Raw genomic sequence first — 141929 nt, 5'->3', positions numbered from 1 at the left:
GCTCACCAAACACATCATAGTCAGAGGCCACCAGGTTCGCCTCCTCCACTCTCCTTACCAAGTTCATATCAGCTGATAGAGACCGACTCAGCAGGTTATTGACTTTGTATCCACGGACCACATAGGCAGAAAATGGATACAACTGTCCTTTGTACACTGCAGTGGCTTGGAACAGACCCAGACAGTCTATCTTCCCCCCAGGGCTATCCAGTGTAACATTAGCTGGCTCTAGTGTCTTTACTGGGACTAGTGTGTTGAAAGTCTCTTCTGCCACAATGTTTACGTCAGCCCCTGTATCAATTTTGAAATTTACAGGGGTCGCCCCAATCAGGAGCTGCACCATCCACTGGTCTTCTCGTTCATTTACATTGTAAACTGAACCCAGAAAGTATGAAGGCTGGTCTAAACGTTCTGTGACTTCTCTCACTGACCTGTTACTGTGGCAGACTCTGGCCCAGTGTCCGATTTTTTGGCATTTGTGGCATTTGCCTTTCTTTGCAGGGCAGCGCTCATCACTTGCATGCACAGCATTTCCACAATATCCACATTTTCCATGACTGTCAGCTCGGATTTTGTCTTTAGGCTTGCGCTGTCCCCTCACAGGTTGCTTACTTGTGCTGACAACTGCTCTGACCATGCTCACCGTCTCGCCTTGCATGCTGACTTGTGTGGCCACCTCCTCCGATTGACGAACAGTCTGGATTGTTTGTGCTAGTGTGAGATCAGTGATCAACTGCAGCCTCCGAGAGAGATCTTTATCCAAAATGCCGACCACAATGCGGTCGTGAATCGTTTCGTCCCTCATGGCGCCAAACTCACAGTGCTCAGACAGCTCGTACAGTGCTCTGATAAACGCTTCTGCTCTTTCGCCGGGTTGTTGCACTCGCTGGTGAAAGCACGCACGTTCGTGAATGACATTTCTCCTCGGGAAAAAGTACTCGTTAAACTTTCCCAGGACTATTTCAAAGTCGTTTTTCTGTCTATCCTCTGCGAACACAAACGATTTATAAATATTCTCTGCCTCACTCCCCATGGCGTAAATGAGACAACTCACTTGCACTTCTCCATCCTCTTTATCTAGCTTTGTAGCCGTTCGGAAGCGCTGAAATCTTTGTCTCCAATCCATCCACTCCGTTGGCTTGTCGAAAGAAAAACTCGATGGTGGATTAAACTTCGCCATTATCCGCCACTTCTGACACCATGTAAAATGACCGTAAATAGGCAGTTTCTCTCTTTATGAACGTCACGTTTATTCACATCCAGCCATATACTAGTTCACACATACTGATTTCCCCCCGTGTCATCCCCCGACACGCCCCTGATGATTCACGTCACTCAGATTTAAAGTAACAGTGTTGAAACCACCATACACTATATCACATCACATGACAACATACACATATATATATATAAAACAATAAAAAACTTAAACGCGTTATTTCAGGTAGTTGCCACATTTCTCATTTTCATTTACTTTAACTTCATTAACTTATACAAATATATAAATCTGAAAAATTAAAACTTTATAGACATGTATTTATAAAATTAATAAAAATGACAAAACAGCAAAATTACGAAATATGTATAAAAAATAAAATAAAAACTATCAATTTAAAAAGAAAAACGAACCCAAAATATGAATGATTAAAAACTGTGTAATATTATGTCAGTGACACAGGAAGTCGTGGCCTAATGGTTAGAGAGTCGGACTCCCAATCGAAAGGTTGTGAGTTTGAGTTCCGGGCCGGCAGGAATTGTGGGTGGGGGGAGTGCATGTACAGTTCTCTCTCCACCTTCAATACCACGACTTAGGTGCCCTTGAGCAAGGCATTGAACCCCCAACTGCTCCCCGGGCACCGCAGCATAAATGGCTGCCCACTGCTCCGGGTGTGTGCTCACAGTGTGTGTGTGTGTGTTCACTGCTCTGTGTGTGTGCACTTCGGATGGGTTAAATGCAGAGCACACATTCTGAGTATGGGTCACCATACTTGGCTGAATGTCACTGAATGTCACTTCACACCAAAATAACAGTTTCATGGTAAATGGTACATTGTTTATATTATATATTTTAATTGCTTGTAATTAATATATATATATATATATATATATATATATATATATATATATATATATATATATATATATATATATTTACCTCTCATCACTGTCATATACAAATGACAGTCTAAAAATGCCTAGAAAAGTCCATCAAAATACACTTTGAAAGTCTACATGTGAGTTAACTTTTGAGTCCATTTGCAACTGTACTACTAAACGCATTAAACAGATCTCTGTCCAGTAAAATTCTCTAGAAGATCCCCCTTTTTTTTGCTTATTTATTTATTTATTTTGAGACTGATCAAAGTGCTGCACGTGAGCAGATTAAAAAAATAGCCTACAATATAAGAAATAATCAGAATACATTTTTTTAATGATTTAAAACAACAATTAACATGTTAAAAGAAAACAGCTGAAGAGCACTTTTCACGATTCAGATCATTGCAAAGCAGCTTCAAAGAAAAGGAAAGTTTCTACATTACATTTAGGTGTCAAGATGATGTCCATATGGCAGATATGTACAGAAAAAAAATATAATTCGGTAAGTAAATGTCATGTTTCAAACAAACGATGAAAACTATTAACTTCTGTGATTATATGCTGTGATCAAACTTAAAGGAAAATTTGGTAGTTTTGTATGTGGGTTCAGGGTTAGCATCATCTGAGGTCCTCGGAGGGGTTGGCATCTTCTCTTCTCAGGTGTTTGGACATCTCAGATCTTCTTAAGGGCTTCTCTTGTCCAGTGGTGGTCAACTGTACACTATGCAACGTAACATTCATCCATTCTCCAAATCGCGTATGCTCTGCATCCTCTGGTCATGGGGGATGTTGAGAACCACTGTCCTAATATAATTTTCCACTGATGATAAAGTATAGCAAATCATCAACATTAAAATAATTTAAAAAACAATTAAAAGCTGAATTAGTTACTTATGCATTATCAGCTGTCATTAAAGGATGAATGTGCAGTGGGGCTCTAGACAAATTTTACTATGGGGGCCAAGGAGGGGCCAGTGTTTAACCAGAGGGGCACATTAAAAATGGCAACATATTTTATTTAAATGTAATGCAAATAAATACAAAAAGTAATTCTTGAAAAAATCTACACAGTAATTTTACACAATCTAAACATGTTAATAAAAACAAATTACTATTATTACTCTTATAAAATTCAATCAGGCAATCATACATTTCACAATTTAATATTTATATATGAATGTCAAGAATTCAGAAGTGTATATATTTATAACTACACTACACAGAAATAATATACAATTAAATTATGCTTATTTTAAATGTATTGTGCATGCTAAAAATATAATAAGCTTTTAATAATCTTTCAGTGCCTAAAACCATTATAATATGAAACGCTTCAAAACTGAGCTCACAAAGTGATTTTAAAAGTTTACGGCTTTTAAAACATGTGTGAACCTGTTTTTATACAGTCTATGGTGTGAACTAACCTGCACAAGCGAGTCTTTTAAAAACAGCAACAAACATAAAATACAAATAGTACACAAAATAAATTCATTTTATGCAAATCCACAGCCTTTTTATCTACAGATCATGTCATGATTCTGCCTTCTTGTCTCTGATTTTTCTCTAGTCTTGTGGCAGGATCATGACAGGCCCATGTTTTATGTGCAAGTACATGGCCATTTGTTTGGGCCATGTGCTTGCGTTGTCTCGTTCCCTTGCCCCGCCCCCCTTGTTACCCTAGTTTTGTCTTCATTGATTTACCTGTTCCACCTGTTGTGTTCATTAGTAGCCTCCCTTTATAACCTCGTGTGTTTCTCTGTCCCTTTGTCGGTTCATTGTTTAAATATTGTCACGTTGTTTAAGATTGTCTACTGTTGCTACCAGTTGTGATTTTGTCAAGTCTTGTCTAAGTAATTGTTTGATCGTGTTTTAGTCATAGTCTAGTTAAGTGCAGTGTTAGTCTAGTTTTGTCTTCCTTCGTCTGTCTAGCCCTTGTTTTGCCCCCTCGTGGGTTTTGTTTTCCTGTTTTTTTGTATAATAAACTGTGTTGCTGTGACTACTGTCTGCTAGTGATGGCAAAATCGAGGCCTCGTGAACCAATGAAACAGTTGAACCAAATGTGCCATATTGTTTCGAGGCTTCGAATCAATCCGACACCCGTCTCAACGGTGACACCTAGTGGTCACTTGCAGGTGTTGATCTGAAACAACCTTGACGAGCCATTAAAAAAATGTGTTGTTTTTTTATTATTATAATGTTCTAATATGTGAAGCTTGTAACCTATAGGCTCCTCACTGTGCATAATGTTATTTTGGTCATGAAAAATGAATATTAATAAAAGAAATCAAGCCACAATGTCTCACTTTTTTAGAGATTTTTATTCAAAAATATTAATTTATCTGCTGTGGAAGGACTTAGCCTACTTCTTTTTTTTACAGATAATTTCTCCAGCCTTTGAAAAAATCCTCTCACAAGGGACACTTGTTGCTGGCATACAAAGATATTTTTTTGCAAGGACATACAAATGAGGAAAGATTACTGCTCTCTCTTTCCAGTAAGTTAGTGGATCATGAGTTCTGGGCAAATACGCATCGTTGATGTATTTTTTCACTTCCACTGTGGCATCAGCTGTAGCATTGTGTATCATCTTGGTTTGATGGATGCGAGTATCAAAAAGTTCCCATAAACTGTCCTGTGTTTCTACTGGTGTTGATGGTGATGGTGATGATGATGATGATGGGTGTGATGTTGACATTTCTGGGTCTGAATAAAAATTAAAACAGCAAATAGTAACAAATCCTAAACTGACGGCATATATGAAGGATATATTATATTACATGATTCAGATTACATAACATAACACAGACTGAAACTGTTCACCAGGATTTGTGTTTGAACGCATCAGTGAAGCACACTCCAGTGTGATATGCTTTTTTTCCTGGGCTTTGGCAGCATTTCCAAATGCCACATTTTTGAACCTTGGGTCCAGCAGTGTAGCCAGTGCCAAGGCTCTAAAACTCTCATAACCTCCACATCTGGAGTGCAGACCTTCTTGCAGATGTGAGCCTATGAGCCAAAACAGGAGAAACACATATTTATAATAATGACAATAATATGACAGTTATGGCCAATCACATGGGTAGTATGGTCATTGTGGCCTACCTAATTGAACAGGGGAACTTCCCATTGTGGGAAGTCGTGGCCTAATGGTTAGAGAGTCGGACTCCCAATCGAAAGGTTGTGAGTTCGAGTCCCGGGCCGGCAGGAATTGTGGGTGGGGGGAGTGCATGTACAGTTCTCTCTCCACCTTCAATACCACGACTTAGGTGCCCTTGAGCAAGGCATCGAACCCCCAACTGCTCCCCGGGCGCCGCAGCATAAATGGCTGCCCACTGCTCCGGGTGTGTGCTCACAGTGTGTGTGTGTGTTCACTGCTCTGTGTGTGTGCATTTCGGATGGGTTAAATGCAGAGCACAAATTCTGAGTATGGGTAACCATACTTGGCTGAATGTCACTTCACTTTCACTTTCACTTTCAGTTGATTCCTGCGTTGCATTTCCTTTTTTCTGTGCAAGCTTGTGCTGCAACATCCTGTACAGTGGTATAAGCTTTGAAGCAGACACTCTCTTTTCCTCTGATATCTCTGTTGTTGCGAGTTTGAATGGTTGCAGTATTGACAATGATTGTTCAATAATGTCATAATCAATACTTGTCAGGGGAGCAGTATCATTGTTTAAGTTGGAAAGTGCAGCAGCCACTGGTTCACGTTGGTCATACAAGCGCTGTAGCATGTCAAATGTGCTGTTCCATCTCGTGTCAACCTCCTGTATCAGTTTCAGAGTTGGTCTTCCCATCAAGCTCTGCATCTCCACAAGCTTGCCCTTTGCTTTGCAGCTGGATCTGAACAACCCCACTATCTTTCTGGCCTTCTGGTGTATTTCATTGATGACTGGGGTTTGATCTAGTGCCTTTTTCACAATCAAATTTAAAGTATGAGCAAAACATGGGACATGTCGAAGGTGGAGTAGCTGGGCACTTAGGATCATGTTAGATGCATTGTCAGTCACCATGCACTGAACTTTGGAGGTTATTCCCCACTCAGCCATTAGCAAGGCTTTAGCCTCCATGAGATGCTGGGTTGTGTGGGTTTGGTAAAACCTCCTTACACCCAGTACAACAGTTGCCATTTTTGCCTCTGGTGTTATGTAATGGCAAGTCACACCAAGATATCCATCCATATTAATGGAGGACCACATGTCAGCTGTAAGGCTAACAAATTCGGCCTTTTGTAGGTCCTCCATTGTCTTCTCCTTGGCTTTGTTGTACTTTTCGCTGACCATTATTTTAAGCACCTTCCAGGATGGGAGGACATAGCTTGGATCAAGCTTGTTCACAAATGCCCTGAATCCCTCATCGTCCACGATGGTGAAGGGCTGCAGATCCTTCACCACCATGTTTATAAGAGCCTCATCCAATTCCCTCTGTCTGACTTTTAAAAGAGAAGACAAAACATACTTTCAGACAAATACATTGGAAAAATACAGCTTCAATTAGTGCACATCTATTAAAAGTATAGCCTATTGGTTCATTATTTGGAAACCTTCCAGTGTTTATAATCAGTGCTTTATATAACTTATAAACTTTATAAACAGTGTCCCAAAAGGTTGTAATTATATTTCAATTATAATTATATCCCAAACAATGCATACCTTGCTTAGATGGCCCAGCAGTGTCAGTAGCAGGCCTAGGTACAGGGGGAATGCCATCCTCTGCACCCTGCAAAATGGCAGGATGAGTGCTCCTCAAATGGCGCATCATGGATGATGTATTGTTGCAGTAGGCTAGCTGCCGATCACAATACACACATCTCACTTTATTTGGGGTTTCTAAATGGAAATGCTCCCACACCACAGATGTACGGCATCTCTTCTGGGGAGCTTCCATTTTTATCTATCTATCCAAATCTATCTATCTATATATGAATCGATCTATGTATCTAGATATGTATCTATAATCTATGTATCTATATATGTATCTATCTATAATATATGTATTTATATATGTATCTGTAATCTATCTATATATGTATCTATCTATTAATCTAGCTGTCTATATATATTTATATCTATGTATCTATTAATGTGTCACTATATGTATACTCTGTCTGTCTCTAGCCTCTCAGTCAATGTGTTGTGTAAATTTAAATGTAAGTCTAAATTGCCTATAACTAATCAAATCGCACTATATCACCAAAAATCCGCTATCTCAAAGTCAAACTCCTCTCACAAAAACCCACGAGGTCAAAATGCGTTTATTTCACTTTTATACAGATGTGCGATTGTGTGGTCTGTTCCCGACCGTTCCAATCAAACGCTGATTCGGCGGACCACACCTGATGAAACAATTAGTGAAACACTTCGAGGCTTCGTTTGGTCATAGTCACGTGACATGGGTGTTTCGAATCACGCTTCGGATCAGTGTTTCGACACATCTGCGTTTCGGGATCTCGCAAAGCTTCGGAACGACTGTTTCGCTTCAGCCATCCTTACTGTCTGCATTTGAGTTCATCCCTCCACCACCCATCCTGACAGAATGAACCGACCAAGAAGGAACTCAGCAGACAGGGGGTCCTCCGAACTCCAGCGACAACTGGAGTTCCGCAAGCAGTGCTGGCTGTCATCCCCTACTGACAAGAAGAGGGTCACCCTCCCTTACTCGTCCGAGGGTGAGTGGATCCTGTGGAACTATGCCCAACTATGGGAGAGTATCTCCCAGGAGGAGCCGCAGGTCTCCCCCTCGAGGTCCCCACCTTCGGCCAAGCTGCCAGTGATCCCAGAGGGTCGTCTCCTGGCCGTTGCAACACTGGGGGATCAGGCACATCCCTCCTCGAGTCCTGAGGCGCCTCCCACGCCTGTTAATCTTCATGGTAAACGAGGGAGACGGACTTCGTGGGATTCTTCGTCGGAGTCATCCTCGGCTGAGTCAGCGCTGTCTGAGACTGCCCATCCAACGCAAGTCACAGATCCCGCTGAGCTTCTCCAACCGGTCACAAGTCCGGCTATGACTACCACACTGCGACCTAAGAGGAAGAGGAGGAGAAAGGGAGCCTCTCGCCCTTCATCTCTGCCGGTCCCAGAGCCCGCTACTGCAAGCGCTCTCCCAGGTGCTGTCCCAGAGCCCGCTATCGTGAGCGCCGTTCTTCTGCCTTCAGCTTAAGTTTGCTTTTGCAGCGAGCTAAACAAAGGCTTAGTAAAAGTCGTAGACAGTTTTCTGGGTCAAACTTTGTTTACTGAAGCCCAATTTGTGAAACTGTAACACAAATGAACAATAATATGAAAACATATCTCTTACCATGGTACATTCAGTTCACATAGATCAAACATGAATCACCTTTATATAACTTAGAAGATAGCTATGATGTAAATCAAGAGCAATCAAGCATCTCAATATATACCCCTATTTACAGTTAACATGTCAGATGTAAATAGTTCTCAAACATGAGTACAACCTATCAAAATACATGTAACAATATTTTACTGCTTAGATTAACATTTTAAACTTACAGATTGTGCTGTTTCAGGAGCAAAACAAGAAGGAAGGACGTGGATGCACCTTCACACTCTGCTGCCATGAGCTCGAACATCCTAAAATGGCTGCTGTATTTTTATAGAAGACGTGCTACTTGAAATGTCCACAAGGTGTCAGTATTGACAAAATAAACTATAATATGACTAAGGCCAGGATACTCCCCGCCTGACATCAACAGATGTCACATCAGACTTGAACAGTACCAAAGGTGTCAACATCCAAATTGTTAACTACGTTAATTAGTGTCCTTTGAAACCAGAAGAACCACTTCATTGACTGGTCTCAGAAAGAATCTTGGTTCACCTTTCTTTATGATTTTTACTTCAATCTTTCTGACTTTGCCATCCTCACTTGGGTAAGTTTTAGTTATAATCCCAACTGGCCAGTCATTTCTTTTCTCCTGAGCATCTTTCAGAAGCACAACATCTCCTTTCTGTAAGTTTGGTTTAGCTGTGCGCCACTTGCGACGTTTCTGAAGTCCACTTAAATATTCATTCTTCCATCTTCCCCAGAAGACATTAGCTAAATATTGAACTCGCCGCCACTGAGCTCTGCACAGATCGTAGCTTTCAAATTGGCCAGGTGGTACAGGTGGGGCTCCAACTTTCTGCGTAAGGAGCATTGCTGGTGTGAGTATCATTGGTTGTTCTGGATCAGTAGAGACTGTAGTTAAGGGACGAGCATTCAAAATTGCACTCACTTCTGCCATAAACGTTATTAAAACTTCATGTGTCAGTCTTTCAGAGCTGTGTTGAAGAAGCATAGCATCGAGAATACGTCGGGAAACTCCAATCATGCGCTCCCAGGACCCTGCCATATGTGAAGCATGAGGAGAATTGAACTGCCAGCAGCATTGGTTATCAGATAGATAAGCTTGGATGTTTGTGTTGTGGCAACCTTTCTTGTCAATTTGTAGCTCTTTGCAGGCTCTCACAAACTTGGTTCCACAATCAGACCTCAAGACCTTAGCGGGCCCTCTGATTGCAAAGAACCGCCGCAGGGAATTGATAAAACATGAGGCACTCATAGACTCAATCACTTCTAGGTGAATCGCCCGTGTAGTCATGCAAGTAAATATGACCGCCCATCTTTTAGCTTCTGCTGGGCATCCTCGTGTTTTCCTGACCACAACTGGCCATGGACCAAAGACATCCAATCCAACGAATGTGAATGGCGGGTCTACGTGTAATCTGTCAGCTGGTAACTCAGCCATTATCTGCTCCTCTTGTTTGCCTCTCAATTTGCGACAGGTGACACAGTTGTAAATGGAGCTGCTGACTGATCTCTTACCTCCAACAATCCAGTAACCACCTGCCCTTATGGCACCTTCCGTGAGGTGTCGGCCTTGGTGATATACCTTCTCATGAAAGTGTCGAATCAAAAGCTGAGTAACATGATGTTTACCAGGTATGAGAGCTGGATGAAGTTCTACAGATGGCAATTGAGCTCTCCCCAGCCGACCTCCTACTCTGAGAAACCCTTCTGAGTCAATAAATGGACATAGTTTGCTGAGAGGACTTGACTTTTTTACAGACTGTCCTTGTTCTAGGCATTTAAAGTCATCTCTGTATACTTCTCTCTGAACCGTTTGAATGATAGTAGCTGTAGCCTGCTTCAGCTGCTCTTCATCTTTAAACTTGTTACAAATGTGCCATCCGCGACAGACATCTCCTGACCCAGGTTTGACACACTTGGCTATGTGTTGCAATCGTGCTATGGCCTTTAACAGGGAGCTCCATCTAGAGAATCGTTGGAACCTTTCACTCCCAAGGTTTTTCTGTGACACACTAGTCACGCAGGTAATACACTCAGGACGAAGCTCTGCATCTGTTTCAGGATTGATGAGGGTGTAGGACCTTTTATCAAGTTCGTCTTGTCTTGTGTGTAGGAGGAATGGAGGACCTTTAAGCCCATATGATGAAGTCAGTTGCTCTGAGGGGAGCCCTCTGCTTGCAGGATCAGCTGGATTAAGATGAGTGGGCACAAAGTTCCACTGATGCGGTCCCGTAGAGTGTCTAATGCGCTGTACTCGATTATGAACGTAGACGTGAAAACGCCTCTTCTCATTGTAGATGTATCCTAGCACTACTTTAGAGTCAGTGTAGAATCTTACATCATCCAGTGTTGTATCCAGCTGTTCTTGAAGCATTTCAGCTACTTCCACTGCTAGTACAGCCGCACATAACTCAAGTCGAGGGACAGTGACATCCGGCTTAGGAGCAAGTTTTGCTCTGCCGAAGAGGAACCCAACTTCACTCAGACCATCTGGGTTAGTAACTTTCAGGTAAGCTACTGTTCCTACAGCTTTAGTGGAAGCATCACAAAACACAATGATCTCTTTCTTGTGTGCACTAGACAATGAGATGGAGGTATACATTCTTGAGATTTTTAATCCTTGCAGATGTTTAAGAGAATCTTTCCATTTTTGCCATTTCTCTTGTTTCTCATTGGGCAGAATAACATCCCAATCATCTGCATCTCCAGAGATGTCTCTCAGGATGGACCGACCCTCAATGCTTACAGGTACTACAAATCCTAGAGGATCGTACAAGCTGTTGATGGTAGAAAGCACTCCTCGCTTAGTGTAAGGGTTGTCACTGATGGATACTTGAAAAACAAACGCATCTGTTGCCAAGTCCCAACACAATCCTAAGCTTCGTTGTATGGATAGTGAGTTTACACCAAGATCAAGGCCCTGCAGCGTAGTTGCTAGATCGTCATTCGGGAAAGCTCTCATGACAACGGGGCTATTGGACAAGATTTTGTGTAGGCGGAGGTTGGATTGTGCTAGCATCTGTTGAGCTCTGTGCAATACATCAACAGCTTCAGCTTCAGAACTGAATGATTTTAGCCCATCGTCCACATAGAAATGGCGTTCGATGAAGAGCCTTGCATCACTTCCATACTCTGACTCTCCCTCTACAGCTGTTCTTTTGAGCCCGTATACAGCTACTGATGGGGAGGGGCAATTACCAAAAACATGGACCCTCATGCGGTACTCTAAGATATCTCCATCAAGGTTGTGATCCTTAAACCACAAGAAGCGCAGGTAATCTTGATGGTCCTCTTTGACCAGAAAGCTGTGAAACATTTGCTCAATGTCTGCCATCACAGCATAGGAGTCAGATCTGAAGCGGACAATCACACCTATCAGGCTGTTGTTCAGGTCTGGGCCTTTAAGGAGAATTTGATTCAAAGAGACGTTGTTGTATTGAGCACTTGAATCAAACACTATCCTGATCTTTCCTGGCTTTTGTGGGTGATAAATGCCAAAACTTGGGAGGTACCAACACTCCTTGTTGTCTTCCAAAGGGGGAGCAATCTCCGCATGTTTTTTTTTTAACATTGTCTCCAAGAAATCCACATAATGGTCTTTCATGTCTGTCTTCTTTTTCAGAGAACGACGAAGTGATAATAGACGACTGACAGCCTGGTCTCTATTATTGGGTAAACGCTCTCTGGGACAGCGGAACGGGAGTGGAGCCACCCAACTATTAAATTTGTCTTTGGTGAATTCGTTGTCCATAATATCCAGGAAAACCTCATCTTCTCCAGATAGTGCAAGCATGTTATCTTCTTTGGTTTGTTTGAAGATATGCTTGCCAATGTCGTGAGATCGTTTCGTGCTCGATATGAGCCTGTGCTCTTCATTAGTGAACTTTTCTTTTGAACGAATGCTGTTTCTGCAAGGTGTGAGAAAGCTGGGTCTGCCGTTCTCAAGCACACTAGTTTTGAAAGTGTTTACCGTGGGTTTGTGAGCTCCACCGAGGCACCTATCTCCTACAATCACCCATCCCAGATCGAGGAGTTGGGCATATGGAGCATTGTGAGGCCCGTTGCGCTGTCTGCGGACCTTGTGCGCACGGATAAGATCTCTCCCTATGAGAATGAGAATGTCAGCTACGGGATCCAGTGAGGGTATCTATATTCCAGAGACTGCTACAGACAACGCTACTGACAACGCTGTTTCCAAGGTGGAGATGTGGAGCGTGGGTTCTGAGTCAGATTCTGTGAGCTCCATTTCTCTCTCCGCTCCTCGGCCGCCTGCTACACCCCCAGTCATGTGTCCTGTTGTGTCCCCTGCTGTTTCCCCGGTCGGGCTTCCTGTTTCTTCGCCCTCTGTACCCCTGTGCGTTTCCCCGGTCACCCCTGTCACCACATCACCCCAGACTGTTCCTCATGTGTCCCCATCGAAGTCTGCCCGGACCCCTCGCCATCAGCCATCATCCTGTCCACCCAAGACCCCCAGTCCACCTGTTCACCCTGGACTGCCCCCTATGAACTTTGTTGTACCCCCACCCCCCCTCCCGTGTTTGTTATTTTTGTTGTTTAATCCCAACCCTGTTGTCGTGTTTTCGTGTCTGCCTTTATTGCTATTTGTCATGTTTTGTTGGTTTGTGTCCTGGTCTCAGTCTGTCATGTCACGTGTTTAGTGTTCCCTTAGGGAGCGTCTGGAAGCCGCTCCTTAGGGGAGGGGTTCTGTCATGATTCTGCCTTCTTGTCTCTGATTTTTCTCTAGTCTTGTGGCAGGATCATGACAGGCCCATGTTTTATGTGCAAGCACATGGCCATTTGTTTGGGCCATGTGCTTGCGTTGTCTCGTTCCCTTGCCCCCCTTGTTACCCTAGTTTTGTCTTCATTGATTTACCTGTTCCACATGTTGTGTTCATTAGTAGCCTCCCTTTATAACCTCGTGTGTTTCTCTGTCCCTTTGTCGGTTCATTGTTTAAATATTGTCACATTGTTTAAGATTGTCTACTGTTGCTACCAGTTGTGATTTTGTCAAGTCTTGTCTAAGTAATTGTTTGATCGTGTTTTAGTCATAGTCTAGTTAAGTGCAGTGTTAGTCTAGTTTTGTCTTCCTTCGTCTGTCTAGCCCTTGTTTTGCCCCCTCGTGGGTTTTGTTTTCCTGTTTTTTTGTATAATAAACTGTGTTGCTGTGACTACTGTCTGCATTTGAGTTCATCCCTCCACCACCCATCCTGACAGATCAAGCATTATGATGTGAGTGTATATAATATTGGAGAGAGTTTTACCATGCATCCTGCTGTAAATGGACGAGAGGTGTGCGCTATTTGAATACTGAATGGAGAATGATTGACAGCCTCAGAGGAGGGAAAACAAGGTTTCCGTAAACTTTTATTTAATGATGTAAATAGTCTTCTGTCCATAACATTAAGCTATGGAAATTCAGACCCTGAATTTGGACACAGCCATAGAAGGGCGTTCTCTTGAGTGGGTGGGGCGCCGTGAGCCCTGAGTGAGCAGCTGTAACGTTAGTGCGTTGTCGTTGAAACTCGAAAAAGATGGATAAAACAAAAAAAGCTATCGGGGGCTAAAAATAGAAAAGAAAGAGGGAAAAGCAGATGGCATGTCAAGGGATGCGACAGCAGCTAAATAAGTGGATGGTGAAAGTCAACAGGTAGGATTTAAAATGTGACGTGTATGCTTGGAGGCTTGCAAATAACGTGACGATATTCATGTTAACAGACTAGCTAGAGTTTGCTAACACTGGGAATGTAGTAGACAGAATATGAACATTTAAGAGCCAGAGTATGCGAGCTCGCGCGCGCAGTGAGAAGATTTATGCATGCACTCATCCTAAGCGGACAAACCCGCGCCCCAGAACACGAGCAAATATAAGCTCTCTCATTTAAAGTATTGTTTTAAATGGACTAATTCTGACAAAAATTGTCAAAATGCCCGTCTTGGTAAGAATCCTACAGCAGACATAGACGGCTGAATGTAGGCCACTGTATCAGTGAATTCTCTTAAAGTGACAGTCTTTATATTAATCGAACAACAACAACAAAGAAATCACTCACTGCTCTTGATTAAAAAGCTTCTGTAACTTTAATAAAGAACAATCTTTAATTTATACAGTCAAATATGCGATGCTGTTTTACATTTGATTATTCAATATCTGTACCTAATGCTAGACCTCCCTAAATTTTTTTTTATTTGTATCTTTACTCTATTACTCTAATTTTTTGCTGTTGCTCGTAGTTAGATAGATTTTTTTTAAAGTATAGTTTCTCCATAAACATAGCACATACCAAACTGTACCGAAACTGTGAAACAAACCGATGGTGGGTGATTCAGATTTCTCTTGGCACAGCAATAAGAAGACTTACAGGTTGCTCACGTGACATCTACGTCATCAAGCTCAGTTTGAGTCTGCGCAGTACGCCCGACCCCCAGGAAGTGCGTGCTTTTAATGGGCTATTTGCACAAGATGGAGCCGGTGAGCTTCAGCGACGCGAGTGTGTGCATACTTATTTCCGGTCTTGCGACGCTCGCATTGACTGTAAGAGAAACTTACATACGAAACTTGGCTAGATGTATATAATTAATGATATTCAAATTTAACAGCCGATAGTGGTATATCAAAAACATGGGGAAACATCCTCCCTACATTTTGCGTTCCTCTGTGTGAAAATTCATCAAGATACAACGCGGAGATTGCTTTATTTTTCTGTTGATTATGAGATCAGCGTCAGGTCAGGTCCACAGGGATTTCTTCTTTCAAACACAAGCCACTCAAATATGCAATACTTTTCATTTTCGAAGAGCTGGTTTTGTTCTGACTGTTATGTAAGATCAATGTTTCTGACTGTCAAACAAGACGCACAGAGATTTCTGATAAAGCATGTTTTATTAACTTTATTTGATAACATAATTTATAACTAACTGTACAATTAAACGTAATATAATTATGGTAGGTTTGCCTTAAATAAAAGATCGCTGTTTGCATTCATGTGTGTTTTTATCTATGTTTATTTGTTTTGTGAAAGATCTGCAGCATAAATCATTATCTGTCTATGAGCAGCCATGTATATTGTTTGCATTAATTATCAGATTAAACAGATATTAAAATTAGTCACGTATTTTTTACTGTGTAAAATAATAAAATATGTTGTGAAAATAACGATGAAACAGACTGATGTATGTGTACAATTGAGAAATGGATACTTCTGAAGATAAATCGCAGCCCACGTCTCACGAGGTAAATATTTCATAAAAAAAAAATAATTATGCAAACATTTTCGAGAAATAAGTAATTTGTACATTCACATATTTGGTAAGATAAAAATACATTATGTAGCTGTGTATACAAACCATGAGTTCAACTTTCATCTCGTGAACAGTAGGGAACATAGTGTATTTAATTCATTCACCAGACCCAAACATACACAAGTTTCAAATCCACTGGCTCAGTTAACATTTATAGTATAGTAATAATAGCAGTGTATATCTTATTTGCATTTGAAGTGATATTATAAATCCTGTAAACAAATAGAAGGTAATATTTTGATTTCTCCGGTTCTCTGCACTGACGTTTAGCACAACCGGAAATATCTACGCACACACTCGCAAGACCGGAAATCCAAGATGGCGGAGATATGCAACTAGCCCATTGACTTCACTCGTCTCCGTTGAATCCAATGGGGTCACTGTGTCCATTTCTTTTACTGTCTATGGTTGTAAGCGAGTTCAAAACTCTGCAGTGTAGTGATATCCGGTTTGCGAACGAATAACTCGGTGTAACCGGATCTTCTTGGACCAGTTCACCAAATTGAACTGAATCGTTTGAAACGGTTCGCGTCTCCAATAAGCATTAATCCACAAAAGACTTAACTTTTTTAATGTGGCTGACACTCCCTCTGAGTTAAAACAAACCAATATCCCAGAGTAATTCATTTACTCAAACAGTACACTGACTGAACTGCTGTGAAGAGAGAATTGAAGATGAACACCGAGCCGAGCCAGATAATGACCGAACAACTGGCTCATTCTAGAATTTGCCACTGGCTCTAAAGTCTCTGTAGTGGTGTCATTAGTGTATTATTGGTTCCAGAGCTAATAGTTTTGGCTGAGAGCAAAATCACGTTATATATTATGTAACTTCAATGGTGTACTGTATATAAGACCCTTCTTTTGACTGAATTGCCTAGCAACTTTTATGATTGTTGTTTATTTAAATATTATTATTCAATAAATAATATTTTATATGAATAACAGAGTAGTGTTTAGTGGGAAACGGTGTGTTTATGAAGGTGATTTTAGTTTTCCCCCATTAGATGACGACAAGAGACTGTTATTACGATTCAGCAGCAACGACTTTTATATTGAAAGAGACTGAATTATTGACTATTTAATGAATGTACTTCCTTACAGTCCACCTCTGATTATTTTGAAAAAGAAAGTATCAACATTTTGTCAGAATATTAACAAATATTTAACAAAGGTTGCATCTGAAGGACTCAAACAGAGCACCGTTCAGCTGTGACAGGGAAAATGAACATTGCGCTGTACAATGCTCTATTTTTTATTTATTTTAATTTTTTTATTCACAGTTTTATTTTTATGCTTAACTGCCTAAAAAATATGGGTTACAAACCTATCTACATATGATCATCATGGTTGAGACTATATAAAAAAGCACCTTTGTAAGATATTAGTCAGCATTTGAACTGCTATGTGAGTATGTGTATTTTGTAGTTTTTCATATGTATCATTACATTATTCAAGTAAGCTCCAAGCCAATAGCTGCATTTAAAGTTGTAATCTGACAAAGGATGCAGCAAACCAGTGTAACTTACCTGGCCTCGGTCTTCGCTAAGCCTGAGGTACATCGGAGTCTCCTCCATTATGACGTAAAACATAAAAACAAAAAATTATCAATTCTGGCTCCATGACATATCCTGGCAGGATTGTCCTCTGTCAGCTCCCCTCTTGCACAGTTGCTATGCGACAAAGTGGTAATCGGGAACCTCTGGCATCGCAATTAGGAAATCCTGCGTAGGCGGAACATCTCACGCACGTTGGAGGCCACACTCAACTTTGTGGACACAGCTCTTGTAAGAAGCAGCCAACAAATACACTGAGCATCAGCACTGTCGGGAATTACCCTTAACAGATGAAAGGACAGTGCAACAAAATATGGCTTTCATCAGCAGACATTCAAACTAATGTTTCATTGTGAATATGAGATTGAGCTGAAGAATGAATGCTGTATAAGATGCAGGTAATCACACTCGCTCAGTGCATCTTTCTATCATAATACTCAAATCTAATACACTGCTTTTAATACAGTAATACAATAAACTTTCAAGGTAGCAACTCAACGTTCCTTTTTTACTAGTTCTAAAAACTGTCAAACTGAGATTTAAATCCGTAGCAGAAGGAAGTAGTTCTGCATGGCCATTCTTCAGGGTTTTTAATAATGTTTATCAGTAATAACCTTTTAATAATGTTTTATTTGCATTTATATATGTTATATATATATATAATCATATTTTTTTACCTCTCTATGTGCCAGGCCTTATAATATTTTGTAGCCTATATTAGGGTTTTGTATTAAAAATAAAAATTTAAATAAATTGTGTGTTTGTGTGTGTGTGACCTGTTTTGGCAAAATAAGATAAAAAGTCATTAATATATTCTCATTCTCCATAAAAGACCTTCAGAATGACGTATTAATGAAGATTTGTTGGAATCGGACGAAAAATTGCTGAGCCACACCTGTTTGAGTCAGCAAGGTCAATTTTGAGTTTTCTGAAGGTTCCAAAGCAAAAAGCACAGCAACATTGCAACTTTTCCTCTATTTCTTTTCTTAATAATAACTATATTAATAATCACAATATAGCTATTTTATTTGATCTTTGTTATTATAAATAAAAACAGATGCAAAAAACTAAACAAAACAAACAACTACAACAACAAAAAACTGTAGAACAAATATTAGAAAGAAAAAAATAGGTAATGCATTACTTTTTTCATTTTACATAGCCTACAAACCAAAGCATTCAAGTAAGTAAAACAAATTATCAAATGTAAAAATGTCTGTTAATTACAAATAAATGTATTATTAAACCTGAAAAATCATTTTAAAACAGTTCAGTCAAGAGCAACAAGTGATTCCCTCTTTTCTTTTATTGTTAGATTAAGATTAATGACGGCCTAGCAGCCTACTGTAATGCACGGATCTAATATAATGTTACACATCAGATATTTTTCCCAACAGTTCTCCAGACGTTCACTTAAGACATAACAGATTATGTTTGCGCAAATGGTTTTATGCCTAAATGTTCTAGTGCACACAGATCTGTAATGTCTGCCAGAGGGGAGAAGCGCATACAGGTTGTGTCCAGGGTGAGAGGGGTCTTTGATGATATTACCTGCCCCTTTCTTCACTCTGGAGTTGTACAAGTCCTGAAGACTGGGCAGAAGCACTCCAGTGATCCTTTCAGCTGTCCTAACAATCCGTTAAATCTGATTTGCTGGCTGACCCAAACCAGACAGTTCTAGAAGAGCACAGAACCGACCCAGTAACAGCTGAGTAGAACTGTGTCATCTGTGCCTGTGGCAGGTTGAACTTTTTCAGCTGACGAAGGAAGTACAACCTCTGCTGGGCCTTTTTCACAATGAGAAATGTGAATGTCCCACTTCAGGTCCTGAGAGATGATTCTGCTTAGGAACCTGAATGACTCCACTGTCATTAATGTGCTGTCCATGATGGTGAGTGGGGGAAGAGCAGGGGGGTTTCTTAAGTCCACAGTCATCTCCACAGTTTTAAGCATGTTCGCTGCTCAACCTCCTGTCTATCAGCAGACTCGTCTCCGTCCTGGATGAGGCCGATGACTGTGGTGTTGTCTGCAAACTTAAAGAGCTTGACAGAGAGGTCTTTAGAGGTGCAGTCATTTGTGTTGAGGTGTAGCCTACATGTGTGTACATTTTGTATTTAAAATAAATAAATCAATAACAGAGAAAAACGGGCTTGCAATCTAAATTTGAACCATATGGTGGTGCTATAACAAAATATATCAACAAGCAGACAGCCAAGTAAAGGGGTGAGAGAGGACCTCCATTATTAGAACTATGTATTTTATCTCATCCCAGACACGACCACGGACCACGTACTGTTATTAATGGCTCATGCAGCCTATGTATCTGCAATACAACTGACTGTCTGTTATGATTTAGGCCACTGACACAGTGATTCACATCGTCGACATGAAATACGTTAGTCTTTTTTTTAATGCATGTAAACATGCGACACATTATTACGTATACTGTATGTCACATTCAGTGAATGAGTTTAATTGAGTCTCATGATACTACAGAATACACTAAATAACTTTTAGCTTATTGCAAAATAAATGTCATGTTTTTATATTAGATTTATTAATATTTCAACATACAGTACAGACCAAAAGTTTGGACACACCTTCTCTTTCAAAGAGTTTTTTTTATTTTCATGACTATGAAAAATGTAGAGTCACACTGAAGGCATCAAGGGCTATTTGACCAAGAAGGAGTGTAAAGGGGTGCTGCACCAGATGAGCTGGCCTCCGCAGTCACCGGACCTGAACCCAATCGAGATGGTTTAGGGGTGAGCTGGACCGCAGACTGAAGGCAAAAGGGCCAACAAGTGCTAAGCATCTCTCGGGGAACTCCTTCCAGACTGTTGGAAGACCATTTCAGGTGACTACCTCTTGAAGCTCATTAAGAGAATGCCAAGAGTGTGCAAAGCAGTAATCAAAGCAAAAGGTGGCTACTTTGAAGAACCTAGAATATTACATATTTTCAGTTTTTTCACACTTTTTTGTTATGTATATAATTCCATATATAATTCCACATGTGTTAATTCATAGTTTTGATGCCTTCAGTGTGAATCTACAATTTTCATAGTCATGAAAATAAAGAAAACTCTTTGAATGAGAAGGTGTGTCCAAACTTTTGGTCTGTACTGTATATTGAATTTCAATATATTGAATGTTTAATGATGAATGATCATTGTAACTTTGACCTTGTTATATATATGTTTTCTGCTTTGTCCCAAGATATACTATAATTAAAGGGGAAAAAAATAGTATTTCCTTATAACCTTATAATGACCATGACATCAACGTTAGAAATAAAATATGTTCACGACTATCACCAACGTTCATTTCAGCGGAACTTTTGGGAAATGCAAAAATAAAAATAAATATCACAACAAAAATACATATCCCAGAAACCATCCCATCACCAAGGGGCGGGGCTTGATGTTGTAGCGTCTCTTGCGTTAGAAGAGTAAAATGTGTTTGACAGGAATCTGAACGAGGAGGGGGCGGCGGCACACGAGTGGAAATCCGCACCTTCAAGAGATCGCCATCATTCCCCCCCCACCTTGTGAATCTCCGGTCGCGTGCTGTTCGTTAACCACGGGGAGGCGAATGCGGTGAATTATTGGAGGCTCAGCAACAGGGCACACAGAGTACAGGATGCCGCTGAGTGAAGCAACCCCGCGCGCGGGGAGCTCCCGCGATTAGCGCGGTGCAAAGTATCCAAAAAGGAGAATGCGAATGGTTAGAGAGAACAGGATTCAATTAATATGGAAACGATGTAGCTTCACCGCCGCATTGCATATAGCTCGGGGAAGCAGGTTAGAAAGTAGATAGCTAAATAGGGCGCATTTTGCCGTCATACATGCAAACTTACTCATCATCAAGCGCAACAAAAGGAACAGCTGCTCGATAGTGTCTTCAGCTACCAAAGAAGGCTGAAGAATTCAAGATGTTACGGAGGAGGCTCAACCGATTGGTACGTATGGCACTCTACATGTAACTTTAAACGCAGCGTAACATGTAATCGAGCCTGTAAGTAATGATCAGCCTGAGGCTGACCACAGGGCGCATGTCGCGAAGCATCTCTCAAATATTGCGTAAGTGGAGCGTTTATTGAAAAGCTAGGGAGCCACCTTACAGAAAGCTCCGAGCTTCTTCTCAACACCACCAAAGCTGTAATTAGTTAGTTGAGGTATGCAGTCAACTTCCTGTTAACACTGACCAGGTGGTGCAAAGCGAGTCGTGCCACGCACATGTAACGATTCAATACATGAGTTTATGGGCTTTAGCAGTCGTTAAATATATTTTTGTGTAGATGATGGTTGTTTCAAACGATTTTGAGTTGGCTAACGTTACCTAGGGTTAGAAGAGCCAGGGTTTGGCGTCGTCTCTGCTGTGGTGAAGATAATAATTTTTAGGCAGCTCGTTCAGATGTGTCCTGCCAGTTTTTTTTAAAGTTGAGCTGATAGCGTTAATCAAATAATACTGCTCGGTCTTGCAAGCTAAGCCCTTTAAGTGTTGTACTTGAATCCAATAATAAATTTCCTAATGCCCTTCGTTGCTGTATGCAAACTTTATTTGAGCACGTGATGCAGTAATGCTGCTCCTACCACATGTGTGCAGAGCATCAGGGCAGAGCTGGAGGAGCTCTTCCAGTTTAATGTTGGGTCTAATATGAAGCCTATTTTTAGTCTTAGCTGTTTTAGGCTGTGGTGGGAATACTATCAAAATTCTCCTTATGTGTGCTTCAATTATTGTTGTAATTCACACTTACAAATTAATTCATCATCTGCTCCAAGGGATAGTTCACCCAAAAATAAAAATGTTATTCCATCATTTCACTCTCAACCTGAATGACTCCCTTGTACTTCCATTGAAAACAAAAGGAGATAGCATCCGTTATCATTCTCTATTATTCTATGAAAAAAAAAAAAAAAAATTCCACGGAAGAAAGAAATTAAATTCAGGGTTGGAACAACATGAGGGAATTTAAATTAATAAGCCACTGTGCCTTTAAAATATGGCTGTTAGATCAGAACCAGTTGTCTCGTAATGTAATGTGCTGATTGTATGAAATTAAGCCTCTTAGTTTGCTTAATATTATGATACTCTTAACATTTGTTATTTTTGGGTCAGTATAAGCAAACCACATTCTTTCTTAGTCTTGTACTATTTGTATAAGCCAGACTTTGGTCAAAGTTTACCGCCTAATTCCCCTTATAATGTTTTTGTACCTGAAATTATATATAGTTCGCATGAAAGGAAAGAGGCCTAGTAGGCAATAGGCCTTCACCTAATCGAGTAGCTGTGCAGCAACCCCTCTCTGAGAAGCTGCATCTTTAGATGCACACAGAACATGTTGTTGCGCTCCACTGCACTGTTTTTCTTTGTAAACATGAGCCATGTTTGAATGAAGATTCTCACCATTGAGCATTGCTATGTCACGTTTAAAGAAGGTCATCCCTCGATCATTCCTGTAATGCAAATTCTTTCGTTGTGAAAATCCACTTGAAATGAAAATTCACTCTATTTCCTAATGCATGTTATGGGTCTTATTCTGTTTCATTTTTACATCGTAATTTTTTTTAATAAAAATGTCAGAACTGGATCTTGCAGTGCAAACAACAGACTTCTCTCTGGTGACGTATGCTGGACTTCTCTGGTCATTTTAGTCCTCTTTAACCCGTCCCTGCAAGCTAGCATTCATCTGCTTCAATTCTTGACTGCATTGCCCACATTAACAACAGTTGAACAGAACCAAGTCTCCGTCCTATATATATTTTTTGATTATCCATTACACTTAGATGTCTGTGATTTTGTTGTGACCCCTCCAGCTGAATTTTGTATTTCAGCCTAAAACCTGCCTAATTATTCATGGCTATAAATGCATGGCACATCTCTACTGGTCGTTCACATAGTTCTGGGGGCACTGTTCCTCTTTTATGCTGAGCTGCTTTACCTTATCTCTATTTATAGTGTAACTCCAATAACCTGTTGGTGCCATTAGGCTAAATCGTGCTGCTGGCAGTGTGAACGCTATAGATACCAGCAGTAATAGACCAATATAATGATACCAAGATCTGATATTCTCACAGGACTTGTAACGTTACTCAAGTCAACATATTCTCTTGCCCAGCTTTGGGATTTGCTATGTTTTTGTATGGATCATACCATACCTGTTGTCACTGATGCAGACACTATTGTTATTGCAGCGTCTCATTAGAAGACATTCTTCTCATATAACATGGACAACTGTGTACTGGAAAGTCAAGGTCTGTGTAATCTATATGAGCAGGAATCTTCTGTTTTGATGTGCTGCTAGCTCTGTATTCTTGGAAATTCGTTAAAAAGTTGTGTTAGCTGTTACAGCAATGCACTTTTGGTTGTAGTTCTCTGACAGAGTTACTTAGCTCAAGTGTTGAATGCTGATGCCTGAGTACAAGATGTACTCGGAGCTGCACAATAATGGTTTACTTGATATTCCCGATTATTTATAGTATATATTTTCAGGATAAATAATTAGTGGGCTAATCTATTGCTTAATCATAAGAAGCAGAAATTGTGATCATGATTAAAGGCACAATATGTAATTTTTCTGCTTTAAAAATAGCAGATATGACTATATCTATGTTATATATATATTTTTAGTTGTGTACTTACATTATCCCGACAGTTTCCACGAACTTTAAAATCCGGAGAAAATTATAGTTTAATTAGAAGACACGGCACGTTTCTTTATTTCCGTTTTGTCGCCCGTCTATGGCGTCATATAAACTTTGACCCCTCTAGTTTATCTAACTTCCTGCGGAACCGCCAAATACAAAGGTGAACAGAAGCAAAGACGAGACGAAGAAGAAAAAGTAGTAGCTAGTCTTGATCGAGACTATTATATTTTATATTTATATTGTTTATATTCGTATTTATACTTAAATCAATAACTTAGTTATGGATCATGATTATGCTTTGCCTGCACGTTCTGTAAAGCGCAAACGTATGCGTGAAATAAATGACCTGAGAAAGTTTTGGGACAAGAGAACAAACAAGACACGGGTAAATATTGGAGTTGCATTTCCAAGATAGAGAGAGCTTCATGACAAGCTGAAACTACAGAGAGATGTTTGCATTCTAATAAACAGGTATGCATCCATTCAGCTAACTGTATCTATCCGTATATTTTGTGAAACGATGATGTCTTGTGTAAAACGCAGACGGACTAGCTCTCATGTAGAGTATAATGTAAATCTACATGTGTTCTATATCTAGCTGGATAAAGTAGCTTTTTTTTAACATATATTGTGTTTTATACATATATTACTACTAGCTAGATGGAATATTGATTTGATAGGGGTCTGATAATTCGTATATCTCTCCGTTCGAAAAGACGTGATTGTCAAAATACTAGGCTGCTGCTGCTGCTGCTGCTGTAGGTGAAGGTAGACCGCTGACAGACCAGGATCTTGTCTTCATGACAACAATATCTATACTTCATGTTGAACATAAATATAAAACCTACTGATAAAGGACACCGTCAACAGTATTGACGGCAAAATAGACGATGTTTGACAGGTGCAATATTTGAAAATCGATAATTATTTATTTATTTTTTAAATTACATTTATATCTGAATTTATGTCAACCTATAGACTTCAAACATCAAAATGTCATGAATTAATATGTATTTGTGTACAAAATTACACATAAACATATTTTCCTATTATATTTAGCCTGGAAACGCTTCCAACACGCGTGCAAAATAGGCGTCAAATCACGCGTTTTTGCGCGGCTCACACAGGCAGTCTGCAAGCTCTAACCTATTAACATGGGAGCCGAATTAAAAACTGACACGCCACGCAGCTGAGACGCTTGCGCCACGCATCCAGTGTGTCGCCGGCCTCCGTTAAAATGAGTGAGGAATGTGGGGAGCGACAGAGCGCGTGTTCCAATGAACAACAACTCCCATGAGCCTACGCTCTTTCCCGACGTCATCAAAGTATGTCTTATGTTATTATTTTGATTGATGACCCCTGGTGGCCAAAAATTCCATACTGTGCGTTTAAAGTAATATTGATTGCACAACCCTATTATTCACAGACGTTCTCTGAATAAACAGTTGATTTGTTGGAGTTAGACTTCAAGGTAGTTGTTGAAACATCAACTGTACGTCCGGCCCTGTTTGACTGGATTTCTCTATGTTGTGCTGTCCCTTCTCATTTATCGTAGATCCTTCATCTTCACCAACAACAGGAAACACATGAAAAGGGTGGGTGGGAGAATGTGTGGGAAATAACTGGAACCCGGATTCAAACTCTGGTGACCCGTCAGTCTGCGTCTTTTTTCTAATTGCATTGTGGTGCTGTTTTCCTTCAGATTAAAGTTGCTATGGAAAGGAAGTAGTGACAGATGTTTCCTTTCCTATTGTGACGTACATCCAAGTGAAACTAATTATCAGAAAAGGACAAATATTAGGTTGAGGAATTGGTGGATTTGATTTTGAGATGTGGGCATTGAACTTAAATTAATATGACTTTTTAAGAAAGGGACCGAGTGGTAGCAGACTAAATGGAGTAGACTGGTGCACATCACCAGGGAGAAGATGTTTTCATAGGACGATTGAGTTATGACTTATTGTTTTGTAAAAGAATGAAGCCTATACATGGATGACATTACCAATAAGAGGTATAAAAGTAATTTACAAAATAGATAAAGTGAATTTTCATTTCATACTGGCTTTAAAGCTAACCAGAGTCCCTCAGCACTATTGCTGGCACAAGGCCCACAGAATTCTGGGATATTGAAAGCTTGCATGTGCATCATCAATATGCTGTCCAGCTTTTTCCTTGGTGTGCAAGCCAGGTAATTTAGAGCACCTCAAATTTTAAGGACATCCCATCACTGCCGAGTTTCTGTGGTATTGTTTTAAACAGTGTTAAGTTTTGAACCAAGCAAGGGCTTTCAGTACACCTCGTCATTCGTCTTGTCCGTGCTTTGCCTGAGTAGTCAGGTGTACTGTCATGTAAGGGCCACTCAGTCCTGCTCCACTCCGCTGCTTCCACTGTGGTGTGTCCTAGCTGCTAATCAGTCGGCCGTCTGGCTGTGCCTACAAAGGATGTTTTTAGGTGTCCGGGTGATGCAGAAGTGCATCATAAACAGAAGTTGCCTGCCTCAGGGAACCTGGTGTTGGAAAGCACCCGCTGTCAGACAGCCCACCCAACACTCATGTGTGTGTGTGTGCATGTTCTCTGTGAGGAGCTCTCGCCCCCCAGGCAATGTGGCTGTGTGCATGTGATCTGTCAAATGCCCATCTTTACGAGGTGTAAACGTAAACCCAGTCGATTGTGTCTCAAGTGAGTGTAAACTAGTGTTGGGCGATATGGTCATTTTTCAAATCGTCATATCGTCACCCCGTGAGATCGACGATACACGATATTATCGTGCATGTGTGGAGCAAGAGAGAAACTCTCTGTTCTTGTCATAGCATAACTATTTGGTGTTTTAAACCGTGCAGGTGTCCGAGAGAGTGCCTATGGAATCACCAATGATCCAAAAAAATATACTTTAAAACATACTGATAAACTAACGTTAAATATAAAAATACTGTATTTAAAACGGCTAGTTCATATATAGTCGGACGCAGCTGTCATATCGCGCGTCCTGTGACAAATCTTCCGCATTTGCGCACGGAAGTTATCAGTCTAAATGTTCTGCATATTCAGTCAACGTTGAAAATCAATAGTAGATTCCAACATTTGAACACTAATATTGGACATAAACTCGTTAAATATAAAGTATTTAAAACAGGTAAGTTCATATATTTGGAGTAAAGTTGAATTGAACTGATGCATCAGACATACAGCGCTCCGGACCGTGCGCCTCATGACGAGCTTGACGCACTGCCACAGAAACAAGAATGAGATGCATTCTAACATAACTGTGACATTAAACTCAGTTAGTGAGGACTCGTTTAATATAGTGCACATATATAGGCCATTCAGTTAACTTGTTAAAGTGCAATGAGATGCCTTACATCTGCAGACGATGTACGTCTGTTTGTGGAAGGAGACTTTGTAACGCCCAAAACTATGTATTTTGCATGCATCACATTATAGTGCGGTGTGCATGAAAATATTAACAAGGCGGCAGAGCGAACTTATCATCCATAGTGGTTCTCTACGTCATCACCACATAGTGTGCATTGTAAGTTAAGTGATCAATCTTTAATAGAAGGACAAAGTGAGATCCACCATGGATGATAAGTTCGCTCTGCCGCCTTGTTATTATTTTGTCTTTACTTTATTTGTTACGCCAAGAAAAAGTTAATATCTCATGTATGAGAACAGCACGTTGCCATGTATCAGCCATTAAATGTGTGGGACACCAACTCCTCATTTTCTATCTCTTTCATTTCATGGATTTAACGAGTTATCCGAGTCAAAGCGTTACAACTTCTGCGACATGCTCTAATCCTCTTTTGTGTGCGTGCTCTGTGTGTGTGTGTGTGTGTGAAATGCGGTGCTGAATTAAAATAGCAGGGCAGTTTGATAGCCGAATTATAATAAACTGCCTAATATAAATAAAAATAGTAGTTATTATTATTATTATAATCTAATACATTAATAGGAAAATGAGCCTAATATCGTCTTGATAATCGACAGAGAAATCTCTTTATGTCGATATCTCTGACTATCATCGATACACGATACTATCGTCTATCGGCACAACCCTAGTGTAAACAGATGGAAATCCGATATGTGCTAATTTTGAATCTTTGCATAAGGTCTTTTACACATTCACACGTGTAACTACACTACAGTGTGTTAGTGTTTACACTGTAATGAAAAAATTGACGATCAAAATCATAAAAAGAAAAATCTGATTTGACACATTTTCCTGCAGTTCTGATCATAAGATGAGTTGTTAAAGAATTACATTTCACAGACCCCAAACTTTTGAACTGTAGTGTACGTAAGTAGTTCACACACTATTTTACATTTTTTGCTTCATAGAAAACTATATTGCAAAATATGACATGCTTTAGAACTTCTTCTGCTGTGAAGCAATGCTTACATGCACAGTATGAATGCTGTGAACTGTTAGTATGGGCACCTTATGTATATTTATATATATTCATTATGAATATAAGATTGTGAAACAAGAAAAACAACAAAAAGAAATGGCTAATTAATTGTAACAAGTGTGCTTTTCAGTCAGCACTGAATCAATATATAGATTTTTGTAGATATAATTACATTTAATAATCCCTCAATAAAGACTCATGAAGTCTGTTTTTGAAGCCTAAAGTGTGCAGAGCGGGCCGTCGCCATCTTGGCAGCGCGTCACCGCGCTATTCTCCTGGACAATCGAAAATGGGCAAAAGGGCGGGAGCTAGTTGCTGAAGCCACGCCCACCTAGCGCGACAGCAGTGTCAGCAGCGGCAAACCACCTGTCACTCAAGTGGCCACGCCCTTAATTATGCAGAACTTTAAGTCTTAATATAATTTAAACGGATGAGTTATAAAAAAATTCACCCCCCTCACAGTTTTCATGAAGGGCAAAATTTGCTATTTAGACCAAAATAATTTTTTCCCCAGGCTGTAAACATGTTTTTTTCTGCTGTAAAGTTTTTTAACATGGGGAGTCTATGGGACAGACTTCCTTTTGCAGCCAGCCTCAACTGGCCAGTCGATGGATTGCCGTTTTAGTCACTTCCTTATTGGCTTCACGAGAGAGAGCGGGAGGTTGGCACTCGGTTGCAGTATAATATAATGGGAAGTGCTTAACAATTACAAACTATTATTTGGGTTTTTATTTTTTTACCACACAAATAATGCTTGGACAATACAGTACACCATCTAATCAAAACAGAAAAAAAATTAGCGCTAGCCTTGTCCCTGGTATTTGGCGTGAGCTGCTCTTTGTGCTAGCCCAGTGACCATGTACCTTCACCATCTCAGCAAGTAAAAGATCTTGCTTCATTTGTTTTGACCACCTAGAAATGATCCTCTGCTAGAATTTTAATCTCCATTTCAGATCAACCACCTGACCATCACAAACAGCCCCTAATCATCACTGTTACCCCCTGTTGCAGGGGTAGTTCTACCGATGAAAACCATGTTGATGGTGCGATGGACTTTTCGGAGGAAGTGCCGGAGGGGTGAGGGGCTCACATTGGCCTGCCTGGGCCAGTGATTTATTGACCTTTTTTCATCAGGAGAGCCATGTATTGATTAGAGTCCTGCTCCGTTTTGCTGCCATTTGTCTTGTCCCTCCTGAACTGGCTGGCAGACAGAAATGCTTATGCTGACTACTACTACTTCTTTCCCTCTTGCTATTTCTCTTGCTCTCTCTCTCATTGCACTCTGGCTCCCCAAAATGAAAACGCAGCCAGCCGCACAAGGCCGAACCCCACATCCCATCTGAGTTAGGATGGGTGAGAGAAAACAGTGCAGAAAGCAGATTGCAGAAAGGCAGTGGAAGTGCATGTGCAGATCTACCTGTTGTATCCCTTCATTACCTTCCATGTATAATAGACAGGCTTTCAAGAGTCTGATTGCCACAGCGAGGCCGTTGGAGATCAAGAAGCGTCCGGGCCTTTCTCTAAAAGCAAGACTGAATTCTCAGTTTGTCATTTTAAATAATTTACGTGGCCCGTTTTTAAAATTCTCCTCACAGCGGTCCTCCCTTCCCAGCTGTATATCGTCACCAAGGCTTGTGGACTTGAAATGCATTCCTGTCATCCATATATTTATAAAGCCTCATCTTGAGATTCCATGTGTTGTTCCCTAGCTCCCAGCAATATCCCAAGAACATTCGCACAGCAGTGTGAAGAGAATAATGAAAAGTCTAAGTGTGTAAGAGTGAAATGTTAGTGTTTCTTGGTACTTTTGCTTCTACAGCAAATGTAGACCGGCATTAACCGGCTTTGATGCACACCCGCACACACATTCAGAGTTCACGGTTAAATAATGGGCTTCGATGAGAACCAGTTGAGCCCACGCTGGAGCTCTCCCATCAGTCCACTGCAGGGAGAGAAATTAATCTTTACTTAGCTCACGAGCGGAGCCGTGGCCCTGCAGCTCAAACCGCTTGCCACCTCAGCAACCTGGGTGCACCATATGGTGCACATTAGTTTCCTTTTGCTGTTACGCCCTTCTGACAGCTAGCTTCTTCTCTGTCCCTTCAAACACAATTTGCTGTAATTAATTTAATAGTAATTACAGTCAGTGATGCTAAATATAAAGTAAAAGATAATGGCATCAGAGCCATAAGAGCTGAGATGCAGAGATTTTTCAGCATGTCAGCATTTAGGTGCAAATATCCACAATTGAACAGTAGCTAGAACGACTCCCTCTTTCCCATCACTCTCCCTCTGCCCCTCCCCCTCTTTTTCACTCTCTGGGATGAAAGCCACAGTGCAGTCAAACTGATTAGCTTATCCATACAAAGAAGGAGACATGATAGTACCTAGGGCTGCACAATTAATCGAATTTCTAATCGCGATTACAATTATGGGTGCCACAATTACGCAATCGTTCAAATTGCCAATTAATCATTCAAAGTCCACTTATGTTATTCGGCATGCTTAAGAGTTTTTCCCCATTATTTTAATTTTAGTTTTAGTGTAACATAATACGATTCATATTTTTAAGTTTTTATAATTTAAAGAAGAAACCAATCCGATGTATTTGACATTTGAGGCTTAATACCGTAGAAAAGCACTAAAAGTTTTTCAGTTAGTGTTTTCGGCTTGTTCATTTTCATATAAAATTACGGCATGCGGTTGCATCAAACAACGGTATAAACATCATTCAGTATAAATTGCTATGATCGTAATTAATAATTACGATTTCAATGGAAAAAGCGACGATTATGGTTAATGTCATAATCGTGCAGCCCTAATAGTACCTTAATTAAAGCCATGGAGCCATTATCCCTCCGACATGCCAGCTGAAGAGAGTTCTGTATTGCTTGTATGCAGTATTTTACACTATACACTTTAAAGTAGTCATCTTGTAGTGTTTATATCCTAATTTGTTATTTTAGGTGTGAGGTTTCCTGAAAAGACTTTCCTGAAAGCCTTACAATTACAAAGTGAACACTTTTGTCTTTATATTAATTTGTTCAAATTAAGTGCGTTTCATCTCATATATATTAGTATACGTTTCAGTGAGTTGGCTAAGCGGTTCAGTTTACCCATGTTCAGCTCTTTTTAGCTTAAGTGGGCTAGCTCCCAATATACTACAGTTAGGTTTTGTTTTTAATTAATTATTTGTACATTTGTCATCACATAAACATCATTGAACATCATATTTTTTTCTTCTCATAATATTTTCGTGAACTTTAGGATTTAAATATTTTAATCGATACCATTACTCTGTCTTGTCGTCATTATTGTTTAAAAAGCCCTAATCAAGAAACACTTGTCTGTAATTTTGTTAAAAAGATTAATAGCAGCTTCAAAGCCTAGGCATCTGTGGTTTACAGACCAAGTTGTAAAAAATGTTTCAGATTTTTTTCTACATGTCCTTAAAGACAACATGAAATGGCATTCATAGCTCCTTTAACCTTTTATGAGAATATGCAGAGGGAAATAGTCTAGAACAGGACTTTTGATTGGATCAGTATGGGTATGCTGATACTTGTATGAGATAATGCACACTGTCAGGCTTTATTTTGTGTTAATGATTGGCTGATTCTACATTTTTACTGCTTATTACATGAGTACAAAAATGGATTAATAAATCGATATGAGATTGATATGAGTTAAACAATATTTTATTATGTGAAAAGAATTTGTGGAGTGATAAAAGCATACAACTTGCACAGTTATGCAGGAAGTCAACTGTATCAGACAATGAATTGAAATCATCATTATACACATTTAACTGCAAAATGCCTTTTTTGAACGATCAGATTCAGATATTCAAAAGAGAATTGTACAGGTTAATAACATTTTCTACATGGTAAATCATATATTACAAGGGACATTAAGAAAATAAATAGTCATAGAGTTTGTTTTCGTGTTGTTTTTAAAGTGAAACAATGTCTGTAATGATGATTAATGAATAAAATGATGACTTATCTCAATAATGTTCATAAACCGGTTCCTAGCCTCACTGACAGCAAGCTGTCATCACATCACATTCTCTTGCAGACAACAGCACCGTGGCTTCCTGTTGTTTTCTTTCCCTTAGCCTTTCCTTAAACTTTCACCTCTCTCCCATCCCTCCGTAATCTGGCATGTTTCTGCAGACTCCGTCTGAGAACTGGGCTTGAGCCAAGCAACTACAGACCATTTTTCACTTGCAGTTCAGAGCAAGAACAGGCTTGTCTCCAGCAAATGTTTGGGAACACATCTTTATATAATTTGGGTTGAAAAACAAAACGCCATCAGCCTTGTCATCACTTTCCAAAAGCCATAGGTGAAAACTCATCATTTGAGCTTGTGACAACCAGAATACCCAGTGGTAGTTAAGTTACTTTCTTTTTCTTGTGTCTGTCCCTTTTTCGTCTCTCTGTCAGTGAGGCCAAGTTAATATAGGCCAGTCCACAGTACAACGTGTCTACTGCTGCACCGCTGCTCAGACTTCTCTCACTACCAGTCTTCACTTCACAGTGTCAGGGTGCTATTAATATCCTCCTGGTGCCACCCTTTATTCTACACATGTTGGAGAATAAAAGACCTGAGAGTAGGGTTGCCACGGTGAGGAAAATTTCCCACCGGTTAAAGGAGTCATACCCTCGTATTACCTTGGATACCTACGGCTGTATTATAGTCTTTCAGGCCCTTCTAAAAAAGAAAAGTTTAAAAAAAAATAAACACAGAGCTCCTCAGACCCTTATCTCTGTAGGCATTATTGTCTCGCGAGGTCTGATGCGATATTTTGGCTGTCGTGGACGGTCATTATAATAATGCAAATGAGAGGCACGTTGATTGGTTGCAGGAAGGAGGGGGGTTGACACCGCAGGTAACGCTTTAGCATATCATTACAAACTGACATCATGGCGCAAGTTGTGAATGAACGCGACCGGCTTCCCGGCCAGTTTAGAAGTATGAGGCGCCGTTTAGGGCTTAAATCCAACTTCATTCACGCACACATATGAAACACGCTTGCATATATACTAAGTACTAGTCACACATACATGTATATGAACTATCTACGCACATAAAGTTACTCATATGAGACGTGAGCACAGCACACACACACAAATATAAGACGTGAGCACACACACACACAAACTAGACGGGGCCTCATGTAAGCGTTAGGCAATAAATAAACAATAACCGAATTCATGATGATCTCAGTCATTTGTTTTTTGCAAAGTACGTTAGCAGCCATTCCCCATAACTCGAAGCTAATACTCCCGCCAGAGTTGTGCCTGGACGCGTTCATTGAACGATAATTCATGAACTCGTTCATGTTTTGGGCTGAACTGAACGTACCGCATTACCGCCTGATGAACGTTACTGTGAAGTCGTTCATTCTGGTGTCTGTGAACGCCACGCTCTCTCTCAGTTTAACTTCGTTCAGTAGGATGCCAGATGTCTATAAAGCCTTCTAGGCGAAAACACACCTAAAACACACCGTAAACCGACCTTAATATGTAGCGGAAAAAACACCCAATCTGGCAACACCAGACTCTCTTGTTCAAACTCTCTTGTTGTTTTTCGAGTCATTGCGTTCATTTAAGGGGCTTTAAATGTTACTATTAACTGGCAAATTCCCCGAACACATCAACCTACGCAAACTTGATCATATTCTGAATTAAGAAATCATTATAATGCAGTCAAAAGTCCGTTTTTGCAGTCCGTTTACAGGGAACATAAATAATTACTTCATCTCCAGTCTTTCGTTTATTTGTCTAGTGACAGACGCAATAGCATACAATAGCCGCATTAGCAGTTAGATGCTGTTTGTTACACACAGTAGAGCAATAAAAACACAGTCTTACCGTTTCAATTGCAGGCAATTTTGTTTGAATGGCACTTTTCCCGAGCTTCGATGCCAACTTCGCCTGATATTGCCCCAAATTTGTGAAGGATTTCGGCGTACAATGTTTTGCACAAACACGTAAAGATAAACCAGTGGAAGGGTTGAAGGAACCGCGTCATTAAAAATGAATTTAATCCACTGGTCTCTGATAGCTAGGTCCGTTCTTGGTAGAGAAAACACATTTACATGTTGATTCTGGCAGTCAACCACAGAGCAACTCACGTGTGCACTAGTTCCAGCGTCTTTCTCGACTGAATATGAGGGGGAGAGGGGAAGGGCGAGCTTCCTGCTGCGGTGTCCATATATGGTATATCCTGCCCCGTCTTGACGTCAAGACGGGGAAGAAATCAAAATCTCGTATTTGAGTGCGCGTGCACGTGGGCTATTTTACAAACACTGAGGTAAAGAAACGCTTCACTTTTAAATATCGGCTTCCCGGCCAGTGTATAATCGTTAGGCAATCATAATCCTCTTTTCCTCGCTTTTTTGCTTTTAAATAGCTTCTAATTGCGTGCGGGTTATACTTTCACTTTTGAACAGTGTTGGGAGTAACGCATTACAAAAGTAATGCATTACAGTAACATATTACTTTTTGCTTTAATGCAGTAATGTAAGGCATTACTAATCAATTTTCAGTAATATTTTACTCTGTACATGTTCAGTAACCCTTGCGTTACAACACACTTTTAGCCCAAAATGTAATTGTTCAAAAGAAACAGCAAGACCGTAACGAATCAAAAATGAAGCAAATAAGTTCTATTTCCTGTTCGTGGCCAGTCAATAGCTGCGTGTGGTGTTTGTGTTGCATTTAAATAATTTCTGCGTTTTATTTCTCCCCTAGTAGCCTATAGTTTCTATAGTTTTAGTTGAAAGCAGCTCTCGCTCGCCCTGCCAGATGCTCTGACAGAAAGGCTGCATGTGAGGCTGACAGAGACGCACTGTTTAATGTGTTTGAGATGTGCAGTTTTCCTTAATGCATAACTTACATTTCACATGTATATTCTCCATCTGTAAATGTTAAAAGACCAATGGAAATATTTGCATTTTGCTTTCAGAAGTGTATGAGCTTTTGCTTTAGCCAATCTCAACCTCTGCTTTAGCGAGGTTTTACTCAGCCAGTACAGCAGGAGAAGTAGCGAATAGCCAATAGCTGGCCTCCTTTTATGTCACGTGCTTCTCGAACAGCGTCTCTGCAGCATTCAGCTGGATGTGGGAGTATTTTACTTTAAGCATTCAAAAAAGAAGATTAACCTGTAAACTCTGCACTACTGAACTGTTTAAGGGGCCGTTCACGTATCGCGTCTATTGCGCGCTCAAGTTCGTTATTTCCAATGTAGGTATGCGCGCTCATAATGGAAGCGACGCGCCCGTTTTTCCAGGCGCGTCTGCACCGCATCGAGTTAAAAACATTTCAACTTTTCAGAGAGCCGCAAGCGCACCGCGGGTGCGATTTTTAGAGCTGCAAATCCATTTATCCTCTGCTGAAATTTCCGCATTTTCAAGGAGAGAGCACGTCATGGTTGCTTAGCAAAGGCAGACGCCTCAGGGGCGCAAGAGCCCGATCGCTTTGGAAAGAAGGAGAAAGCGGCGCGCCTAGCGTTTTCCACGCGTTTTTAAGCGCGATTATGTGAACGGCCCCTAAGACTTTTATTTGTGCAGATTCTCCAGTACAATGTTGTTTGCAAATGTTTAGTCTTAAAAGCTAATAACTTTGCTCTTTAACAGTTAACATTTAAAGATTTACAAACATGTTCTATGATCAGTTTGTCGTTTACCAGTTAATAATTCAGTCTTGCAGCCTAATTATGACTGAATGAGAGAGGTAAATGTTTACATATATTTGAAATGCACTTTTTTCCTAAGTATTCACTGCTCTTTTTCGCACAGCAGTTTTTTTGTGTGTCCAATTTTTTTTTCTGATGGATTTTACTTTAAAATGTGAGTTCCATTCAGGTTTCATGCCATTGGTACTTTTTTCGAAGGATTGTTTACAATTTCACAGCAAAAGCTATAAAGCTGTTTCCCAGTAAATAATAAAATGCAATGTACTGCAATTTTTTTCTGTTTTATCCTTCTTCTTCCGGAAAATATGTTCTGAAAGATTCCTTAATACGCTTTGTTCGGGATGTTAAACTACTTTAGGAGCTCTAAGGACTGCCATGGTGAAAACATTATTTGAAATCTACTTGTGAAATTTGCTATGGGTCAGTGTTTTGATTGCAGAAGAGTCCGACAAAGGATTACTAACACATAATAAAACAAAACTCCAGGTATATTTTTGATGAGGATATGACAATGCAAAATGGTTAAAACCCCCTTAAAAATCTATGCTGAATGATAAAGACCCTTTATTAATAATTTACTTGGGGGAAAAATGGGCAAAACTAAAATATAAGGACATAAAACGATTAATCGATTAATCGTAAAAATAATCGACAGATTAATCGATTATCAAAATAATCGTTAGTTGCAGCCCTAGTTTCCTCCTCATTTTGATATCCCTCTTCTCTCACGTTGACTGCGCTTTCCTACCAAGGATGACCGATTGGTCTCTTCAACAATCGGGTCCTGGTCATCCCGGTAGCGCGGGTCCAGGAATATTGTCTTGCGCATGAGCTGTCGGCTTCCTTCTGGCAGAGCTTCATATTCCTCATCTAAAATAGATATGATGCCGGTTTTCAGGTTGGCTGTCAGCTGTCCGTCCTCTTCCGGTGATGCTGATCTGTGATGTGACTCTCTTGGCACGCAGCATTGTAGCTGCGTTCAGTTTTTAATGATAGTTTATGCTTTCTTTTAAACTAAATTATTTATAATTATTTTTACTTAATTCAAATATTTTTTTTTACGAAAAAACGAATACTTTAAAAAAATCAAAACGACGTTGGGGACTGTGTCACGGTGGGAAAGGAATGTAACCGGTGTTGCGGCTTAAAACCGGTTACACCGTCAACACTGTCTATCGCAGCAAGCCTACTTGGGAGTCAGTACCATAAGGCATTGTGGGATCTTGCTGTACTTTTTGGTGACTACTACCAGTATAAAATGTGATGAATGAAGGTGGATAAGCCTTCTATTCATGTTTATTATCAGGTAATGCGCAGAAAGTGCAGAAGCAGCAGCTGAAGTCCTAATGTAAGGCTGATGATGTTGATATTACTCGATGCATTTCATATTAAAAAAATGTTTTGTCTATGAAAGCTCAATCTAAATCGGAATTAAATGATGTTCTGTGCCAGACAGATAATTTAATTTAGCTGTGTAAATGTAGGCTTGATGTTGTAATAATGTGGGTTTTAGTTTTGATTTGTGGGAACCATAGACTGTATAAAAACATGGACGTAGTGTCCGTGACGTCACCCGTAGACTCCTGAAGTCTGTTTTTGAAGCCTAAAGTGTGCAGAGCGAGCCGTCGCCATCTTGGCCGTGCGACTCTCCTGGACAATCGAAAATGGGCAAAAGTGCGGGAGCTGGTTGCTGAAGCCACGCCCACCTAGCGCGACAGCTGTGACCGCAGTGGCAATTCACCTGTCACTCAAGTGGCCACGCCCTTAATTATGCAGAACTTTAAGGCTTAATATAATTTAAATGGATGAGTTATAAAAAAATTCACCCCCTCACAGTCATGAAGGGCAAAATTAGCTATATAGACCTAAATCATTTTTTGCACCAGGCTGAAAACATGTTTTTTTTCTGCTGTAAAGTTGGGCATTTTAACATGGGGAGTCTATGGGATTGACTCTCTTTTGCAGCCAGCCTCAAGCGGCCAGTCGATGAATTGCAGTTTTAGTCACTTCCTTATTGGCTTCACTAGAGAGAGCGGGAGGTTGCCGCTCGGTGGGAACTCTGCTCTCCCTTGCATAACTACAGTGAAACTGTAGCCAGATAGCTTGTTTTTTTTGGCTTTAAGCTTGTTGAGCATTTCATCACTATTGTAAAGCACAGAACCGGCACAGTGAGTACTGCCCACATTTTTCACATTTATATATATATATTTTCTGTGTTAAGAAGTGTGGGACTTTCTTTTAGTGTACTGGTATGTTTCCTTGCAAGTTCTGCTTCTTTCCATTTTAAAAGTCATCTTTATTGAAATGTAAAAAAAAAAACATTGCCATGTGTGCCATCTTTTTACACAATTAGTGTGATATATTATTCAATGTATTACTTTGATTAAATTTCAGTGCAACTCAAAAAATTATGGTAAAACATAAAAAAAACAATTAGACTTAAATGATTAAGAATAGAAAATGTATGGAGTACTTAATATGAATCAGAGAATATATATTATATTATACTTTTCAATGATACTAAACCTTATAATTTTTTATTATTGAAATTCGGTGCAACTCAGAAAACAAATTACATTAAAACATTAAAAACTAAATGGAATTAAAGGATTCAGAATAGCAAATCTAATGAGTGCATAAAGGGCACCCCTTTTTACAAGATGTAATATTGGTCTTGGGTGTTCCCAGAATGTGTCTGTGACGTATCAGCTCAAAATACCCCACCGATCATTTATTATAATGTGGAAATTGTCTTTCAGAAAATGTCGTATTCGGCTGTACATGTATGAACAATACGACACAGATGAAGGAGAGACTCTGGCAAAAGAAACACCTATGAGAATGAAACCGAACGTCTCAGAATGGTTATTTGATACATTTATGTATTTGAGGAGTTTTCACAGCCCAGTTGCAATGAGGGATGAGCACACATATACACACATTTGCATTGCACACATATGCATTGCCTTCAGAAGTAAAAGTAATCCACTGCGTCATGGGAGGAAATGAACTCTGAACTCTTCAGTTCAGTCTTACATCCAAACACCGAAAACAGGGATTGCAAACAAGACATTGTTGATGCTACAGCTACTTGAGCTTGGAGAAAATGGAGGACAGTGTACAACCAAACCAAACACGGAAACTACTCGGTCGTGGGCGGAGCCTGAACAGTGTGATGTCACATTGCTCAGACAATAAAAACGGCATGTCTAATGAGATTGATTTGGTTTAATGGGGATTAAAAAATAAGGAGTGGGTGAATGGTTGTGTTCACACACTGCCAACATATATTTATGTCCAAACACCATGTAAAAGTGGATTTTGCATAGAAGGTGCCCTTTATTACAAATGAGAAAATATTATATTTTCTAATTTATTTTGAAGAGCATTTGAAACCGTAATTGTGAAGACATAATTGATCCTTATGACTGATTTTGTTAGTTTTAGGAATCGACAAACTCTGATGTGTAGGATGAAAGTGGTTTGGATTTCTAAAAACATGTCCTTTTGGACTCACTCAACTTCACCCTACTGTTAGCATCAGGTTATGAGCTGAGAGCAGTCAGTGGGTGTTGTATGTTTAATACAGCCTTCAAAAGCCCCTTACACTTTACTCCAAGTCTCTAAATCTGAGCAGTTATTTTAAACATTCAGTCCTTTTCTTTTTTCCCCATCAGTGCTGTTAATTACTAGGTCCTTTTTCAGTGTAGCAACAGTCTTGTTCCTCGGGCAACCAGTGTCTCCCACTGTCAGTGTTTGGCTTCTCAGATAAGGCGTCCTTGCATTTTCAAGTATTCAAATTAATATGCAAAGTCAGTAGTAGACCATTTGTTTTGCCATTTGTTTGTGGTTACTACTACAGGAGAGGCCCGGCGGTCATGTGTAGCATCTCATCAGCCCTGGGCCACGAGATCTCCACTGAGATCCACTTTGAGGAGTAGAAGCTCATTGTTCACTCAGTCATTCACACTTGACTTGAGCCTGTTCTTCTGCTCTCAGGCCGTCACTGTCACTTTGACGTCCTGCCTTCTTGCCCTGTTTTCTTAGCATTGATTGCCTGCTGCTCTGAATGTCTGTGGTGGAATATGACTGTAAATAAACCACTTTGTTTGTCACCATCTTTGTTTTGTGTAATGCAGGGAATCTGGTTTGTACAGGTTTTCAGAAAAGGTGAAGAACAGGCATTGATGGATGACTGATGGCTCTGCATTTCTGGATAGCCTCAGGGCCCATTGAAATGCAAACATACATCCACTCATGGCAAGAGAATAAGGAAGTGCATTGTAAGGAAATCCCCTTCACTATGAACAAAATATTTGCCTTGTCACCTTCCGAAGAACACAATTTAAAGTCTTTCTTATCATCATGCTTCTAAAAAGCATTTTCAAGCTCTCCAATGCCTTCTGATGCGAAGCCTCCTTGCCTCTCCAGAAAGTGCAGTGTTCAATCTGATGGCCAAAAAGCTTACAAGACCATAGAAACCTCTCTCAGCAAGTTTCAGATCCGTCACGTGCCTTCTGGCAGACTCTAGGTGAGATGTCGTATGACATGATTGTTGATTTATCCTCCAATCTGAAGATTTTAACTCGTTGGTCATTTGGTTTCTTGCTTTTCAAGAACAGTCTGCTTGTGGTAGATTTACAACTGTGCTGTACTCTTTCCATTATTACTATTAATTTAACTCAGAGGGTGTCCAAACTGCAGCTCGCCTCCTGTTCTGATGCAGAGGATGTTTCAAAAATAGAACAGATTTTGGCCTGCTATTGTGAAATATTTTGTGAGTTTATCTGTCACATAGAGCCTAATCTCAGCGCTTCACCTTCACTAGGACTTTCTCGTCACATGTGCCATCAACTTCATCCACTGGTCACTTTCTCTGACCACTGGGATTCTGTTCTGTAATATAAACGCATAAGAATTCTTATGTGTTTATATCAAAGCATAATACAATTCAAGTTGGAAATGTGAATGGGTTATTGACTGGTTTTGTTTGTTTAAGATGATCTGAGATGTGCCTGATGAGAGATTGGTCTCTTAGAAACATTGTCTTTTGGACTTCAATGTCACTGTGTTGTTCATCAAACATTTCAAAGGAGTTGAATATTACTGAAAGACTCAATTTTGGTGTTTCTTTGAGTCTACTTGCTCACATAAAAAAGATACAAAACTGCATTTCTGCATTTTCTGTGAGCATGTGAGTGTTGTTTGCCTATGCAGAAGTCTCTGCCACAAAGCTGTAATGATGTGGGTGTTTGCTAAGGTCTTTGGAGTGTTATTTAGAAGGTTGCTATGTAGGCTTGCTGTGATAGTTGGTGTTGACTGTTACTTGCCCACCGCAGCACTGCCTCCAACTGTCTTTCTGATTTTTATAGTAATAAAAATAATTTAGTTCAGTTAGAGAACAGACACTAAAATTAAAAACTGAGGCCATCCTTAAAGATATTTTGGTTTGCAGTAACAGTAATTTAAAAAAAAAAAAAGGGTCGGTAGGTCGGTCTCTATTTTATTTTTCAAGTTTCAATGTAAAAAAAAAAGTAAATTTTTCTTATGGTGATGACGTCGGTATGAATTTAAACAAATTAGCATATCGTGACATCACTTACTGGGGTCTTCAACCCGTGCCTTCGGGCGCATCATCGCAAACCTCATTTTGATGCAGGCTATATAGACCACAAACAAATTAAAATCTTTGTCAAAAACATGTTTATTGCATGAATTTCAGGTGAGAAAAAAATGAGGTACTGTTTTACTTGCATCCACTTGTATCAATGCAACCTACAAATGAGAGAACGTTTACTTTGCTTTCTTGGGTTGTCACAACTTTCAAAGGCGGACGAGCTCGACACGCAGTATCTGCTTTCTCATCTTTCACCTCGTGTACGCGCACGAGATGCGATGACAATATATGTGTCATTGCATTATAAGGTTATGTTAGCCTATCCAGTTGAAGCCACTTAAAAATTAAAAAAAATCAATGTGGAGAAGATCTTGTTTACATCAAAACTGAAACCAAGCTGTTCACACAAAACGCATATTTCGCGCATCTCATGTTTTTAAATGAAAAAATGTATCCTGTGCGACTGGTTTTCCGCCCTTTTTATTTATTTAACAATGCATGCATACATGATGCTGTTTTGTTTATAGTTCTTTAAGCAACTTAATTAATAATAATTGGTTCATAAACATTATTTTAAATATTATGTTTTTTTCACAGTCATGTATTCTAATGCTTTGAATAAACATGCAGTAATATTTTGCTTGATGCGCTATCTTGAGCCTCAGAAGAGAAGCAAAAAGCTTTTCTTCACCCTAACTGAAATTATGCATTTAGAATTCGAATACAATTCGAATTTTGAGACTTAATACCGGCTGAATTCACATTTCTGTTGTAAAAAGAGAAACATTGTGCAGAAGTATTATTTGCTGTTATGCTTGTTTGTCCGAAGCTGCAGTTGCTGTGTGACGTCTGTTCAAAAAAAAAAAAACCTGGACGCGCTCCGAGAAAAGATCGTTAAAATCATTTTCTTATTTTCGTTTTCGAAACTTGTGTTGGTTGATTCGTGCTTGATTCGTGCAATAGATTTTCGAACATAAAGTGACAGTCGACACGGTCACGGTTTTAGACTAGAGAGGAGAAGGGATGGGAAAAGATCTGGGCACAGTTTTTCCAGAACTTTGTGCCAAGTTAAAGTGGTGTCGAGCTGTTTTAATGAATTTTTTTAGATGTATTATGGTTAGGGCTGCAACTAACGATTATTTTGATAATCGATTAATCTGTCGATTATTTTTACGATTAATCGATTAATCGGTTTATGTACTTATATTTTAGTTTTTCCCATTTTTCCCCAAGTAAATTATTAATAAATGGTCTTTATCCTTCAGCATAGATTTTTAAGAGATTTTAACCATTTTGCACTGTCATATCCTAATCAAAAATATACCTGGAGTTGTTTTATTGTGTTAGTAATCCTTTGTCGAACTCTTCTGCAATCAGAACACTGACCTATACTCTAGCAAATTTCACAAGGAGATTTAAAATAATGTTTTCACCATGGCAGTCCTTAGAGCTCCTAAAGTAGTTTAACATCCAAAACAAAGCTTATTAAGGAATCTTTCAGAACATATTTTCACGAAGAATAAGGATAAAACAGAATAAAATTGCAGTGCATTGTATTTTATTATTTACTGGGAAACAGCTTTATAGCTTTTGCTGTGAAATTGTAAACAATCCTTCGAATAAAGTGCCAATGGCATGAAACCTGAATGGAACTCACAATTTAAAGTAAAATCCATCAGAAGGTTGTCCAGAAAAAAAAAATTGGACAGTCACACACAAAAAACCTGCTGTGTGAAAAAGAGCAGTGAATACTTAGAAAAAAAGTGCATTTCAAATATCTTTAAACATTTACCTCTCTCATTCAGTCATAATTAGGCTGCACGACTGAATTTTGAACTGGTAAACGACAAACTGATCACAGAACATGTTTGTAAAGCTTTAAATGTTAACTGTTAAAAAGCAATGTTATCAGCTTTTACGACTAAACATTTGCAAACAACATTGTACTGGAGAATCTGCACAAATAAAAGTCTTAGGGGCCATTCACATATCGTGCCTAAAAACGCGTGGCGCTTTCTCCTTCTTTCCAAAGCGCTCGGGCAGAAGCGCCCCTGAGGCGTCTGCCTTTGATAAGCAACCATGACGTGCTCTCTCCTTGAAGACGCGGAAATTTCAGCAAAGGATAAATGGATTTGCAGCTCAAAAAATCACTTGCAGTAGCTCTGCTACTAAATTTATTTCAAAATGGAAATCCATATACAACTATGATCAGCTGTTCCTTTCATCTTGACTGAGCTTTTAACGTTGTTACGGGAAAGGATGAAGCTGATTGGTTAGTTCTTGTCACATGACCCGCGATGCGCTTGCAGCATTCTGAAAAGTTGAGATGTTTTTAACTCGATGCGGTGCGGTGTTGGAAATAACGAACTTGAGCGCGCAAAAGACGCGATATGTGAACGTCCCCTTAAACAGTTCAGTAGTGCAGAGTTTACAGGTTACTCTTCTTTTTTGAAGGCTCAAAGTAAAGTACTCCCAGTCTCCCACATCCCGCTAAATGCTGCAGAGACGCTGTTCGGGAAGCACGTGACATAAAACGAGGCCAGCTATTGGCTATTCGCTACTTCTCCGTCTGGCTGAGTAAAACCTCCGATGGCTCATTACTGCCACACTTTGGTCACCGCAGATTTGAAATATGCACGAAATGAGCCGCTTACGGCAAATAAAAGTTATTTAGCAACGAATCGATGACTAAATTAGTTGACAACTATTTTAATAATCGATTTTTATCGATTAAATCGATTCGTTGTTTCAGCTCTAATTATGGTGCCCGAACCCGTATGACTTTGAACAGTGACCGCGAACATTTAGTTTACTGCAGCCGCAGCCATCATTACCAAGTGCGAACCGTTGACTCTGACAGTGAGTGAGAGTATGAGACGAAGCGAACGCACAGGCCACAGTGTGACATCCGTGTAAACACAGATGACGTCAAGGTTTTTTTTTTATTAAAGAAGATAGCCTTCATTTGTATGTAAGCCAAGGCAATTTATATAATTACAATACTTACTTAAATATAATTAATAGTATATTTATTGCGTTTGTATTAGTTGTTTGAAGAGTAAAAAAATAATTGGACTGTCTTAACGCAAATTTACAATCGGCAAGTCGCTTGGACTAAAAGCAAAAAAAAATAAAAAATTGAGTCTGTGCTAAATTGACAGGGTCGGTCGGGTTACGGCAAACAAGAATATTTTTAAGGATGGCCTGAACACGGCTGCTCAATGCAGCGTCGCATCACAGATCAGCAGCTATTTAATTTATCAAGTGAGGAGAGTCGAGCTGACTGACAAGAAGAGTGAGGTGGGAGAGACAAGACCCGTAGCGAAAGATTTAGTTTCAAAACAAAATTCTTAAATTTTTTCCCTCATTCTGGTGCCTAGATATGACACTCATTGTTTTAATATCCACCAGGCAAAAATCATAAATCAAGTTGCGTAGACGAGTAATAAATCAGCAGTGCGATTCGAGGTATTATTCATGTCTTTATATATTAGCAGTTGTAATAGTGATGCTTGCCTTAGCAAGCGCTGCTAATTATAACTGCACCATGCCTTCCTGCCAGACACAGAGACAAATGATATGATTTACAGCAATCAATTGTTAATTCAGCTGTTATTGCATGCACAGCAGTGTGGTGGATAGAGGTCTCGCTATCACTCTTTCATCTTTCAATCCATTCTTTATTTACTGCTGAGAAACACTAAATGTGAGGTGCAACAGCTTAGGGTTCAGGAAGTGTATTTAGAAGTGATATATCACAGACAATTTCCCATCCCATTGCTCAACAGCAATGCAATCAGTCATTTGCTGAGAGTTATTCCATCAGAAGCTGACTCTGTGTTTTCCTGCAACCTTAAAACTTTTAATCAGAATATTCATTACAGTTCCGGGAGCCTGGGTTGCAGGAGCAACTCCGCTTGGCAATTTTGTCAGAAAGGCTCTTTTTTTTTTTTTTTTGGAAATAAAATCTAAAGCCTTAAAAGCCTAAATAGGCATGGGAATCATGAGCCATGACTGTGCAATCTGTGGTTTGTCCATTTATCAAAGGTAGCTTTGTGTGAAATTGCAGACTATTCAAAAAAAAAAAAAAAAAAAAAGGTTCTTGCTTTTAGAAGTGCTTAAGTACCAAAAGTTAGTTTCCTTTTTCTTCTCTTTTTTTTATGTCAACAGCAAGAATTAATTGACATCAAATCAAAGATTTTAAAAATTCCCTCTAATTGCGCTTGCGGTTCTTTGATGTCATACACAGAACGATCTGTGCAGTGCTGCTTCCAAGTCAAATGCCTGTTGTGTTTTGTAAGGAGATGAACAAAAGTTCTTTTGTGGGTTTTATAGGTAATACTTTAATTTACACACTTTTGCGAAATTTGACTATATTGTTTCTAATACCACAAAATTAATTTCGTATACATTTTTTTGTAAATATCACATTTGCAACTGGTCTGTTCAAAAAATGCTGGGAAATCACTTCACGTAACCCTAAAAAAAATTGATTATAGGGTGTCTGCTACATAGTAACGATTTTCTACTTCGAGGGACCTTGATAGAAATGTAGTGAAGTGCAAAGTACGGTGTTTGTACAGAAATTCTACTAAAGTACTCAAGTAAATGCACTGTTACTCTCCACCTCTGAATGTGAGCTTAGCTAATGTCATTTGTCTGTCTTTTAGCACATACTTAGGAAAAAAAAGTTTAACAAGTTAGTTGTTAAATGTTAAGAATTGTTTAAACACTTATTTTTTTTTTTTAGTCAACTGAATGATTTTGTCCCTCCATTAAAAGTCCAGTGGTCTCATTTAAAACGCTGTGTATGCACAAAATAGGCATAGAAACATGTGTATGCAATTTTCCATGCACGTATCGTGATTTATAAAAAATAAACTTGCCATAAATATGTACGCACCATACGGACATTCTAGACCATGCGTATGAACTCTCTTTCCTGGCGTGAGAAAAGTAATGAAGTAAACAACTATTTTAAACTGTTTTCATGTCGACGTACACATTTACATACTCCACTCGCATTAATGGAGATAAACATTGAAATTACATAATTTTACAAAAAAACATAATTGTCCATTGTCCGGTATAGGACCAATGATAATAGCTTCCTGTACAACCGCAGCTGCACGGAGGTGTTGATGTCACGTGAAGGCATCTACACAACATTATGAAAAATACCACTCTATTTGAAGGATATAACTAGGAGAAAATGGTAAGATTTGCATGTTTCCTTTTTAAAATACTTGTAATATCTGTGATTTGCCAAACCAGACAAATGTATTTACACTGCAATAATTATGGGTCTATCTATTTCCACTAAAAATAGCTAAACGATGTTCATCAGCAAAACTGCATACATTTAATTTGATTTGAATTATTTAAAACAATTGAAATACTATCTGGCCAGTGTAAAAGAATGAGATCAACTCTATTCTAAAATATATCTGAGATCCATCAGCCTAACTCTAGTAAATGACAGAATGTTCATTTTTCAGTTAACTATCTATCCTCTTAACTTTCCTTTTTTTAGTTTTTGTAATGATTCATTAAAAGTGATTTTTTTTTTGCACAATCAAAAGAAAAATAGCAACAAATTAGTTATGAAGTGACACAAACAAGTATAAATACTGACACAGTTAAAACATTTTGAGGAAATGCTCTTCTAATAAGGTGAACTATGAATTCTGCAGTCATGGCACTCTTCTGCTTTCTTTTGATGTGAGTGTCGGCCTCTAACACGTGGTGAGCTGTCTGCATCTGAGTAAGTGTTTGGCAGCCCTAATGCTGGCGCAGGCTGAATACTGCTTTATGTTTCTATTGATATCACAGCATGGTGAGGCCTGGAACCTCTGCTGTGTTTGCACATTTATTTCAAAGCTTGTAAACATGATGTCTTTTAAAGTCTTATTTGCTATAGTAATGATACGGTTTACTCTGTTCCCTAATGTCATGTTTATTCTGTGGCAGTTGCGTCTGGTCTTGATTGAGCAAACAATGTTTGTGTTATTGATTCTTCACTGCTTTAGACAATAGTGGAGAGTGGGGTAAGCTGTGCCACGTTTTATTGATTTGACCTCTAGTCAAGGAGAACGGAGAATCTCTCAGATTCTTTAATGAAAATTGTTGTTGATAAGACTAGTAATAGTATTTCCTGCATTTGGATGCGAAGTTGGTTGAGCCACTGGCACACTTTACCCCATAGCTACCATTTTGGAAAATAAATCACAATCTCAGGCACTGCTTACAAAATCACATATTTCCCTACTTATTTAGAAGGTGAAAGACAAGACAAGTTGTAAATCCGAATTCATAGTATTTGGAAAAATTACCTACTACTACCGTCAAGAGTCTGGAGTGTGCATTCGAAGTACACTTTATTATACATGCAAAGGTAGAGGATTTGTCAATGGCAGCAAAGTGATGTAGCTGTTATGTCACATTACAATAGTGCTAGGTACCGTGCAAATATTTTCCATACCAATACCTGAACAATAATTTTTTTTAAATACCAATTTTATTATCTGTTTTAACAAAATTACATTGCACACTACCTCAAAAAACTTTTTTGTTTTATTTTTTCTGCTTATTGGCGTTTTTACAGTCTTAAAGACTGATCTCTTGAGCCACTGCACAAAGTAACGAAATATAACCAACTCAATAAATAAGTTCAAATAGTTTTCATGTTTCCACGTCTTTTAGGCTATGATTACACTAGTGTGTTTTTGTTTTGAAATGCATAGCTAGAACAGACAGAATCATCCTCTATACATGATCCACTGATTTACTGATGAGCATTAAGGCGGGCGTACACAGTGCGATTTTTGCTGTCATACGAGTTTGCATGCGATTTTCTTTTTTTTTTTTTTTTTTAATTGTGTGGAAATCATGTATGCTTGTATGGTCGCGCCTTGTATCATGTGCAAGGAATTACGAGCCGAGCAGAGTGCCTTGCAGATAGATTTGTTGATCTATCTGAAGTTGACCAATCACGAACTAGGAAAACCACAGAAGAAGAAAGACGAAGACAGCAGCACAATGGCAAATGTGGACTATTGACCAAGAGTATAAACTCGCTGAACTCTGGCAGGAACAGCGAGTGCTGTATGAGGTTTCTAGCAGCGTGGACCATGCTTTTTAATTATCTCTCGCACACACACACACACACACACCAGGATGACCAGACGTCCTGGTTTCCTATTGCTGAAAAATAACCTGTACGTATAGGAAACAGTCACGGCTCGTATCAATATTTTATATGCAGTTATGAGCCGTGACTGTTTCCTACACGTACAGGTTATTTTTCAGCAACAGGAAATCAGGACGTCTGGTCATCCTGGTGTGTGTGTGTGTGTGAGCGAGAGAGAGAGAGAGAGAGAGAGAGAGAGAATTAAAAAGCATGGTACACGCTGCTAGAAACCTCATACAGCACTCGCTGTTCCTGCCAGAGTTCAGCGAGTTTATCCTCTTGGTCAATAGTCCACATTTGCCATTGTGCTGCCGTCTTCGTCTTTCTTCTTCTGTGGTTTTCCTAGTTTGTCATTGGTCAACTTCAGATAGATCAACAAATCTATCTGTTAGGCACTCTACTCGGCTCGTAATTCCTTGCACATGATACAAGGCGCGACCATACAAGCATACATGAATTCCACGTGATTGCTTTGGAAATTTGCAGGTCATAAAATTGTGTCGTATATCACCTCATCCGTACGATTTTCAGATAAGCTCTTTCATCCACGGATGAAACATGAAGCCAATAAACACACGATTACTACAGTATATGATTTGTATGTGATTTTCATGAGATTTTGCCTAATTTCATAACAATACAGAGAGTTTACATGGGAAATGCTAAGCCAAAACACAAATTTGATCGCGGTCAGAAGTTATTACAAACATTCAGTGGTGGTTTTCAGTGAGTTTTGAGTAAGCGTAGTATAAATCTTATAAATTGTCATATGTAGCGTGATGCTACAGTGTGCACTGAACACACGTTTTTAGTTGTGTAGAAACCAAAGGTTGTGTTCTTTTATGAAACCCCATTATGGACATGGATCGTTTTCATTTTAAAACATAAACACATTAGTGTAAACCTAGCCTTACATCTATGGGGTGTGAGTCACGTCTCTGGGTGAAACCGGTGTAAACTAGTGTGGATCTGGATTACATTTATACTACACACATTCATACTAAATAGAATGTAGGATAGTGTATTTATTATTATTATTATTATTTTTTTAATGGTCGTAGTACCTACTAGACCGTATGTGATTTTGGGATGCTGACAACTGCGTATAGGCCTAAATAATTAGTTGTGTGACAGAAATTGTGTACAATTTGCTAGACTAAGAGGACAACCTGGTTTACCCACTTGACACATTTTACCCCACTCTTTCTTAAAGGCTAATGCATTCTTGAGAAGCGAGAGTTGAGCAAACCAGCTCAGCACTCGTAGTGGCTCTTTGATGTCCATTTGAGGTCACACTTGACACCATGGTAAAGATGGTTCCATCATTTTCCCTTTTCCTTACATTAGCGCCTCCATTGTTTGGCCTTGAATAAGCAGGGTTGAAAATAGTATCGCTCACTTTGAAAAAGAAACGGGGCCCTATATTCTGACCCTCATTACGTATAACACTGAACTCCCTTCAAAATCGATACCAGTTCAGTGGCACTTTTCTTATCTCCACTGACCTCCACCTTTCTTATGCTGTCTGATTTTTTATTTTTGCCTGTGATTTGTATTCTTTTTACTGTCCGTGTCTGTTCTGACAGAATGAAGCTGCTCTTGCATTCTGTCTGTTGATGAGTAACTAAGATTTATACTGAGGACTGTCAGTGTTTGCTTAGCAGGTAACCTTGAGACAGGACTGAAATGTTGATATTGTGGTTAATGACTCCCAATGAGAAAGACACACAAGAGAAGATGAGCAAGATTCAGTTAAAAACACTTCTTAACCCGGGACAGTTATCAATCACTATCAGAACTGAACTTTTACACAGATTCATTGCATTTTTCACTGTAATAAATTAAAGGATTCCTCTGTATTCAGCTTCCTGACAACCGTTTTGCCTTTTTCTAGAATCACTAGGTATTTCTTTAGTGTTGTGATTGGTGACATGAGCCCTGGTGTGAGAATAATTAACTAAGAGGCCTTGTTGCTTGATTTGTCAGAGGTATAGACACTGAGGAGCCTGTTCTCTCAACAGTTGCCTGTGTCAGAGCCCGGTGTCATCTTCACATACCATATGTGATGAAGTGCTGCTCCATGAATATTTAAAAAGTTATTTTTGTTCCTTCCTGGGAAACACCTCCTTTGTGTGCAAATGAGGCTTATTATAGAAGTGTATAAAAAATAGAAGTACAGCATTTGTAATGTTTTGCCTGGTTAAAAAGTAGTTTGCCGTCTACTGAAATTAATGTGTTTCATTATGTTAATGATTCTTTCATTGAATGTGCTGAAAGAGAATGGCGTGAAAAAAATTACATCAATGAAATGTTGTTTTCACAATAACCTGACAAGTTTTGTCTAAATGTTTTTAGCAAACAGATTCTTTTTAGCATGTAGTTAAAAAAATATTTAAGCATATGTTTCATGTAAATTGATGCTCTTGAGGGTCATGTAAGGGAGGCTGGGAGTGGGTTGCTTTTTTTCAAAATTAATTGTAAAATTAATCTAATCATGAGTATATAGAATATAGAAGTGCAGATTTGTAATAACATTTGTCTGGTTTTGCTTTGGCAACAGCAGCTACATAAAAAAAAGGTTATATGTGCTTAAGTAACAAATTAAATGATTTTCATTACTTTTTCCAAAAAAGAAATAGCCTGAACTTTGTCTTATTAATTTTAGGGAATTCATTCTTTTTATTCTGTCCATCAAAAAGATTCACGGATCTTTCTCAAACTCACGAGTGATCAGTTATATAAATTGATGCTCAAAGTCATAAAAAGGAGGCTCGGAGTGTTTATTTAATTTTGTTTTACATAATTGATACATTCCAATCATGAGGGAGCTGAAATCTTCATATACAGTATAATTAGAATCTGAACCAGAATTGCTATTTCTTGTAAATGAGGGCTTAGTGAAAGGGGATGTTTGTGTCCATTTTCCAGTGATCATGGCACTAGCTAATTGTAGCTTAGAAAACATTTTTGGACTATTTTCCCTTTCATTTTAAGATCCTGTCACAGTTTTTATGACAACGTTTCCCTGAAATAGCCTTTTTTTGTGCCATTACCATTTGCTAAATTCCTTCAGGTGCTAAACAACAAAGACATCAGGCAAATAATCATCATCAGTGGAGTCAGTCATGGTGGATTCCCTCCCAAAGGCCCCTCTTCCTAACCCATCGCCAGACTGTAGTTGATGCATAACTAATGAAATGAAGAGACCGTATCTGAGCAAGCATCTAACCTAAAGGGCCTCACTGAATCATTCACTTTTACAGAGAATTTTGACCTTTCTGTGAAATGCTGAAACTGCAGCCCTCTCACACAAGCGTCGTCACAGCCCTGATACCCTTATAATTCTGTTTAGATGTTACACAGGTCTGCGTATGTTTGCTTTCTTTTCTAAAGCCCTGGGCTGTGTTCCTTAACACTGGGTGGCATTTGGAGGTGAATTCAATCTCCTGAGCTCTGGAACCTGTGCCATTTCCTCTCTCCTCACACCTGCCCCTCCCCTCTCCATTTAGACCAGCCCGTTTCATTCGGGACTGGGAAACACACCGCGTGCCACGTTGATGTGTGAAGAGCAGTCAAGCTTCAAAAAAACGTATGTAATCCCAGGCTCTTACCAATCGGAGAGCCAAAATATACAGATTACGCCGCCACGTACGTTTTCAGAAGAAGCCGAATCGAGGACAGATCCAGTGGGAGACAAGAAGATGATGCAGATGAAAGGGGGAGAATCAGTCGTTGACTGTTTTAAATAGCTGTCTCTTCTGACTCAGAGTGCGGATGTGGATGAGAGTGACTTGTATGCTGAAGATTTGCATCTAGTTTGCAGTAGATACACACAAGCCTCTTGTTCCTCAGGGCCCCAAGCGAGGGACGTGAGTTATCGCACACCACTAACGCATACTGATGCGCTGTGATTGAGTTTTCAGGTGATGAATACACTGATGTGAGCGATTCAAGCAGATAGGCGTGCGCACAGGATCAGTGTGTCATCTGATACATGCTGTAAGTCCTGTTTGGTGACGAGCTGAACATTGCCGGACAGGTTATGAAAGCGCTTAGCCTGTGGCCTGATGCCTACCATTCCTTTACCTGAGGTGTGGAACAGACACACACACACATGCTCAGCCCGTGGCTGCATTAAACCCTCAGATTGTTTCTCTCAATGCATTCTGAATAATACACACCAGCAGTTATGGTACTGCTGCTCGCACTGTCCCGGGAAACACTGGGGGGAAAACGAGTGGGCGGTGGGTGGGGTTGAAGTGTGATGCTGAAAGCCTGTCGAGATGTGATGACAGCATATGTTATCTTTATCAAGACCCTCAGAGACAGAAATGGCGCTGTTGATGAGTGACTAACTAAAAAAGCAGCATTTTTAAGATGCGGCTGAACTCTGCATAATCGTTTATATGCCGTTTAAAATAAAACCCTCTACAAATGTGAATTACTACATAATTGGCTAAAACCAGAGACAGTTTATAAGAGACATGCCACTTCCTCAATCCTCAATACAACTACATAAGGAAAACCCGTAATGGCAAAGATGGCGGTTGTGTGCACATGTCCCGCCCCTCCCGCTGGAAAGCCAATCATCTGCTTTTTAGCTTTTTAAAAGATGACATAAGTACTTTAAAGGCAGGTACTTTTGAACTGTTTTAGAGGAGCATCCTCAGATCTGATGGGGAGTAATCGTAGCTTCCACTGTTAACTGCACGCAGAAACACCCACTCCTGTGACACCCTAATCACGGTTTGTTGACCGTAGGCCGCGTAAGGAAAAGCTTGCAGAGATCTGGCTTCCTAGCTGTCCGTCACCATGTGTGTTTTGTGTCAACGTTTCCTCTGGCAATCCCATGCTTCCATAGCTCTGAGTCAAGTTGTTGCCCTTTTCACGCTACAGGAATGTGCCGGGGTCACGAACTTGACCACAGGGCAAACACACAGACCTATTCCAGTGTTTCTTAGGGATTGTTTACAGGGGGCGAGCAACTGCAAATCCTCTGGCACAGACAATGGGTCTTAAGTACAGACTAAACAAAACAACAGTATATATTAACATACTTTATTTAGTTTTTATCTAGTGTACCATTTAGTTAAACAAAACTATGAATATCTGACTAAGTACTCTCTCATGCAAACTTCTAGTCAGTAAGTCATTTAAATTTAATTCAACAACTTTGATTTGTCTTCAAAATTTATTTTTGACTGATTTATTAAAAGAACCAGCTTATATCATTTGTTTGTTCATGACCAAACTGTACTGGTCTGCCTGAATCCTTTTTTTTCAGGATAATGCAAGAAGAAAGGCATGTCGTGTGTTTATTATCTTTATTATTTTGTTGTACCCACTCTTTTTTTATCTCATAATGTTTGGCTCAAATAATCTCCCAACTCGGGTAAAAAAAATTGGGTTTCTTTTGCAGTGGTGCTGTAGATTCAGCATGTTCGCAGTGTCTCTGCTGAATAGCATTGCAGGAAACACTGTTCCGTTCAGTGACTATATTTCTGAATACTCACCCTAGCTACTCCCCGTCTGTTTTTCACAGAACAATACTCAAACACTCCCAGTGTTGTGTGAAAATGACCATACATCCTGCTATCTAGTAAAAAAAATGTATAAATAAATCAAAAACAGTCCTGTCCAGTCTCAGGAGCTTGATCACACTTCAGCTAGTGGGATTGACCCACCTTACCTTTGTTATACTTGGCTGCAGCTCTCAGTAAATTTGGCGCTGTGTTAAAGCACGTGCTGCAAAGCTCAAAGTAAACATCCTTTAGTTTGTTGGTTCACTCTCTGGCTATGAAACGAAGCAAGTAATTAATTAACATAATAATAATGTGTATCTGCGATCTCACAGGCTGACGAAATGACTATGGAGCATAAAGCCCCAACACTACTCGATGGTATCAAGGCAATTCGGTCGATGCCTAAAAAGTATTGAATTCAATACCCAGCCCTACTTTTAGGTACTAATATGTAACTTTAAGGTACTAATATGAACCCTTTAGGGATATAAAAGTTGTGCCTTTTGAAAAAGTACCACCCCAGTGACAGCCTTTGTACCTAATGTTACCTTGCTGATACAACAGTACTATGACAAAGTAGAAAAGCAAAAATGTCTTTTTTTTTTTAAACATGTTCCCCATGACTGGTTCTCTTGTTTGATGTTGGTCAGTCTGATCTGATCTTGCTGTGTCACTTTTAACTGTTCATGTGAATGAGCTCCCTCTCCTTTTTCCCGTTTCTTCTTGTTTCCTTGCAGTGTGGAGGAGATGAGAAGCGAGTGGACAGCAGGACAATCTATGTAGGAAATCGGCCATGTCCAGACACTGAGGCCTTCATCCCCTCTAAATTCTGTGACAACAGGATTGTGTCCTCCAAGGTAACTCCTAGTATTTGTTATACTTCTCCATCACAAATCTGAAAGCAATCAATCTGAAGAGCTGGGCTGTTCCTTAACCTCACTGCAGTGTAATCAGATTTTTACAGGATTAAGGGTTTTCCAGTTCCCTACAAGAGCCTGTTTGTAATTTTCTTTAGCTCATAATTAGCCAGTGTTGTTTAATGCCATGGCAACTGCACCACAGAGTTTACACATGAGAGCGTATTAGCAGCCGCATGTGGAGAGTACGGCTGCAACACGCTTCTCTCGAGCCCTGGTGTTCAGCCACCTGTTCCTCCAGGTGTGAAGAGACTGTTGGGACCCTAATACTGCGCTTGAATTTAGAAATTCCTTTCCATTTTCTTTCCTTTTTGTTTTTTTCCCTGTTCTTTCATAATTATCTCTTCGCAAACTGCAGTAAATCTTAGCACCCGCTTCCACCCCACAAAACTCGCTAATTTGCCTGTCAGAGCAGTGCTGATAAATACATAGTTGCAATTAACGCTCAAGTGTTCAGGATGGTTGACTCTGCACCTCTTAATCTTGTGGGACTTCCTGAATCTCCTCATTCAGTCGATAGATGAGGAGTGTTTAAAGATACGAAATAAGAAACAAGGGAGTAAGAAGTAATAGATTTATCAGACCTGTGGCTGTGCTGTGGTATCTATTCCTCTCTGCCATGAGCCTCTAAACACACTTTAATTACCTGAACTGAGAAGTTTACAATTCTCTATTCATCTGCTTTGCATATACCCACTTCTAACTCACCATAACCTTTTCTCCATGGTATCCCTTGGACCCTGTTTTTCTTCTAAAGAGGTCCAGACCTGCCACAGCTTCTCTACTTTACCTCAGTATAAAATCTACTCTGTTAGAAATAATGATGCATTCCCTTTTATCTTATTGCAGGTGCCCCAAACTGCCCTCTCTCACTTTCTTCACCCATGAAGATCCCTTATTTAGTAGTGATGGTTATATTAGGTGGCAATAGCTGTCCACATTCCAGTTATTTTTCAGTGTCTTTCTCTGTCTTTATCTCCCCTCCCACATTATCCAGTCACTGTCTGCATTTATTTGGCTTATTGGATAGCTGAAATTCAAACAGTGTGACATGCTATACTCCTGCCAGGAGTTCAAAGGTTTTTTCTCAAATACTCGTTGGACACAATTATTGGCCCCCCTCAAAATTCTTATTAGTAAAATATCTCTGAAGTATATTCCCATTCATATTCACAATTTTGAGCACTCCAGCGTGATTATAAACATGAAATTATCCAGCCATGGCTACCTGTTTCACAGAAATATAAAGAGGATGGAAAAAAAGCCCAAATTCCCTTAATCATCCATCACCATGAGAAAAACCAAATCAATATATTTCTGATGTGCAGCAAAAGATAATTGAGCTTCACAAATTGGTGAAGTGGCTTTAAGAAAAGAGCTAGAGCAGTGAAAATTCCCATTTCCACCATCAGGGCAATAATTAAGAATTTTTCAATCAATATAAAATGTTACGAATCTGCCTGGAAGAGGACGTGTGTCTATATCGTCCTAATGCATGGTGAGAAGGAGAGTTTGAGTGGCTAAAGACTCTCCAAGGATCACAGCTGGAGAATTGCAGAAAATAGTTGAATCTCGGGTGCAGAAAACCTTTAAAAAAATTGTCAAACAGAACCTACATAGAAACAAGAAAAATTCTCCTAACTCATCCAAAAACAAACTAAAGCATATTCAGTTATTAGACATGACTGGAACTTCAAGTGGGACTGGCCTATATGGTCAGATGAAACTAAAAATGAGCTTTTTAGCAGCAAACACTCAAGATGGGTTTGGTGAACACAGAGATAAAAAGTACCCCATGTGTATAATGAAATATACAGCTGTATTTTTGATGTCGTGGGCCTATATTTCTGCTGGAGGTCCTGGACATCTTGTTTAAATACATGGCATCATGGGGCGTTAATTGTGGCCAATGTGTATAAGAGAAAAACATTTATTTCATAATGATATTTCCCCCCATTTTAAATTCTTATCCAATGAAAGGATACATTTTTGTGAATTTTTAAAATAAAAGAATCCAGATGCCTTCTTTGATCATATTTACCAAGGGGGCTGATATTTTTGGCAACGACTGTATATTTTTTTTGTTAAATAGAAATAGTATTATATATTAAATCTAAAATTATATTAATATTTTTATTGTAAAATGATATTAAATGATTAACAGCCATGGCATCGATGAAAAATATAAAACACTTTTATGTTTGTACTAGTTTCAGCCTTAAATGCTGATGTTAATTGGTATTTGTGAACTTGTGCGCTTATGCCACTGCGTCCATTTCTAAAAAGAGAGGTGAATAGATAGCGGGTCACTGCCAAGCGGTTCATGTGGCAGGTTCCCCTTTCTGGGGTTCACTGAAGGAAGGTGATAAATCGCTAATCCAAATCAATGTAATGCCTGCAGAGAGCTGCCGCCCGGTCACACACATCAGAGAGCTCCAGAGCTATTGAAGTCGTCTCAGCTCCCTCTCCCAGAAAATCACAAACACGGGAGCTGATGAATATTGAATGAATTTAATCCTTCCTCCAGCTTTTCATCAGGTTGTGGATTTACACTCGCTTTGCTGTAAAGGAATAGTTCACTTAAAATTAAAAATTCAGTGTGATTTTGCAAAAAGTCCATTCTGCTTTTCCATATAATGAAAGTGAATCGCAACTGTAGCTGATAAGCTTCAAAAATGACAAAAGGTGCCATAAAATTAATTCATGTAACTTGTGCGCTATATTACCAGTCTTCTGAAGACATATAATAGCTTTGTGAAGTGAGTATAAATTTACACAATTTTCATTGTTGGATGAGCTATCCTTTAAAATCTTTTTTTTACAACTTTAAATAAAGTAATTGACTTGTTGGTTTTTTTGTTACTTGTTACTGTTTAACACTTTTTTTTCTGCTATGTTCTCTCACTTTCTTAGTACACAGTGTGGAACTTCCTGCCAAAGAACCTATTCGAGCAGTTTAGAAGAATTGCAAATTTTTACTTCCTCATTATATTTTTGGTGCAGGTAAGTGAGTGCATTTGATCAGTCATAAGCGTTTACCATCCCCAGAGAGTCAAACTGTGTTGTGTGTGTATGTGAGGATGCGAGTGTGTTTATGTGTGACTCATAGCCAGTCTGGTTCTGCCCCATGCTGATTTGATGTCATTGGACCTGTGAGAGGGGGAAGCCTCATGAAGCACATGAAGACGACCTTAGTTAAACTAGCGAGTTGAACGTGTAAACAGCTGATGCGGTTAAGACAAGTGTGTGTATTTAAAAAAGGGTAATGGTGGATCGCTGAAGAGCATATGGTCTTGTTTGAATTTTTTTTTACTGACCCCAAACTTGAATGTGGTGATATAGGAATAAAAAAAAATCTTTAACCGTTTTTGCTGGCTTATTCACAAATGTAAGCCAATTTTTTTAATGAATGGATCAAAAAGACTCAAACTCTGTTTGAAACATGAATTTGTGGTCATTTGAAAATACACAAAAAGCATCTGACAGATCTTTTGAAATCAGCAAATTTATAGATAAAAGTAGTTTACAGAAAAAGAAAAAAACTTTTTGGATTTAATTCATGATCCAGTGTCTCTCTCTAAACTAAGCATCGGAGATTATGCAAATGAAATGTTATCGATCATATAGATTTGACATTATCGTGCTTAACATGACATTATGGTTCTAACAAGATGCCTTCTTACTTAAAAGCTGTGTGCGTGAGTGTGTGAGAGAGAGAGAGAGAGAGAGAGAGAGAGATCCCAAGGTGTTTGCCTGGTTCTGGCGTGCAAATACTAATCCTGCTTTTCTCTGGAGGGGCTTCTTATCCTCTCTGACTAGCTCTCCCCATGCGGCCCACTGTAATAACTGCACGAGGGAGACACACACATGCGCGCCTGTCACACAAGAACTACGCTTATATCACCAGCCTCAGAAAAGATATGTGCGAGTCTCCTGAGGCCCATTGCAAAAGCACCATCGTCTATGCCCATTTCTGTCTCCCCGTGTCTTCATCCTGCCATTTTTTTTGTTCCTTACCTCCTCTCTTTTACTCATTTCTTTGTTCTCCCCCTTCTCTCACTCTCTCTCTCTCTCTTTCCTTTTCCCTGTACGCCTCTGCAGCATAGCACTGCTGACGTCAGCGGCCAGGAAGCCCTCTGTAATGCTTTAGAGCCACAAATAGACACTGACTGATAAAAAAGCACCAGTATGCTAAAAATAGCACTGCGTGCCTTCAGAGAGATGGGAGGAGAGGAGAACAGAAGGAGGGGAGGAGTTGAGGGGGATCTCGGTCTCTCACACGCACATTTTGACACACATTCTGCTGGAATGTTCTAAATACCTGAATGACTGTGTGTGTGTGTGTGAATACAGATGAGGGATTGTGCTAACAAGCAGTCAGTGTTCAGCCAAGTGGAAGTGCATAACCATAAAGAGGAAACAAGCACATAATCTTGAGTAAAGGCTATAGAAAAAATGTTTTATTTTTTGCAGATATCTTAGAGTAGACGAATGTGAAGGATGGAAGGAAGCAACGCATGTACAATATGATTCATTGATTCATCAAACTATTCTGAACTGTTTAGAATGATCATTTTAAATTGGTTATTAATAATTCTAGTTATTAAAAAGTTATTTAAAAGGCAAGACATGATGCCCGTAAATGTCATTCCAGACTGTGATGCATATCTGTAGTGGCAACTGTAACAAAAAATCTCTGGTTTTGTTGTAGGACTTTTTTACAATAGACCTAAAGGGGTGACTAAACTCAATACAAAGACCTTGTACCATACAAAAATGTCCTTAAAGCATTTATGAGTCATTTTATTGCAAAATATAGTTGGTTTCATTTTATTATTTGCATTTAGAGTTTTTTTTTCGCTGCTGCCTTAAACTAGAACAGACCAACAGAACATACTTGTCACCCACCAGTTGAGGAAACATTGGTTTAGACTGTGCAAACACACACAGGGATGCAAGCCTGCAGATACGTTTTACAGTCAAGGACAAAAAGCAACCAACCAACCGACATTATGAATTCCATGAACTATACTGTATGTTTAACAGTCATAGGACACATAGTTTATCATGATCAAAAGTTATTTATTTTTATCTATACTGTTTTATGTCACTGAAAACAAGATCGGTGCTGATTCACAACAGAGTTGAATGTGACAGAATTTTTATTTTTATTTCTTTACAGAAATTGGTAGTGTTTATATTATTACATCACTAAAATATGTTAAAAAATGTTTTTTTTTTAAATTAAGCAGTCTAATCTCAGAACTAGAACTAAGGTTTGTGTTGGTATTTAGAAACTCACATGTTGTGTGTCTGCCTCTGTAAGGTGTTTTGACGTTAACTGATGTGTTCAGCACTAGCTTTGGGAATTGGTTCCCTTGAGGCGGCGGTTAAATGGATGGTGTTTTGCGTCTACGAGGTGGAACTAGCGAGGTGGGTCTGGCAGTGATGGGTGGGTGTGTTTTGTGTGAGCGTAAACGCATTGAAGGGGCAGCACTTCATCAGAGTAGTGACTATTTCATTACAGTCGCTGATGAACTGTATCAGTGGCGCTGTCGGTTACGGAGTGATCCAGGGGAATAAACTCCCATCGCACGCCTATATGTGTGTGTATTAAAAACAGAAAGCAAAGAAAAGCATACTGTAGGACAGACTGTTCTCGGCAATTTGTGGGGCCACATCTCTCAATATTTTTAATCTTGGGAAGCCGCAGTGGGCTCCATCCAGATGCTGGCCCCCACAACATCCATCACTTGCAGGAGCCACGAGCGCATTAAAGCGCTTTCTACTGACTGAATCCCAGACTCAGCCCTGGCTCTCGTGGAGAAGGGCCAGTCTCAGAGAGAAAGAAGAGAGAGAGGAGGAACACACCTGCCACATGGGAAAAAGGGGTGGTATTCAGCTGCATTCTTTGTTCAACTTGCTTTCATTGTATTGACAGAAAATAAGGCATTTCTCAAATGTCTTTTTGTGTTCTGCAAAAAGAAAGTCATGTTTTTGAATGAGAGAATTTCCATTCATAATTTAACTACCCTTTTAATGGTGCTTCTCCTATAGGTGTTGCAAATTAGCAAGAAAGGCCCTCTTTCTTCTCTTCTTCTTTCTGTTCCTGACAGCAATGCCACTAAACAGCTGTTAGCAGACACCTGGTAACTGAGAGGTATTTTAACCCTTGATATGCCACTATGCTCCTGTGAACACGCGTGCACACAAACGCCGCTCGTTTCTCACAGTGCTGCAGCGTGTTGTTTTAGCATAAGCTGTGGGGCAGGATTTAAAGATGCCTGAGTGCATTAGGGTTGGCCTGCGAGCTGTAACTTGTGGCTGTTAAGTAACGGCTTGTGTGTGACATGAGGAGAGGGAGGTTTCATGATTGGCCGGATCACAGAGCGCTTCAGATGTCGTCTAATGGCTCAGTCCAAAAGTGAAGTACTGTGTGTGTGTGTGTGTGTGTGTGGATGTTACAGATGGGTTCTTAGACTGAGTAAGGGCTGAAAGCACTTTTTAGTGTTTGTGTGTTGAGTGTGTGTGTGATCAGGATGATGGGGATTATTAGCTCTTTGAGATGGAGTGCTGCTGGTCTGAGATGGGCTTTCACCTTCGGAAGTCCTGCCGGCTTTACAGTCTCTCCCCACAGGAATTTTGGCACCGACATGGCATCTTTGTGTTTGAGCCATTTTCTGCAGTGAAGATGTTGTTTCTCACTGTGGCAAGTGGTTTTCGCGCTGGCCTCTTTTAGACGGGCCCTGCAGGGTATAAGAGGAAGACACAGTGTGTCTTGTGTTCGCTGTGGCTCGTAAGACGAACAAAATGTTCACATCTCTGTGAACTTGACTTCATAACTTACCCTATTTTTTTTCTCCCATAAATACAAACATAGAGCAAGTATTTATAACACCAAGTGGTTGTGAAAGAGTTCCGGTTTCCTGAAAGAGTTTGTGCACTCTCGCGGGTTAAACTGGTGTTTACTGTTTCCAGCAATTGGACCTTGGTTGAACTCAAGCTGTCGTGGTTATGACGCGATATGTTTTTCATCTCCAGCTGCATTATACAACTACTGACAGTTATCGGTCTGCTCTAGAACCTTTATAGCTTCGTTTTCAAAACATTAGGTCCATAATTTTTAATGATTACCATTTTGAAAATGTGTTTGTTTTATAGTTTACAGTTTTACATAAAAGAATAATTTACATCAACAAAGGTTTGTTTGAGTTTAATACAAGTGAGCCTCTCTGGGCAGCGGCTGTGACATACTTTTGATTACCAGAGAGCAAATCTCAAAATGAATATCTGTTTTTGATGCTGTACATTTAATTGATTTTGGCAAAATTGTAGAATTTAAATATATCGGCCATATTTGGTTCTCAACCATAGCATGAAATTAATTATCGACTTGGATATATTGTCTAGAATCTGTATTGTTTGAAAATCCTTAATTTATAGAAATATATATTTATATATTCATAATTTAAAAAGTATAGCCACAAGATTTTGCGCATTATACAGAACAGTTCAAAAGTTGGGTGTCGGTAAGATTAAAAAAAAAAAGTTTAAGAAGTCCCTCATTACAGTATTTCCACAAAGGCTACATTTATTTAATCAAAACTAATTTTAATTTAAATAACTGTTTGAATATATATTTTAGAATGTAATTTATTTCTGTTATTAGCAAAGCTGAATTTTCAGCATCATTACTCCAGTCCTCAGTGTCGCATGATGCTTCAGAATCATTCTAGTAAGCTGATTTCTTATTATCGTGATTTATCGGGATTTTTTTTCCCAGATTCTTTAATGAATAGAAAGCTCAAAAGCAGCATTAATTTCATTTTCATTCATTAATTTAAAGAATTTTCCGTTATTACAAAAACATTTGTTACTTTTGACAAATATAATGCATCTTTGGTGAATAAAATAGTTAAGTTTCCTCAAAACAAATCTTATGCTCCCATACGTTTGAATGGCAGTGTTGTGTGGGAACAGTCTGATGCAATCACCTACCAACCTGCCTGTGCAAAGTTCCTAGTTTTCAACTCCTGTCATGAACACGTAAAACCAGAATTGTTTTTGCATGATACTCAATAGGAAGGGACATGATGCAACTGTATACAAAATATTGTTTATATAAGTACACCCAAAGGAATAGTAGGTAACCGATAACTAGAATTTCATCTGCCTTTAATGGTAGCATTACTATCAAGTGGATTTTTAAATAATAAATAAATAATAATAAATAATAAATGCAATTTTGCAATTTTAAATAAATGCAATTTAAAAAAAAATAAATCTTTTTTTAAATTTTGCATCAGCTCTGCTAAAAAGTCTGTGTGTCTCCGCTTATAGGTGATTGTTGATACCCCGACCAGCCCCGTGACCAGTGGTTTACCTCTGTTTTTTGTCATCACAGTGACAGCCATCAAACAGGTTTGTCCATCTCTCCATCTTTAGCTGTCACTAAAGCACATGATATTTTATAGTCATGTGTCACTGTTTAAATAATGCTGACCCCAGCCGAGACTCCGGCTGACCCTGGACTCCATCTCTCACACACAAAACAAATGAATCGGGGGGGCTTGCTGGTCCTCCTGCAGCTTTAGATGTATTGTTTTAGGATCAGCTTTTTTCAGCCGCCTGCCGCGAGCCTTTTTTGAAAAGCACAATGAAAGGTGGACTTCCTTCCAGATATCTGTGGCCTCACATTGAGAGGGGCTCAGGCCTTAATTGGGCTTTGAAATAAGAGCCTAGGGAACAATGTGACCCCAGCCAGCTTTGACTTCAAATGACTCGACTCCCTCAGCTCATGTGCACATTTTCCATTATTAATACAGGCCTACTGTATGTGATGGAAACCATTACATGTGTCATTTTCAGAGAACTGTTTTATTTCTGAATGTGAGAAGTGTATTAGACTGTCTCAGTCCTCCTCCTGCAGTTTTCTTATACACAAGCATACTGTTCGCTCACATTCTCTGTCTCTCTCCTCAGGGTTATGAGGACTGGCTGCGGCATAAAGCAGACAAAGAGGTGAATAAGTACCTGGTGACAGTGTTAGAGGACGGCCGGTCGGTGAAGAAGGAAAGTGAGAAGATCAAGGTACCTTTTAGTTGCTGCACCCTTGCCAGGTCTCATTTAACAGGCACCGTGGGATCAGGGTGTTGGCAAGTTGCCGTACTTCACGTTTTGACAAGTATGGCCACTAGGGGCGTTTACAGCCGGGATGGAACAAATGTGTTGTAGACTATAAAACAGTTTTGGTCACAGATGTTTGGAAGAGTTTGCCAATACGGCTAGCTGGATGTCAATTATTTGTGTTTTAGCCGATAACCACTTTTATAACCATACACTACCATTCAAAAGGTCAGTAAGATATTGAATCTGAATGGAATCTGAGGGTGCAAAAAAATCTAAATACTAAGAAAATCCGCTTTAAAATTGTCCAAATGAATTCTTAGCAATGCATATTACTTATAAAAAATTATGTTCTGATATATTTACGGTAGGAAATTTACAAAATATCTTCATGGAACATGATCTTTAATTAATATCCTAATGATTTTTGTCATAAAAGAAAAATATTATTTTGACTCGTACAATGTTTTTTTGGTATTGCTAAAAATATACACCAGCGACTGGTGACCAAGACTTTTTGTGGTCATGGGTCACACACACACACACACATATATATATATATATATTAGGGCTGGGTGATATATCTAACGATATGATCATGCGCATCTAGTCAGTAAATCTCGTTCCATGATTAGTGCTAAATCGCCATCACCTGCTTTCAAATGGAGCGGCATGATTTCTTTTTTCAGCAAGGATGCATTAAATTGATCAGAAGTGACAGTACAGGCATTTATAACGTAATAAAACAAATCATTTATATTTTAGATAAATGCTGTTCCTTTTAACTTTTTGTTTATCAAAGAATCCTGAAAAAATTGATCACTCTTTCCACAAACAAATATTAAGCAGCACACCTGCATTTAGCATTGGTGATGTTAATAATAATAATAATAATAATAAATGTTTGATCAGCAAATCAGCATGTTAGAATGATTTCTAAAGGATGAAGTTGTTTAAAACAAGAGACTCATGGATGTAACTAAGTTTTTTCATTATGTTTTACTTTAAAATGATTTATATGAAAGTTTTTGCACTTAGCACTGTATTTTGAATCTGAATAGACCTGCGACCCAGCAATTGAGAAGCGCTGATCTTTGGTCGTGTGTAAGACTTGAGTCGTGTGTTAATGTCAGTGTGTTTCTGGTCAGGTGGGTGATGTGGTTGAAGTGGTGGAGGACGAGACCTTTCCCTGTGACCTAATTCTGTTGGAGTCCAGTCGGGAAGATGGCACTTGTTTTGTCACCACAGCCAGCTTGGATGGAGAATCCAACCACAAAGTGAGCTTATGCACCTCTCACTCAATCTCTTATAATTTCTGCTGTCTTTCTGTTTGTAACCACTTCTGCACAAATATAATGTTCTTGATATAATATAGATGTTATACTATCATTTTTGCTTTCCTTGCACTTTTAAATAAGAATCATCTGGTGTGATTTCTGTTCAGGTATAAACAGAATATGAGATACGGATTCATATATCATTCCTTTAGTCTCCTTTAGCCAAACTCTTTAAATAGGTGGCCCAGATCTTGTCATAATCGTATTTCTGCTCCTCATCTTCCTCCCACTTCCACTAATCTGTATTAGTGTGTACAACATGACCTGAAATACTAAATTGCCTGTCTTTCCTCCAGACACACTACACGGTGTCAGACAATGAGAAGGACCTACAGGCTCTTACTGCCACCATCGAGTGTGAACAACCCCAGCCTGACCTCTACAAGTACAAACTCCTCTAACACAAACACACACTTAACCGAAATCCCTTGATCTCATCTCTGTAGGTTGTTTGATTTCGGATCAGCAGCTAATGGTGTGATTCCATGGAAAAGTCAGACACTATCTAGCCTTTCTGTTTGAGTATAAGAACAAACAGACCTCGAAACAAACACAATTTAGAGAGGCGGTCCATGGCCTCCGACTGTAATAGCAGTTTAACTCATCAGCGCCCCCTTTTACTAACCACATCTCGTTAAAGCCTCTTTAGGCAGAAGAACATTTGCATTTCTGATTTCTAGAGCACCAGATGTCACCTGCTAAAGTTCAGTCTGTTAAAAAAAAAACTTCAAAGGGCTTTTGCCAATATGCCAGACTGCTGGGTCATCACCAATGGGTATCTTCCCTGTAATTGGTTCATTTCGTACACGGCTCATTTACATAGAGTACTGTACCGGAATACAGATATTATCATCAGGGCTCTTAAATGGGGAAAGAGACTCTATAAAATGAATCAAACACTAATGCATGTGCATCAGTTCTTTGCCTCTGCTGAATGTTTTCAGGATGACCTCATCAAGTACTCTGATTGCACTGATGGGACGTCAGCCTTTTTTCCATGTGGGTTTGTGGTTGAGAGGACATATGTGAGTGCGTACGTGCTTGACTGAAGCTTGTTTGCTCTCTTGCAGGTTTGTGGGTCGAATGCACATTTACCAGCTGGAGCAGGAGCTAGTAGTAAGGTGAGACCGTCTTTGGTCCATTCCCATGGGCCCACTATATCCCACGGTACCTCCTAGTCACTTCAGCTCTGTCTTTTCCTCTTGCATTAGCCTCAGATCATTATTCCATCGACCCGTAATGCCATGGCAGCATTAATGTAAAGCCGGCCTGGCAGCTTCTCAAGTCTTGCACACACTCTTCCATTTGTCACTGGACTGTTTGAAATGTTTTTCTGAGGCTGTACGCCGTGTCCTTCACGAGAGCGGGCAGGCCAAACCAGCCTATATATTTCCAGCAATGCTGCTCATTAGGAGCCACTTTAACATGGGTTTGGATGCCAGGATGTGTCTTTATTGACATAATTGTTTGTTTTTATGCTTTAATTTAGATCTTTGGGCCCAGAAAACCTTCTCCTAAAAGGTGCTACGTTGAAAAACACCAAGAAGATTTACGGTAGGCTCTGGCTCCTTTTAATTAGAGGAATTTTATGATAATGGGGAATTATATTCACCTGAATCACTCTTCATTGCTTTTTCTTTTAAAGGTGTCTCAGTATACACGGGCATGGAGACGAAGATGGCACTCAACTACCAGGGCAAATCTCAGAAACGATCAGCTGTGGAAAAGTAAGCCAGTGATGAGAGCAGCAGTATAGTATAGTGTGCAGTCAGGTTGAAATATTGATTTTTGGATTATTAGCAGTGTTCATTTGAATGATCCGATATTGATTGCAGATAACAAGATGGATCTGTTTTTGGGTGGATGTAAAAATATTGTATCTCCACATTAATCTTCCTGAATTAATATCAAATCGAATAAATCAAAATGTTATGAATCACAATTAAATTAAAAGATTAATCTCTACCAAAGTTCATATAACTAGTAATCTATAATACTTGTATTTTATTTATCCCCTATAATCATATTGATAATCTATACATAATAAAAATAAATAGTAAAATAAATAAAAGTAAAGTGTACTAAATCAGAGAAACTTTAGTGTTGCTGTGCACTAAACATTTTCTTATTTTGGTGTGTTTATGTGGTTTTATATATGTACTTAACGTGAATAAGTGCTTATGATCACGTGTATGGTTTCTCTCCTTTGCAGATCCATCAATGCTTTTCTTTTGGTGTATCTATGTATCCTCATCAGTAAAGCTATTGTGTGTACTACACTAAAGTATGTATGGCAGAGCAAAGAAGGTCAGGATGAGCCCTGGTACAACCAGAAGACTCAGAAGGAGAAAGACACTAATATGGTGAGTAGTCTGTCTGACCGATTCGAATATGATTACATGAATCAATTAGCAACTCCTCATATATCATCAGACATTCTTGATGCAATATAAATTTAGCGTTAATCTGGTCTCTGGTGGCAGTGGCCAGCTCTTACACAGATCAAATTTAATAAATCATAATTAGGGATTAGGTTTATGCTTAATCTCGGTTTCTTTGCTGCTCCAGCCATGATATTGTGTCTTTAAAGAGACTGAATGCAGGTGTTCTGTCTTTGTTTCAGTATTTGAAGATGTTTACAGACTTCCTCTCCTTCATGGTCCTCTTCAACTTTATAATCCCCGTGTCCATGTATGTAACTGTGGAGATGCAGAAATTCCTGGGTTCGTTCTTTATCACTTGGGATAAAGACTTCTTTGACCCGGAGATCCAAGAAGGCGCTCTTGTCAACACTTCAGACCTCAATGAGGAACTTGGCCAGGTTAGACACTTTTGGCGCTTTACCACTCCGTGGTATGACTAGGCCTGGCACGACTTGGCTCGCTTTTTAGGTTGGCTTGTCTTGCTTTTCCACCGTAGTTTAGTACCACTTCAAAGTGGGTGGGATTATAAATGTATTGTTATAGTTGCGCTGCCTTGGTGTCTCACGTCACAAATCCAGATGACGATTCTCTCTGACCAGTCAGTGCTCTGCAGTGTTTACAAGTCTCATTTTGGTATCAATACGGCTCAGCTGGGAACCTCAACCAAGGTGGTACTAAAAAAACTGTACACATTACACAGTGGAAAACCCTCAAAAAGTGAGTCGTACCGAGCCGTACCATGCAGTGGAAAAACGCCATTTGTTCAAATCTCAGATCAAATATGACTTTTTAGCTCTTTGTAATTATATGTACAGTAGAATAAAATGTGTTTCATTCCGAATGGTCAAATGATTTCTGATGAATATAATCTGAACTGTCCCTGGCTCTTCCATGGGCAGTGAGGTCATAGATCACCTTGGCTGGTTATGCAGATGATTACTCTAAATTACAGGCCATGCTTCGTTAAACTGATTTATGCAAGCAGACTGGTATTGTCGCAAATTAATTGTCCATCCTTATCGTCGGAACTCTGGTAATTTGGGAATGTGCTTTATTGCCTGGGTTTATAGTCATTAAGGTCAACATTTGTCTGCGCCCTGCAGGTGGAATATGTATTTACAGACAAGACCGGCACGCTGACCCAGAACAACATGGAGTTCATTGAATGCTGTATAGATGGCTTCCAGTACAGATACAGAGACACCCAGAGCGAGGTGGACGGGCCTGTGAATAACCAGCAGCAGATGGCTGGACAGGTGAGTTACACTCATTCTGAGACCCAAAGGACCTCAGATGGGATTGATTTTACATTTACGGATTGTGTTGCTGGATGTGTACACCTCAATATGTAAACTGACTGCAGACCTTCTGAATTATAATTTTTTTTAACACAGTCATATTCATCATAAAGCGGCAGTCCTTTGAGAGCACTTTTTTTGTAAGGGCCCTTGTTAGTGTGTAGTGCTCATTATCTGTATACTAAGGTTGTCATTATACCAAAATGTTAGTAATCAATGCTGATACCATTGAAATTTCACTGATATCTAGCAGTTTTGATAAACTAATACGGTATTGTACTAATTACCTCTAGATAAAGAAGATATTGGAGATTATTATATTATGAATATATGATGTAATGATATAATAAATAATATAATGTTATTACGTTATACATAAATATGAACAAATTGAATAAAATAAATGGTGTAATCAAGTATTTCTCAATTGGGATTTATTTAAATAATTTTTTTTTTTTTTTTTGTAAAGTCACTAATACGCACCTAGTGTTATATTAGGATTATTAATATATTATTGTAGTATTTATTAACATTTTTAATAAGTTTTATTATTTAAGTTGTCATTTTAATTTTAAAGTTTGAGTAATTTTGCTGTTTTCTTTTGTTTTCATTTTATATTTATTTGTCATTTTAGTTCTTCACCCAAAACATTTTTTAAATTTCAGTTAGTTGCAAAACATTTCTATTTTTCATCTAGTTTAATAGGGTTCATCTAATATTTGTATTTTATTTATTTATTTTTATTAACTGTAATTCTCACAAATATGGATGTTTTTAGCATGTGTCATTTTGCATGCTTCTGTATTTCTATGTATTAGGAGAAAGAGGAGTTGTTCCTGCGGGCCTTGTGTCTGTGTCACACGGTCCAGGTGAAGGAAGCTGGATCAGAAGTATTTGTGGACCAAGTTGATGGGATCGATGGGTTGCTGCCCCAGCCAGAGCAGGAAACAGGCTTCATCGCATCCTCTCCTGATGAGATCGCTCTGGTGCAAGGAGCCATGAAGTAAGATAATGATATGTTTCTTTTTTGGTCTGATAATAACCGTTGTAGGCTCTTACTGGCATTACTTCTCTCCTGTTCAGATACGGCTTCACCTTCCTTGGTCTAGAGAACAAGTGTATGAAGATAAAGAACAGGCAAAATGATATAGAGGAGTGAGTTATGACCCTTGAAATCAGAGACATTGACATCAGAGATATTGCTAATATGGTGCATTATTACTTACACCCTTAGATGTTTTCAAATGTTTCAGTTTAGGATATACATAAGATGTATCTAATGTTTCAGGTACAAGTTGCTCCATGTCCTAAACTTTGACCCTGTTAGGCGGAGAATGAGCGTCATCGTGCAGAACAATTCAGGTGAGCTGGAGATCATTAGTGATGCTTGCTAAGACTTTTGCTATTACTCATACTCAGGGTTGTAGACTTGAATATACAAATAACATGTGCATAATTTGTCCTGTAACACAAACCATGTTAAGTAGGGCTGCACGATATTGGGGAAAAATTACATTGCGATTATTTTATTTTTCTGCGATATATATTGCGATATAAAATCTAATCTAATTTTTTCTTATAAACAAAAATGGGGTGAGCACACTTACATTCTCATTTTAAATGATTTAAACGGAGTATTATTTAAATTAGAGTAAATTATTTGTTTGTAACTATAGGATATGGTTTGAATTGTTAACATATTAACTAACATGAACGTACCACGAGCAATACTTTTGTTACTATATTTATTAATCTTTGTTTATCTTAGTTTATAAAAACACAGCTGTTCATTGTTTGGTAATGTTACTTTACAGTGCATTAATTAACTATGTTAACAAATACTGTTTTATACTACTTTTGATTTCAACAATGAAGGCTATAGCCTAAATGTTGAAATTAGCAATGTTGTAGAAGTGCAGTTTAGTAATAATACATTTTAAATAATGTAGTTAAATAGTTTAATAAATGGAACATTATTGTAAAGTGTTACAGATTTTTTTAATACACCAATTCAGACGTCTCGTGAGTTCAGTGTTGGACAGGTCAGTTGTTTAAACTATTCATTAAATTGAATCGGTTCAAAGGAATCATTAGTTCACGAATCAGACGTGTACGGCATGCATTGTGTAATCTCAGCAGTTTAGGATATCGCACAAGATTTGACAACACAGAAAACATTTTATCACTGGATAGTTTTTTGTTGTTTTTTTTTTTTTTTTTGAAAAGCGGAGCGTGCGCGCGCGGCTCTCTCTCTCTCTCTCTCTCTCTCTCTCTCTCTCTCTCTCTCTCACATTCGTCAAGGGCCGGGGAGAAGCTGGCCCGTCTGGGTAAAGAATAACGGATCAGCTACGACAGCCTACATCGCACATCCTGCGATGTGACTATCGTGGATTCGTACATTTTTGATATCGATGCTTAAACGACACATCGTGCAGCCCTAATGTGAAGGGGGTATGACATTTTTAGCTATGAGACTTGGTAGATAATGCCATAGGTTTGCATTGAAGCAGGGACCCAAGTACAGATTTGCTTTTTTTAATTATTCTTATTTGAATTTATTTCTTTTTGACTCTATAATATTTAGTATTTTTGTTTTGGGTCATGTCTTTTTGTTAAGCTTAAGATGCTGCATGTTTTTCACTTCAGAATGAATAGTTGGGAAGTAAAAAATTGAATAATTTATACTTGCAGTCAGTAACCACTCTGTACAAGCAGCAACTTAGCAACCCCCCTGAACATCTTAGCATTGTGTTTGTGAGTTCTGAAGATGATCACTCTGAATGTCTCTCACCTTCACTACTGTTTATTTAGGGGAGACGTTGCTTTTCTGTAAGGGAGCTGATTCTTCCATCTTCCCAAGAGTCAGACCAGAGGAGGTGGACAGGATTCGCATGCATGTTGAGCGAAATGCAACGGTATTACAATAAATTTCAGCATGATGAGGTCTTGCAGCATTTCTTGCAGAGCTATATGCTCATTTAGACTTTTAGACTGGAATAAAGCATAAACCTCATTCATTATATCTCTGTGTTGAAAGGAGATGACCTGTAAAGACATGAAATATTGAAAAGGTCAGTAAATTCTTTCCTAATTGCATGTTTCTGCTTACCAGGATGGTTACCGTACACTGTGTGTGGCCTATAAGAAGCTGAGTGCTGAGGAATATGCTATGGCAGACACTGGGCTAAGGGAGGCTAGATTGGCTCTACAGGATAGAGAGGAGAGACTCATTTCTGTATATAACCAGGTGGAGACGGGGATGAGTTTGATTGGAGCGACTGCTGTGGAGGACCGGTTGGTATCCTAAATTGGCCTTTATGACATGTTGTTTTCTCAAAGGAGTATTCTGAATAACTTAACATCTTGTGTCCCAGACTTCAGGAGGAGGCAGCAGAGACCATGGAGGCCTTACAGGGCGCTGGGATGAAGGTTTGGGTGCTGACGGGGGACAAAATGGAGACGGCAAAGTCCACCTGCTATGCATGTCGTCTGTTCCAGCGGGGTACAGAGCTACTGGAACTGACTGTGCGGACACTGAAGGATGAGCATAAAAAGCGTGATGTGAAACTTAAAGAGTTGCTACAGGAGTACCATAAAAAAGCAGTACTGGACATCCCGCCTGTCAAAGCTGGGGTCACCAGGTCAGACCTTTGATCTACTGGTTTTGTAGTGAATGTTTGCAACTGTTTCGAAATATAATAAGACTACACAGACTTCTTCTTCTTGTACTACTACTACTACTTCATTTTCATTTATCAGTTGAAATTAAATATTTGTCACTATTGAGTTTTTAATGGGTGAGTGTTTTAACACTAATCTAAGTTAATCTTAAAAAACAAATTTAATAACTAATTAATACTTTAATTACTATTTATTGTAATCTTGAGCAAATCTTTTGATCTCAAAATTAATATACATTTATATACTTTAAATTATATATTTTTTCATTATTTACATTATATAAAAATCATGTTTTAATTTACTTGTAGATTTTATTTTTTTGTGTGTTAAATTTGTCATTTAATCATTAAATGACAATGACATAAAAAAATTACATAAAATCATAAAAAATATAATTGTCAGTTAATCATAATTGGCCAGAATTTTTATATCGGTGCATCTCGGGTACAGTTGTGTACTATATTTAATGACCTCTAGTGTAATTTTTGTTCTACAGGAGCTGGTCTACTGCAAATCAGGATTACGGCTTCATCGTAGATGGGGCGACGTTGTCGTTAGTGATGAACCCACCACATGATGACGATGCCATTCTGAACAAGAGCCTCTTTCTGCAGATCTGCCAGAACTGCACTGCTGTGCTCTGCTGCCGCATGGCCCCCCTGCAGAAAGCTCAGGTCACGCCTGCAGACCGCCACTTTGCCGGCACTTTATGGTGCCTATAATAACATGCACTTATACTTCATGAATTAGTTGGCTAAAATTCCCTTTTATCCAATTTAGATAGTGAAGATGGTGAAGAACTCCAAAGGTTCCCCGATCACTCTCTCCATTGGCGACGGGGCCAATGATGTCAGCATGATCCTTGAGGCACACGTGGGCATTGGTGAGACCTCGTCATATATCATGTACACTTCTATTAAAAAGTTTGTTGTTAAAAGTTTTTTAAAGAAATTAATACTTTTATTCAGCAAGAACAAATTACATTGATCAAAAGTAACAGTAAAGACATTGATCATATTACAAAAGATTTAAAATAAATGCTGTTCTTTTGAACTTTTGGTATATCAAAGAATCTTAACTGTTTTCAATATTGGTGATAAAACAATGTTCTTGAGCAGCAAATCAGCATATTAGAATGCTGATCAGGTGACACTGAAGACTGGAGAAATGATGCTGAAATTCAACTTTGCATCACAGGAATAAATTAAATAAAAATAAAAATATTAAAATAAAACCCAGTTATTTTAAATTGTAATATTTCACAATGTCACAGTTTTTACTGTATTCTTGATGATTAAGGTGAACATATCTTGCTCAGCATTTTGTCCGCGATGGAGTGTTGACATTAATATTTGGTGTTCAGGTATTAAAGGTAAGGAGGGCCGTCAAGCTGTGAGGAACAGTGACTACGCCATTCCTAAACTCAAACATTTAAAGAAGCTTTTGCTAGCTCATGGGCATCTCTACTATGTGCGCATTGCGCATCTCGTCCAGTACTTCTTTTATAAGGTACGTTTGGCATTCAGTCTGTAAATATAAATGTAGTTGTTTTAGGAAATCTTCTTGAAGTTTTAGAATGTTTCTTATCCTCTCCTGTAGAATCTTTGCTTCATCTTACCTCAGTTCCTGTACCAGTTTTTCTGTGGATACTCTCAGCAGGTACAGTATGTACAAATAAAGAGCCTTTTAGAAGACTGCGTCCCAGCAGGTTCCTCTCCTCTGCTCTTTCCTTTCTCTCTTTCTGCCCTTCTTTCATCTTATATATATATATATATATATATATATATATATGTATATATATATATATATGTGTGTGTATGTATGTATGTACTGTATATGTGTATACATAAAACAAGCATAATCTAATACAAACATAGGTTAGTGTGTGAGCAAATTTTTCCTTGGCACTCAACAAACTCAGGGTTCAAATCTGGCTAGCGTGGTGTCCAATCTCTTTCCTTTCCTGTCACTTCTGCTTTTGCCACCTGTATAAAAAAAAAAAAAATTTTTATATATATATATAATGATTAAAAATAACCCTATTAACTGCTTAAAAGTCTCTGTTTGTGTAATTGGGTCTCGTCCTCACACTTTCCAGCATGTGTTTTATGTATATGTATCAAGCATATAGCCACACAGTCAAGAGTTTCCCTCTTGTTGTGTGCATTAAATTTGTGTGATCTCCTTAACGTGGTATTAACCTCCCTGGTGCCCGTCCTTCCCCTCGTTCCCCTTCCCAGCCCCTGTATGACGCAGCCTATCTGACGATGTACAACATCTGCTTCACCTCAATGCCCATTCTGGCCTACAGCCTGCTGGAACAGCACATATCCATCGAGATCCTGCTGCACAACGCCGCTCTCTACAGGTACCATCCTGGACTGCAACTCTTTTGCTGATTTAACTTGTACCTTGCTGTTGCTAATATACTGTGTTCTTATACTTCTTACAGAGAAATAGCCAATAATGCCATATTACGCTGGCGCCCCTTCCTCTACTGGACACTATTAGGAATTTTTCAGGGTCTCATGTTCTTCTTTGGAGTCCGTTTCCTGTTCAGCAATCCAGCCCTGCAAGATAATGGGCAGGTTAGAGCTGGTTGTGCAGTTTAATATGGCTGTAAATGAAAAATTGGAAATTGCAATTGATTTAATCCTTCCATTTTTCAGGTCTTTGGAAACTGGTCTTATGGAACAATTGTCTTTACTGTCCTTGTTTTCACTGTTACATTGAAGGTTGGTGGCTTGATTGGTCCTTGTCTAGAACTATAAAAAGTATCTCAGATCTTTATTTGTCAGAGACTGACTTTATTCCCTCTCTCAGCTGGCTCTGGACACACGCCACTGGACGTGGATCAACCATTTCGTGATCTGGGGCTCTTTGGCTTTCTATGTTTTCTTCAGTTTCTTCTGGGGAGGCATCATATGGTGAGGAAACATTAAAGTTTCCACTAGTGATTTTTGTGCAGCGGCTCCACTGTTGATCATTTCCAGTCAGCTTTTTTTGTAGAATGAAATTGGTATAGTGTCAGATTGAGCTGCGTAAGTCAACTTATCTGACTCTCTTTTCTCTTTCCTTCTCTCTCTTGTTTTCAAGGCCGTTTTTGAAGCAGCAGCGTTTGTACTTTGTGTTTGCCAACATGCTGAGTTCAGTGTCTGCCTGGCTGGTTATCATCATCCTCATCCTCCTCAGTCTGCTGCCAGAGATCCTTTTGGTGGTACTTCGCCAGCCCAGAGGCCACCATTCACAGGTATACTTCTCCCTCCCTTTTCCTCTGCTCTCTTTGAATTCTTCCTTTCTACCATATCCATCCTATTTTCTGATGTTCTCCCTGATTTACCTACTCTTCTGTTCTTCTTTCATCTTACGCCGTGTCCTATCCAGGTGTGATGTGACGCAGTCACAGCCAATTACAAGATATTTGAAGTTGTACAGTTATGTGAAGCAGGATTTTGGGCTGGTTTGCACTAAAGCTGTGATTTACGTGAAAGCATGAAAGCTTTCTTCACTTGTTGCTTTATCACATCACACCTGGTTGGGACACGGAGTCACATTTTCTTTGAACCCAGCATTAACTCCCTACCTTTGGTATATTCATATTTGCTCATTTTTTAACCTTATTTTACCTTTTAATACCTCAACTTTGTTTTCATATACTCTCTGTAACTTCTCCAGCATCTCTTTTCTTTACTTCCCCCTGACTGTCATGAATTACTCCATTGACTATTTTCCTAACAGAAATCTTGCCTTGTTTTAAGGCTGTGAATGGTTTGGATAGTTGTGATTGGTCAAACAGACAGGAAGTCAGTCAGTCTAATTGTTACTATCACTCTTCTCCGATGTCCTCTGCTTGACTCCTGTAGATTTTTCTCCTATGTATCGCTCTGATTGAAATACTCTTTATTCCATTAGTCAAGCACAAATACTTCCATCACCTTGTGCTGCTGTGAGTGGCTACCAAAACTGTTAGAATCAATAAACAATAATTAGACCTTGCATTCATTTGAATTATTCAGAGGAACTGAGCACACGCTGTAGGCAGTCTCTGTTGTTAGGGACACTAGTTAAGCAGTCTTTCAGGCCAGAGATGAGCATACGGCGTTCATCTGCCCTCTGCCTCCTCACAGGTAGGTGATGCAGCCCTTCCAATAAAACCACCTATAGAGAGAAAATGGAATGTATGGTCATGTTTTAAAAAATTAAGTCTAGTAATTACGACATTTTTTCAGTTATTAATCTTCATAGTAAATGTATAATTTATAGCCTAATGAACTGTATTAGATGGGAAACAAAAACTTTGTTGACCAATGTAACTTGTAATATGTAAAATGATACCTTGTGTGTTGAGGTTAAATAACAGTTTGTATTACAGGTACCAAACGTTTTTTTTTTTGTTAGTTTTTTTATTCCTGATAGTTTAATATTTATTCTGCAGACCATAAATATCTTATTTGTGATCCAAGTAATTTCCGCTAGAAAAGTTTGTTTGTTTATAAATCAAAGAATTGACTGGGCTAGTCACTCATTCATGCTAGTCAACTTTCTGCTAAATCAAACAGGACATACTTAGGGTTCTACTTAATATTTTCTCTATCTCTATTCCTTTAACTTTATTCCCACATTTTCTAACCCTTGATCTTCCTTTAATTTTCCTGTCCTCTTTGGTCTCTTGCTCACCTGTGTGCTGTGCCGTAGATGAAACGACGGCTTCCTTCCTCTGGAACATCCACAATCTTCATGCTGTCGCAGACTGCTAGCACTCACAGCTTTTCCTGGAGTGACTGAGGTCTCTCTACCTGCTCCTTTTCTGCTTTTTGTCATACTGTCCCTCGTCCTTTGGGTTGCCTGTCTGTATCTTCAGTGTCCTGCCTGCTGTCTCTCCTCCCGTTTGTCTGTGCTTCCTTGTTGTGCTCTGATACAAATGTGTTTGTCACAGGTGCTGGGTTTGGAATGTCAGTCAAAATGTGGACCACCGTGGCTTTTTTAATGTATTTCCTTTAAATTGGTGTTTGTCTTGAGGTGTTGTGCAAGAATTGTCCCTAAGAGTTGAGCCGTGGTGGTGGGGGTTGGTCCTGAATGTGTGTCTGTAAGGGCTGCAGGGTATGATGGGGATTCCTTCAGCTGCCTGTTCCCGGTCCCTGCTGTCTCTGCATGTCCAGCCAGGAGAATGTGGCACACAAACATACAGGGGTTTCCTACATGCGTGCTCGGCCCAGTCTACACCGCTTCTCACCCAGACCACTGACTTTCTGGGTGCATTAGTGCTGTTTGATTCCGAATGAGATTTAGTATGTGTGAGAGAATGTTAGTCATGTTAGAATTGGCAATTGCAAAAAAACAAAAAAAGGACATTTAATTTGGACAATTTTTGGCTTTGGTAAATAATTTGATATGGAATGTAAAAGACAATATAGCATTTATCATAATTTCCTGATTTAAAAAAATACTTCATAATGTGATTATTCATTATCGTTATAAATTTGTTCTTTATCATTTTAAATGAGGCCCCACATACAGTAATAGGGAATAGTTTAAGAGTCAAACTTATGCGTCTACATTTGCCTCTCTTTGTTATAATTGGACTGTTACCTAAATATTGTATTAAATATAATATGTGATTAACAGTATCACTTAAAAGTTTGGGATTGGAATCTTACTGAGCCCAGACTTTGGTACGGTAGTGCAGTTAAGATCAATTGTTTGGCACTTTTTCAAAAGTATTAAGAAACTGGATTTAAATGGTATCTCTGGTCTTTTCTGGGTTTATATTGTTTAAGTGTTGGCTGACTTTTTAGTGTGGTCATATTCATAATCTAGTACAATTTAGCAGGATTATGTTTAAAAAAAAAGGCCATTATCATTATACCATGAAGGATAATCTATATGGAAATTAACAACATGCATAAACAGGTGCCCTCAAATATGAAATCTCATAATTTAATTGACCTTTAGTGTTTTATCATCTTTTTGAAGGAGGATGTACTGTACTGCAGTTTTGTGTTTGGGTTTGTTTGTTTGTGTGTGTGTGTGTGTGTGTGTCTGATCCATCCTGTCCTAAGTGTCTTTCACCCCCCTCCCACCCTTTCAGAAAAAGCAGAGTCAGTCAAATGTTGGGGGCAACCAGTCCTCTCAGTCTTCAACCAGACCCCTGCTTATGAGAACCTTTTCAGACGAGTCCAGTCCTGTTGTGTGAACAGGTACAAGACCCCAGACTTTCCAGCCAGAGCCCCAATTGATTGCCTGACCCCAGTCATCCACAAGGGATTTGCCTCCTAGTCGGTGCAGTTCCTCCCCTAGGGTTCCGTCGGCCCCCTCTGTACGATGAATTTAATTTCCTCTGAATTCTGCTGGAAATTGTCCCTACCTTAGGATGAACTCACATCGGTTGGCTGAAAAGACATTTAGTCTTTGACATATTTATGAAAAAGACACACTGCAGCACAGCAGCCTCCCCCTTTGTTTCAGTGGTTGGTGTTGCAGAAATATTTTCCCATTGATTTTCTCCATAGAGATTTAAAATTCGGTGCTTTGAATCAAACCATTTAGTGAGATTCACAACATTACAGCTACAGCATTTGATTAGAAGCAAAGACATACAAAAAGACTGGGTACTTTGTCTTTGCCAATTTTGTATATCAGAAAACATTACTACTGTCTTTTATGCTGCAAAACCCCTAATAGGATTTTAACTTGTGTTAAATAGCTAGGTAGCTAGCTCGCGTTGAAAGAATATCCCTTTTTTTGAAAATGAAACATCTGTCTTAAAAAAAAAATTAACGTTATGCTTTCTCTGTGGAGGTTTTTAATGGGATTTTTACTTTAAGAATATCAAAAAGGGCCTATAATCAAAATCTTTCTATATTTCTGCACAAGCATGATCCAAAACATAATCAGATTTCTGCACAAGTCCTGAAATTGACAAGGAGAACCCAATCAAACAAACGAGACAAATGTTTCTTTGTCATTTATTTAGGAAATATATCCAATATTACCTATCTGTGAGTGGCAAAAGCATGTGAATCTCTAGGATTAGCCTTTAATTTTAAAGTGAAATTAGTTTATCTGTTCAGGGGTGTTTTCAATCAATGTGATGATTATCAGGTGACAGTGCCTGTCCTGTTTTATTTTAAGAAAAGGGTTCAATCAAATTTTTATTAAATTTGTGGAAGTGTATCATGGCACTTTCAAAGGAGATCTCGGAGGACCTCAAATAAAACTTTTTGGTTTAAATGAGAAACGTTATGTTCGGAGGAAAGCACACACTGCATTCCAGCATAAGAACCTTATCCCATCTGTGAAACGTGGTGGTAGGACCATAGTTTGGGCCTGTTTTGCTGCATCTGGTCCATTACAGCTTGCCATCATTGAATCTCAAGAGAAAGTGGGTCATGCAGCTAGACAACAACACCAAGCACACAAGTTGTTTGACCAAAGAATGGTTAAAGAAGAACAAAGTTAATGTAATTCCTGTGGCTCAGTGGTAGAGCATTGCGTTAGCAGCGCAAAAGGTTGTGTGTTCAATTCCCAGGGAACACACATACTGGTTAAAAAAAAAAAAGATGTAAAGCCTGAATGCACTGTAAGTCGCTTTGGATAAAAGCGTCTGCTAAATTCATAAATGTAAATGTAATGTTTTGCAATGACTGAGTCAAAGTCTGGACCTTAATCCAATTGAACTGTTGTGGAAGGACCTGAAGCAAGCAGTTCATAGAAGGAAACCTACCAACATCACAGAGTTGAAAAAATGGGCTAAAATTCCAACAAGCCGTTGTGCAGGACTGATCAGCAGTTACAAGAAACATTTAGCTGTTTAGAGTTATTGCTGCAAAAAGGGTCACACCAGAAACTGAAAGCAAAGTTTCACATTCTTTTGCCACTCACAGGAGCATTTCTCCCAATAAGTAAGTGGCAGTGTATATATATTTTAATGAAATTATTTTATTTTATTTTTTTATTTTTTTTTGGAGGGGGGGGGGGGTCTTTTTGTCTACTTTCAGGACTTGGGTTAATGTTTTGGGTCATATTTATGCATAAATATAGATATAAATTTAAAAGGGTTCACAAACTTTTTAAACAGCACTGTGTGTGTGTGTGTGTGTGTGTGTGTGTGTGTGTGTGTGTGTGTGTGTGTATATATATATATATATATATATATATATATATATATATATATATATATATATATATATACTGTACATGCACATATAAGTGTTAAAATAATCAACCACAGTGCTGTACTGTTGACTGTAAGAAATGGAAATGATATATGATCCTTTCAGCCTGCCAAATGAAGCTCTGCCCTTCATTATGCCATGTATGTGCTCCTCAACTAATCTGTGATTGGGTCCTTATTAACCGACAAAACCAGTCCTCTGTCATGTTGTTCTGGTGAATCTCTTCCATGGTTTGATTTGTGTGTGAATGACAACATGAGTTTGTGAGTTGGTTGAAACAGCGTCATGGTGGCCTCACTGTGTCTTTAGTTGTGGTGTGTATTTTGTGTGGTGTGGTAGTTATTGTGCTTGTAATTTGGAATATTTTAATTTATTTATTTAAATTTTTTTGTGATGGTGAAAGTTGTTCAGCTCCTCTAACGGCGGTCTAACCTTTGTATAACATTATTTTGGTTCCAGTGATCGTTCCCCTGCATTAATGCTTTGCGTACTGCATGCTGCTATGCTGGTTCTGCATGTTTAGCTGTTCCTGAAGCTTTTGGGGTCAATTTGTGATGATTGTAATACGTTATTGTAGAGGCTATAGATAGGAGGTATTCACCAGCATTAAACTTGCTCTTTTGTTCTTCTCAGCTGTCAGAGGATTCCTCAAATGCACATACAGGTAAAACCGCTCGATATGATTTAAAGGAATGTTCTGGGTGCGACACAAGTTAATCCGTCAACATCTGCATTTAACGACAAATTCACCCATAGGAATTACATCAGTAATGCACAACCAGAAGTACATCAGACAATTAATTCGACAAATTCACCTGTTAAAACACAAATTTTGATTTGAAGAATATTCTGTTTAGTGATGTACAGTAGAATACTAATGTAAGTTATCTAAGAAAGAAACTAACCACCTTCAACACATATTGTTAACAGTAGCTAAAAGTCCAATTCCCATAAAGGTACTAAATGATTAGTTAACCTTTATAAACATTTACAAATTATGTATAGTCTGAAATTTAGATTTAGATAATACTGCAAAAACATGAACATAAATGATTTGTAAAGATGAGTAAATGGGGTGAATTCAGGTCATTTGGGATAATCAACAGCAACTGTGACATTGAGTAACTTGTTTTAATTCCAGAACATTCCTTGAACCAGGATTCACATGAGCGTTTATTTGGTCTAATAATATGTGTGAATCATTCCTGGCAACCAGATCCTCCTCTGATTAGGATGGTTCTTTGGTGCATATGAGATTGATTTGGTTTAGGGTTGGTGTTGTGTACAGAATGATCTGGGTTTATGTATTTAGTCTGGTTGTTTTTTATGAACCAGTCAATTAAGAGATGAACTTAAAACACTGTTGCCAATCTTATCTTTCCTATTCCACTGTTAATATATTTTTGTGTGCTAAAGTGTTTTTTTGTGGTGATGTTTTTTTTTGCACCACAGATGGCTCCTGTCACTCCTCTCTCCTACAAGCATCTGAACGAGCACCACTGTGATGGGCACAGACAGCCTTTGGTTAAAACTACTGATGGGCCCCTCACATCTGCCGGGGGCGCTGCACTTCCTCTTGCCTGTTTAAATGAATCATGACACTTGAACCAACTTAAACTGCTTTCCTGTTACATCTTATCTTAAAGCCTTCCATCCCAGCACGATTCCACAAAAACGTTTTTGCCCTGCCCTGGTGCCAAACTCTCATATTCAAACCTACCGGGATGAATGCATCAATGGCAAAATCGTCAAGTTACGCTCGACTGCTACAGAATGAACCAACATCCCTGCTCCTCCTGGTTCCTCCTAATTGGTTGTCTTTCCTGATCACCCCCAAAAAAGTCCCATAAAGGCCACTCTCCATACTCTCTGATTTTCTTAACTTTGTAGGCAGACAGGCCCCTTTTGTGTTCGGTTACCAGCTGTGATCACAATCCCAAATCGTAGATTAGAGTTTTGTGATAATGTAGCCGTTCAAGATTCCTAAATGTGAGCTCTCTCTAAGATGCTGCACTGCGGGCCCTGACCCTATGGGTATAAAAGCTGCATTTCAACAATCTGCTGTTTGTTCGACCACATAGAGTTCTGTAATATCCCACGGAGCCCAATAACTCCGTATGTGTACGCGTGTGTGAGAAATAGAAAATCAATTACAGATTTTCTTCAGATATTTCTTATAATGTCTTTGAATTTTACTCTTTGTTGAAACGGGGATCAGTTTACAGTTGGGTTACAAATTGTGCTAGTGAAAAGTGTGGAAAGTGTTGTTTGATGCCAAAAAAAGACAGAGAGAGAGCGGTTCCATTTAACCGGGCAACCGGCTCTCTTCAGTTTTTCCTTGAAGATAGATTATCTATGGTTACGGCACACATTAGGATTGCTTCTCGATGCAGAGTTAATTGCAAATTTCAGAGGAAGTCCGAGTTCAGCAGCATCTATTCACTGTTGAGCCATTAATGCCATTTATATTGAATGTGTCAGCTATATATATTAGGCCAGTGCTCAAAAACACGCTTTCACATCCACATGCATACATTTAACTTTTGAGGTTACTGAAAGAATCACTTATAAACAGTGGAGCTTAGATTGATGAAATAGGAGCTTTGGGTTAGATGCATATTGAATTCGGATGTGCCCTCTAGTGGTTTGGAGGGCATGTCATTTTTTACTTCTAAATACATTCCATTTCTACGTGCCATGATTTCAGTCACTTTTTAGATTATAATTGAATTATTTTGTTCTTGATTATGTGATTCTATTTATTATTCTCACAAATGTTGTATTTGTGTGGTATTTCTTTCTCTTAACTTGTTAATCATTATCAGCTTGTGCCAACTGTTTTTTTTATTATTATTTATTATTATTATTATTTTTTGCCTGTGAAATCTGCTGTTGAACAGATTGAGTTTCTATACACAGACCCTGTAAACCAGCAGCTCTGGGGTATTTCTGTGGTCAGAGCTCAGTCCTGTTGATCCTCCCTTAATATATGATGTGAATGCAGCTGAAATCTTTGTGTCCCTTTAATATGAATGACCCATTCCATTCTTCTCTCTGCTTGTAACCCAAAATGGGTATTAAAAAATCCACTGCCTGGCATGTTCTGTAATCGGGCACATTTCTTGATTATGTTTATCCTAAAACAATGCCGTATGTAAGATGCTACATTGCTACTTTAACTATTTTCAAGTGTGTGTGTGTGTGTGTGTGGATTATGCAAGGGTAAGTGGTGTGTGTTAGACCTATGACTGTGTCATGATGCTAAGCATCTTAAGATCAGCTCAGTCTCGGGCTGGGCTTAATCCAGCTGTATCACAGCCCTGCGTAACCGCCAGGCCTTTTCATTTCTTATTACATCTTGAGCTTTCCAGAGAGAATTTATCAGAGCTCTATTTACATTTGCTTTCAACTAGACCGGTGAGGCCAGTCGGTATGATGTTTCATTGTGAACATTAGCCCAATGTTTTTTTTTTTCTTGATGCATGTGTGACTACTAATGCCACCACCACTGGACTGAACCCTGGTGAGCACATACACACTCATACCAAGATGAAGACACATCCATGTGTTTGTTCAGCTCAGTTTGGGAGGGGAAAACAGAACTTGCCTGCAATGTTGGAAATTTCCAAACAGACCTTTAAATTACTTCAGAGATGCTATTTTCAAAGCTTATAATAATTATTGGATTCTCATGTTGCCTGAATATATATATAAATATGAATATTTGATTGTATTTTTAATGAAACTTTTTGAGCCATTTTTGTAAGAAAAAGAAAACGTCCAAAAAAAAATAAGGCTGAGAAAGGCGGCCTGATTGTGGAAAGTGAGGCAGGGCTGTGGCGTGTTGCTATAAATTGAATCAGGCACTAGCACGATCAGCCCTACTTCCTCCATCATGTCCCTCAGGCTCCAGCTGATCTGAATGTACCTCTCAAGACCAGTCTGTTTAAAAAAAAAAAAAAAAAACTTTAATAAAAGCTGTTTTGAAAGAAGACATTTGTGTCTGAAGTTTTATATTTTTTGGTAATTTGTAGAAATGTTATACATGCACTTTATAGGGCGTCAGAGTAACTAAAATAGCATCATAATATTCATACATTTAAAAATGAATTTGATCCACTATAGGACTAGTACATGGACATAATAGTCCTAAATTTTTTTTTTTTGCGCTTGAATTAAGTGTGCATGAATAGCTTTATCTTAATAATAAAGATATGCATGCATACATGTCTACTTCAAATCATGATGTTCATGAATAAAAGTTGGAAGTTCGTAATAACAAAAACAGTAAAAACTGTATTATTGTGAATTATTTTTACAGTGTAAAATAACTTTTTTGTCTGAATACATTTTAAAATGTAGTTTATTTCTGATGCAAACCTGAATTTTAAGCATCATTACTTCTCAAGAAGCATTTCTTATTATTATATCGATGTTGAAAACCATTGTGATGCATACTATTTTTGTGGAAACCGTGATGCACTACCATTGAAAAGTTTGCATTAAATTGATCAAAAGTGACAGTAAAGACATTTATAATGTTAAAAAATATATATTTCAAATGAATGATTATCTTTTGAAAATTCATCAAAGGATCTAAACATTTTCAAAATTGATAGTAAGCTATGCAAATCAACATAGTCTACAATAATTTCTGAAGGATCATGTGACACCTGAAGAATAATCTTAATTATTCTGAATGTTTGACCCCTAGTTTATATAATAATAATATTAACACTTAAACAATATTTTGATGAAGATCTTGCTCAAGGTTTGTTATTGGTATTGATCTTTATTTGTCTTTATATGTTAAAAGCAGTTTCTCTGACTCTGTCCAACAACTGCAGAGGATGTGTGTAATGAATACAGACTGTAATGCCATGTAATGCTGTTTCTGCGGCTGTAGAATCATAAATAGTGTGTTCTTTGACAACAATGCTTCTTATTCACGTAGCTGTTTGGCTTTTGTGCAATTTTCCCACGCGTCATACTTTTCTGTATTCTGAACAATGAAACTCCTTAGTCTAGGAAGAAAAAATAGTTTTGCTGTCAATAGTGATATTCAGAACAGGCTGCCTGTGTGTTTGTAAGAGCGAGTAAGGGTGGGAATGTGTGTAATACAGCTTGCAGGGATCTTTACAGCAGTGAAAGTTTAAGCTCTGCCTGTGAGGGAAAACTGACCAATGAGAAGGGTGGAGATCAGCAGGAGGCGGAGTCTAAACTCCACAGTGGAGAAAGTCAATGGGGAGGGAGTTGGCAGAGTGTCAATAGTATGAGTCTAAGAGCAGTGCAGCCAGAGGGAGTATGTGCTGTGTGTTTTTAAAGAGCACACAATCAGCACTGTGGACAGGAAACACTTTCGAGAAAGGACCTCATTCTCTCTGCTCCTCCCTGACGTGTGTGTGTGTGTGTGTGTGTGTGTGTGTTTAAGCTGAGATGTGATATTGCAATGCCACTATCGTCTGCAGCAGGCTGTTTGCCATAGATATTTCTGGATCCTGTTTCCTCCAACGGGGGTCTTTCTGGATGCACTTGCTCCTGCTCAAGGTGACTTGGGGAGTTCAGTTCTGGGAGTTTGAGTGGCGGCACGGATCTGAAGTCAAGCTTCAGCTGGGACTTGTTCACAGGATGTGTGAGATGAATCCAAGGTGGAGTGGGATGTGAGGGCCTGACGGGCCCAGAGTCAAGTCACTCCTCTCTGGGAACAGCCTCTGATGGCTCTGCCTCTCCTCAGGAGCCTGAGAAAGATATGGAGGGCTATTACAACCTTTTGCAGGCAGGCTCAGAGCTGGAGAACACGCTGCATCGTAAGTATATGTTCATATTATGTATCTTTAAAACTATTATTTTTGTTCCTAAGGGCATCAGTTTCTCAGGATCTTCACTGGCGATTTCTGTAGAATTGCAAGGATTATGTATGCTATTTTTAACTTAATGGAGTTTTGTCCATAACCTAGATTTTATAATTTGATAATCTTCTTGAATGGACCAAACTCAATCTTTCTGTAATTGAAAAGGAGAGGAATTCCAGAACCATAAGTTGTTAACATGTTAACATTTTCCTGAAACCCAAATATTAAGAGCATTTTGATGGACAGATACAGTAAGCTGAATTTGGGCCAGTAGCGAGATTGACAGATGAAAATAGACTGTCTAAATTACAAATGGGCGCCAAGACACAGGAAGTAGAGCACTGATATTAACCCCCTGCCCTTCTCGCTGGCTCTAAATTCTGTTTTAAACCCAGAGAATGCTCTTAAGACCATGATTCAGCATCTTGGGCAATCCTTGGGCACTTTAATGCATTTAAAGGTTTACAAGTCTGAATCACTCCATTTGGAGTGTATTATTTAATATTTACTTTATTATATCTCGGGTTGTTGGCATCTGTCTCAGTGTTGGGGTTATTTTTATGTGAGAGCAAGCGTCACGTCTGTGTTAAAGTAAAGCTTTGGAAAGGTGTTTGTTTGATATGTTGTAATGATGCAGTGTAATACGAGACAGCAGTTCCTCTCAGGCCGAGCCTGGTTCACAACACCATTCTGACACAGCCATTATGAACACCTGTCTGGGCTTAGATATCATCCATGCTGCAGCACGTCAGAATTTGCTAAAAATAAAAAAAAGAGAGCGATGTTAGTATTCCTCAGTATATTTGAGAAATCTGAATACATTTTTTTTAATTCACAGTCAAGTTCACAATTATGATTAAATGTATATGTAAACCTGAATTAGCTTTCTGAGGTGCTGTTTTAAAGCTAAACTCGCTTTGAATGCTCTGTTTAGATAATCCTCAAATATAAACTGATCCTTTCATTCTTCCATCCACCTTGCATGACTGTACGTTCAGGTTTATGCAGCATATGAGCATAAAAACTTTAGTGGGAAAATTTGTAATCTGGGGTCCTACTTAGATCTGGATTTAAACTTCAGAATAAAAAAATAAATTGAATATTTATTATAAAATTGATTTACTCTGTGTTGAAGGAAATGGAAATGAATGTGTTAACACTAATCTTCTGGCATTTGCATTCGCAAAGCTATCACATTTATACCAGATATAGTGGCCACACATAATTTATGAATGTATGATAAATGATCAAATCAACTGGAATCTGTAAACCAAAGATACTTGAGTTTTTCTCACAAATATATTCACTTTGTCAATGTGATTTTTTTTTTTTTTTTTTTTTTTTTTTAAGATATGTGAAGTCATCATGATTTGAAGTCAGGTGTTCATCACATCAACCACAAACGATTGAAAACCAAAACATTTTGTGAAATTCAATTTGAGTTGATATGAAATAAATTAACATTCATACACGTGTATGTGTAACTAAAGTATCAAAATACTTTTAGGATTAATGTATCTAAAAACATGTTTTTCTAAGGTAGTCAATGTTTGAGGATTGGTGCTTTTTCTAAATTTTAAGTATAAAAGCACATTTTGGCTTAACAGCCTTCATTAAAATGTATTTAACACCTAAGCCTTTTTCAATCAAATATAAATGTCAATCAAAATGCAGCAATTATGCAACACTGAAACTGATTTGTCCTTTTTTTTTTTTTGATATCAGTTTTCACACTTTTTTCTCTGAATCTGAGCATGGTTCAGACTGAAAGGACAGATCATGGTCTATGTGTTGCTACTGAGCACTACAGGTTTATTTAATGAGCAGATTTCAGACTGAGTTAAGATGGCACCTGAATTATTTTACACAGACTTGTTGATATCTCTGAACACCCTCAGGAGTATAAGGTGTGGTTTTCCATCTGTGTTGTTTTAGAAGGGCGATGCTGCCTTTCGCATAAAGCCTGAACACATGGCAGATCAAACATGATGAGCAAAAATAAACCATTATTTAAGATTTAGTGACTTAGTATATGCAATAAATATAAAATGGAAAGTAAGATAATGTCTTAATATAATTCTTAAAATTAAAGGAATAGTTCACCCAAACATGACAATTAGCTGAACATTTACTCTCCATCAGGCCATCCAAGATGTAGTTGAGCCTGTTTCTTCATCAGGACAGATTTGGAGAAATTTTGCATTACATCCCTGACTCACCAACGGATCCTGTGCAGTGAATGGGTGCAGTCAGAATCCAAACAGCTGATAAAAGAAATAATCCACACACATCAGTCAAATCAGTTAACATTGTGAAAAGCAAAAAGCTGCATATTTATAACAAATCCATCAGTAAAGGGTTTTGACTTCAAACAGTTGCTTCTGGCCAAAATATGAGTCCATAATAATAATATCACTTCCTCTAGTTTAGTCCATCCCCTATTGTCCTCGCACATCAAAATCCATCAACATATTTGTTAAGAACCATTTTGGACTGTTTTCACTTCTAAACTTTGTTTGATCTGTGCATATTTATCTCCTGATTCAGATGAAACAACTTTTCACCAGCCTAAGCAACATAATAGATAGAGGACTCATATTTAAGCTACAACCCGAATTCCGGAAAAGTTGGGACGTTTTTTAAATTTTAATAAAATGAAAACTAAAAGACTTTCAAATCACATGAGCCAATATTTTATTCACAATAGAACATAGATAACATAGCAAATGTTTAAACTGAGAAAGTTTACAATTTGATGCACAAAATGAGCTCATTTCAATTTTGATTTCTGCTACAGGTCTCAAAATAGTTGGGACGGGGCATGTTTACCATGGTGTAGCATCTCCTTTTCTTTTCAAAACAGTTTGAAGACGTCTGGGCATTGAGGCTATGAGTTGCTGGAGTTTTGCTGTTGGAATTTGGTCCCATTCTTGCCTTATATAGATTTCCAGCTGCTGAAGAGTTCGTGGTCGTCTTTGACGTATTTTTCGTTTAATGATGCGCCAAATGTTCTCTATGCACTTATGCACCCCCATACCATCAGAGATGCTGGCTTTTGAACTGAACGCTGATAACATGCTGGAAGGTCTCCCTCCTCTTTAGCCGGGAGGACACGGCGTCCGTGATTTCCAACAAGAATGTCAAATTTGGACTCATCTGACCATAAAACACTATTCCACTTTGAAATAGTCCATTTTAAATGAGCCTTGGCCCACAGGACACGACGGCGCTTCTGGACCATGTTCACATATGGCTTCCTTTTTGCATGATAGAGCTTTAGTTGGCATCTGCTGATGGCACGGCGGATTGTGTTTACCGACAGTGGTTTCTGAAAGTATTCCTGGGCCCATTTAGTAATGTCATTGACACAATCATGCCGATGAGTGATGCAGTGTCGTCTGAGAGCCCGAAGACCACGGGCATCCAATAAAGGTCTCCGGCCTTGTCCCTTACGCACAGAGATTTCTCCAGTTTCTCTGAATCTTTTGATGATGTTATGCACTGTAGATGATGAGATTTGCAAAGCCTTTGCAATTTGACGTTGAGGAACATTGTTTTTAAAGTTTTCCACAATTTCTTTACGCAGTCTTTCACAGATTGGAGAGCCTCTGCCCATCTTTACTTCTGAGAGACTCTGCTTCTCTAAGACAAAGCTTTTATAGCTAATTATGTTACAGACCTGATATCAATTAACTTAATTAATCACTAGATGTTCTCCCAGCTGAATCTTTTCAAAACTGCTTGCTTTTTTAGCCATTTGTTGCCCCCGTGCCAACTTTTTTGAGACCTGTAGCAGGCATTAAATTTTAAATGAGCTAAGTAAGTGGATAAAAGTGTAAAAATTCTCAGTTTAAACATTTGCTATGTTATCTATGTTCTATTGTGAATAAAATATTGGCTCATGTGATTTGAAATTTAGCAGTTTTCACAAGTCAGTTGAAATAAGTAGAACAGACAGGTGTTCGTACATAACTTTCGAGATTTATTGCACGTCAACAGACAGCAAGAGTTTTATCCTGCACTCTTTGTAAGAAAAGTGTTTTTGGCCACTAGCTTTGTAGATGCGTGTGTCACACATTACATGCACGTTCTTGCCTTTGACTACAATGAATTTGAAGTAGTGCTTATATCTCCACCTTGAAAATGTCAACTTTTCATCGGATTGCTCCTGACCCGCCATTTCTACACGAATCTCGGTGTAGCTGTTGCGTGTGTGTGACTGTGTGTGTTTGGCGCCGCTGGCGCGTGTGTGTAAAAACACTGGCTCTGATTGGCTACCATGAAACACATGACTCTGCCTTAGCCAATCATACTCGCTTATCTCGTTATTGACCCACCTGCTCACTCGCTAAATGAGCCAAGGGTGCGTTCGGATTGCATATTAAATCAATGCATAGTAACGCACCCCATTTAACGTTCAGTAACGTTAACGGCGTTGTAACGACGGGAAAAGTAATTAGTTAGATTACCCAGTTACTGAAAAAATAACGTCGTTACCTAACGCAGTTCTTTTAAACGCCGTTATTCCAAACACTGCTTACAACTTTGTCCAATTTCAAACTTTGTCATGTCATTCCCATTATGTCTGCAAAGCACTTTGATTGATTCAACTGCAAGAGGACTTGCTGAAGGTCCATCCACAAGATTAAATTCTACACTGATCTTCAGTCATTGTACAGTCAAACAACAATGTAAAATAATAATAAAAGAATAAAAGAAATCTCATATTTACTTAATGTACCAAATTTATAGATTGTAGAAAATTTCCAAACTTTGTGGAGAATCCAGAGATTGTATTACTATAGTGGGATGAGAGGGTCTGTATTAGTGGTCGATAGGGGTGGCACGGTTCAACTTTTTTTCGGTTCGGTTTGTTTCACGGTTTTAGAGTCACAGTTTCGGTACAGTTCGGTATGTGCTATGTTTATGGAAAAACTGTACTTTCTAATTAAAAAAAAGAAGAATATTCTATCCAACTACAAGCAACAGCACAAATAAATACAATAGAGCAAAGATACAAACAATAAACAGTGATTTTCAGGCTTTTTTTTTTTTTTTGACAGGTCTAGCATAAGTTTTTAGGTACAGAAATTGAATAAAGTAATCAAATGTAAAACAGCATTGCATATTGGACTGTATAAATTAAATATTATTTTTTATTAAAGTTATAAAAGCTTTTTAATCAAGAGCAGTGAGTGATTTCTTTGTTGTTGCTGTTCGATTAATATAAAGACTGTCACTTTAAGAGAATGCACTGATATAGTAGGTCTACGTTCAGTCGTCTATGTCTGCTGTAGGATAATTACCAAGACGGGCATTTTGACATAAATTTTGTGTGAATTTGTCCATTTAAACACAATACTTCAGAGAGAGCTTAATATTTGCGCGTTCTGAGGCACGGGTTTGCACGCTTCGGGTGAGCGCACAATTCCTCTCACTGCGCGCTCGCGAGCTTGCGTCCTTTGGCTCTCAAATGTTTAAACTGACAAAGCTTAAATGAGTTTAGTTTAAACACACATTAACGTGTGGTATCAGCACCCGGATGATGACGGAATAAATGACTGCTCATATTCCAGCATAAGTCATTCACATTGATCAAAGGTTAATGATTTGTCCGTTTTTTTTTCCTCATCGCTGTTATTGTAATGTGTGGGAATCCAGAATGGCATCCATCAACAGAAACATATATTAGACCCTGTTTGTTTTACGTGTTATATGGTGCAAACCGTATTACAGATGCTTTGTCAGATTTAAGTTGAACCGCAGTCCCAACGCATGCTGAACCATGTGTGGTTCTTTTTTTTTTTCTTCAGCGAACCGTGCCACCTCTAGTGGTCGACCGATATTTTTCAAATATCGGCATCGGCTGATAAGTTTTTCTGCTTGACCGATGTGTTCAAGGTTTTAAAAAAGTAATTGAAAGAACTAAACTGCTAAATACTTTTTTTACATTGTATGGAAGAACATTGTATTGTGAAAAGAAGCATGGTTTTCTGTAACTTGACCCAAAATAATTAATTTTCTAGAGTATTGTATTTTTCTTTGCAGAATTTATTAGCTTTTGTTTTCTGCAGACACATGAAGTGAGTTCATGGTGAAGTCACTGGAGGCCAGTGTTGGTCCATGTGTAATTTTAACACATCCTTTATTGTCAACCTCCACTTGCGGTGTATTGTAGTATGAGACGAGGCTCAAAGGAAAGCAAACCATCTCTTCTTGTTCTGTCTCTGGCTACACTCCATCTTGATGGTTCTGCAGACATGAATGCATTAGACTCATTGCTACTAACTACTAGTATAAGTACTTGGCACTTGCAACCCAAAGGTCCCGGTTTTGAGTCTCGGTAGCAGCAGGGATTGTAGGTGGTGGGAGTGAATGAGCGCTCTCTTCCACCTTTAATACCCTGACTGCGGTGAGTAGAACTGTAATCGGGCCATAAAAGTTAGGCCCGACATGACCCGAGCCCGACAAGTACATTTTGATTGATAGCTTTTTAAAAGCCCGAACACGTTTACAACCCGACATTATTCAAATGTGCGCACACCCACAGCTCTTTTGCCTTTTGTCAAGAATGAGTCATTTATACATGCTTTAACATAATTTATTCATAACTAACGTAGACTAGACCACTTGGAAGTTGGAATAAAGAAAGTGAAGTGAGTGAAAGTGAAGTGACATTCAGCCAAGTATGGTGACCCATACTCAGAATTCGTGCTCTGCATTTAACCCATCCAAAGTGCACACACACACAGCAGTGAACACACACACACTGTGAACAGACACCCGGAGCAGTGGGCAGCCAGGGAGCAGGGAGCAGTTGGGGGTTCGGTGCCTTGCTCAAGGGCACCTAAGTCGTGGTATTGCCGGCCCGAGATTCGAACCCACAACCCTAGGGTTAGGAGTCAAACTCTCTAACCACTAGGCCACAAAATAAGTCCTCTGTAACATCTTAACATCTCAGCACTCTAAATAGACATAGCTCATTTAGCCTATAAATAGACCAACGCACCAATAAAACGAGTCTTTTTTAACAAATTAATTAAGATAAATTTTAAATTGAGATGGGTATTTGGCAATAACGAAATTAAGATAAAGGCTTCGCCGGATTTGCTAAGCACTAGCAGCTGGTATTTAATAAAAGAATAATGCCAACATTAGCTTAAATACTCTGTCCACATTATGCATTTAAGGCTCAATGAATATTTAGTTATCATGAAAAACCTTTACTCGCAGAGATTAGTCTAAGCCTACATGTTTTTGTGGAGGAAAATGATTGAATCCACTGTAGATGGCTTCATTGCATTCCTGCGCTCACTGATGGTGCGTCAATATTCTCTCATTATAAACATGGTCAAAACTTTTCCACACCTCAGAGTTTGCTTTAGTTGCTGGTGCAACCAAAACGTAATCGCCAGAGGCAAGCCTCCGTTACACCTAGCATCCATTTTCGCATCTTTCTCGCGCTTATCGAAACACATCACATGACTCATTTACCTTGCAAACCGGAGCGCAAGCCCGAGCCCACGTAAGATGATATAAATTAAGATTTAAACAAAGATCTTAAGCTCTAGTGGTGAGACCCTTGAGTAGGACACCAAACCCCAAATGTTCCCCATGGGGCCACAGTAAAAATGGCTGCCCACTGTGTGAGTTCATGGTGTTTGTTCAATACTCACTGCCGTGTATAGCCATGGGTTAAATGCAGAGCACAAATTCTGTGTATGGGACACTATACTTGGCTACACATCTCCTTCCCTTCACTACTAATGTTGTCATTTTCACTGAGGAGTCTATTAACAGACCATAACTCATTTTAAATAGCACTGAGATTTACAGCTACTTGTGGTTTGTACATGTGAACAATAGGTGGTGCTGTTCCTGACATTTCACATAACTGTGACTAAACCACATGAACTGACAGAAACATGACTTAAAGCTTGCTGCTGTGTTATTTATATGTGGCTCATCTTCATTGTTTCCTCAGAGGTCACGGTCCCTGTGAGTATGCAGGAAGTGGCCGGCTACATTGAGAAACAAGTGGCCTATTTATCAGGTGGGGTTTCCAGTTTCTGTTTTTGGAGACGTGAAGTATAAGGATTTTATGCATGTGGATTAATAGCTTGTCTAAACATGTCAGATAAATTTGGAACAGTGCCACAGAATTTGTGCTTGACTGAGAAACTTATAATTTGATGTTTTATGAATTCCAGGGGGACGTGGTGAGGACTCTAGTGTCATCATCACTCTCCCAGAATGCTCTGCTTTCAGTGACATTCCTGAAGAAGCTCTGGCCAAAGTTCTTTCATACCTCACACTGATCCCGAGGTTTGTGTCTAATATAAAGAAGCCTCTCCATCTCACTGCATTGCAGTACAGCAACAGTCCCTTATGTATTCTCTTCACATAAAGCCTTGCAATAGCTCTTACACAAATTAAGCTATTCAAATCAATGTATGTTAGTGTGCTAAATATGCAAATGTCTTTGTAATTATTGTAGATACAATACAGCAAGTCTCTTTTAGGATGAAAGAATATATTTATCCCTCCGTACAATGCAAACAAATGCCAGTGTACATTTACATACATACTTTATGTTCAGATATTCTGGTTGTTTAAAATATCATGTTCTTAACCAAGAGCAAATGCAGTTACTGTGATACATGATACACTCCACATATTTCCAGAACACGGCAACCTGGTGTAAAATTTATCATCATTTTAGACCGAAGATTGGATACATGGGCCTCAATCAAAACGGCATTGGCAAGGCTTGCGGTAAGAGATTGCAATATCTTTTTATTTATAATCATTTATTTATATTTAATGCAGAAGTTTGAAAGGTGTTTCATTATTTTAATTAATAATTTACCATTATTTGTATTATTATTATTATTTATGGTTTAAGTACTTTTTTAAAATATGCTATTTTCTACCAAAAAAAGTATTTAAAATGACCCTTATTCTATATATATGTATGTACAAATAACATGAATTTTTGACTCCTAAATATCAAGCTGTTTGTGGAGTTACTCTAGAGATGATTCAAACAAAACACTAAACAATATGTTGATGACCATAAAAGTCTGAATTTCAGCTTTTTAAGGATTCATAATCATACCAGGACGGTTTCACTTTAAGCCATAAACATGCATGCATACATACATACATACATACTTTTAATTTATAAAGTGAAAACATCTTGCAACTTAAATGAAGTTTATTTATCTTTAGTGAATTTATTGTATTACTGAATAGCTTAATAGATCCAGGGAAAACGTTAAGCTTCATTGACCCTTATATGTCCTTTGGGGATGGAATGCATCACGCTTCTGTATTTTACTGTGCGCTGAACAGGGCTTGTCGCTGTCCGCGGTGCTGAAGTGGATGAGCGCAGTTTTGCAGTACAGCATGCGCTCAGCCCAATTCTCTGAGCTGTAGGCTGAATATATAACTAAATGCGGCACCACTAACTTTAATTTGCGTTTAAAAACAGCTTGTGTGAAACCCTAGCTCACTGCGAGGCAACGGGAATGCATGAGTTAGCACAAACCATGCGCAGGTTTTTACATGATGACGCTCTTGGGACGAAGGAGAGGTGAGGAGACCGCAGGAGAAACGGTGCTGCCACCCTCCCGACGCTGTGGCGATGAATCCTGTAGACCGTACACTGCACCGGGCACCGGTCTGCCACATCAGGATGGACAAAATCTTAAAATATCCTCATGAAACATCGATCGCTATGAGTGAGCGAAACTGCAGGCGAGGACTTCCGCGGATCCGCCGCTCTACGGTAATGTGTCTGGAGTAGTTTCGTTAAAGAGTTGGACTGAAGTTTGGATGAGCACAATGCGTCAGCGCGAGCTCGTAGCGGTACGCTGCGGCGCGACGGACGGCTTTAGCTTAGTCATCCGACCTTAATAAATGCTAGCGGAGGCGTTATTAACAATGTAAAACAAATATATTATCATGCATATTAGCGATATCCGAGATCCGATAGAATATTTTCGCAGATGATTCTATTGTTTACTAATATGTAAGGACGAGTCAGTGTCGTGTTACTGTGAGCTGTGTGCTATGATGATCTATCGTGAAGTCCTGTTTTTGTTTGTCAAAGTTATAAAAGAGACTATTCAGACAGGTTTGTTTCAAATACGTATGTATCTCAATGTGATTCAGCTCCTGATGAATAAGCTTCATTTATATTAGCTGTCATTGGGAGCAGCTAATCAGGCTGCTCACCTCAGCTTGTAATTAAGTGTTAACTAATTTGAGCCTTGTCTCATCAATTTGATTGACAGCTAGCTGTTGTCTCTGAGGATACATTTTGAGTTGTCAGTGTGATTGGTGGGGACGGTAGTATACAGGACATACAGTAACAGACTTGATTCAGTTACATGAATAATATACAAACTTAGATCACATTTATTGCTTTTTTTATCTTCTTCTTTTAATTGAGTTGCATGTATTGTAGGCATCCCATATACAGTCCAAAAGTCTGAGACCTTATTAAAAATGTGAGATTTAAACCTCGAAATTAACAGAAAACTTTTAAAATGAAAACAATAGAAATTAAATGCATTAGCAATATGGTTCTGCACCATTTCTAAATGTTTAAAACAAATGATTAAAATTGTGAAGTTGACCATGTTAACTCTTTGTACAGATGGTCAGATATTCTTGTAGAATATTTGCTAAATGTATATCTTGGGCAACCTTAATTGTTTATTATTATTATTATTAAACAATTAAAAAGCAATTCATATAAGTGCTTGAAAAAAAACTTGCTTTACATATTTATTTAAACTTCACATGGTGGAAATTACATTTTTTTGCATTTGTACTAACTTTTGATAACTTTATTAAGCCATGGAATTTATTGTGGTGGAATAATTGAATTAGTAATAAAAATAGTTAATGCATATTTCAAAAAAATTTTTTATCATAGTATTAAACATGTAATAGCTGATTTTTTTTAATGGATTTTCATTTTGACATTCAGTCTGTGACAAAGGAAACACAATAAAATATAATAATTAAAAGGACCCAGAACATTCCTTAAATATATAAAACTCCTTTCTGTTTTACTTTATATCTCCCAGGTTTAAAGGATTCTTCATGCCTTTATCTGCCTGTTTAAGGTGGTCTGTCCATGTTTGTCTGCCAGACTATTATCATCTCTCTCTCTCTCTCTCTCTCTCTCTCTCTGTCTTAGGCCTCATTCCCTGGAAACCTGCACCTTGTGTTGGTGCTGAGGCCTACCAGCTTCTTCCAGCGCACCGTCACAGATCTTGGCTTCCGCTTTAGTCAAGAGTATTTTATGCTCAAAATGCCTGTATGGCTCATTGCACTCATTTGTAATTTTATAATCTACGTGAAGTCAGTACCACCCTGACCTGCATATGTGCGTCTGTTTTTAAGGTGGTGATGCTCAGTTCTGTCACAGATCTGCTGCGGTACATTGATGAGAACCAGCTGACCTCAGAGTTTGGGGGAACTCTTGACTACTGCCACAGCGACTGGATCGTCTTGAGAACAGTAAAAAATTATGGTATTGATATATTAATGAAACACAAAGAAATATCACATTAAACAAAATAGTCATTTTGCTCTTTACAGGCAATTGAGAGTTTTGCGGTTATGGTAAAGGACATTGCTCAGATGCTGCAGGCGTTTGGAACAGAGCTGGCTGAGACCCAGTTATCAGAGGAGTGCAGTGCTATTGAGTTTCTCCTGCTGTCCCACACAGAGAAATACAGGAGACTTAAGGTACTGTACAGCTCAATGAAACACTCAAATAAAAAAAATGAATAAATAAATGTCTTTACTGATGCATTTAATGCAACCTTGCTGAATATTTTGATTTTCTTGTTTAATATAAATTATTCCGTGTTGAAAGAAATATAAATATATATTTTGCAGTAGTCTCTCAATTAAGGATAGTAAAGCTGCATGCAATAATAATTTGAAAATGTTTTGCAAAATTACAAAATAATTAGCAGTAGTTTAGAATCTCAGAAATGGACAAATAACTCTTGACAGGACAATCTATTAGCAGAGTGCCTGTAACAGCCTGGTTTTCATATCAGATTAAACCTAGCATCTACCCTAAATAAAGGAAAGCCTTTAAAAAAGTACCAAACCTAGAGGAATAAACTATAATTAGTGTACACAGAGCATGAGAGTACAAAAGCTGTGTTCCACTCCAGTCTGCAGTCACTTTTAGTTCCAGTCTTGTCTTATCTTGTGGTTTTTTATTTTATTTTATTTTTTGGCCTCTTTGCATTCTGGCTGTTGTTTTGTTCCATGATTCTGTGATGTCAATGACAGCAGAACACAGTGCAAAGTGTTTTTGTTGTTTTTCATGGGTGAAGGATGCCATCAGATCTGTGATGAGAGAGGGGCGGCAACTGCTCTCTAACCTGGAGGCTTCAAGGAAGGAAGGGGACTCTGACACGTGCTGGGACATGACACAGGACTGGGATACCATGCAGAGGTGTAGCGTTTGTTCATGTTTGTTTGAAAATAAATAGTCTGCATCCCAAACACACATATTTTTTTATTTCTAAAATGATGTAAACTTGAATTTATGCTTTCTGACACATCCTAACTGCAGGCTGCTGGCTCAGCTCACAGATATGGAGATGGCCTTTGATGGCTTCTTTGACAAGCACCACCTCAAACTGCAGCAATATTTGCAACTGCTGAGATATGAGCACAGTTTTCATGAGGTGAACTGCTTTTCCCTAACATTGAAAATGGCATCTGATTGTTTTAAGCATGAAGACACTCTGATGGCTCACAAACAAATGATCTATACAAAGCCATCGCTGGCATTTGATCATGAAATGATTCTGATTGTCCCCACTTGTGATGGGTAGTTTGATCTGTCAAAGCAAAAAGAAAATTTACATTACATTTAAACATTCAATTTAAAGTGACTTTTTGTCAACATTTTTTAATGTTTATTTATTTATTAATTTATTGAGTTTTGGAGCTGGATACCAACACAGTTTTCTAACACTTAATGCCTTAAAATAAACATCTTGCTTATTTTGAATAAATTTGAGCAAGACTATAATAAAAAAAATAGCAGAGAATTTTGATATATGATACGAACAGGCAATAAATAAATATGAATAAGTATTAAACAATATATAATGTATTTTATATATATATATATATAAATAACAATACAGCTCCGCAATACAACGCATGCTGTGTAAACCCAATGGTGTGAAATGCAGAAATACATTAATGCTAAAAAGCTGATTTGTTTTATTAAAATAATACTATGTAGCATTGATTATTTAATTAATCAGTTGATCAGAAATACAGTAAAAACAGGCCTTTTTTAAGAGCAAAAGTAAAGAAAAGAGAAGGATATTTTTTCCTATTATGATAGTAGTCAATGAAAGTATTTGATCTAGTTTTCCTAACATTCTCTTACTGTCAGATGGAATACTCTTTAGAGAAATTAAGAGCACAGGAAAGGAAGATAAGCATCACAGGAGAATCCCTGTCCCAAACAGATCAGAGCGTCAGAGAGCTGGACAGTCTGGAAAAACATGCGCAGGTAGTTGCATTTTGCCTTCCTGTTCATGTTATATTGTTAGTCTCAAATATGCTGATATTACTGACAGCATTGTGTGTGTTTCAGGAGGAGATGAGTCGGGCTCAGGTTCTTATCCTGCATGGGCATCAGCTGGCTGCTGGACACCACTATGCCATGGCTCTGATTATCCAGCGCTGTAATGAACTCAGACATCACTGTGACACCCTGACCTCTGCCCTCAATACTAAACGCAACACCCTGACACAAACACAGACCCTACTGCGCTGCCTTGAAGAGGTGGGCTAACACATTCACTCCTTCTTTTTACTATTATAAAAAAAATATATACATTATATATTTTTTTGTAGAGAATCCTCTCACTTTTCCTTTTATGTTTATTTCTGATCTTTAATGGCTGGATTAGCAACATTAGCAACAATACCATTTTTGCACGAATATACACCAGTTTAAAACTTTTGGTTTTTTTGATTTTTGGTTGGTAAGATATTTTAAATGTTTTTTTTTTTTAAAGAAGCCTCTTATGCTCATCAAGGCTGCAATTATTTGATCAAAAACACATGAAGAACAGTAAAAGTGTTAAATATTATTACAATGTAAAACAACTGTTTCTTATTTGAATGTATTTTAAAATATGACGTCTTCCTGTGATGGCAAAGCTGAATTTTCAGCACCATCGCTCCAGTCTTCTGTATCAAACAATCTTTCAGAAATCATTTTAATATGCTGATTTAATGCTCAAGAAACAGTTGTGCTGCTTAATATTTTTGTGGAAACCATAATACCCTTTTTTCCAGATTCTTTAAAGAATAGAAAGATCAAGAGAACAATCACTGATTTGCAATATAATTCTGAATCAAATAATAATTATAAATACTGTCACTTTTTTATCAATTTTATGCATCCTTGCCAAATAAAAGCATTAATTTATTTCAAAACAAGAAAAATCTTTTTTACTTTTGCAGGCTCAGCGGTGGTGTGATGATGGCGCTTATCTCTTGGCCAATCAGCAGGTGGATAAATTCCAGTCTAAAGAGGGTGCACAGAGAGCTCTTCGAGATATCGAGAAGTTCCAGGAGGCGGCGCCACCACTCCTCGGTGCAGGCGAGGATGTGCTCTTTCTGGAGTATGAATCTGTGCTCACCCTTTGTCTACAGGTAAACACTATCAGACTACAGAAATGAGACTAGACCCAGTGTCAGTAGTTGGCTGATGTGCTGTAAATTACCAGGCATTCTTTTAGATAGTCATTTTAGAAATGTAGCTTCTGATGAATGTATTTGTACCCTCTCAATCTATCAAATATTTGGTTATTCTAGGCTTAATATAAATGGAAATTCCTTACTGTTCTGTGTTTCAGGCTCATATAGAGAAGACATTTCAGAAGCATAGTTCTGTGCAGGCTCTGATTCACTCCAGACAGTACTGTCTGAGGAAACTGGCACACAAACATGTCCGACCAATCCAACTGGTGGCTCCTCGTCCAGAGAACCCACCACGTGCAAAATCCCCCCTCTTCTCCCCCAAACATGGTATGTGGCAGCACAATATAAATTTTGGGTCCAGATATCCTCAGTATTTTTCAACCATGATTTCTTACAATCTTATCAGTTATTAATCCTTATTAATAAGTCTTTGCACTGAATGTTTCATATCTGAGCGCTTAAGCTATGTACATCACTTGCTGCAGTACAAAAATGAAATCGAACACTTTAATGAAGCTGTCAAGACTCCTCCTTTATAAATGCACGGCTGCACCTTTTCCCTAATAAATCCCTCTGAATAGCTCTGAATTTAACTGCTACATTTAAACATGCAACTTCAAAACAATATTCTCACAGGTCCTGCTGATGCTGCACTTGTAAATGTTTTGAAACATACATACATATTAATTCTGTTGTATCCAACTGCTTTTCTTGAATCAGATTTTAATTCCGGTTTAAAGTTCACATTTGACCTCCCACTACCAGGCAAAAGAACATCAAGAAAAAGCCCAAATTCCAGGAAGGTAACAGCACTTTTTCATTTGCTCTTTATAAATAAATTTGTGAGGTTACTTTACTACCAAAAGTCTTAACTTACTACCAAAGTCAGAATATACTGTATACTAGAGTGGGTATATATAAGAATAAGTTTTTATTTTATCCAGCTGTAGGATCCAAGTGAAAGATATAACACCAACGTGTCAAAAATTAAAATGAAAAAACAGAATCACAGAGTTGGAAAAATTAGAAATATGGCTTGTAAACTCAATCAGGTGTAGCTAATTACCTCAATGGCACACAAAGCCATTTGATTTTCAACTGTGATTAACTCATTTTGATTAGCTCAGCATGAAAAGAGATTTCCTGGAGCATTTCAGTCTTTGGTAGTGCAAGTGAAGCAAACAATCAACTATGGGTGGCAAGGCACTGTCAAAAGGTCTCCGGAAAAAATGCATCTTGAAGATTCTGAGGTAGATGACACTAAAATGAATTTATTTGACACCAAACAATATGTCTGGCGGAAATCCAAATACAGCTCACCTTCCAAAAAACAACATTCCTACAGTAATATCCTATTATGGAAGTGTTTCTCTGCAGCAGGAACTGGAGCACTTGTCAGTATAGAAGGAAAAATTCTTGAGGAAAATTTGCTGCCCTCTGCTAGAAAGTTGTCAGTTGTAAGAAGGTTTACCTTCTAACATGACCATGACCCAAAGCACACAGCAAAACTGAGCTCACAGTGGTTGAAGGAGAAAAAGGTGAATGTCCTTGCATGACCAAGTCAGAGCCCAGACTTAAACTCCTCTGAAAATCTGTGGAAAGACTGTCACCATCAAATTCATCTGAACTTGAGCAGTTCTGCAAAGAAGAGCGGGCAAATATTACAAAGTCTAGATGTGCAAAGGTAATAGAGACAGAGACATACCAACAGACTAAAGGCTGTAATTAAAGCAAAGGGTGAATCAACAAAATACTTACATAAGAGGTGATCTTTTTTCCAACTTAGTGATTCTGTTTTTTTTATTTTTTATTTTCTGACATGTTGGTGTTATATATTTCATTTGGATGTTATAAGTTGCACTGAACAAATACAGCTGGATAAAACAAAAAACTGTGTCTGTCTTCATTTTCCAAGGCTGATTTCATAGATTGTATCCTGAATACCATTAAAATCACAAATGAAATCACATTTTCACCATTGGCAAACTGTGTATTCACTTTTATATATACAGTAAGTGATTTTAATTTTACCTCACACATCAGTTTCCAAGATTGTTTGAAAGTGATCTTCATGTGATAAAAAGTTAAAGTCATAAGTTCTTAAATGTTTTAAATAAAAAAAATCAACCACTGTCTGCCTGAATTGCCTCAAGTTGAAGAAACACCAATATACTGTTTCAATTTTTTTATACCAAAAGAAAGGTGTATAGCGATCAGAAAAGATGTAGAAATGGTGCAGTATGTGTGATTTGATTAAAACAACACCATGTGCTGGTTTCTAAAGGACATCCTTTTCTGTGTGGTTCAGATCGAGGTGATTCATGACTATCAGACGGCCAGCTCTCTCCCGTACAGTATAGATGGAGAAGACGGCGCTGATCTGCTCAAACGGTGAGTCTGCTGTCTGACACTGTTTAAATGACACACTGATGTGTCTGTTGACTTTGTGGATGTGTGTGACTCCAGACATGTGATGAAGGAGCTGATCGAGACCGAGAGGATCTATGTGGAGGAGCTGCTGGCAGTGCTCCTGGTAACATAACATTCATTTTTTTCTGAATGTGGCACTCAAGATAGAGCATAAAGCTGAGGTGTTGATTTTGTGGATTTGTTTATGATCTCTCTCACTCTATATCTGTCTGGATTTGCAGGGCTACAGGGCTGAAATGGACAACCCGTCTCTTTCTCCGCTCCTGCCAACAAATCTTCGCAACAAGAGAGATGTGCTGTTTGGAAACTTGCCTGATATCTACAACTTCCATAGCAGGCAAGGCCTCACACAGATAACTTCATACAATACTGCTAACGGCAGGAGAAAAAGGTAAACAATAGCTTCAGACCGGAAAATATGAATCTGTTTCCTGTGCGATAAAACTGCAAATCCTCAGCCTCTGAAAATCAGACACAAATGCACTCTCACAGTTTTGACTTCAAGACAGCTTCATAAAAAAATCTTATATTAATAAAACTTATCGGATTGGGCAGCTGTTTTGTCAGTGGCTGTGAGACCTGTCTAGCCTGCTAGGTCTTCATCCCCGGGTGAGGCAAATTGCCAAATTGGTTGACTGCAGGAAGCCGTTACGCCAATTAAAGCACTTTAATTACAGCTAAATGTCTGTTGGTCAAATAAGGATTTGATTAAGCCAATGAGAGCTCAGCTGGAAGGGAGTGCGTCAGCAGAGCGGGGTTCTGATAGACAGCTGTGTGACTTCTCACTGAGTGTCAGTCAGTCTCATCTATTACAGAGACGGAAAAAGGCATAGTACTACTTGGAATTAAGCACATACTATAAGCATATTTGTTTACACACTATATAGTTTTGTATTTCAAATTTAGAATTAGATTACTAATTGAAAGCGATAAAAGTGATGTCACGTGACGTGTGGTGTCCCATACTCGGAAATTGTGCTCTGCATTATGCTCTGCTCTGATGTTAAAACATGGCTAATTACATAATAATATTTGAGAATTTATATACACTACCTTTCAAAAGTTTGGCGTCACAGGATAAAAAAAACAAAAAAAACATGAATACTTTTATTCAGCAAGAATGCATTAAATTATAATAATCTATTGATAATTCTATTCTAATACTATTCTGTTTGTAAGACATGTAAAAAATACTATTTTAAATAAAAACTGTTCTTTTAAACTTTCTATTCATCAAAGAATGCTGAAAAAAAATATTAGTTTCCACAAAAATATTAAGTGTTTTCAACATTAATAATGAGAAATGTTTTGTTAGCATTAAATTAGCATATTAGAAGGATTTTATAAAAATTAAGCTTTGCCATGACAGGAATAAGTGACATGTTAAAATATATTGAAATAGAAAATAGTTATTTTAAATTGTAATATTATTTCAGTTTTTACTGTATTTTTGCAGTAATAAATGCAGCCTTGGTGTGCATAATAACATTTAACTACCGGTATCCCCAAATTAGCTAGGTTTTCAAAAGAGCTTCCCCAGCATTGTTGCTGAAGTGTATGACTTGTGTCTTCTGTTCTCTAGTGTCTTCCTGCAGGATTTGGAAAGCTGTCTGGAGAGCCCTGAGGCAGTAGGGGCTTGCTTTCTGGAAAGGGTGAGGAACTTTAAATCACCATATGAGACTAATTTCGGGGTACTGTTCATGTCTTTCCAATTATAATTTTTTTCCTCAAAACATATCTAACACAAAATATCTGCCTGTTTTCAGAAAGACCATTTCCATTTATATGAATGTTACTGTCAGAACAAGCCTCGATCTGATTCCTTATGGAGGCAGTTCTCGGACTGCCTGTTCTTTCAGGTATCGAAACCGTTCTCCATCTATAGTCAATACTTGCAGCACACTGGCAAGAATCTAGAAAGAGCTCTGAGACGTGTCCTGTGTGTTTCAGGAGTGCCAAAAGAAGCTGGAACACAAACTTGCTCTTGACTCATACCTGCTGAAACCAGTCCAGCGCCTTACAAAGTATCAGCTCCTATTAAAGGTGCGAGCTTCATCTGAATACAAATCTGCATATAGGGTGTTTTCATATAAAATGATGTATCTTTTATAATTTTATTCGTTTTAATATTTCCGTTTTAATAAAGTCTGTTTGTTCAGCAAATCACACCTGGGTGTGCTTGAAAAGGTCTGAGATATGGTTCATGTGAACTGAAGTATGTTTATGCATTTGGTATTATATCACAATCCAACATGTGGAACCATACTTCTGCCACAGAAGAAAAATATAAAAGAGTTTTTTCTTGATATTGTGAGTTAATGCCTTACAATTTACAAGACTTTTTTTTTTCTCGAGAAAAGTAAACTTTGTCAAAATTGTAAGATGTAAACTTACAATTCTAAGAAGAAAAAAATATAAGAGATGTAAACTGGCAGTTAAGAGTTCATAACTTGCAATTGTGAGATACTTACTCAACATTGTAAGAAAAAAGTCATAATTGTGAGATGTAAAAAAAAATTCTCATGATTTTGCATGTGTTTGCAGTCCGGTCAGATGCCTAATATTGGGAGGAAAAAGAAACAGAATTTTGAGAAAAAACTCAGAATTGCGTCATATAAGCTCACAGTGGTGAGAGATAAAGTCAGAACTGAGACATATGAAGTTTTATTCCATAGCAACTTTGCATTGTTTTCTGTAGGAATATTTTTGTCCTATAAATCAGAGGAATTGTATGTGTGTTTGATAATAGGAGCTTGTGAAGTACAGCTCAGGCTGTGAGAAAGTTTCTGAGCTGCAGGGGGCGCTAGAGGCCATGCTGGACTTGCTGAAGTCAGTCAATGACTCAATGCACCAGATTGCCATCACCGGATATGAGGTGAGATTTTTACCAACTTTACAGTGAGTGTGTGTGAGTTTGAGAGTCTTTGTGTGTGTGTGTGTGTGTGTGTGTGTGTGTGTGTGTGTGTGTGTGTGTGTGTGTGTGTGTGAAGGTGAAGGTGAAGTTAACATGTTGTATGTTGCAGGGGGATCTCAGCAATCTGGGCCGTGTGCTAATGCAGGGCTCCTTCAGCGTGTGGATTAGTCATAAGAAGGGTCCGACCCGCGTGAAGGAGCTGGCCCGCTTCAAGCCCATGCAGCGACACCTGTTCCTGCATGAGCATGCACTCCTCTTCTGCAAGCGTCGAGAGGAACATGGAGAGAACGCTGACAAAACTCCCTCCTACAGCTTCAAGAACTGTCTTAAGGTATGGCACACACTTCCTGCTGGGAGCACATATACAATCTCAGAAAGCCCTGCCAGCATCACGTCACATCATGTGGCTGCATCGTTGTATGTCATCCTGTTTACTCATGATAACATTTCCTTCCGTGTTTTTAAAATCTGGAACTTCATCACAGGATGTGACAGGATATGACATGTTTGTATAGCGGGTAGATGTGTGTTTTCAGAATCGCATTTTTTTTTTTTCATCTGTGAGTATAAAATGCTGTTTGCAGATGAGTGCAGTCGGCATTACAGAAAATGTCAAAGGAGATGTGAAGAAGTTCGAGATCTGGTACAGTGGCAGAGAGGAAGTCTATGTGATCCAGGTGAGAACGTTCAAAGGTACAGTTCATCCAAAAATGAATGTCATAGCAATTCTTCTCAACTAATTTTCAGAGAAGGTATTTCAGTTAGATGCATCAAACCACAAATTTACATCTGTTACACTTGATTTGTCTAAATGCAAATAAATTAAACTTCGAGAACTATATTCACATTTATTTAAGTTTCAGATATATACATCCTTCGGTGTCAAAAGAACATTTCTAACAGTGTATTATATAGAAATTGATGTATTATGTGACTTTCATTATATATTTCTCATTCAAATATATAAAAATAAGTGACATGACATACAGCCAAGTATGGGGACCCATACTCAGAATTCGTGCTCTGCATTTAACCTATCCAAAATGGGCACCTCGGTCGTGGTATTGCCGGCCCGAGACTCAAACCCACAACCTTAGGGGTTAGGAGTCAAACTCTCTAAACACTAGGCCAAGACTTCCCCACTTTAAACAGTTAAATAAATACAAAAACTAAATTAAATTAATAAATGAAAGAACTTATAAATCCAAAGTACATTGAGAAAATTTTAACATCTCAAACATGCACAAATTCTCACTATTTAGGAAGAAAGAATCATTTGAAAAATATTTTAATCTTATTATTATTATTATGGATCCATACATGAAGTTTCTGCAAAGTTGTAAATAATGTCTCAGCTGCTATTTACTAAACAATTAAAAAACAATAATTAAATAAACTATACATACTTGTGTGTGTGTGTGTGTGTGTGTGTGTGTGTGTGTGTGTGTGTGTGTGTGTACGTGTACACACACACACACGTTTACCACTGTTATGCAAAAACGTCTCATAGGCACCCACAGTGGAGGTGAAGATTGCTTGGCTGAACGAGATCAGAAAGATCCTGACCAGCCAGCAGAAACACCTCAGAGGTCTCAATGCATTTCCCATGATCACATATCACTATTATTCCTGCACAAGTACTTTGAGTAATTTGTGACCTTCTCTCACTGGTCCAGAAGAGCTGTGTCCCTCTGCTGCAGTCTCAGAGCAGATGCAGATGTCTCATCCTCTCTCAGTGAGGTAAGAATCCACTAGTGTACAGATCACTGTTCGTGAGCCCCTCTTTAATCCCTGATCCAACCGTCATATTAAACACTCACCGATCACTCTTTCTCTCCTTGAACCTTTGGCTTAGACCATCTCTTTGCTGCCTTTTAGCTGTTAGATCTCTCACATTTCACTTCCCTCTCACAATCCCACCAATTATTTCAGTACTCTCCCTGCTTTTACAGTCCCCACTTTAGCAAATCATGTGATGTACAGTATAAGCACGGTCCAAAATTTATTTTTAATTATATGTAACTTTGTTAGCTAAGAAGCAAGATCTGTGCTCCGTCACATAAAGGGCTGCTACAGCTGCTCTGTAGTCACCATGTCATCCCCTTCATAGACACTCCAGCCCTCCGATCTTACCAGCAGTACCCTTATCATTACCATAACAGGTAGATGCTTTGCCAGCATCTCTGAATCTGATGACATGCAAACAAAAGCAAACAACAGAAGAGTTTGGTTTGACTCCATTGTTTTGGCTGTTAAGCAGTGCTTTGAAGACGGGCCTTATTTTGAGATCAAGACTAATATGATAAAATGGTTGTAACTGGCTCAGCCTGTTGAGTTGTATGTTGACAAATCAAGACTGTATCACCTTATTTTTGCTCAATTTCCTTATCAGCATGTCTCTATGCTGTTATAAAAGAGTCATTTGCCTTGCAGGCTTGAAATTACTGCCATCTGTCCATATCTGCCAGCTTCTTACATGGTTTGTGCTGAGCTGATGGCTGGTTTGGCTCCTGTTTTATGACTAAGAGATGGTGTATGTGTGAATAACTGTTGATTTACTTCATGCTCTGCTCCTGTCTCACAGCAAACAGCAAAGAGCGTCAGTCAGCTCAGAGGGGACTGAGTCAAGCCACAGCAGTCCAGACCCGTTCAGTTGCTCAACCCAGCATCAGCGCAACAGACGCAGTGAGTGTTACACACAAACTGCATGCACAACCCTAATATCTGTTTAAGTATGCAAATATAGAATGTGTTAGGCCAAATCCATGCATGTGTGGTCTTAATGTACAAAGTTAATTTTTAGTACAAATTTTGTCTTAAACTGGAGTTGTAGAACTGTTAAAAGACCAAATATTGGCTCTTGAAGTTTATTTATGCATTTGCTGTGGTGTATCTTGTAAGCAGGAAAACAACAAGTATGATGAAACAAGATTGTTTTTGGGTTACACATTAGCATTATTAACATTGATATTCACTGCATATATACATATATGTACAACATATATTGTATATATATACAACATATATATATATATATATATATATATATATATATATATATATATATATATACACACTACCGTAAACCTATTTTTTAAGTAATTATTTTATTTAGCAAGGATCACATTTTTTCAAAATTGAATGCAAAGACTTTTACATTGTCACAAAGATATTTGCTTTGAGCAGCAAATCAGCATATCAAAATGATTTCTGAAGGATCATGTGACACTGAAGACTAGAGTAATGATGCTGAAGTTTCAACTTTGCCATCACAGGAATACATTTCTTTTTGAAATATATTAAAATAGAAAATGAATGGTTTTAATATTTTACTGTTTTTTTTACTGTATTTTAGATCAAATAAATCCAGTCTTGGTCAGCTTATTTTAAAAAGACTTATTTTAAAAATGTGTTTATATATTTATAGTACATGTTTAAGTATTAATAATTTATATTAAAATAATAATTATTATTTTTTGTATTATTTTGCATATTCAAACCACAAACAACCCCTTTTCATAATTTTTTGTGTTTGCATATTTCCTCTTAGTTATCGTATTTAATGTTAATGCAGAAGATAGAGACAGTGAAGCTGAGAAACTGCAGAGAATCTCTCAAGTCTGTCAGCGCAATCTTTATATTGTTTTTCCTCAAGGTGTTTAACACGTTTCATACACAGTCCTTCTACCCCATGTAATGTGCACATTTTACTCTCCTCCAGTTCTCCATAAACACAGGAAACATTATGATCATAATAGATACCTCTCCTGCAGGCTTCTTTACATACAAGAAACACATGATATACATTACAAACATGGCTATATTCATATTAATTTTACTTGATTCATATACTGAATAATAAAATATTCTACAACTAAATAATATAACTGTAAATGGACAGGTAAAGAAACTCACAAATGACACAAGAGTAGTGCCACACATGTAATTGCCACTCTATTTTGGGCCTTAGATACAGTACACAAACCAACATATAAACACATATTTGCACACATACCTGTACAAAGCTGTGCTGCTGAAGTGTGATGCTTGCTGTTCAAAATAGCCAACACACATTCATGTTTCTATTTTAAAACCATTATCCCTGTCATCACAAACTTCAAGGCAAAGCTCGAAGCCACACACTCAGTAAACATTAAAGAGCGTGTGATTTCTCCAAGCACATGCATGATTTCATTAATCAGAATATAAGGGTTTACACTGAAGCATGCGATGTGTTTGTGGTAGACTGGCCGGGCACACCTTACTCTGTAGATATCTGTGAAGGTCTGGAGGACTGGAGTGGAGCAAACAGCCTCTCTAACCCGTCTGACACTGAGGAGGAGGACGCTGCCCGTTTGGTGAGAGACGGACATCCCGCACTCACTCAGTTACTTGTATAAGTTGTGGGCAACACTTTTTTTTTTTTTTTTACTTGTTCAACTGTTTGTTTTAGGTTGCAGGCAGGTACAGGGCCTTCGTCGAGTGGCATAAAAATGGGACAGAAAACTTCCTCATTAAGTGCGGTGATGTCATACAACTACAACATGAGGAAAATGATGGCCATTGGTGAGTGATGTGCATGAAAATAAAAGTGAAAGTGAAAGTGTCGTGTTGACATACAGCCAAGTACGGTGACCCATACTCAGAATTCGTGCTCTGCATTTAACCCATCTAAAGTGAACACACACACACACACACTGTGAACACACACCCGGAGCAGTGGGCAGCCATCTATGCTGCGGCGCCCGGGGAGCAGTTGGGGGTTCAGTGCCTTGCTCAAAGACACCTCAGTCGTGGTATTGCCGGCCCAAGACACGAACCCACAACCCTAGGGTTAGGAGTCAAACTCTCTAACCACTAGGCCACAACTTCCCAGAAATATAAATATAAAAGAATGTAAAGCAATATTCTGGCAGAAATTAAGGGGATAGTTCATACAAAAATGAAATTCTGTCATTTACTCACCCTCATGTTGTTCCAAATCTCTGTGGCTTTATATGACTTAACATAAAAAAAAATGCATTTTGAGAAATGTCTCAGTGGTACAGTTGGAACTCAATAGTAACCAAAATTATTTGGATACCAAAATATAATTTTTGTGTTCCACTGAAGAAAGAAAAGTGATACAGGTTTGTAAGAATATGATAATTGATGATAGATATTTTCATTTTTTAATGAACTATCCCTTTAATTTTGACAGCATGACTTTGATTCCCTTAATGTTTTTTTTGTTTTTTGTTTTGTTTTTTTTAAAGGAAAATTAGTCCCGTATTAGTTATGTATGTCCTGTATAAGAAAAAACAACTTTAACAGTATTGGGCAAAAATTCAGAATAAGATCCCTTTCAAATGCACAGGTTGAGTTAATAGTTTAAAAATGCATGAATAAATGCATGCTTATACTTCTACACCATTCATAGACTTTTACACAGTTACTGAACTGAATGGGATCAACTTGGAGCTCACTGGAGCTAAACAAAGACACTATTGCTTTTTTAGAGCTGCTTTACAGCAGAATTGAGATGTTTTATGAAGCTGGCATCACTGATTCTATTACTTTCCTGTTTAATAATGCAAAGCTGCTTTGAGTGAACTTTTTTCCTGGTGGTACCTATATTTAAGCAGATTATTTCATTAAATGCATATGTTCAACAACTCAAATTTAATGGCACTAAGTGGATATAGTTATTGGTTTGGTTTGAATCAGTATAGCTGTGTACTGTCACAGGCTGGTGAAGAATCTGAGTCGCAGACAGGAAGGCCGTATCCCTACTGCCAATCTGCAGGGCATCCTTGGGGAAAGCCTCAAGAATCACTCCAACCGGCTTGGAGGTGAGAGTCCATTTTGACATCCACTGCCTTTTTTGAGTACTTCCCTGAAGAGTCGAGTTTCCTTGTTGCAAAAAATCCATACTGCTGTATCTTCTCTGCAGACCCAGGGAATCGCAAAGCGCAGAAGCTCAGCTCGCCGTGAAGGAATGGCCCAGTTTTTTATTGGGCCTTTAACATTCACACTTGTTAGCTCGGACTGTAAGTGACTACATGGACTCAGACCAGACCAGACCAGCAGGATTGTATTCCAGATGTTTTGTACTGATCCTCTTTGACAGATGCTACCAAAATGCAAAAGACAAATAGTTTTACATCTTACAAGAGATCACAATTTCAGAAAACCCAGAGAGTGCTTTTAAACATCTGTCCTCTGCCTAAACACACTTCAGTCCTCCTGACTAGGTGAAGCCTAGAACATTCTGACTCTGGTATTGTCCCAGAAGACTTTAGAGTTGTTTTTAATTAATCAAAGCCCAACAAAAGGCCCCTTCATTGCTGTCTTCACTGTTAACTCTCCCAGAAGACCTATGAAATCATCCTGTTCGTAAAGTACCTGAATTTTTTAACTGTGTGTACGTGCTGTTATTTATCTTGTACTGTTACTGTTATATTTATCCTCAATCTGAGCTCTTCCTGAGAACTTCTGTGCCAAATCATGCAGTGCCATAATGCCTGTTTACCCATTTTTATTTAATACAGATTTTGCTCTGTAGTGCACTAGTTTATAAAATTAAAAGCACTTTATTCAGATCACATACATTTGTGACTCTTTGTGTCTCTCTACAGTTTTAAACCGGATGAATTTTGCATGCCGTCAATTCTTACCTCACCTATTTGGTAAAATTCTCTAGCCAGGCACTTTACATGCAGAATCTACTCTGCCAGCTTGAAGACCTGGGGGCCGTCATGTAAATGTTGACTTTGGAGCCACATAGGAGTTGTGAGGTGGTGAGCAGAGCACATGAGTGTTGAATTATTGGCACGGCTGCGAAATCAGAGTTGTGTTGATGGAGGTTTCTTATTAAGGGAGCAAATCATACAGCAAACATTAAATATACCCTCTATTTAGAATGCTTAATTAAATATTAATTGCAGACTTATATGAATTTACTACATTAAATTAGGCCTACAGTTGGAGGGCTGACTTTGATATACCAACGTTTGATATGGAAATAAGCTGTGTGTAGCAGCAGGAGACACGGTGCAGTACATATCTCTATGTTATTAATTTTGCTATGAAGTTGTTCCCTTCCAGCGTGCAGCCACCCACTCAAAATCAAGGCATGTAAAGGACCCAACTTCCTGAAGACTGAATATATAAGAATATATACTGTCAGCTTTTCATATTTACATGCCTATTCATGTCCAAACATACAGCACATTGACAATCTGGGATTCAAAATTTAATGATCATATCAATTCAATTTTTCACTCAGAAATAATGTGAAACAGAAGCATTTTCACTTATAGTCTCAGATTTTTGGACTCCACTATATCTAATGGCATTTAATCGTAATATTTGTTTTTGTTTGTTTTTTGGCACTGGCTTCTAAATTATTCTTTTTGAAGGAATGTATCTGTGTTGACTGTTGTATTGTAACAATATTTAAATTTGTACAGCCTATTGAAAATAGAAATACATTTTTTTAAATAAAACTATTTAATACTAAATAATTTGAACCTAAAATACATAGTATTATTATTTAACTACTCTAGTGTTCAAAGGTTTGAGGTCAGTAAGATTTTTTAATGTCTGCTCTTCTGCTCACCTACGCTGCATTTATTTGTTCAAAAATACAGTAAAAACTGTGAACTGTTATTGCAATTTTTTTTCTGTTTTAATATATTGTAATATAATATAAATGTAATTTATTCCTGTGATGCAAAGCTCAATTTTCTCCATCATTACTCCACTCTACGGTGTCACATGATCCTCAAGAAATATTTCTTATCAGTGCTGAAAACAGTTGTGCTCCTGTTTAAATTTCATCAATTGAATGCATTTTTTAAATGAAATTTAATTAACATTTCTTTCAATTTTTTTTAAATAAATACTGACCCCAAATTAGAAAATAATGGTAAAAAAAAATGTTAATTTCTAAGACATTTTTGAGTCAAAAGCTATATATACATCATAAACATCAGTTCTGTTATCTTTCAGAGACTGGCCTCAAATGATAAAAGGATCTTTCACGGGCGAGATGTGAGTGATCTGATGCCTCCAGTGTTTACGGGTAAGATTTTCAGAACTAGGTCACGACTATTTTAAAGAACGCTGTTGAAATCTTAAGTAGGTTTCTAGTGTCGGATATTTCCAGTAACCCCCTTCACGTTCCTCCAGTTCTCCCTCTGAAGGCAGCAGCAGTTCAAAGCTTTAGTGGCTAAATTTTTCTTCTTTCTGTCTGAATGAGAGATAGAGTTCTCAGTCAAGAAACCTTAGCAGGTTCTTACCATGTGGCAAGACAGTGCATTGCTTAATAACATACTTGCTTTCATTAAACCATGTGAGAAAACAGCATGTGTCCATGGATTATTAAATGTCCTTATGGGACAGTGAAGGTATGAAGTCATGTATAGATGATGAAATGCTGCACAGGGTTTATTGATGGAATCTCATTGGCCAGCCAAGTCCTAAGGGACGGAGCATGACTACAGTCGGTTACAATGGGAAAAGTGGATTATGATCAATAATTGTATTTATTTCACTTCATTTAATTAAACAAGTTCATCTTCTCTCTCTCTAAAATTTAATACTCCATGTGTGCAGATTAACGTTTAAGTCATAAGTCCATATTTTTAAGCAGTATACCTTCCAACGATAATAGTTACCAACTTGGGAGTACACTCCGTACTTCCCTTTCTTGGCACATTCTACTCCCCAACTGACAATGCTTGTGAGGAACCAAGTGTTGTGGTAGAGTATGGCATGAGGTCCTCCTCTGTCCCCTGACACGCGTCTTTAGGAGAATCTGAGTATCAGGGGTGTAGCCATCTTTTCAGAAGTGAGGGGGACAGAAATTATATATATATATATATATATATATATATATATATATATATATATATAAACATTTCTGTAATCTATATAGCCTACCAATCAACAGTTTTTGAACTGTAAGATATTTTGTTTTTAAAGAAGTCTCTTCTGCTCACCAAGCCTGCATTTGTTTGATCCAAAGTTCAGCAAAAACAGTAATATTGTGAAATATTTTTATATTTAAAATAACTTTTTTCCCTATTTGAATATATTTTAAAATGTAATTTATTTGTGATCAAAGCTGTATTTTCAGCATCATTACTTCAGTCTTCAGTGTCACATGAATCAGAAATCATTCTAATATGCTGATTTGCTGATTATCAATATTTAAAACAAGTTTTTTTTTCAGTATTCTTTGATGAATATAAGGATCCAAAGATCAGCATTTATGTGAAATAAAAAGCTTTTGCAACATAATACACTACTATATCATTCAAAAGCTTAGAGTCAATATAATTTTTTTTTTTCTCAGGCCAGCAACACCACACAATATAATTTTTTCTCAGAGTCTCAGGCCAGCAACACCACTGCTCCCCGGGCACCGCAGCATAAATGATGCCCACTGCTCCGGGTGTGTGTTCAGTGCTGTGTGTGCACTTTGGATGGGTTAAATGCAGAGCACGAATTCTGAGTATGGGTCACCAAACTTGGCTGTATGTCACTTAACTTCACTTTGAATTGATCAAAAGCAATGATGATAAAGCAATAATTTTTCAAAAGATTTCTATTTCAAAATAAATGCTGTTCTTCTGAACTTTCTATTGATCAAAGAAACCTGAAAAAAATCTACTCCGCTGGTTTCAACATTATCATAATGTTTATTTATTTATCTATTTTTTGAGAGGCAAATCAGAATATCAGAATTATTTCTAAAGGATCGTGTGACTGGAGTAATGATACTAAAAATTACATTTGTACATTTACATTACAAAATTACAATAAATTACATTTTGAAATATATCCAAACAGAAAACAGTTAATTTAAATAGGTTAGTAAAAATATTTCACAATTTTTCTGTTTTGCTTTACTTTGGATCAAATAAATGCAGGCTTGGTGAACAGAAGAGACTTATTTAAAAAAAAATATTAACAAGCTTACTGTTCAAAAACTGTTGACTGGTAGTGGATATAGGCAACTTAAATTTTAATTTAAAAAACTTAAATGCCTTAGAAATCTATAATTTATCTATAATGCTGGACAATAACAAATAATAATGATTTGTTGATATACTACAAACTATTTTTTTTTATCACGTAAGGCAGAATAGTTTCTATTCTGTAATAAATGATATGTCAATTGGTACTGCATTGTTCATACTTTATTTATCACCTGCTGGAGATTACTTGAAAAACCATGTATTGTTGCAATCGTATGTTTAATGTCTTCGTGTTTGCAAAAGTTTCTGGGCTTTTTTTTGTGTAAAAACTGTTTTCATACAGTGATAGCTGGACGCTTTTGCCCATATTAGGAATTTCCTGAAATGACTTTCTGCGCGAGAGCGCCCTCCGGCTTCGAGTATGAATGAAACTCCTTGATGTTCATCTCGCTGTATTCTCTTTCTTTTACTGTCTATGTGTATTCTGGATCCGAATAAAATATCAAATCATATGCAGACTATCCCGTCTCTTTGAGTTTCAATCTATATTTATTCACACCAACTCTTGAAAACCTCTATGAGAACAAACTTGACCGAAAAAGTGCGGGGGACGAATTTCCGTGATATTAAAAGTGGGGGGGGGGGGGAGAGCGTCTTCATCTTACATCCCCCCGCGTCCCCCGCGTAATCTACGCCCCTGTTGAGTATCCAGCACAGAACATGAAGTATGTGATCAGATCACTGCTGATTTCCTTACTGTTCTTTCGACATAAGGCAACTCAACCTTCTGCATTTCGGCCTTGGAAGCGCAGACGGCCCCAACTACTGACAGTAGAGATCCAGACTGCAGCAGTGAGTTGGAGAAGAGCACGGGATGGGACGTACATTTGGGGTAAAACAGATGGGGCTTTGCAGCCTCGACAAGGCAATGTCATGACTGTAGAGGCTTACTTTGCAGTCATAATGGCGATGTAAGATGAATCGGGTGATGTTCAGATTCTGTTCTGTGCCTTTAGTCTTGGAGACGTCATGCTCCCCTGTGAAACATACAGTAGTTGTTTAGTTTAATAATATTATTAATAACTGGTCTTGGATCTGTAAAAATGTCAGAAAAAAATATCTACAGATTCTTAAAAAAGATAAATTTACCTGCGATTCAACATTGAATAAGGAAATGGTTTTGGAAAGAGTCTCTTATGCACACCAAAGCTTTATTTATTTGATTAATGTAAAAACAATATAGTAAAATATTTATTTGAAACAAAAATCTTATATTTGTTAAATAATTCTAAATGTCATTACTGTCTGTTTTTCCTTAAAATTTTGAACAATAATGCGTGTATTTAAATACAGTTTATAAATACAATTTGTCATATTTATAAGATATCTCTTATAAATCTGACAAAATGTACTAAAATGTAAAAGAAAGTTAATGTTTTCTAAAAACTTGGATGTTAAGATGTTTTTACTGAAATACAAAAAAAAAACATTGATGAAGAAAGTTATAATGCTGTGTATGTTGTGATTGCATATTAAATATTTGTTTTCATATTTTACTATTAAATAGATTTTAAATATAAGGAATTTATTTTTTTCAATATTTTATATATTTAAATATTGGGGCCATACATCAGTTTAATTGAATCAGTATTTCTTTGGCTATTGTTCTGGTCTTACCAACTCTGATGAAGAAGGATTCATTCTTGTTTCCAGTGTTGGGAAGGTTACTTTGGAAATGTAATAGGTTACAGATTACAAGTTACCTTGTTTAAAATGTAATAGTAGTGTAACTTTTTCAATTACTTTATTAAAGTAATGTAACTAATTACTTTTGAGTACTTTTTGATTACTTTTATAAATTTGTGAAAATTAAAGAATAATAAATAAAAGCATATACATCAACTTAAATACAGTTATCTAATAAGCATGTGACGTATTCTGTGTAATAAACTCCTGAAATATTGGTGTTTTTTTTAAACTGCTGTCTCTGTATACAGTATGATGATAGTTTTCTCAAAATAAGTAAAATGCACATGAAGTGACACAGAGCAGTTCTAGAGATTATGTTTATGTGCTCGTGTACTCCTATATTGAGGCAGCAGAGGTTGAAAACACTGCGAGCTTCAGTAGGCCTATGTGTAGTAAATGAAACCATGTCTTTGCCATTAATTTACAGGAGGGGCGGACTGGGAAAAAAATTCAGACTGGAAAATTCAACCTCATACAAACAAATTCATGGACAAAACTATTTTTTGTATGGACCTGACATAAAAAAAAGGTTTAAATCTTTAATTTGGGGACATGCAAAATAATTAAAAGTTGTCTCCTGAACTGCACCTTCACTTCCATTTTTCTCTTCAGTCTCTTTATTTTGCCCTGTTATCCATCTCTCTCATGACTTTAATACTCAAGATTGAACAAAACTATACTTTACAATACAATACTCTACAATACTACAATATCTTTATAGAAAAATCCTAATACTGTACACGATTCATGTTTTTCCCTTACAAAAGTTAAACATGCTTTTATTAGCCTATATAAAAGTAAAATAACCTTGTTTTTTTTGCAAATGGATTTTTAAATAAATACATTTGTAAAATAATTTTACATTTTTGGTTACCACAGTTAACCAATAGTAACCATTTTCTCTGGATTTATAGTTAAATATTAAAATGTTAATTTTCGTAAGGGTTGTGTTGTTGTCTGTCGTAGCTCCCCCTAAACCTATTAAAAAAATCTGATTTTTTTTTTCAGCTAAATTACTACTGTAACATTACAACTGATAATAATGATGTCCTTTATATAGTATTTTGAGCGATGACTGGTGAGCAACGTGCTGCTGCTTGATTAAATAAATAAAAAAACAAAGACAAAAAAGCATCTTTACAGATGAAACTGACCTGAAACCCTGAACAGTTGTTCTGCTTCTCTGCTCCAGCAGTCCTCTCTCTCTCTCTCTCTCTCTCTCTCTCTCTCTCTCTCTCTCTCTCTCTCTCTCTCTCTCTCTCTCTCTCTCTCTCTCTCTCTCTCTCTCTCTCTCTCGCATTGATTACTCTTGAGTCTGATCCAAACCGTTTGGCGGAGGCGCGGAGAGCGCGCGAGTCATGACTAACAATTCATGACTTATTAGAGATTTAATTATCAAATGGCGGATTCGCAAATGATCGCTTTAGTACATTCGGCAGGCAATTGTACAATAATGATATTAAATAGTGGGGCAAAATCGGCTGCCAGGCCACCGGGAATTGTCCCCTTTCTCCCGGTGTCCAGTCCGCGCCTGATTTCCACATACACGCAGAATGTGCAAGTCATATATTGCATTTTTGGGGCTTATATTCACAGACACTAGTCGATGTCATGTTTTGATTCAAGTGTACTGACCTACTTTTGATTTAGTCATCCAAAATGTGGCATATTCCGTCCGCGTTAGGCATTTCGTTTTTATGACTGGATTCTACGAACCAGACTGTATTTCCGCATCCCGGAAATTATTAGGGCGTATGTCTCAGAATAGTCAGTGCAATTTGGGAAAGAAATCAGTTAAATCTGTATGTGGATGTGTGTAAATATTCAAATGTAATCCCCTTTGTAATCGTTAAAAATTTCATAAGTAGCCTAACTGTAATTTAATTACTCATTTTTTCTTAGTAACTGTAACTAATTACAGTTACAATAATTTTGTAATTAAATTACGTAACGCCGTTACATGTAACTAGTTACTCCCCAACACTGCTTGTTTCCTAGCAGACAGTGGGCTGCAGTAATGACCCATAACTGGTTGAGATGGAGCCTCCACAGAACGCCTGCTGTGTTAAGCGCGCCACCAGCGCCACCTAGAGCTAAATGACATGATTTTGGGTGCACTAACAGATTGGGTTGTAGCAGATGTGACCTAACTCCATTTACTAATAGATGATTTGATCAAAGGCATGTTGACTGCTATAGCACATAAAATGTATAATCTTTACCTGCCAAGGGATTTCTCCAGGTAAAACAGGATTGCCACCAACAATACGACTATAGGGGCATTTACTGTTGGTACAAAGACCCATTTGGGGAGTTCAACATGAGATGGTGGGACCTTGCTGCCTTTTTGTTAAGAATCTGTAGGGGTGTCCAGCTGTCTGGTTTGGAAGTGCTGGATGTGGGTTTGATTGTCTAATTGGAAGACTGTGCAGATGTGTTGGTGACAGATGTGGGACCGCAGGCAAAAGTTTTCACAGCTGTTTTACTGACTTTGCCACATGGAAACTTAACTAGTAACATATAAAACACATTGTTCTAAGAAGTCTAATTTATCAGAGGTAAATGGTTTTGTAGGTCCTACCTGCAAAGGCCTTCAGCAGAATATATGGGAAAAGAAGGAGAATGAATGAAGCCATATATCAATCCAAATTCAGTCTCTTATTATTTCACGGTGAGCTGACAAATAACCTGATCCAACGCTCCAAAGTACACCTGCCTGCCACACTTCCACACAAACGACTGGCACAGGATATTCTGAGTGAGAGAGTGCGTGCGTGCGTCCGTGCGTATGTGTTTGTGTTGGCATCACAAAGTTTCACAATTAAAATCTCCACTAGATGGTGCTGCTGCTTCAGTGAGTAGTTAGCGTTGTAATAATGTAAGTGTTAGATAGTTTCCCCCTCTTGAATTAATTTAACATTCAATGGTTTCCTCTTTCACCATTAGAGAAAAGAGATGATACTAGAATGCGATGAAATATGCAATACTTCTCTATCATAATGAAAGCATTATCGTCTATATATATTCTCCACAGATGGGCCCTGGATTGGGGACTGTAGGAGGGGCTGGATCAGCATATTGGAGAACAGCCCAGTCTACGCTTCAGTTCCACTGTAAGTGCTCTCGATTTCTTCTCGACCCTTGGGAATCTGTTATCTTCTCAGATGGAGCATTCTTATTGACTGTGGGCTTTTCGTTTTCATCCACCCATTACGGGGCTGAATTATTCATGTCTAAGTAATTAACACTGGCCATCTGTATGAGTGCCAATCAATCTGTAACTGAGCGTTAGATTTCATTGCTGAGATGGGCTTTGGCTCACAGCCTCTCAAGCAGCAATCAACAGACTGTTATTGTAGCTATAAGAGCATGAGTAAATTGACTACATTACTCAAAACTTTTTTCATTACTGCACTTAATGCTTGAAAAAGCTTTACCCCCAGTTAGCCTTGCATTCACAGCCATTTTTAAAACCAACACCATCAGTCAGTGAAGCTAAAGTCTCTGAGTCTGAAGGCAGAGCTATATTTAGACAAATCCAGACAACACTAACAAAAATTATTAAGGCATTACTATGTTTAAGATGCCATGACGGTCTGGAATTCTTGTTTATGACTGGTCCATGGCACAGTTACCAAAGATGACTTCAGTATACTATTGAAAACTTTGTCTTGTTGCTAAAAAAAAACGAGACAAAAACTAAAAAATTATTATAAAATAATTTCTCAAATCAGTATTTAATCTGTGTATTTTTGGAGAGTAACTGGCTAGCTAACAAAAATATGTTCTAAGAACGTTATGCTTACATTCCCATTAAATTATTGAAACATTATTTTTAAATGTTCTCTGATGTTTTAAAAATGTGCTTTTTTATTTATTTTTTTATTTGAAAGTTTTCTGAATGTTCTGAAACGGGTAGTAACAAAATGTCCAACTAAAATGTTTTAGATGTTTTATATAACAACATTTCTATTAACATAGGAGCATTAGCCAAAGTTCTGAAAACATTTCTTGTTAGCTGGGTGTGTTGTCCAAGTCAAGTCCTTATCACTAGCTATTATTTTCTGCTAACCCTTTATTTCCTTGGAACTTTAGGTCTGTCCCAACACAGTCTTTGCACTTTTTCACTTGTATGTGCTTGCAGACTGCAAGTGTGTGTTACAACTTGCAAGTAAAGTTTTACAGAGCTCACACATTTATATTTTCGATACTTTAAAATAAACTTCTAAATGTCTGTTCAATAGCCCCTAGAGTACTGTAGATAGTGTGTATTAAGGGCCTTGATACACTATCATTTGGAAAAATGCAGTTTCTCTCATCATGTTTGAAGTGTCATATACTTTAACTTCACTGAGCTGAAATAGCCTACATTGGGTCTTGGCCTGATAAACAGCTGGTGCAGAGACTTTGTAATGTTGTGAAGGGCAGGTTGGAGTGGTTATATGGTGCGTGTGGGAACTGAAGCTGATTTATAACACAGCAAAACTGATTTGAGCATTGATGTGCGTCTCACTGCCTGCCTTGTGCTGCTGGGAATTGGTGCCGTCTCCAATTAGATTAGAGGCTAGGCTACTGCAAAGATCAGCCCTCTCCAGTAGATAATAAAAATGTGACGCCTGTTCATTGTAATCGATTATGGAGAGCATCTTCACCTTAAGCAGATCGGAAAGGTCCCAGCCTCGTGAACTCTGCACAGGACCTGTGTAGCTCATTATAGAGTACCTGAGCCATTTGTACACACTTTTTTTTTGGCCTCAAAAACCACTTGTCTGGGTTGTAACATAATGTGGAGACAGAAGGGATTAAGAGAAAGATGAGGAGCTGTGATTGTAAACAGGTACAATACTACACTGTACTTGTTCCCTTGATCCACATTATGTTATTTAAAGGAATAGTTCAAAATTCTGTTGTAATTTACTCAGGAGATGTTAAGCACAATGGTCATGCTACTCTTCTCAATGATAGTGAATGGTGATCAAGAACACTGCAAAAGGACTCCATACAACTCATGCACTATAATCTCAGTCTGCCAAAGTATAATAGCTTTGTGTGAGAAAAAAACAGACATTTTAGTTTCATAGAAAACTTTATCTGCCTCATCTCACAAATATCATAGTTTTGCATACATTATTTATTATAACATGGCACATCAAGACATGCCACATGATTCTGGTTCCTGTGTGTCCTGTAACCGATCTGGATGCACCAAATGTACATATGTGCATACTCAAATTGCACAAATGATATTTGTGAGCAACAGCAGCAGGGAGGATTATCTGGGAATAACGAATTGTAGTCTGTTCCACACAAGCTGTTGTTTGAGTTCAGAAGACTTGGAATGTAGTGTACAATTGTTCACTAGTTCTCTAGTTTGTTTTCTAATCTTGTTTTCTGTTATACTATATTGGGATATTCTTGTGTACATCTTGTGATATTCTTAATTTATAAAGTACATATATGGACCATTTTTGTGATACTTAATCCCTTTTTGGTCCTTTTTTGAACTTTATAGGCCCTGCATCTTTCAATACTTTTTTCAGAAAAAATTAATACAGGTCTGAAACAACATGAGTGTGAGTAAATCATTACTGAATTAGAATTTTTGGCTAATGATTCCTTTAAAAACTTTGGGAACAGAGTCCTTGTGTATAGGGATGGTGTTGGTGCAGTGGATAAGACACATGCCTTTGGTGTGAAAGACCTGGGTTCGAATCCACTGTGAGACACCAATGTGTCCCTACGCAAGACACTTAACCCCTAGTTGCTCCAGAGGCATGCGACCTCTGACATATGTAGCAATTGTAAGTTGCTTTGGATAAAAGCGTCAGCTAAATGTAAAAAATCTAAATGTATAGCATTACTGCATATATGCCCTATACATGTAGTATCCAGGACATGTAGAATAAGAAGTTTCTGTATATTAGAAGTTGTTTTAGATGATACACTTAATAAAAGCACTTACTGAGGTTGAGTTTCACATGAATTTCTTCCTTTAGTAAGATTGATTACTCTCCAGAGATGGCCAGACCGCAGCTATTGTATATAGCAGTGAACATCAGTGAGAACAGAGAAATATCACACCAACAGGAAACGGCACAGAGAGGACTGAGAAAGGTTGTAATTACTTCACTTTGCTTTGTACGTTTTTAGAAAAAAGAGAGAAAAATAAACTTTGCACCATCTCAGTTGAATGCAGACAGCCTAAGAATAGCAGGCTGTCTGAGAACAACCTTCACATCACGCAGGAACCACAATCTCTGCCTCTGTTTCTGGGGTTCCAGGGATTCAGGACTCACTGTGTTAGTCCTTACTGTTTTCCCTCTTCTGAGAGCGCAGTCTGGACATCAGTCACTCCTCACTGTGTGTTTACCCTGCTGCTACCCCTGCAGGAACATGGGAGCGTGTGAGCGTGTGTTTTCTATCACGGTGGCATAATGAACCAAAGCTATTATTTATGCAAATTACATATCATTTTATTAAAGAACCACTTTCAGAACATTTAGGTCATGCACTTGGTCTTCAATTCTTGATTGCTGCTTTTGAAGTGACCCTCTAACCACCATATTCAGTTCATCAGTGTACAACTCAAGACAATAAAATGACTAAATATATCTAAACTATAAATCACTAAATATCTAAACTATAAGGTTTTTAAACATTAAGGTTTTTAATGTTATAAAAACAACTAGATATAAGTAGACAGATTTTAACAGAACAATTTGACCTTTTCAGCACTAGCATATTTACTAATGTTTTTTTTATTTTTTTATTTAATGTCAAAAAAGCATATTTAGTTTAATGCCAAGGCAGGCTGACACATTTTCGAGGGGCAAGTCATATTTTAAAAGCCTAATTTTGATTAATGTAATTTTATGCAATTTATTTTTTTTTAATTGATATCTTCTTTTCATGTTCTGCATTTTTATTTATTGCTTTGTGTTTGTCAGGTTAACACTGAGACAACCATGGTAACCATTTCAGAGTGTTTAATCAGTTTGGATCAGGACTGATGACCGTGTTTCCAATCACTCTCATGCTAGACATGGAAGCATCCCATTTTTTTTCTGAAGGTGACTTTAGGGGCATTTGCTGCTGCTGGCTTTGACATCTGTCTCCCTTTCCACCTATAAATCACACGGAGCGCTCCCGACTCCCTTTCTGTGGGCGCAGTTATAAATGGAACGACTGCAGGCTTGAAGGATCTGCCCATGCCTGAGTCTCCTGGATGTGGCCATTGACATTAATCTGGTATTTGTTTGAGTGCACCTCTGTTAATTAGCACAGTCGTTCTGTATATCTGAAAGGGTAATGTTTCACACCCACTGCCCCAGTAAACCACTCCAGCTAAGCCGAATCTAAGCAGCTGACATTTAAACAATCTGCTTGATATTTAGTGAGAGGATGAAAAGAAATAGCTACTTTATGTGTGCTCAAAACTGTAAACTGTAAGTGAATATGTGAAAATCTCATTGACAACTGCTAAGTTAGAGACTGAGGCGGGGGGTAGCCTTTTGAAAGGTACTATATGTACAATTTAGGTACTGATGTGTACACATTAGGTTCTTATACCTTCTGTACTGATATGCACCCTTTAGGGGTAAATAAGTTACAAAAGTGTACCTTTTAATGGGGTAACGCCCCATGAAAACTTTTGTAACTTCTTCTGTAACTGCAGCATTCCAATTCTTATATTGGAGCATGGAGTATGATCTATGCTTCAGGGAATAATAACACGAGGGTTGGAAAAGCGCTTTTGTCCCATCACCACAACCAGCAGCTGGTGATTACAGTGGAAGTGCAAATGCCTAAAAACAATGTCAGTGCTCCCATGTAATTCTGTGATGGCCCAATTCACAAGTTTCCAAACATTTTTAAATGCAGGACTTAATTTTAGACTGAAATTGGCATCTGCAGACTATGCTCTACCATATTACTCGTAAGAAGAAATTTTTAGAGTGTTCTCAAACCTTTGGGATTCATTAAATGCCCAAATGAGACAATCACACATATTTTGTTCATTCATTATCATGAAGAAAAGTTCACCTTGTGCCTAACAAAATATACAACACTTCCAGCTTTATAACAGACTCTTTTTCTTCCTCTAGTTTCTTCCTCTGTGTTTTTGTCCAGCCATCTGCAACTCCCATGGCCATGACTTCTGGGGATCAGTCAGGCCAGGGTTCCTCAGCTCCCAACCCTCCAGGACAGTGCTACAATAAAGCCTAAAGTTTACCCATGGAATGTTAAACAGAACTCTGCTCAAGGCTCTTCAGTCATCTTGGTCAAAACCTAATTTAAACCTGGAAATAAATAGGTAGCTTGAACTACTTCACTATTACATAAATTTGTGACATTGCACATGTGACTCATAGTACAGACCGATGTTCTTGCTTCCAGTGAAACATCGCAGTGTTCGGATCATCTCAAATCATGCAGGAGAACATGATCATCAGGTTTGACACAAACTTGTAGAGTTCATGCAGCTTGAGTGCTGCTGTCAAATCAAATACTGAGACATTTTGAAATGAATACTTATTTTTTTAAAAATATTGTGGAAGCATTTTCACAAAAGTCTTGGATTTCTGGACCCCACTGGATATACAGTATGGATTAAAATTCTGTGCAGTTTTAAGCAATATGCTTATTAATTATCATAGATGTTATGGTAAATATACAGTACATACACCGTGGTTCGATCACACTCAATGACTGCCAGAAAGCTGTAGATCTCCAAAGGTTTGTGAGAGATGACTCTTTGGGAAGAAAATTGAGCCAGAAACCCAATGGGGTCAATTGTTCCAATTTTAGATGGAGGAGATGTCAGAATTTTGGTGTCAGTTCAAAGCCTTTGACCTCAATTCTAACAGTTGGCTGACCCCATTGGGACCTGCCATTGCTAGCACACGTGGGAAAGAAAGTGAAAATTAGAGATATCCTCTCTTAAGTATTTAATAAATACATTTGTGGGTGTTAGGAAATGATTTATACTGCAAAGTCAGCCATATGACCCTCAGGTGTGTTTGCTCTCGAATGATGTCATACAGTAGTAGCAGAATACTTATAACCGGAAATGAATTACTCCCTAATCAGCCTTACCCAGAGCACAGGACATATCAATATTTACAAAACAAGCCTTTAACTAAAACCTCAGCATAACAGCAGTCCATAACTCACTTGCTCTATTCCTAAAACACTTTTCTCTCTGTCCCAGAAAATTATTTTAGGAACAATCCCAAAATGTCCTGATAATGGCATATGTTCGCATGCATCATTTGGTCTGTAAAAAAAGTTTTTTATTTGATCGGCCACCTCGACAACCTTGTTGATTTGAGATCAAAGATTTGTTTAAAGAGGTAAACTTATAAAAACTGATATTAAATAAGACAATAAGAAATGTGTGCATGACGTCTTTGATAAAATAAAAACTTTTGTCTGAAAAAAATTCTGCGCCTCTTCACAAAACAAGTTAGAGAAAATCACCATGACTGTGTCCTGGTTTCTTAAGTAAAGCTGCCATTAATGTCAATCTATAACTGAGTGTTCACAGCTGAGCCTTTCTTCGTGAGCATTCGGATAATTGTTGCCCACACAATACTATTGTTCCAACCATTCATCAGCAAAAGCATTTCAAGGACACCTCTGGAAATCAACACCCCTGACTTAGCACTCTGAACTAATTTACAGTCTTTAATCTTAACTGTTATTATTTTACAGAGGTTGATTGAGTGACAGCACAATGGACTGTGGGAGAATCACATCGGAGCTAAAATCAGGTAAACAATTAATGTAAAGTATTTTGATTCAATCATGTGACATACTTTTGATTGGCTGAAATTAGGACTGGTTTTTCTATTGCTTTTGGGGAATTTAGTAGAGGGCACTACCTGACTGAAAGTATAGGGGTGTACAGGACACCCAGACATGGCAGGAATCTTCCCAAATCTATCTTATATCAGCAGAAACTATTTTTAGTTACTTGTTCTGGATATCAATTGTTAATTTGAACAATGCAAGAAAATATTGCATAAAGTATGATGAGTCTGAAATGTTATGTGCTTTATCTTATTTGCCATCATTATATTGATGATGTATATATCCTAATTATATAACCTGTTGTCTAGGGAATCAGTCACTCAAAGACTGAAATTAGTTGACCACTAATCAATACAGCTCTAAAAAAAATATTTAAGACATTAAATATAACAACAAACCAAGGTTACAAAAGTGATCTGTTGCATGATATTTATATGATCTGTGTAGAAATTCAAAATGATGAAGTGGAATATTCAATGCAATATTTTGACACACATTTGGTAACATTATTGGACATGTAAATTTCTCTTTAATGACAAGCAAGTTGCAGAATACTGAGATCATTTTTCAGATGGACATTTTCATCAGGTCATCCAGCTGGTGACCCTATTCTTCATTGATTAGTAGCACACTGACCTACATGACCTTTTCCAATATTGATTTAACATTTGGAAAGCTGTACCTCTCTTTTTTATGCTTTTAGACCCAGCACAGAAAGTTCTTATGCATCTCTCAGTTCTCATGAATATAAATGACAAAGGATAAGGTTATTAGTCTGTTCTGAAGTCCTGATTTACATTTACATTACATTTATGCATTTAGCAGACACTTTTATCCAAAGCGATTTAGAGTGCATTCAGGCTATACATTTTTGTATGTGTGTTCCCTGGGAATTGAACCCACAACATTTTTGCGCTGCTAATACAATGCTCTACCTCTGAGCCACAGGAACACAGAATTTGCTACAATGTACTTATAAAAAAATACTGTACACATGTCACTATTTTGCAGTACACATACTGTGTGGATCTTACCAAGATGAGGAGCTGCCAACACAATATACTGTTCAATCAAACATCCAATTCTCCAAACAGTATATTTAATTGTAAAGGTATTTAAAGTGAAACGTGTTTCTGTAAATTTAGTTCTTCAGTACATAAAAACTAGGCACTTATTGTTCCATATTATTAAAAGAAAAGAAAAAAGACACACTGTTCAGCATTAATGCTGGTGATACTAGCAGTGTGTTATTTCTAAGAGAACAATGACAGACTTGAAATAATTACAATGTGAGAACAAGAGACTTCCAACACTGTTTTACAAACAACTGTTGCTTTGCACTTTAGCATTTAGTTTCAATAAAACCCTGTCAATGTTGTCTACCATAGATCACCATTTTAACAAATGTTTAAACAAGCATTAGCTGTCAGCTCAAATCTAGTAGATTTGATTGGAGAGAATTTTTGTTTGGACTCTGGATTTGAAAGATTCTGTGTATGTTAACAAGCGGATTAAGTATCAACAGAGAAACAGTGAAGGGGAAAGTGAGGTTAGTATATCCTTCAGCTCTCTCATGCTGGGATGTGAGCTCAGGCCTGACAAACTACAAACCCAGAAGACACACTGTGCTCAGATAAACCACTTTAACCCGCACGTCTTGGATGGCCTCTTTTCTTGCCTGCCATCCACTATTATTCTCCAAGGTGACTGTAGATTGCAACCTCAAAATGCCATCATTATTTGTGGAGGCAAACTCCCTTCAGTAAAACTTCCCTTATGTAAGACTTATTTGCACACTTGAAAGGGAAGAGAAGTTTTAATATGTATGTAGCTTTAAATGACTAAAGTTTTTTTTTTCATTTCTCTTCCAAAACCCTTGTTTATTGTATAATTTGGTTCCTTACTTATGATTTAATAAACAGAACCCAGCACTGTCAGTTTAAAGCCCTGGACAGCGTCTTAAGAAAGTTGGGTCAATGAAACTTTGAAAGGCGTCCAACTGTCCCTAAAAATAGCAAGTATGGATCCTGAAACCATCGCCTTCTGTTTCCTTCCATTCTCAGTGCTGCAAAGGAGTGCAATCCGTCAGGTGATAAACACCGTCTGATGTCGCTTCTCTGACAACTACAAAGTTAGCAGACACTAAGAAAACCATTTTTTCAAAGTAAAAGATTCGTGGTTCGATAGGTGTTGAAAGCGCACAAAGTGATCAGCAGAATACGTGGAGAATTTTAACTATGCGTGTTTGAGGAAGACTGAACGAGGGCAATTCATCGGTCTAAGCCTCTCCATCGATTAAACAGGTAAGATAAAACATATTTTATCTGAGGTACTGTGTCAGGACTACATTTAAGACAATACGAAATCATATACGCCTCGACGTTTAGTTTGGCGACTTCGGATATTCCTGACAGATGCGTTTTCACGGGATCGTATGCAGACTTCAAAACATGTGCATGCCCTAAATAATTTTTATTGCATTTTGGATAGCCATGAATACAGAAGTAGCCTATATTTTTACATTCAAAATGGTGCAAGTATTCTTGTTTAATGTTTTTAATTAATTTCAAAAACTGAATGTGTTTCACGAGATATTGTGCACTAGCCTATGCTTCTACTACAAACTTTTCGCTCATTGGAAGTAAATTACTGAGCCTTATTAGTTTCCCTTTGTGAATATTGTTATGACAGGACTGTGCATTGTCTACTCCGGGGACTTTATTAATCAATTCTGCAAAAATCGTAAGAGTGTCATAATCTTTATAAGATTTTTTTTATTACCAGTGTATTAAATCAAGGTAATTTTAGGCGGATAGCATTGAGGGGGCTACATTAATGTTTCATAACTGTGGATTCAGAGCTATTTAGTCATAAGCCTGGGTGCCGCTTATACAGAGGCTGTCCGGGCAGGGGTTCAAACGGATGTCCCTGGTGGCTAACATGTAGGGAAAAAAATACGAAGTCGTGCGTTTCTCTTGTGAGCACAAAAAGTTTGTTGTTATCCTACACTTTTCAAAAGAATTTTTGGAAAATAGACTAATGAAGACACGCAGACTTATTTTCCAACCTTCTCGGTAGCTCACGGCGTTTCTTTCTCTCTTTATCTCTCTCTCTCTCTCTCTCTCTCTCTCTCTCTTTCGCTCTTTCTCTTCTGTATCTTGACTTCTCATGTCTTTGTTCTTTACCTGTACAATCCAATTTTAGTATGCAGCTTAATTTTAAGTGCACATTTCATGTCCGTATGTAGCTATTATTACAATAAAGGCCAATTTCGGGATTGTGCATGTTTGTCTCGAGTAGCCTAGGTGTGCGATTTGTTATTAACACTCTTTTTTATCGTGATGAATTTAGAGATAAATACGGTGCTTACATTTGTGATTATTTTAAGAAGTACAACGTTTTAAAACTACATTTTATAGAATGATTATAGCGACTTGAGGTAGCCTATATGCTTTATTTGGTCTAAAATAAGGGCAGCCTTTACCTACTTTAAAAAAAGCCTCCAATCTTTCCCTTTTGACGTCCATTGGGGTTCCAGGTTTAATTAGGGCGATCAGATGAATGCTCTAAAGGGTTTTTGAAATGGAGCTGCGTTTAGGCCCAAAGTTCCGTTCAATTTAATATGCGTATTGGAACTCGGTACGTTTTGGAATATTTGGAATATTGTTGGAATTTTTAGCATATCGCTCAAATCAAGAATAACTTAGCGTAGACTATGTCCTTCCTGAAAATATATTTATTTCCAGCGTAAACCGTCCCTTAATATACATTGCAGTGGTTACATTCCCTCTATACATGCGATGCAGGTCTTATTTCGGTTTTGACTCACTATCTGTTGCTCACACTACAGCATTGCGTGTTTTACAGACCCAGTCTCTGCAAACGCTGGCAACAGGCTAGTACATTTGTGAATATCTCTGAATTACAGTATGAAAAGGTCAGGTGGTTCCTCAGGTTAAATCAGCGATCGCGTCCAGTGTGTCACAGCTGACGTCGACTGACACTCGGTGGAAGCCCCTCTCCTTCCCTCGCGCTTTTTGTTCTCTATTTTGCTTCATTCGCGAAGCTTCGTCTTATTCTCATCACCTCTAGCTTCATGCGGGAGCCGTCTGTTTTTATCAATGTGCATTAATGTAGGCGACAACGTGGAAGAGATAAGGTGAGATAACCTTGTTGATAACAAAGAGCACTTCGTGAAGGTCTGCGTTTCATTGTGACATTGGCGGACGTGTTAGTAGCTACCACGCGCTTTGTAAACTCGACTTCTGTTGTCTGTATATTTAACTGCATTGATGGCTGTTGATAAATGTCGATAGAAGGTACGAGAACCACCACTTTTTCTCTGATGTTTAAAAAAAAGCATGCACTTTTGTTTATTTACAGTGCGTTTCTTGCAGAGCTCTTATCTCCTCACCTGGCACCTTTGTTTTGGATTTGGCAAGGATTTCCTAAATCGAGAGTGGGTATACAAGGCTGAAGGATTTCGGGGTTTAATCTAAATCGGGATCTATACATCCAAACTGGGATCTATGAGCGGAAAAGTGGCTAAGCCTAAAGAAGAAAAGGATGCTTCAAAGGGTAAGAAGAGTCTTAAAGCGTCTTGATTGCTCATTGTAGGTTTAAAGCGACCGTGATCTCATTCATCTCCCACTCGTTGCATTGTTGCTCAATTGGGAAAACATAAAAGCATTTAGCTATATAATTTGGCCAAGATAAATATAAAACTTTAATCCAGGGCAAACGTTTATGAGAAAAACGATTAGCAGCTCCGCCGATTAACAGAAAACTGCCACATGATAAAGACAGAAAATCAGCAGAGATTTCATTTAGTCTGTTCTGCAGAGATGAATTGTTGGGGCTGTCGCTTTAACGTAACCTGCGATACAACCAAATTATTATTCTGTTGAATTTCCCTTTTTTCTTCCTTGCACAGTAAGGTAAGTCTGTGTAACTGGTCAAATATTGAGCATATTTGCAACGATCTGCGCTGTGTGATGACGCTTAATCGTTTGTTTGGGTAGCCACTACTCTAATGACCGATTGCGTAAAACCGAGCTTCTGCATGTCTCTGAATCAGCCGCGCTTCAGCGGGATGTAAACTGGCCAACCATTGTCATGGAGACAAAGGGGCTACAGGGTTGCCAAAGAAACCTCCTTGCGATTAATTTATGTGGGGTTTTCATTTCAGTTTACAACGACATGAATATGCTGTTCTCCTTTGTTCCAACTGATGAAAACCAAAAGTGTAGTATAGCCTGATTACTTGTCAAAATAAACCTGTCACTGTATATTAGGAATATTGTTTGCACAGAGACAAATTGCTTTTGTTCCCTTGTGTAAGTCGCTTTTGAGAAAAGCCTCTGTATATGTATATATATATATATATATATATATATATATATATATATATATATATATATATATATACATAAAAAATATTTTTTGAGCCCCCCCTCCAAATTTTTTTTATATAGGCTATTGATTAGAGTGTCTTTGTCTTATTGTTCCCTTACCCCTCTTTACGCAGAGAAGAACAGAGAGACAACTTAGCATTGTTATATAATTTCAGCATATCCTCATATTTTTTATTACTAGTGTTTATAGTAAATGTAAAGCAGACTTTGTTGAATACCAACTGGAGTTCATTTTTCTTTTTGTTTTAGGCAGCACTTTGTCAAAGCATTGTGCGTGACTCATTCACTCAGCATGCTGCCTTTCATCGTATTTGTTTTGAACTATTATGAAACACACTGCACTGGCTCTACATCATTAAAACTTTCAGGATTCCGTTAACTTTGGTATTCTCACAATCCCTTGTTAGTTTGTTAGTTACTCTGGATTTAATGTGTGAAGTTTAGGTTTTCTGTACTCCGTATTCCATACATTGAGGTCATCTGTGTATTCATAGAAACTATGCAAAGTCATTCACACTTTAAATGGTTAAAAGCTACACTGTTAAAAGTGTATTTGTGCAGTTGTTTCATAAAGGGTTATTTCATTTTTGAACTAATCCATAAAAAAATACCGTTGGCTGATTATGCTAAGTTGATTCAGTCATAAGAAATAATAATCTTGACTTCTAGATGTTAGTCATTAAGTTACAGAGAGCACTTTATGTACTAACACAGTTTTGATAGTATTGTATTGGCATGGCTATTAGAAATGTGGCAAATTGTAACAACAGAGGATGCTTTTAACATACTGGAGCCATAGTGAAACAGAAATTGAAACTGAAATTCACACAGATTGCATCCCCCTTCTCTCTCTCTCTTATATTTTTGTTTATCATCACATCTCTCTAATAAAAACTATACAGTGTACAAATTCTATTTTTGAAATGTTGACTTCATTATGAATTTACAGTCATATGTTTTGTATTTAGGGATTGATAAATATCAGCCTAACATTGCAATACAATTAGGCCAATGGTACTGAATGCCCAAGGACACATGACTACAGCACAGGCTAATTATCTGGAGGATGAATGCCACAGGCCCTGGACTGGCTGAGCAGGGCTTGCAAGTTTTTCATATTTTCCTGGAGATAAATTCATTGCCAGACCAGATGCAGTGCCAAATCAATAGGCAGCCAGAGAATAATTTAGAGTCTTAAATAATCACAAAGCAGCAGAAGCTTTTTTTTTCATGCCCTGCTCTGACACCTGCTCTCATCTTCTTGGCATAGCGGCACACCTACTGCTGCAGCATTCACTGATGGTGTGACTGGAGGTGAGAAAAAAAATCCTGTCTTTATCTGCCAGACCCAAGTAAATTAAACAGCTGAAAATGACTCGTGTATAAAAGGGTTTTTTGTACCGTGCCATGTTTCAGTACTGTAGGTTAAATTTTGCCAGTAACATTAATGAGAGTAACATAAAACATAAAAAGAGACGGGGAGGTTGCTAACCATGTTTCCCCCAAAGTGAGGGGAAATAGATTTGACATTGACATTGAATAGACTTTGACATCAATAAAATGCAAAAATGCTTTAAGTTCCTGAATTAAAGCATTATATAATTAAGCAATTTCACAGAAGCAAGGTTGCTGTTGTTCTGAGTATCAATATGATATTTAGTGCAACAAATATAAGATCGCTCCCATTCAAAAATGTGGGGTTGTCGGATTTTTTAATGTTTTCAAAGAAGTTTCTAATGCTGACCTGGATTGAATTTATATTTTAATCAAAATACAGTAATATTGTGAAACGTTACCATTTAAAATAACTTTTTTCTATTAGAATATATTTTAAAATGTAATTTATTCCTGTGATGGCAAAGCTGAATTTTTAGCTACCATTACATCAGTCACATAAAAAAAAAATTTGGTGCTCAAGAAACACTTCTTCTTGTCAAAAGTAAAAACAGTTGTGCTTCTTAATATTTTGTGGAAATCTTTATACACTCTAGTCTGGAACACAAAGAGTACAGACTAATCATTATTGCAAAATTTCCCAGTGCTGTTATATTAAATAAAATGTAATTTAGTAAGAAAATTATGTTGCACAGTGCTCTGCCATAATCTTATTGGTCTTTGAAGGGTCACACACTTGTATAGTAAGTGTTTTGTAAAGGCTGCGTAAGGACAGTGCTCCCACTTCCTCAGTGCTGACGTAAATCACAGCATGCAGCCCTAGAGCAAGACCATATCTGCATTAGAGAGCTGTCACTCTATATTGCCGCCCTGCTCTCTGAAATGTTTGGGAATATTGTGAGCCAGTCTCTATAGCTGTTTCCTCCACTTCATCAATGACGGCAGTGCTCGTGAAAGAAGCACGATTACTGCTCTCTGATTGGCTGGCCTTTTCTCGCTTTAGCTTGATCTCCACCTCCCCCTACAAGACCCCAGTGCTTCTCATAACAGCAGCCTCAAAATCATGCCTGAAAAGAAAGAGCAGAGTAATGCAAATTTGTTTTTTTTTGTTTTTTGAAAGACGGTCATAAAATTTCAAGTGCCTCTCCTCGCTTCGGAAATTTGCCTGAAGCGTAATAGTTACCTGTTAGTTATAGTGGGATAAATATTCATGCTGGAATTAATTTTCAAGCAAGCCATGGTTATGTCACCTTCAAACAAGAGCACGAAGTAGCCAGGTGATTCATCTTAATTAAATCTTGTGACCTTAAAGTCTTTGCATACTTGCATACCTGTGGTGAAGTGAGTGAAGGAGTAATCCAAAGAGCTCTCTGAAGGGAGTGGAGGTCTAAGTAAGCTAAACTCGTAGTTTTTGTGGATATCAGCTTTGCTTCAGGTGGTGGTATGAAATTATAAGTTATATTGCTCACATCAGAAAGTCACAACCACTGCCCGCAATCTCAGTCTCAAATGGTGCATGGGCCCACAATCTACTACAATCTTGACTGTCCTGATGCATATTGCTCACAAAACTGTATAGTGCTTTGTTTGTCCTTGTTTTTTTAATCTTATTTGGTCTTATCTGATTGACTGAATTGTCAATTCTGGAAGTAAGGTCGCATAGGATTTTATCAGTCTACCCTTTAAACGTTTGATAATCAAGGATACAACGTCAAGTCCAATTATAATTACATCCTACCGATTGAAGTGTGGTGTTGTGTATTTTAGGATAAATCTCCCCTAAATGTTGTATAATACAAACTCTTTGGCTGCCATGCATTGCTCTCTCATTTTTATTCATTTAATATTTATTTTATTTCAATATAATTTTTTTTTTCATTTGAAATTAATTCGCATTTGTAGTCCCTAGAAAGTTAATACAAATAAAGACATTACTAGCAGGGTTGCCAGATCTGTGAACCAAACTAGCCCCCAGACTAGCATTATTGTGCTTTTTCTGTGGTTTCCCCCTCCTGTTATTTTCTCTCCCATCAAAATCGAATTCCAGTTTAGGGGAGAACACTTTAAATTGCAGACTATAACAACAGCGTAAAAGTAGCCCAATTCAGTGGGGAAACCATGGAATTAGCAACACTGATTACTAGTTACATATAAAAAGCATAATGCAACACATTACTTAAATATGATTACTGGTTTGATTTTGTCTTAAAGGAGTAGTAGTTCACTTCCAGAACAAAAATTTACAGATAATGTACTCACCCCCCTTGTCATCCAAGATGTTCATGTTTTTCATAATTATGTTTTTTGAGGAAAGTATTTCAGGCATTTTCTCCATAAAGTGGACTTCTATGGTGTCTTCCAAACTTCCAAAATGCAGTTTCAATGCAGCTTCAAATGGCTCTAAGGGACCTGACAGCAGGGATAGAAATGGAGGACTGTGAGATGGTAGTTGGAATTCCAACCAACTGTTGCAAGACTGACTTGTCGTCTCAAATTACCTTCTTGCCACATACATCATGTCAACAACTGCTTCTTTTAATGACTGGGCTAAGCAGATTTACAATCAATCGTCTCAATCCCAGCCGAGGAAGAAGGGTCTTATCTTGGGAAATTTTCTAAAAAAAAAACTAATTACAATTTATAGGCTATACTTTTTAACATCAAACGCTCGTCTTGTCTAGCTCTGCATGAACTTGCATTTCGGTTCATAACAGTTAGGGTATGTCGAAAAACTCCCAACTCATTTTTCCTAAATCGTCCTACATCACTTTAACACTGGATCGGTACTTCTGCAGCGATGTTGGAGGAGAAAATGAGATGGGAGTTTTTCGACATACCCTAACCATTTCAAACGGGACTGCATAGAGTACATATGATGAAAATGATCAAAGATGAGCGTTTGAGGTTAAAAAGTATGTATATAATATTTTTTTCTTTTTTAGAAAATGACAGATTGCAAGTTCTAGGCTGTTCCAGTAGTTCAATATTTTTGTCCAACCGTTTTCATTCTTCATTTATTTGCCTTTCACTGTTAATTTGCCATTTGAATAGTTTAGAGGTTTTATTATAACATTTTACATCAATGCTGAGGTCACAAAGATGTTCAATTATTAGAGGAAGAACAATTGATGAGAAAGAAATGGAAGAGAGAGAGTGAGCTAGTGGCCCTAAATGGTCTATTGTGCCTGAGTTTTCATATTATGACTGATGGCAGCAGTGGCCTAGTGATGGTTGTAATGGGATTTATGCAGCAATGCATTAATGGGGATTAAAACCCAATCAGTCTCTCTGTGTTGTGCATGTAGGCCACTACCACACATCCTCTAAATCTGGAATATTCAACATCTCGGCATCCTTTAGTGAGTTCCTCCACTCCATTTATTTATAACAAAGCCTAGGATATTCTGAGGATATTCTTATCTGTAATAATATTTTCCTATTTTTATTCAGTGTGTTGTAAAATAGGCTACTTAGAGAACAGTATGTTGGGTGTTATTTTCAGGTGAGCCATAATCTCGGATATAATCACGTTCTTAACACGTCTTACAAATCAGTGTGCAAATCAAAAACTTGTGACTGAAAAAGACAATGTTGTTTTTATTTTGAAAACATATTTGAGTTCTTAGACATTAAACAGGCTTCAGCTGCTTCTAACAAGGTCACAGTACATTCATAACACTTCTCAGACATGGGGGAGTGAAACTTTCCTTGGATTCCTGCAGTTTAGGTTTTATTATTGCTCTCCAGTGCAAGTATAAACCTCGCAGCTACAGAAACACTACAAGAGCATAATTACTGCAACGTTGTTTACGATGCAATGTCCAGTGATCCATGTCAGCTGCACTGACAAATATTTTGACTTAGTCACGCATGACATATCGAGTGTAGCAGTAGGAGTTTGGTCCTGAAACCATCACTGCACCTTGTTGATTTGTGTACCTGTGTCAATGACAACCTGAGCTGACTGCTCGGTCCCAGAGCCTGTTGTGGATATTGTGTTTTGTTTAAATACACTTCCCCCAGACCTGAACGCGGCATCGCTTAACAGGATTTAATTTTCTGTTTCAAAGCCAACAGAAGACAAGCTGTTAGTGAATTATCAGTCAAGTTTCTTACTTGGTGATTGACAAGTATTCCAGTGTTATCAGATTAAGATAATGACCTTGTTTTGGTTCCCTCTGGTTCTGATCTGGTGTTTTTACTGCTCCACATAAACTTGTCCATGCACATGCTACCAAACTTCACGAGAAGTGCTTGTGAACCAGTTGTTGTCAACAAAGGAGAAGGTTTCTCAACAAAGGTCTTCCTGCGGCTTTCTACCGAATAATAGTTTGATGGTTTAAAGTTTGAAAATGTAATTTTTGGAAAGCTATAAATATTAGTATTGTCAACTTACAGCCTAACTGTAAAATACAATTATGTCTTGTTTATTTTTCTTTTATTTTACAGTGAAATATTGCAATATTCTGACAATTTCTTTCAGACCTTGACAGTGTAATTCAATGAGACTTTCATAAGCCTCCCAGTTTTTATCCAAAATATCTTAAATTGTGTTCTCAAAGACAAACAAAGCTTTAACGGGTTTGGAACAACATGGGGTGAGTGATTAATGACATAATTGTCATTATTATCCCTTTAAATTTATATTTTAAATCGCAAACACAATTTCTGTCAGAAAAACTGAAATTTTTCTCAAATGCGGAGCCATAATATACATTCAGCAGAAGTATAGGACATCTTTAGTCCACTTCGTAAAGGGAAAGGGAGAAACCTGTAGTAATGTTTGTAAATCTGCTTAGCCCAGTCATCAAATGAAGCAATATTGACATGATAAGAAAATTATCACAAGTCGAAAATTATCACAAGTTGAGGACCCAAGGGCGTATTACTGCCCGCTCTGCTATAGTTTGATAAAGAGCTTAATAATTGAACTCTATGCTTTAAATTCTGATAATTCATATTGGCTGTTGAGGTCCAGCATTTTTTTTCCTCTTCTCGGTCATTGACAGGGTAAGGAAGGACTGAAGTGCAAAGTGAGGTTGCAAACGTTGGACAACTAATAATCAGGTGACCCGGGGTCCTGCACCTTTAAAGCTACAATTGTACTTTCGCTACAGTGTGAGGCCTCAGAAGATATCACCCACCCATCCAGTCTGTGTAGTCCTGCTATTTAAAGGGATAGTTCACCCAAAAATCATAATTATGTCATTAATAACTCACCCTCATGTTGCTCCAAACCAGTAAGACCTCCATTTATCTTCGGAACACAGTTTAAGATATTTTAGATTTAGTCCGAGAGCTCTCAGTCCCTCCATTGAAGCTGTGTGAACGGTATACTGTCCATGTCCAGAAAGGTAAGAAAACATTATCAAAGTAGTCCATGTGACATCAGAGGGTCAGTTAGAATTTTTTGAAGCATCGAAAATACATTTTGGTCCAAAAATAGTCATTCATTTACTCAAACAGTACAATGACTGAACTGCTGTGAAGAGAGAGATGAACACCGAGCCGAGCCAGATAATGACTCGTTCACGAGTCAAGAACCGGTTGCATCGGTTTTCGGATCACCAGTAGTTCTTTCGGACAGTTTGATTCAATAAACCGGTTGAAGAAAACAGTTCACCGGTTCTTTTGCTCTCGACGTAATGGCCTCATTGGCGATGATTGCCCTTGATTCAAGCCTTCGGTTTACCTGGGCTCATAACACTAGCACAGAATCAGTTCAGAATCAATCACCAAAAGAACCAGTTTGGTTCAGACGCTCTGTGTGTGGGTCTGCTTCACGCTGAATCACGCATGCGCAGTATCATCAGCTCCTCGGTTCTCGAATCGGACGCATCCGACAGAAACGGTTCTTGACTCGAGAACGAGTCAATCTTTCATTTGTTATCTGGCTCGGCTCGGTGTTCATCTTCAGTTCTCTCTTCACAGCAGTTCAGTCAGTGTACTGTTTGAGTACATGAATTACTCCGGGATATTGGTTTGTTTGAACTCAGAGGAAGTGTCAGCCATATTAAAAAAGTTAACAGCTTAAGTCATTTGTGGATTAATGCGTATTAGAGACGCGAACCGTTTAAAACGATTCAGTTCGATTTGGTGAATTGGTTCAAGAAGATCTGGTTACATCGAATGACGTTCGCGAACCGGATATGACAAACTGCTTTGTTTTGAACTCTCTCACAACAGACACAAAAGAGAAGACAATACTGAATAAAGTCATAGTTTTTGCTATTTTTAGACCAAAATGTATTTTTGATGCTTCAAAATATTCTAACTGACCCTCTGATGTCACATGGACTACTTTGATGATGTTTTTCTTACCTTTC

The 141929-nt window shown here is 38.2% G+C and overlaps 4 protein-coding genes, 1 long non-coding RNA gene and 1 pseudogene across 7 annotated transcripts in view; 5 read left to right on the top strand and 1 right to left on the bottom strand.

Moving 5' to 3' along the window:
- The first annotated feature begins 20724 nt into the window (after window positions 1–20724).
- On the top strand, window positions 20725–85288 carry LOC132113617 (phospholipid-transporting ATPase IG-like). The gene is made up of 31 exons (XM_059521472.1): window positions 20725–21213; window positions 55078–55197; window positions 58171–58260; window positions 63598–63678; window positions 64240–64347; window positions 65532–65660; window positions 66017–66105; window positions 66791–66841; window positions 67210–67274; window positions 67366–67447; window positions 67933–68083; window positions 68344–68541; window positions 69247–69399; window positions 70260–70444; window positions 70525–70596; window positions 70730–70803; window positions 72253–72356; window positions 72554–72735; window positions 72816–73082; window positions 73619–73796; window positions 73903–74005; window positions 74486–74631; window positions 74722–74781; window positions 75363–75490; window positions 75575–75710; window positions 75792–75857; window positions 75946–76049; window positions 76219–76372; window positions 79211–79319; window positions 81930–81960; window positions 82749–85288. Exons 1-29 carry the CDS (start codon window positions 21187–21189, stop codon window positions 79313–79315), a joined length of 3408 nt encoding a protein of 1135 aa, XP_059377455.1. The 5' UTR covers window positions 20725–21186; the 3' UTR covers window positions 79316–79319; window positions 81930–81960; window positions 82749–85288.
- Window positions 85289–86970: 1682 nt separating this feature from the next.
- On the top strand, window positions 86971–95555 carry LOC132114115 (guanine nucleotide exchange factor DBS-like). The gene is made up of 3 exons (XM_059522250.1): window positions 86971–87103; window positions 95133–95201; window positions 95359–95555. Exons 1-3 carry the CDS (start codon window positions 87046–87048, stop codon window positions 95553–95555), a joined length of 324 nt encoding a protein of 107 aa, XP_059378233.1. The 5' UTR covers window positions 86971–87045.
- Window positions 95556–96755: 1200 nt separating this feature from the next.
- Window positions 96756–113394, top strand: LOC132113616 (proto-oncogene DBL-like). The gene is made up of 27 exons (XM_059521471.1): window positions 96756–96938; window positions 98361–98480; window positions 98567–98683; window positions 98765–98914; window positions 99520–99641; window positions 99762–99876; window positions 100602–100721; window positions 100806–100997; window positions 101684–101875; window positions 102079–102250; window positions 102644–102726; window positions 104232–104314; window positions 104390–104456; window positions 104575–104690; window positions 105936–106005; window positions 106120–106212; window positions 106304–106396; window positions 107103–107228; window positions 107377–107598; window positions 107852–107944; window positions 108778–108856; window positions 108944–109007; window positions 109852–109952; window positions 111513–111625; window positions 111721–111833; window positions 112995–113098; window positions 113200–113394. The coding sequence occupies exons 1-27, from the start codon at window positions 96795–96797 to the stop codon at window positions 113238–113240; spliced, it is 3105 nt and encodes a 1034-aa protein (XP_059377454.1). The 5' UTR covers window positions 96756–96794; the 3' UTR covers window positions 113241–113394.
- Window positions 113395–115711: 2317 nt separating this feature from the next.
- Window positions 115712–121706, bottom strand: LOC132114114 (coagulation factor IX-like; annotated as a pseudogene).
- An 11066-nt stretch (window positions 121707–132772) lies between these two features.
- The window catches only part of LOC132113613 (fibroblast growth factor 13-like), a 131176-nt gene continuing 122019 nt past the window's right edge, over window positions 132773–141929 (top strand). Inside the window, exons 1-2 of one of the 3 annotated variants that reach the window (XM_059521469.1) lie at window positions 132773–132953; window positions 133192–133372. In XM_059521469.1, the coding sequence (XP_059377452.1) occupies window positions 133361–133372 (12 nt within the window). In that variant the 5' untranslated portion in view covers window positions 132773–132953; window positions 133192–133360. The other 2 variants (XM_059521468.1, XM_059521470.1) reach the window with 2 other exon arrangements.
- Window positions 133632–141929, top strand: part of LOC132113615 (uncharacterized) — a 97290-nt gene continuing 88992 nt past the window's right edge. Inside the window, exon 1 of the long non-coding RNA XR_009425185.1 lies at window positions 133632–133731. This is a non-coding gene — a long non-coding RNA (uncharacterized LOC132113615). The remainder of the gene's footprint in view (window positions 133732–141929) is intronic.

This window comes from Carassius carassius, chromosome 33 (genome assembly GCF_963082965.1).
Source record: "Carassius carassius chromosome 33, fCarCar2.1, whole genome shotgun sequence".
Lineage (NCBI taxonomy): Eukaryota > Metazoa > Chordata > Actinopteri > Cypriniformes > Cyprinidae > Carassius > Carassius carassius.
The sequence above is the reverse complement of the archived record's forward strand: the minus strand, read 5'-3'. Positions and strand labels throughout refer to the sequence as shown.

Bases quoted from the DNA above. Each gene is read 5' to 3' on its own strand.
- LOC132113617 (XM_059521472.1), top strand. From the start codon at position 21,187: ATGTTACGGAGGAGGCTCAACCGATTG. The intron at 70,597-70,729 runs GTGAGTTATGAC...CTAATGTTTCAG, and splicing joins AGGCAAAATGATATAGAGGA to GTACAAGTTGCTCCATGTCC. The intron at 75,711-75,791 runs GTTAGAGCTGGT...TCCATTTTTCAG, and splicing joins CCCTGCAAGATAATGGGCAG to GTCTTTGGAAACTGGTCTTA.
- LOC132114115 (XM_059522250.1), top strand. From the start codon at position 87,046: ATGGAGGGCTATTACAACCTTTTGCAGGCAGGCTCAGAGCTGGAGAAC. The intron at 87,104-95,132 runs GTAAGTATATGT...TTGTTTCCTCAG, and splicing joins GCTGGAGAACACGCTGCATC to AGGTCACGGTCCCTGTGAGT. The intron at 95,202-95,358 runs GTGGGGTTTCCA...TATGAATTCCAG, and splicing joins ACAAGTGGCCTATTTATCAG to GGGGACGTGGTGAGGACTCT.
- LOC132113616 (XM_059521471.1), top strand. From the start codon at position 96,795: ATGAATCCTGTAGACCGTACACTGCACCGGGCACCGGTCTGCCACATC. The intron at 106,397-107,102 runs GTGCGAGCTTCA...GTTTGATAATAG, and splicing joins AGTATCAGCTCCTATTAAAG to GAGCTTGTGAAGTACAGCTC. The intron at 107,945-108,777 runs GTGAGAACGTTC...AACGTCTCATAG, and splicing joins AGGAAGTCTATGTGATCCAG to GCACCCACAGTGGAGGTGAA.